Source organism: Gopherus flavomarginatus, chromosome 20 (assembly GCF_025201925.1).
Source record: "Gopherus flavomarginatus isolate rGopFla2 chromosome 20, rGopFla2.mat.asm, whole genome shotgun sequence".
In the NCBI taxonomy this organism is placed as follows: domain Eukaryota; kingdom Metazoa; phylum Chordata; order Testudines; family Testudinidae; genus Gopherus; species Gopherus flavomarginatus.
The window spans coordinates 25,034,319-25,138,275 of NC_066636.1; the positions used below are offsets into that span (position 1 = coordinate 25,034,319).

Below are 103,957 nucleotides of genomic sequence, written 5' to 3' on the forward strand. Positions count from 1 at the left end.
GGGAGCTAGGACTGCCCGTGGGTTTGGCAGCAGGTGGCTCCGGGTGCTGATGGGATCGTAAGCCTCACAAGCTTGGAGCCAGAGACAGGGCAGCCCATCCTTGCTCCTGGGGAGGCGCTGGCTCTTGGGAAAGTCCCACTCATAAGGACTCCACTGCCCAGGGCCCTGCCTGCCTCCCAGGCAGGAGTGCTAGGTCTGTTACAGAACAGAGCAGGCACTGGAGTCCCCCAGAATGCGATTAATTGCAGCCGAGAGGCAGTGCCCTCCGCTGACCCCTCTCCTCCCGTGGGGGCTGGAGGATTCAGGGGGGCAGGCAGAGCAGCCTGGGGTTTGCAGGGTGACAAAAGGCAGCACCACCCAGCGGTCTCAGCCGGTGCTGCCCATGTGTTCAACCACCTTGTTTTCTGTCTCATCTCCTGGGCACGCAGAATCATTGCCAATACTACAGTGCCTCCTGCTGGACACTGCTGGGTATTGCACAGGATGAAGCCACCACACTCTGCCATCTGTGTAGAGTGGCTCTGCTGCTGCCCTGCCGTGAACGTGCAGGGAGCTGGGCCCTGGGCAAGGGGAGCAGCTGTGCCCACAGCCACCGAGGCCAAGGAACCCACAGGAGCTGCTGACCAGAGGTTACAAAGAGCGTTTTATTGGGTGTCCCAGAGTCCTGGGCAGGCTGGATGGGAGGGGCCATGGGGGCATCAATTCCTCTTCTTGCCTTTGCCAATGGCCTTGGCGGGCGCCACCATGGGTGCTGCAGACTGGTAGAGCGTGGAGGAAATCTTGTTGATGTAGTAGAGGCCAATCATGGAGAAGATGAAGCTGAGAGGAGGACAGGCCAGTCAGCACCATCCCTTGCCCATACCTGCTCCCCACATGAGCTCCCTTTGGGCCTGGAGCCAAGCTCCAGCTATTAGAGACCAGGCTGGGGGCAGCTTACCCCCTCCTCCAGCTACTGCGGGGTACTGCCCCCTTCCTCTGAAGCAGTTGGCAATGGTCTGGTGGAGACAGAATCCTGGGCATGATGGACCAGGAGCAGAGCCAAACATGAAATTCTGTGCTGTTACCAGCCGGGGAACGACCCTGCCATCCCTGCAACCCCTCGTCTGGCACAGTGGCAGCCCCATCAGCCCCAGGTCCAGCCGGGGACCAACTCTGCTGGCCCCACACCAGCCTGGGAAAGGAGCTCTGTAAGGCCTAGCAGGTCTCTTCAGCCCTGACGGCACCTTCTTAGAGCAAGGGCTGGATGTTAGTGCTCCCCAGGGCAATGTCCTCCCCCACTCTGAGACCTGAGGGGACCTGTTCCCTGCTACCGCACCAGGATGGGCTTTCTACGTACCAGGTGGTCACACACACTCTGTGGATGAGGCCTGATGCAAAGAGAGCGAGTAAGAGACAGACGAGGACTGGAGAAGAGAGAAGAGGAGAAATTGAGTGGCAGTGAGTGTCTGCCCTGGGGATGCTGCATTGGCAAGCCAGCCTCCCCCAAGGGGGGGAGCAGCACGTGGGAACCCCAGAGCAGGGTTAGGGTCCGACCGGGAGTGCAGTATTGGGCAGATTTTCCCAGGGCAGGGCTGGGGTCCCAAAGGGGGTGGCGGGAAGTGTGTCTGCTCAGTGCAGCACTGGACTCTCAGCAGGGTGACTCTGCAGATCCAGGGTCTCAGGAATAATCAGACCCCTGCCCTCCACAATCCTCTTGGGTCTTGCTGTTTCTTTTAATTACCTGGGAGCTACAAATGTGATCTGTGTGTCCCCTCCCTCCCCCCCCAGGCACGGCTGGGCACTTACTCTCTGGGAATATTTTGGCTTGGAACCCTTTGCCGAAGACCAAACTCTCCAGGTTGTTGAATGCCTGTTGCCAGAGTTAAGGAAAGGAAGGAAGGGAGGCAACTGCCAATGGGGAGACAGTGCAGGGTCTGCCCCAGCTCAGGTTCCCCCCGCAACGCCCCAAAGGATACGGTGAGGGAGAAGATGAAGAGGGCGGATCCCAGCAGCCCGCCCTGGATGGTCAGCCACTCAGTGGAGGCCAGCTGCTTGCTGTACATCTGCATCCCGGTGAAGAGCAGCAGGGAGAGAAGCGAGGAGAGCGCCAGGGACGTGCCCGTGCCCACGGCTGGGGACAGAGCAAGAACCACGCAATGAGGCGCTGGGCCACTGCCAGGCCCTCCCCAGCAACCTGCGGCCACTCCTGTGGGGCTGCTGCAGCTCCGGGCCGGCTCATGCTGCTGTGTGATGGGCCATGCAGCGCCCAGGCACCAGGGTGATGGGTGCCACATGAACTGTGTGCTGTGCAGCAGCCCTGCCCCTCGTGCCTGGGGATCCAGGTGCCAGCAGCCCCGTGTGAGTGTGGGGGAGCACGATGGGCACAAAACCTCGGGGTGGTCCCTGCGCACGTCCCCTGGCAGGCCCCCCTCACCCTGCCCCCCTGAGGTACCTCTCCCCAACCCACCAGGGCACCCCAGCCCCCCACCTGGGGCACCTCACACACCCCCTGCCCCTTGGGGTACCTCCCCCTGCCCCACCAGGGCACCCATCGCCCCTCTAGGGTACCTCCCCCCACCTGGGGCACCTCACCCCCTGCCCTGCCCCCTGAAGGCACCTCCCCTGGTGGGCACCCCCAGCCCTCTGGGGATCCCCCACCCAACAGTCAGGGTACCCCCAGCCCCCCCCGGGCACCTCGCCCCCCCGCCCCCGGGGGTACCTCCCCTGGTGGGCACCCCGAGTCCCCCAGGGATCCTCCCCCCGACAGCCAGGGCACCCCCAGCTCCCCCCCGGGCACCTCGCCCCCCCCCGCCCCCGGGGGATCCTCCCCCCGACAACCGGGGCACCCCCCGCCAGGGCACCACGTGCCCCGGGTCACCGCGCCCCCACCCCCATTACCCATGACGCCCCGCGAGGTGCCGCCGCCGACCCGTCCGCGCTAAGACCCTGACACGCCGACCCCACTTCCTGCGCACGCGCGGCCAACCCGGCGCAGACAGCCGAACTGCGCACGCGCCAGGCCGAGGCTACTCGGGAAGGGACGCGGCAGTGAGCGAGTGGTGAGTCTTTTACGCATGCGCAGCCTCTGCGGTGTTCGAGCGATCGCCGAGTCCGCCTGGCGGGCGAGAGGAGACCAGGAAACCCTCTTTGCGCTGCTGTGCGCATGCGCAGAGCCTTGCAATGCAGCGCCCCCTGGAGGTTGGGCGTAGACATTACAGTTATCCTCTAGGGCCCCTATTCTCCTAGGCTGGCAGGAGCTCCCGCCCCTTCGGCCCTTATAGGCATAGGTGCTGGAACTGGGGGGCTCGGTTTGGTTCAATGGCTCTCAGCATCCCCACTGTACAAGTTGTTCCAGCCCCCTGCTCTTGGGGGGGAGCTGGGGCTGTGGGGCCTGTGCACTGGGGTGGGACCTGCCTGTGCCCACTGAGGCGCAGTATGGACAGACATAGACCAAGGGGTGGACACAGAGCCCTGTCTGCACTAGCCATGGTGGTGGAGTGGGGCACAGCAGTGGGGCTGGGGCAGAGGGGTTGAGAGCAGCAGGGCTGGGAGCAGAGGGCCTAGGAGCGGCAGATCACATGCCTAGTGCCTCCCACGCTGTGGCCGATGCCCTTGGCACCAACGTGGTTTTCACCGACTCCCCATCCTCTCCCCTGACCCCACTTCTCTCCTTTGGGCCCTTTCTCAGGGTCTGGGCATTAACTGCTGCACTAAGAGGCCCATTAGGGCTCCCTGTTGACTCAGGCCTCACTGTTCTAGCAGTGCCCCAGGGTGCTGGCATCTTCCAGCCCAGATAACTCGGCTATAACATGGAGCTTGTGCTGTGATGTCTGGACCCCAGAGCCTGCCTCAATTTTTCAATCCTCTCCTTGCCAGGCCTGGGCTGCCAGCCACAGGTCTTTTCCCTTCTGCTCTGGCTCTGCCCAGCCCAGGGCTGGAGAGACACACAGCCCAGCAGCTACTGGCTGCTTGGCAGCCTCTAAGCCATGTCCACATTAGCAAACTGTGTGTTTAGCTCGTGTCACATTCACAGTGCGGAGGGGCAGTGAGTGGGTCGAGATAAAGCCCAAGGGGAGCCCAGGGCTAGCACCAGGGCTTAAAACACACCTTTTCCCTGGGGAAGACAAGACTTGTGAAATTAAGAGAGCGGAGGTGGGGAAGGGAATATCTTTTACTGGACCAGAGTCTGTGGGTGAGAGACAAGCTTCCCAGCTCCACAGAGCTCTTCTGCAGGTCTGGAGAACAAATCAGACGGGCTCCCAGCAAGATTCCCCGTTGCACCCAACCCCCATGACAGTGGGCACTAACCAGTGGCTGCGCTGGCAGCCAAACTCTCCTCTCTGTTAAGATCCCCAGCAGAGCTGGGCGGATGGGGAAGCCTGGCTCCCAGGCCAGCGCTCAGATCATACGTCAGGTAGCGGAGTCTCGGAACATCCAGTGGCAGGGGTGTGGACCGTGGGGGGGGGGATTTCACGGGGCCCCAGAGCCCCAAAGAGACTGTGGGGCCAACAGCTCTACAGCTGGGAACGGCCCTGAGCTGAGGGGGGTGGGTGTCCTGGTGCTGGGGTGTCTGAGGCTCGGCTAGTAACCCCAGCCAGGCTGCCTCTGCCCTGCTCTCTCTTCCCCGGCACTGGCTGCTGCCCCCTGGCACATGAGAAGCAGCCATGTGAGGAGTGGGGCAGTGCTGCCCTGAAGGAACCAGCACCTCTCCTCTGTCTGCAGGTGCAGGGGGGCAACCCTGCCTCCCCGGTGCCAGCCCCTCCCCCTGGTGCTAGCCCATCTCCTCTGTCTGCAGGTGCAGGGGGGCAACCCTGTCCCCCCAGTGCCAGCCCCTCACCCCTCCCCAGAGCCAACCCCTTTCCTCCGTCTGCAGATGCAGGTTGGCAACCCTGCCCCCTGGTACCAGCCCCTCATTCCCCTCCCCCCAGTGCCAGCCCCTCTCCTCCGTCTGCAGGTGCAGGGGGGCAACCCTACCCCCCAGTACCAGTCCCTCGCTCCCCTCAGAGCCAGCCCCTCTCCTCTGTCTGCAGGTGCAGAGGGGCAACCCTGCCCCCCCCGGTGCCAGCCCCTCGCTCCCCTCAGAGCCAGCCCCTCTCCTCTGTCTGCAGGTGCAGAGAGGCAACCCTGACCCCCCCCCGGTGCCAGCCCCTCGCTCCCCTCAGAGCCAGCCCCTCTCCTCTGTCTGCAGGTGCAGAGGGGCAACCCTGCCCCCCCCGGTGCCAGCCCCTCGCTCCCCTCAGAGCCAGCCCCTCTCCTCTGTCTGCAGGTGCAGAGGGGCAACCCTGCCCCCCCCGGTGCCAGCCCCTCGCTCCCCTCAGAGCCAGCCCCTCTCCTCTGTCTGCAGGTGCAGAGGGGCAACCCTGCCCCCCCCGGTGCCAGCCCCTCGCTCCCCTCAGAGCCAGCCCCTCTCCTCTGTCTGCAGGTGCAGAGGGGCAACCCTGCCCCCCCCCGGTGCCAGCCCCTCGCTCCCCTCAGAGCCAGCCCCTCTCCTCTGTCTGCAGGTGCAGAGGGGCAACTCTGCCCCCCCTGTGCCAGCCCCTCCTCCCCGGTGCCAGCCCCTTTCCTCTGTCTGCAGGCGCACGGGGGCAACCCTGCCCCCCCCCCGGTGCCAACCCCTCGCCCCTATCCCCACCGCGCTCCCCCCAGGCCGGAGCTGGACCCAGGAGCATGCGCACCGCTCCCTGTCTCAGCTCGGCTCCGCCGTGCGCCCTCCCCGCCGCAGACTGGGGTGTTCGCCGCCGCTGCCCTGCCGTCGGGACCGGAGCCCGGCCAGGGGCGGCCCGGAGCCATGGCGGAGGGCGAGGAGCTGCAGACCTTCACATCCATCATGGATGCGCTCGTCCGGATCAGTGTGAGAGGCTGGGGGCTGCCTGGAGGAGGAGAGCGGCTCTTCGGACGGGGGGTGGGCACGCCTCGAGATGGGAGGGATGGGGTGTGTAATGCACGGGGGTGGGGTGTGCAATGCACAGGGGTGACTGGTGTGCAATGCACGAGGGTGATCCGTGTGCATTGCACGGAAGATGAGGTGTACAGGGGCCAGGAGGATGATTGTACAGTGCAAAGGATAACGGTGTGCAATGCACGGGGATGACTGGGTGTGTGGTGTATGGGGGATGAGCGTGCAATGCACGGGGAAGGGTAGAGAGATGGTGGTGATGGAGGATGTGATGATGCTGGCATGGGAGGGGGGTGAGCAGGAACCAGACCAGCAGCTTCTGGGGGTGAGATGCTTGAATCCAGCAGCCGCCCTAGCCACTGCCCTGCCCTGCCCCCGCTCCCTCATCCCCAGCCTGGGCACTGCTACCCCCTCTCCCCAGTCGCCTCCATCCCTGCCCTGGACCCTCCTTCCCCAGGGGCTGAGAAGGATCCCGAGCATCCATGCAGATCTCAGTCTCCATGGCAACCCTATGCAGGAGCTCCCAGGGCTGGATGCCAGGCAGCAGCCACGGCCCAGTCCGGCTCTGTCTCTGCCCTGCCCCCTTCTCCCCCTGCCCCTCCCTTCACCATCTCCCTTCCTCCTCCCCCCTCACTTTGTGTCAGCTGCGCCCCTTCTCCAGAGGCAGACATGGCATCCAAGAGATGCAGCAAGGTGAGTGCGGGCCCTGGCCAGCTGACAGCTCCCCCCGCATCACCCCACCACGGGGGTCTGGGAGCAGGGCGACTGTCTGGGCTTTGTAATCTGCCCCTCCGTGGCCAGGAGATGGATGGGCCTGGCAGGCTGCAGGCTCCGCGCTGGCTGCCTCAATCCCCCGCTGCGGGGGGGGGGGGTGTCTGCGGCGTGCACTGAACGGGGCAGATGCACCTGGGACGTGCCGGCCACACAAGGGGTAGCAGCAGGAGCAGTCGAGCCAGGAGCGGAGGGTCCTTGAGTGGGGCTTCGGGGCAGAGGGAGCTGTGTGGTTTGGGCCGGGGGGGAGCTCTTTTCCAGCTGGGGGAGTTGGCAGCTTGTGGGCTCCTCAGGACACAGCATCTATTTCCTAGAGAGCCCGGCCAGGCAGAGCTGGGACTCAGGGCCTGCCTTGGGACTGGCTCCGGGGCCCACACCAGGCCCTTCACTTGGTCGCTCTGGGCCATAAACAGAGCCGGGATTTCGTTCTTTGTGGGTTGGAACTTGGCGGGTTTGGGGGCTGGGTGGGCGATTGCAGCGCAAAGCAGCAGTGAACAGGTCTGGTGTGTGCAATGGGGAGGGGTAGCGGGGAGAGGGGAGAACCAAGGGCCAAACCCAGCTCCGGCTCACTGAACCCATGGGGAACTGGGGGAAGCAACGTGTCCCAGACCCTCTAACAAAGCAGCAAATTCTGCCACCGTTCCAAATGCAAAGCACAGTGTGGAAACCGCTTGACCCCCGTGGGCCCAGCCAGCCAGGTGCCCCGACTCCTTGCAAGCCTGGGTCAGACCAGAGCCCCATCCAGCTGTGTATCCCACCTCCTGCTGCCCAGCCCTGGACCAGTCCAGCCCGGCACGCCAGAGGAAGCTCCCCCCCAACCCCGAATGCATCTCCTGCCTGGCCCCGGCATGGGAAACGTGGCAGGCATTGCTGCAGATGCGGTTCCCAGGGTCCTTCTGGAAAACACCCTGAGCTCTGCTCCGAGGGCCGGGGAATGGAGAAGGAGCAGCCTGGGGAGCTGGGGTCAGCCCACGGGAGTGTGTGGCAGGGGTCTGGGACCATGCACCTAGCTGGGGGCTGGCTAGGCAGGTTCTGGAGCCAGCTGGGCACTTGCAGGGAACATGGCACCTCTTGTTACCTGCCGAAAGTGTCCAGTTAGCAGCTGTTTCTGGAATGAGCGGCAGTGAGACTGGGGGGACTGGCAGGGGACCCCCTCTGGAGAGCGGCTGTAATACCTGCCCAGCAAAGGCTGCCAGCATGGAGCTCCTGGGTCAGGACTGAGCCCCAGCGCCCCCTTTGGTGGGGGAAGGGAAAGGCAGTTCCTAGCTGGGCAGTTGTGGCCCTGCTGCTGGCTGCTCTCCCGGGGGGCTGACCATTCTCCTTGGCCCCTCTCCAGACCAGCATGAAAAACATGGAGCGGGAGCTGATCTGCCCTGTCTGCAAGGAGATGTACAAGCAGCCACTGGCCCTGCCCTGCATGCACAACGTCTGCCACATCTGTGCCAGTGAGATCCTCGTGCAGCATGGCTACATCTGCTGCGACCCCAGTTCGGAGCCCACCTCTCCTGCCTCCACGCCGGCCACCCGCAGTCCCCGCATGGGCCGCAGGGTTGTCCCCAAACCCGACCGCCTGGATCGGCTGCTCAAGTCAGGTGGGGACAAAGGCACGTCCTGGGATCCCCAGCCCTGCCACAGGGGGACCCTGCTCCTAGGGTCTGGGGGATGCAGCTTCCACGTCCTCTGTCCCCCAGAGTGATTGGGAGCAGAAGGCTCCCGATCTCCCTTGGCAGAGTGGGAGGGATCTGTGCAGTTTGGCACGGGGATTCACTGGGGAAGCTCACTCAGGGGCCAGGAGGAGGAGGTGGCGAGGCCTGGGAGGGTAACTAGGCCTGTGCAAGGGGCAGAGGATGCAGGCACCCTGTGGCAGGGGTGTGGGCCATGGCGGGGGGTTGCAGCCATGGCAGAGGGGTGGCTGGCATGGCGGTGAGTGGTGGCCATGGCAGGGGGCTGGCAAGGGGTGTCAGCTGTGGCAGGGAGGTGGTGGGGGGCTGCGGCCATGGCAGGGGGGTTGATGGCTGTGGCAGGAGGTTGGCCATGGCAGAACTGATGTCATGCGACAGGCTTCTGGGTTCCCCCAGGATTTGGCACCTACCCGGGCCGGAAGCGGGGGGCCATGCATCCCCAGACCGTCAGCTTCCTGTGCCCGGCCTGCCAGCAGGACGTGGACCTGGGTGAGCGGGGCCTGGGCAATCTGTTCCGGAACCTGACGCTGGAACGGATCGTGGAGCGGTACCGCCAGACCATCAACATCAGCACCGCCATCATGTGCCAGTTCTGCAAACCCCCCCAGCTGGAGGCCACCAAGGGCTGCACCGAGTGCAAGTCGAGCTTCTGTAATGAGTGCTTCAAACTCTACCACCCCTGGGGCACCCAGAAGGCCCAGCACGAGCCCACGCCGCCCACCCTCACCTTCCGGCCCAAGGTAGGGGCTGCCCAGGATGTCCTGGGCCAGGGTGCAGCTAGGCCTGGGTGTGAGCAGTCCCCAGGCTGGGACCCTGGGGCATGGCTGGGGAGAGGTTTGGGTGCTAGGACTCCGTGGGGGAGGGGATAGTGTGTCTGGGCCCAACATCACCTGCCTTGTGCCCAGCGCAAGGACTAGTGGGCAACTGAACATGGCTCCGAGGTGAAAAGGCCTCTGGTCCCTGCTGCACGGGCGGCGGGGGGAGACAGGGGTGGGCGGGTTCCATGTATGTTGTCCATCTGGAGGCGCTCAGGGCAGTGCCAGCCCCAGTGTCGCACCCATGTGGTGTCTGCGTGTGCTGGCAGGGGGCCTGATGCCAGGGACACTGGGTGGGGGTGCCGAGATTGGGGGGGCATGAGGATGGAAGGGGGATGCTGAGGCAGCTGGGAGGGGAGGTGATCTCTGAATGGAGAGGCACCTGGGGCACTGGGTGGGGAGGGGGACCAAGGGGGGCTGACCTGGGAGGGGGATGCTGACACACCCTGGCTGGGTGGGAGGTGTTGGCTGGAAAGGGGAGAGCTGACTGATGTTTCTGAACGTGGGTCTTGCTGCACAGGGTCTGATGTGTCCAGAGCACAAGGAGGAGGTGACTCACTACTGCAAGACCTGCCAGCGGCTGGTGTGCCAGTTGTGCCGCATACGCCGTGCTCACACCAGCCACAAGGTCACACCTGTGCTCAGTGCCTACCAGGCACTGCGGGTAAGGGATGCACGGGGGCTTCCCAGGCCAGAACTGGGGGGTTGCTCCTCTTGGTGGGCATGGACAGTGGGGATCTTTGTGCTGACACTTGAGGCATGGACAGGGTGGGGCGTGGGTCTTCATGGCAGAGATGGGCAGGTGCAGATGGGGGATTGGCAGGAAGGGAGGTCTGTCTGTCTGCCAGAGCTGGGGGACGCAGGTGGGACGTACCCTGAGGGGGGGAATCCCATCCCAGAGATGGGGTTGCAGACCAACAGGGCATGCACAGGGTGGGTGTCCAGTACCAGTGGTGGAGGGCGCAGACAGGGAATGCAGTGAGTGGGGTGCATGCAGTGGGGGATGCAGTGAACAGGGTGCATTCAGTGAACAAGGTCATGGTGTGGAGGATGCAGTGAGCAAAGTGTATGCAGTGGGGGATGCAGTGAATGGGGTGCCTGTAGTGGGGGGGTGCAGTGAGCGAGGTGCGTGCAGTGGGGATGCAGTGAGTGGGATGCATACAGTGAATAGGGTGCATGCTGTGGGGGGGGGCAATGAGTGAGGTGTATGCAGTGGGGGATGCAGTGAGCGGTGTGCATGCTGTGGGGGGAAGCAGTGGTGGGGTGCATGCAATGAACAGAGTGCATGCTGTGGGGGGGAAGCAGTGAGCGAGGTGCATGCAGTGGGGGATGCAGTGAACAGGGTGCATGCAATGGGGGATGCAGTGAACAGGGTGCGTGCAGTGAACAGGGTGCATGCTGTGGGGGTCAGTGAACGGGGTGCATGCAGTGAATGGAGTCATGCTGTGGGGGGAAGCAGTGAGCGAAGTGTATGCAGTGGGGGGATTCAGTGAGCAGGGTGCATATAGTGGGGGATGCAGTGAGTGAGGTGCATGTAGTGGGGGGATGCAGTGAGCAGGGTGCATGTAGTGGGGGATGCAATGAGTGAGGTGCATGTAGTGGGGGGATGCAGTGAGCAAGGTGCATGTAGTGGCGGATGCAGTGAGCAAGGTGCTTGCAGTTGGGGGATGCAGTGAGCAGGGTGCATGCAGTGGGGTGCGGGGTCAGGTTCATTTGTAAACCCACCACCATCCTCGTAGACCGTTCATGTTGGCCCAGGCGTGAGGCCCGACTTGTGCACACCTAGGTGGCTGGGTTCAGAGCCCCATCCCCCCCATGCACTGGACTGTGCGAGGTAAGTGGCCTGTGTGTCTCATTTGCCCACACTGCCCGTGTAGGAGAAGCTGACGAAGAGCCTTGCCTACATCCTGAGCAGCCAGGACACTGTGCAGTTGCAAATTGCAGAGCTGGAGGAGACGGTGAAGCACACTGAGGTGAGCGAGGGGTGCCAGCGAAGGGCACTGCCAGGGCTGGGGGAGGGGATGCTGCTTCACCCCTCTGGGGTGAGGGCAGGAGGTGTCCAGGCACAGTGCCACCATCCCCAGGGCACCTCCAGCTCCCGCAGGCCGGGTGCCAAAGCCCCAGGGCAGCAGGGCCCACGTGTGGAGGGAGGCCCCATGGTGACTCTGCTCTGGTTGGGCAGGTGAATGGGTCCCAGGCCAAGGAGGAGGTTTCCCAACTGATACGGGGCCTGTGCACGGTGCTGGAGGAGAAGCAGGCGGCCCTGCTGCAGGCCATCCAGGAGTCCCAGCAGGAGCGGCTGGCCAGCCTGCACCACCAGGTCCAGGAGCACCGGGCCATGCTGGAGAATTCGGGCATGGTGGGCTACACCCAGGAGGTGCTGAAGGAGACTGACCACCCCTGCTTTGTCCAGGCAGCCAAGCAGCTGCACAGCAGGTACCGTTCTGTCTGGGGGCTGCAGGGGGTCTCCGGGGCCGGGGATCTGGCTCATGCACTGTCCCCATCTCCCAGTGCAGTGGGACACATGCAGGAGGAGCCTGGCACCTCTGTGGGCTAGCGAGAGGGACACCGGTGCGTGAGTAGCACAGACTTGGGGCACTGGTGGCACCGGGAGCCCCAATGCCTGAATCTCCTGTCGCTGCAGGATGGTCAGGGCCACAGACTCGCTGCAGAGCTTCCGGCCTGCTGCTACTTCGTCCTTCAGCCGCTTCCAGCTGGACCTCAGCCGAGAGATGAAGCTGCTCACAGACCTGACCTTTATCAAAGGTAAATGTGACGGCTGGAGCCCTGCTGCAGAACCACCAGCGGCCAGCCATAGGGAAGGAGCTCTGGGCTGAGGGAGAGGAGCTTCCTCTGTGGCTTCCTGTAGGGGGAGGAGCTCTGGGCTGCGTGGGAGGAGTTTTGGACTGAGGGGAGGGGCTTCCTGTAGGGGGAGGAGCTCTGTGCTGAGGGGGAGGAGCTTCCTCTGTGCCTTCCTGTAGGGGGAGGAGCTCTGTGCTGAGGGGGAGGAGCTTCCTCTGTGGCTTCCTGTAGGGGGAGGAGCTCTGTGCTTCGTGGGAGGAGTTTTGGACTGAGGGGAGGGGCTTCCTGTAGGGGGAGGAGCTCTATGCTGAGGGGGAGGAGCTCCCTTCCTCACAGCTAGATGGGGAGGGGCTCTGTCTGGATGGGGAGGAGCTCTCTATCTGGCAGCCTGACCCCCACACCTCCCTTCTGTGTGGAGCTGGGTCAGGGGCTGGCAGCTGCCGGCGAGGGACCTCTGGGGGAAGTGGCCTCATGGGCTCCCCCAAGCCTCTCACCCTTCAAGTCCTGCCCCCAGATACCGCGTTGTCCTGCCCTACCCAGGGTGCCCCTCCGGGCAGGGAGCTGCTCGCTTTGGGGCCAGGCAGGGCATGTGAAATACCCAGGGAGGATCGGGGCTCCCTGTAGAGTCAGGAGACGGGTCCCCTGGCCCAGCAATCCCCAGAGTCACCTGCAAACGGCCCCAGAGTCCATGGGGCTCGGCCAGCATCAGTCCCCACTCTGGGCTCCAGGCTCCCTGCAGGCAGGGCAGGGGCAGAGGGTAGGACGGTGGAGCCAGGGGCCTGCGCGGTGGGACTTGATGTGAGCAGACAGGACCAGGACCCTGTGTCAGATGCAGAAGGGTGAGTAGCCAGCCGGGCCAGGTTGGGCCAGGACTCCCTGCGGGGGAGCACTCCGTGGGCAGGGCGGGTGCCCTCGCCGACCGACAGACGCCCACCCCGGGCCCTGTCCTGCACCGGCTGGGGACTCTTTTCAGACTTGCTTCTACCTCTGTTTGTTTATAGGCTATGGCCGCTGCTGAGTCGTCACTGAAGTACCCGAGGCAAGTCACGCTCCTGCCCATAGAACTGCCCCTGCTTTCCCTGTGCCCAGCCCTGTGTCCTCATCCCCCCATCCGCCAGCCCATCCCCATCCACCGCTTCTGTGCCCATCCCCCATCCGCTACCCACATCGCTCTGTGCTCATCCCCCCGTCCGCCACCCCCCATCACTCTGTGCCCATCCTTCATCCGCCAGCCACATCGCTCTGTGCCCATCCCCCATCTGCCACCCCTCATCACTCTGTGCCCATCCTTCATCCACCAGCCCATCCCCATCCCCTGCTTCTGTGCCATACCCCATTTGCCATCCCCATTGCTCTGTGCCCATCCCCTATCCGCCAGCCCATCCCCCGCTTCTGTGCCATCCCCCCATCTGCCACCCCCATCACTCTGTGCCCATCCCCCATCCGCCACCCACATCGCTCTGTGCCCATCACCCATCTGCCACCCACATCGCTCTGTGCTCATCCCCCCGTCCGCCACCCCCCATCACTCTGTGCCCATCCCCCATCCGCCACCCACATCGCTCTGTGCCCATCCCCCATCTGCCACCCCTCATCACTCTGTGCCCATCCCCCATCCGCCAGCCCATCCCCATCCCCCGCTTCTGTGCCATTCCCCATCTGCCACCCCCCATCACTCTGTGCCCATCCCCCATCTGCCAGCCCATCCCCATCCCCCGCTTCTGTGCCCATCCCCCATGCGCCACCCCCCATCACTCTATGCCCATCCCCCATCTGCCATCCCTCATCACTCTGTGCCCATCCCCCATCCGCTAGCCCATCCCCATCCCCGCTTCTGTGCCATTCCTCATCCGCCACCCCCATCGCTCTGTGCCCATCCCCCAGCTGCCACTCCCATCGCTCTGTGCTCATCCCCCATCCACCACCCCCCATCACTCTGTGCCCATCCTTCATCCACCAGCCCATCCCCATCCCCCGCTTCTGTGCCCATCCCCCATGCGCCACCCCCCATCACTCTATGCCCATCCCCCATCTGCCATCCCTCATCACTCTGTGCCCATCCCCCATCCGCTAGCCCATCCCCATCCCCCGCTTCTGTGCCATCCCCCATTTGCCATCCCTATCGCTCTGTGCCCATCCCCTATCCGTTATCCCATCCCCCGCTTCTGTGCCATCCCCCCATCTGCCACTCCCATCACTCTGTGCCCATCCCCTATCCGCCAGCCCATCCCCTGCTTCTGTGCCATCCCCCCATCCGCCACCCCCATCGCTCTGTGCCCATCCGCCAGCCCATCCCCCGCTTCTGTGCCCATCCGCCAGCCCCATCGCTCTGTGCCCATCCCCCATCTGCCAGCCCATCCCCATCCCCCGCTTCTGTGCCCATCCCCCATCCGCCACCCCCTATCACTCTGTGCCCATCCCCCATCTGCCAGCCCATCCCCATCCCCCGCTTCTGTGCCCATCCCCCATCCACCCCCCCATCACTCTGTGCCCATCCCCCATCCGCGAGCCCATCCCCATCCCCCTCTTCTGTGCCATCCCCCCTCCGCCACACCCCATCACTCTGTGCCCATCCCCCACCCCCCATCGGTCTGTGCCAGTCCCCCCATCTGCCACCCCTCATCCCTCTATGCTCATCCCTCCACCTCTCGCTTCTGTGCCCATCCCCCCATCCTCCCTCCCATTGCTCTGTGCTCACCCCTCACTTCCCACCCACCCTGTCGCTATTCCTCCCTCCCTGTGTCTCCCTCTCCCACTATCCTCTTCCCAACCCTCCGACCTTCTCTGTCTCCTCTGTCCCCGCTCTCCACCCCTCACTACCCAATCCCCCCCTCCATCCTCCATCATGCTGTGCCCGGTTCCATCCCCAGCTCCATCCTTCAGTTGCCTGCTCCCCCTCATCCTCCCCTGTGTCTCCAGCCTCTGCTCCCTCCCCACCTCTCTCTCCCCCCACTCGCACACAGCCAGTCTGGTCCCTGGAGCCTCTCAGCAGCTCGCCCCCCCGTCTCCCTGACTCTCTCCCCTGGTGCCCACACAAGCTCTCGGCAGTCAGATTCCCCTAGCCTCCTGCTGGTTGTGCGTCCGTCCGTCCGTCCGGAATGCCCCCTCCCTGCGTCCGGCCGCTCGCCTGCCCCCAGTGTGGGGCCTGCTCCCTCATGCCCGTGTCTCTCCCTGCAGCCCCTGAGGCGCCGGTGATCGACACGCAGCGCACCTACGCCTACGACCAGATCTTCCTGTGCTGGCGCCTGCCCCAGCACTCGCCGCCCGCCTGGCACTTCACCGTGGAGTACCGCAAGAGCGACACCAAGGCCAAGGCACTCAAGCTGTGGCAGCGTTGCGAGGAGGTGCGGGGCACCAGCGCCCTGGTGGAGTACCTGGACACGGACAGCGTCTACGTGCTGAGAGTCAAGGGCTGTAACAAGGCCGGCTTCGGGGAGTACAGCGAAGACATCTACCTGCACACGCCGCCCGCACCAGGTGAGGGGGGAGCTACCTGCACACGCCACCCGCACCAGGTGAGAGGGGATCTACCTGCACACACCGCCCACACCAAGTGAGGGGGGAGCTACCTGCACACGCCACCCGCACCAGGTTGTGGGGGATCTACCTGCACACGCCGCCCGCACCAGGTGAGGGGGGAGCTACCTGCACACGCCGCTCGCACCAGGTGAGGGGGGAGCTACCTGCACACGCTGCCCGCACCAGGTGAGGGGGGAGCTACCTGCACACAGCGCCCGCACCAGGTGAGGGGGGAGCTACCTGCACACGCCGCCCGCACCAGGTGAGGGGGGAGCTACCTGCACACGCTGCCTACACCAGGTGAGGGGGGAGCTACCTGCACACGCTACCCACACCAGGTAATGGGGGAATCTACCTGCACACAGCGCCTGCACCAGGTGAGGGGGGATCTACCCGCACATGCCGCCCGCACCAGGCAATGGGGGATCTACCCGCACACGCCGCCCGCACCTGGTGAGGGGGGAACTACCTGCACACATCGCCCGCACCAGGTAATGGGGGATCTACCCACACATGCCGCCCACACCAGGTGAGGCGAAATTCCCTCCTGTGCTGCCCCCACCAGGTGAGGGGGGACCTACCTGCACACAGCGCTTGCACCAGGTGAGGGGATATATATATATATGAGGAGAGATTAATAAGACTGGGAATTTTCACCTTGGAAAAAAGATGTCTAAGCAGGGATATGCTGGAGGTCTATAAAATCATGGCTAATATGGAGAAAGTAAATAAGAAAGTGTTATTTACTCCTTCTCCTAACACAAGAACTAGGGGTCACCCAATGAAATTAATAATCAGCAGGTTTAAAACAAACAAAAGGAAGTATTTCTTCACACAACGCACAGCCAACCTGTGGTACGCCTTGACAGGGGATGTTGTGAAGGCCAAGACTATAACAGGGTTTAAAAAAGAACTAGATAAATTCATGGGGGATAGGTCCATCAATGGCTATTAGCCAGGCTGGGCAGGGATTGTGTCTCTAGCCTTTGTTTGCCAGAAGCTTGGAATGGGTGACAGAGGATGGATCACTTGATGATTCCCTGTTTTGTTCATTCCCTCTGGGGCACCTGGCACTGGCCACTCTCGGAAGACAGGACCCTGGGCTAAATGGACCTTTGGTATGACCCAGTAGGGCCATTCTTATGAGATTATAGGAATCTCCTGTTTTCACAATATTTTTCTGACATTTTAAAAATCAGTCTTTCATATATACTCTCTCTCCTGGCCCTCCACCTGCTTTAACTCAAAACCTGCGTTTTTTCTAGCTGAAATAATGCAAATAAATTATTTTGCAAAAGACTTTGATATACATTTAATCATCTGATGAGTCCCGCCCCAGAGACAGCTGCATTTCAGCACTGAGTTGCTATCCGGCTATCAGCCAGCTGCTGCAGCCAACCCTAGAGTCACCTTGGCAAGCAGTCCCTGAGCACTGTTACCACATGCCCCAACCCATGGGCTGGGGCTGTGATATGCCGCAGGGATTAGGAAAGATGAGGACTCAGAAGCCGGCCTAAAACCTCAGTGTCTAGATGCTGTGGGAGCTGATGATCTTTAACCCCCTTCCCTCCTTTCTGTTTGCCAGAGGCTGAGAAGGGTGACAGGAGATGGATCACTTGCTGATTCCCTGCTCTGTTCATTCCCTCTGGGGCACCTGGCACTGGCCACTGTCGGAAAACAGGATACTAGGCTAGATGGACTTTGGTCTGACCCAGTAGGGCCATTCTTATTATACCCCCGCGCCGCCCGTGCCAGGTGTGGGGGACCTACCTGCTCACACCACCCACTGCACACATCTGTGCTGTGCAGGTGACGGGCTGTGGGCCAGCCCTGGGGATCTCCATGGGTGTGCATCTTGGGAGTCGCCCAGCCCCAGAAGTGCAGTGAGCGTTCAGAGTCTGTGACTCACATGCACTCGACCCAGGGTTGTGGGACTCCCAGCTAGGGGGAGGCCCAGATTCCTGCGCCCCTGAGGAGTCACACGTGCCCCCTGCGTCCCCTGCAGAGGTGTGGGGCCGCCCCTTTCTCTCAGCCCCTCCCTACTCTCTGTTCTCTCTTTCTCAGTCCTGAACTTCTTCCTCGACAACCGCTGGGGCTTCAACCGGGAGCGCCTGGCCATCAGTAAGGACCAGCGGGCCGTGCGCAGCGTGCCTGGCCTGCCCATGCTCTTTGCCGCCGAGCGCCTCATGACCAGCTGCCACCTCTCCATTGACCTGCTCATTGGCGACGTGGCCATCACACAGGGCCGGAGTTACTGGGCCTGCTGCGTGGACCCCAGCTCCTATCTGGTCAAGGTGGGCGTGGGGCTGGAGAGCAAGCTGCAGGAATGGTTCCAGGTGCCGCAGGATGTGGTGAGCCCCAGGTGAGTGCAGGAGCTGGGCCAGCCATGCTGGGGGGCGGGGAAGGGCACCACGACACCCCCAGGTCCCTGGGCCTCGGGCTGGAGCTCCCATATCACTGCCGGGCCCTTGGGCAGGTTCTCTGGAGCTCCCTCCCTCCGGTTCCTTGTTGCAGCCCACACCCGGCTAAGCCCTTGGCCTGATTCCTGCTCCCTGAGGCAGGAGCCTGGATGCTAACTGGCAGAGGGGCAGAGATTGCGGGGGTTCAGCGCACTCTGAGGCTGCCATGCCCCAGGGGATGGGATCTTCTGGGGTGGATCCGTCCGTGCGTCTGTCTGCACCATGCGCTCACACTCCCCCTCCGCCTCCATCTCCCGCCGGGCAGGTACGACCCAGACAGCGGGCACGACAGTGGGGCGGAGGACGCCACCGTGGACGTGCCTCCCCCATACGCCTTCCTGACCATTGGTATGGGCAAGATCCTGCTGTCCCACGGCTCGGCCCTCACCTCCCGCGACCCCAGCGGCTGCACCATCCCCCTGCCCCCCCGCATCGGCATCTGCCTGGACTACGAGCGGGGCAAGGTGACCTTCTACGACGCCGTCTCCTTCCGCGGCCTGTGGGAGTGCGGCGTGGACTGCTCAGGCCCCGTCTGCCCAGCCTTCTGCTTCATCGGGGGCGGGGCCCTGCAGCTGCAGGAGCTGGTGGCCACCAAGCAGGAGCGCAAAGTGACCATCGGGGGCCTCTCCAAGCTGGACTGAGCCGGCCCCTGGCACACACCGCCCAGGGCTCGACCTTGGGCCAGCTGCCGGCAGTGGGATTGTGTGCCCCGGACATCGCCGAGGGGAGCCGCCTGAGCCCTGCCCTCTGACTGGCGAGGGACTTCGACTCTGGGGAGCGCTGAGCTCCAGCCTGCAAGATTAACAAGGGGGCCACAGAGCTGGGGAGGAGAGCGAGGATCTGACATGGGGCCAGGCCTCAGCCCCTGGGCCCAGAGTGCAGGCTGCAGTGACAGCAGAAGGGCAGCGTAGGGCAGACCCCTGCCAGCGTGGGACCCAGCCTGAGCTGAGGCTTCGGGAGCCAGGAGAGCCCGGCTCTTCTCCCCCGCATCTCCATGCTAGGCTTGTGAATCCTTCCTGTTCTGTTGGATTGTGGGGGGTGGGTTTGGGCCAAGCTGCTCCCCTTCACTCTCCCCACAAAATACCCTCTCCTCTTCCCCCCCCAGCTCCTCCCCGCAGCCTGCCAACGTTTAACCTGGGAGTCTGAGCTGTGTGTGCTGAGGACACTGGGCAGAGCCTGGCAGTGCCCCAGAACCAGCCCCCATCCTGCCAGGGCCTGGGTGGGTGTCACGTTCCTGAGATCCTCCCTCCACATGGACCAGGGAGCAGCAGCCAACCGCTGTGCCTGGGCCTGAGAGGGGGAGCTGGGGAGCTGCCTGAGCCTGTGGTGGGGGCAGGCTGGGCCCCGGGCTGGGGAAGGTTGGGCTGGGTGGGGCAGAGGGTGTTTTAAAGGCTAATCATTGACCCAGCCAGTCCAGCTGCTGCCCAGAGCCAGGGCTCATCCTGCCCCCTGCAGCTGGGCTCATCCTGCCGCTCCCTCAGCGCGGATCTGCAGGGGCAGTGGGGATGGGAGATGGCAGAGGGGTGCAGAGAGCCCCTCTCCCTGAGAGGCACCAGGCTGCAAAACGAAGCTCCCTCCCCAGGCTGGGGCCTGCTGGAATGTCCCGTCATGTGCACAGGAGGATGGGAGAGCACAGAGGGGTCTCACCCCGACCCCCAGGCTCCCATGCAGGGAGCTCCCCATGTGGGCCAAGCCCTGCCCTGCTGCACCTGTCCCATGATGCTTCTATGGCACCAGCATGAAGTGCACCTGGCACGTCCCTGCCCGCTGTGCCAGCATCCTGCACACACCTCCTTCCCAGGGGGCAGGGGAGAGCCTAGTGCAGCTTCACCTCCACAAACAGCAAAGCGCCAAGGAGCAAATCCACCGACTTTTATCCTTCCACAGCCTGTGCTATGGGCAGGGGGCAGGTGCTGGGCTGGCTGGGGCTGTGTGACGAACTGGGAATGTTCTTAATGTTTGCTCTGAAAACTGTTGGTGCCTCAGTGTCCCCTGTGCAGTTCTTAAGTATCTAGGTGGTGGGATAAGGGTGTGTGATTGCTGCAGAGCGAAGGGCCAGTGCACCTAAATGCCTGGCACTCTGTCTCCTAGCAACTGATGGCCTGGGCCCCTCCTCTGCAAAGGTGTCAGCTGAAGGTGTTGGAGACAAAGAGATCAGGTGACCTCCTGGCCTGGGAAAGGGGCTGAGCAGAGAGGAGGGGCTGGAGGGAGTTGTTAGCCTGGAGCTGGCTGGGGATGAGGAGTGAGGGCAGACGTGGGGGTCTGGCTCACTGCCCCCCAGAATGGACCCGGCCGAGAGGTCCGGTTCTCTGTCCCTACAAGCTCTGTTTTAGACCCTGTTCCTGTCATCGAATAAACCTCTGTGTTACTGGCTGGCTGAGAGTCACGTCTGACTGCAAAGTGGGGGTGCAGGACCCTGTAGCTTCCCCAGGACCCCGCTGGGGCGGGCTCGCTGTGGGAAGCGCACGGAGGGGCAGAAGATGCTGGATGCTCCAAGGAGAGACGCAGGAGGTGAAGCCGTGTGAGCTTCTTGCCCTGCAGACAGTCTGCTCCAAGGGAGAGGAGGCTCCCCAAAGTCCTACCTGGCTTGGTGGGGAGCAGTTCCAGAGCATCGCCCGGTGACTCCGTGACAGGCTGGCAGGGCCGAGGCCTCTCAGGGCCCGGGCTCTGACACTGGGAGCTCCCAGAGTCTCTGGGGTCTCATGGGGTCTGTCCTGTGCAATCGCTGTATTTTCATGGTTTCCTACAATAAACTGCAGTGCCAGAGACTCCAGGAGCAGCGATTCTCCCTTGGCTGTGCCACCCCCACTGCTGGACCCAGCCCTGGAGGGGGCACCCAGGCTCGCTCAGGCTGGTTATACACATCTGGGCCCGTCTCCCTCGTACAAATCTTTGGCCTTGTGTAGCACCTTCCAGCAGCTGCCCCAGAGACCTTGGACATCCCAACCGCCATAGGGAGAAGCCCGTGGAGGTTAAGAGATTTGTCCAAGTCAATCAGTGGCAGAGGGGGAACATAACCCATGATGCCTCACCCTGCTTTCACCACTAGGCCATGGTGCCTGTACAGGAATTGCTGGTAGCTGCTGGGGGGAGTGCCCAGAGCCCACGCCTGGCCTGGGTTCTGCTACACTAGCCCCGCTCCCCCTGTTAGCAGGGGCCCTGGCCCTGGGGGGTGAAAATGGCTTCCCTGGGGTCACAGCTGCTACTCCCTGGTGGTCTGTGGAGTCAGGAGTCCACCCGAAGAGGCCTGTGGGTGGCAGACACTGTGCTGCACCACTACGACCAGCTGGCAGAGGGCAATGTCACCCCAGGGATGGACACCGGGAGCCAGAGGAGGGGCTGCTGTACGGACCACTCCATGCACGCCAACCCTACACTCTGGCCATGTGTCCCCATGCCCTGGGCAGCAGGGAGCAGCCGCACGCCTGGGCACAGTGTGGGGCTGGGGCCCAGGGGCGTGCAGGGCTGTGGACATGTTGCTAGGAGTGTGCTGCCTGCTCGCCTGGCCCTCAGAAGGCCCCAGGCACGGGCTCTGCAGGCAGCACCCGGGTGGGGCACCACTTCCTTGTCCCTGCCCAGCCCTCCTGTGGCATGTGCTAGTCGTGGGGGCTGTAAAGTTTATGAGGGGTGTGAAGGGTCATAAAAGATCATTGTTTGGGCTGGGAACACCAGCGTCACACAGGTGGCTGGGAATGGGGGGCGTGCAGGGCAGGGCTGCCGGAACAATTTGTGTAGTGGGGAGCTGAGAGTCTTGAACCAAACTGTAACCCTGTGTAGGATGGAACCACTTCAAACCAGGGGGTGCAGCAGCCCCCAGCCCTCCTAGTTCCAGCCCCTGTGGTGCCAGGGGGGGGGATGGCAAAGGGCTGCACAGATTCCCTGGGGGGCTCATGCCCACTAGCGAGAGCTGGACACGTGTCTTGGTGTTACGGGCCCCCCCGTACCCAGCACAGCCTGCAAACTCCAGCCTGGCTCAGCGATGGTTCCGCTAGGAGCCAGCTGCTAGCACTGGGCATCCAGTTCCCAGAGCAGAGCACGGTTTGGGGTCCCAGGGGCTGAGTGTGGCTGGCTCAGTGCCCGGCGATTTCCAGGTGAGCCCTGGGGAGGGGAGGAGGTTTGTGCCCCTGGTCAGGGGCTGGCTGGCACCCCAGGGAGTCCATCCAGCTGTGATGCCTCGGAGCCCCTTGGGAGAGAGGTGCAAGAGCCCTGTGGGGCTGGAGGGGGGTGCCCTCCCAGGGGGCAAGGGGCTGTGGTATGGAGGGGAGGGACAGCCACTCTTCGGGGGGGGGCCTTCTGGAGGTGGGAGGGTTTTGGCTGCAGGGTGTGGAGGAAACGTCTTGCCCTGTCGCCATTCCTCGGTCAGTGACTCAGCGGGAACGGGAAAGGGGCTGTGGCAGGCGCATGATAAGCGTCTCTGTTACACACCTGTGTCCAGTGTGCGGCATTGCCAAGGCAGGGTGGGCTGGGCGCTTCGGGACAGGGTGGGCTGGGCGCTGGGGGGCAGGGTGGGCAGCATGGTCCAGCTCCTGCACAAGACCCTGCTAAGCGTAGCGACGGCTGGGGAGGGCAGGCAGTCCTGGCGCCATGCCCAACCCTCCAGGAATGGAAGGTGGCTTGTTTACAGATGGCAGCGCCTTCGCCCAGTGTGTGGGGCTCAGTTGTGAGCCAGGGAGAGAGAAGCCCTGAGGGTGAGACCCAGGCTCCTGGCCCAGCTGTGCTGCCTGTGCTGACCCAGGCCAGGGGTGCCCAGGGGGCCCAGGAACCTGAGGCTCTGGCTGGCACCATGCCCTTGGCTGTGCCAAGAGGATCTCCAGGGTCTGCCTGTCCCTATGCCAGGGGGAGGGATAGCTCAGTGATTTGAGCATTGGCTTGCTAAGCCCAGGGTTGTGAGTTCAGTCCTTGAGGGGGCCACTTAGGGTTCTGGGGCAAAAATCTGTCTGGGGATTGGTCCTGCTTTGAGCAGGGGGTTGGACTAGATGACCTCCTGAGGTCCCTTCCAATCCTGACAGTCTATGATTCTATGCCAGGGTCCTGTCCGGGGCTCACTGGCTAAATCAGTTCATGGAGGACAGGTCCATCAATGGCTATTAGCCAGGCTGGGCGGGGATGGTGTCCCTAACCGCTGTTTGCCAGCAGCTGGGAATGGGCAATAGGGGATGGATCACTTGCTGATTCCCTGTTCTGTTCGTTCACTCCCTCTGGAGCACCTGACACTGGCCACTGTCAGCAGACAGGACACTGGGCTGCCTGGACCTTTGGCCTGACCCAGTGTGGCTATTTTTATGTACCTGGGATGGTGCTGCCTGGCCCCGTGCCCTGGGCCTAGCCCCACAGTCATTTCCCTACATAACTATTAACTTTTGTTGCCTTGTTTTCTGGCATTTCGGTGTTTGCCCAGTGCCTTGCCCAGCCCATCTCGTGAATAGCAGCTTGTCCCAGGCTGGGCGCCTGGTGTCACGGAGTGTAGGGGAGTCAGGGCCCTGCACCCCGACTTCCTGCAATTCACCGGGATTCTCAGCCAGCCAGTAACACAGGAGGTTTATTAGACGACAGGACCATGGTCCCAAGCAGGGCTTGTAGGTACAACCAGGACCCCTCAGCCAGGTCCCTCTGGGGCAAGGAGCTTAGTCCCCAGACGAGGGTTCCCTGCCTCTTCCCAGCCAGCCCAAAATTGAAACCAAAACCCAGCAGGCTCCCTCCCTTTGCCCATTTTCCCTGGCAAAGGTGTTGCCTCGCCCCACCCCCTCCTGGCTCAGGTTACAGGCTCAGGTACCATCCCTCACCTAAAGTCATCCCCTGCTCTCCCATCCCCCATGCAGACAGCCCCAGTAAAACTAAACGACCTTCCCAGGTCAATCGGCTCTGCTTCCTACTGCGTCAGACCTGGCTCCACACCTCTGCACACAGCTGGAGGGAGGAGGGCAGTGTCAGGCAGTTTCTCCCCGTCACATGCTGTGAGCCAGTAAGAAATGGCACTGAAGGGCGGCTCCGCCATAGGCCCCGATCCCCAGCAAGAGCTGTTCAGCTCCTGAGAACTCCAGCTGCCCTGCAGAACGGGAGCCCAGGGCTGGCACAGCTCCACCCAGCCCATCACAGGGCCAGGGCAGCCACTGCTCCCACCCTTCCCCAGGGACCGGCCTGTGGCCAGTGGTGCCCAGTGCCAGGAACAGGGCTGGATCAACACATGCATGCACTAGGTGTGCGCCTAGGGGCCCACATGTGGGGGGAGGGCCCTGGGGGGCTGACAAACAGCCACACGGTGCACTCTATGGCTGGGGAAATTTGAGTGGAGATACGACCCTCCCCAGTCACAATGAGCAGCAACACGCAGCTGGTCCCGGGACAGCCACAGCTCGGCCAGCCCAGCTGCAGGGAGTGCGCTGTCTGGTGCCGAGTAGGTAGGGCCCCTACGTATGTTGTGCCTAGGACTCCAATGGGTTAATCCAGCCCTGGCCAGGAAGCCTGGAGACCTCCCTGTGTGTCACTGTGCCTGTCCCTGCCCTCTCCCAGGGGCACTGCCCGGGCCAGTCACAGGAACAACCAGCGCTGCCCAAGCAGGCCCACGCCCCGGCCATGGAAAGGTGGCTCAGCCTATGGAGGTCAAAACAACTGGGTCCAGGGCGGCATTTGAAGGGCCCCCCCACGGAGACGTAGGGCTCAGGAAGGTCAGTGCACTAGGCCAGGTTAAAGCAACCAGGGCGAGCGGGGGGGCCATGTCAGCCATGACAGCAGCTCACAGGTATTTCTAATGGTGGTGCGAGGGCAGCTGGGTCTGTTCTAGCCCCTCATGATGGCTTTCTGCCCCCCCCCCCAATTCGCCTTTGGGGCCATTGCTGGTTACGTGTGGCCACCGTGACACCCTGTTTACTGCAGTTCAGTCCCATTGAAATATCAGACAGAGCGCTGGCGCTGCCCAGCAGGATTCTGGCTACTGCCAGGGTTCTTGGTCACACCAAGACCAGTTGCGGAGCCAGACTTTTCCTTGAGGCCATTTTACACCTGCCCAGCCATTTCCTTGGTGCGTTTTCGCTGCTCTTCTGCTCTGACCAGAGGCTGAGCTCCCTTTTGTCGGAGCAGGAGAGGGCACCTGATGCAGGGGTACCCTGGCCCTAGATGGAGGATGACTTGCTGGGCGTGAGCTGGGCGGTGCTGGCTCTGAAGGATGCCGGTCCCACAGCCCCTGCCCATGGACTGGGGAGCTGATTAGCCCACCCTGCAGGCAGCGTTGCCAAAGCAGAGGTCTGAGAGGGGCAGGAGAAAACCAGCCTGGAGCCTGACTCAGCACAGATCCCTTTATTGTGAAGCACTATAAATACAGACCTTCCCAAGGACATTGTGACCCCCCGTCACGGCGGGGCGGCCATCACAGAGCCGCGTGGTTACAGAACACATTATAAAAATGGAGCCCCAGTCCAGCCGTGCAGGCAAGCGCGACCCCTGGAACCCGAACACTGCACACTGGGGGCCTCGTGGCAGGGTACAGCATTTGGCAAGTGATTGCGGGCAGGAGGGGTTGGAATTTGGGGGAGGCAGAGAGGAGGGTCCTTCCCTTGCATTGTTCATCCAGTTCCTTCATGCATTCGAATTTGGCTGCTCCAGAACCGTCTGATGCTCGCTCCCACCTCCTGGGAACACGCCCCGCACCCTGGAGTCCAGCTGCCAGAAGCAGGTGGTGATGCTGGGAGCTCTGTTCCCACCGGTCCTCAGGGTGGTGCCCCTAGAGAGCCTATGACAACATGGCAGGGTTGGTGTAGAAGGCGTTTGTGCCGTTGCCGGCGGCGATCTGGGGTGAAGCAGACGGGATGGGGTTAGTCAGGCTGGGCCAATCCACCATTACCTGGCAACCAGGACCCCCAGCCAGGCAACCACCAGTACCCCTGTCGGCATGGAAACCGGGGCTCTGGGGCCAGGAACAGGCCCCAGTCACGTTCGATACCGGCCACACCATCCCTGCCAGCAGGGAGACACCTCAGGGACCGCTCCAGCTCTGCCGCCCCACAGCAGCATGGGGGGCACATGGTGGGGCCAGGAGAAAGTGACCCCCATCCCAAAGCTGGCCTGGCTAAGACCATTTAACAGCAGAGTGACCCACTACCCTGACAGCCCCCCCAAGTCCCTGGCAGAGTTCCTGGCAGCCCTGGCATGCTTGTGGCACTAGCCAGCTGTGCCGGGCCAGAGCTGGGGGCGAGGCGGCGGCTGGTCAGTCACAGGGGGACAGACCTGGAGCCAAGGAGGCACCAGCCACCCACTGTGGGCTGCTGGGGCCCCACGGGGCTGGGGAGGGAAAACCGGAGCCCCACATACAGACTCTGCCTGCTCCAGCCCATGCCGCCCTCCCCGAGGGCACCGCCCAGGCCTCGGCTGCCTCCCACCGGTCAGCAGGGACGGGCTCGGCTGAGGGAGCCCAGCGTTCCTGGGAGCACAGGGCCTGGCTCCAGCCAGGGGCTGTCAGGGCAGGCTGCCCCCAGCCGGGAGCCTCCAGCTGGGCGTGAGAGTTACACTAAACCCCCATCCCGGGGCAGGAGCGGGGCCATCTGGTCTCCATGGGCACGGTGCCAGGGGCAGAGCCCAGCCAGGCCGCCCTGAGCAGGGGCACAGCCGGCACTGCCAAGGCAACCATTGGTAGAGCGACTTCACGGAGCCAGGCATCAGCCCCACCTCCACCCTGCTCCATCCCTGCCCTACAACCTCATCCTGCAACCCCACCTCCACCCCCATCCCTGCCCCACAACCTCATCCTGCAACCCCCACCCCCACCCCATCCCTGCCCCACAACCTCATCCTGAAACCCCACCTCCACCCCCATCCCTGCCCCACAACCTCATCCTGCAACCCCACCTCCACCCCCATCCCTGCCCCACAACCTCATCCTGCAACCCCCACCCCCACCCCATCCCTGCCCCACAACCTCATCCTGAAACCCCACCTCCACCCCATCCCTGCCCCACAACCTCATCCTGCAACCCCCACCCCCATCCCTGCCCCACAACCTCATCCTGCAACCCTACCCCCACCCCCATCCCTGCCCCACAACCTCATCCTGCAACCCTACCCCCACCCCATCCCTGCCCCACAACCTCATCCTGCAACCCTACCCCCACCCCCATCCCTGCTCACAACCTCATCCTGCAACCCTACCCCCACGCCATCCCTGCCCCACAACCTCATCCTGCAACGCCCACCCCCATCCGTGCCCCACAACCTCATCCTGCAACCCCACCTCCACCCCCATCCCTGCCCCACAACCTCATCCTGAAACCCCCACCCCCACCCCATCCCTGCCCCACAACCTCATCCTGCAACCCTACCCCCACCCCTATCCCTGCCCCACAACCTCATCCTGCAACCCCACCTCCACCCCCATCCCTGCCCCACAACCTCATCCTGCAACCCCACCTCCACCCCATCCCTGCCCCACAACCTCATCCTGCAACCCCACCCCCACCCCTATCCCTGCCCCACAACCTCATCCTGCAACCCCACCTCCACCCCCATCCCTGCCCCACAACCTCATCCTGCAACCCCACCTCCACCCCATCCCTGCCCCACAACCTCATCCTGCAACCCCACCCCTACCCCTATCCCGGCCCCACAACCTCATCCTGCAACCCCACCTCCACCCCCATCCCTGCCCCACAACCTCATCCTGCAACCCCACCTCCACCCCCATCCGTGCCCCACAACCTCATCCTGCAACCCCACCTCCACCCCCATCCCTGCCCCACAACCTCATCCTGCAACCCCACCCACACTCCTGCCCCACAACCTCGCTCTGTGACCCCATCCCCACTCCATCGCCCCACCCTCACCCTGCCCCCACTCCCAATGCTATCCTGAAGCCACCCTCTGACCCTCCTTCCAGCCCCCTCACTCAACCCCCCCACCCACAGTGCCACTCTCTGACCCTAGCCCCACTCCAGCCCCCCACCCCTCTAGAGGAAGGCAGGGGGCTTGTCCCCCACGGACAGCAGCAGGAGTCACAGATTCCAGGTCTGACTGTCCCAGGCCAGCAGGCCTATGGTGACAGTCTAGCGAATCTGACCTCCCATCTCGCCCAGGCCAGTGAATTCCTGCTGAACTAGGGCCAAATGTTCAGCAAACATCCTGTCTGGCCGCAGGACCTGCCAGGGATGGAGAAGCCAGCAGGTCTGGGGGCCTGTCAGTGGGCAGGCAGGGACAGGGATGCTGGTGCTGCCCAGGGCAGGCCAGGCCATGGCAGGGACAGGACTAGCGGTCCCCAGAGACCTGGGCAGAGTCACCAGCCTGCCCCATTGGCTGCTCTTTATTTAGCTGCTGATTTCACATCAGCCAGGAGCTGCCCCGTGAGTGATTAACACAGCGAGGGGGGCTGGGGCCACTCGGGGCCTGGGCTGCAGCCACCTGACTGGGGAGAACAATATTTCCCCTGGCTCTAGCCAGGCCAGTCCCCTGCCCCCCCTAGGGACATGCACCCCCCCCGCCCCAGAACCTTGCTGTATAATCCCCCAGGCCCACCCCCCGTTGCAGGGCCGGCTCTAGCCATTTCACTGCCCCAAGCACAGTGGCACGCCGCGGGTGGCGCTCTGCCACTCGCCGGTCCTGCGGCTCCAGTGAACCTCCCGCAGGCGTCCCTGCAGATGCTCCACCGGAGCCACGGGACCAGCGGACCCTCCGCAGGAACACCTGCGGGAGGTTCACCGGAGCCGCCTGCCACCCTCCAGGCAACCGGCAGCGCACCCCCAGCGGCATGCCACCCCAAGCACGCGCTTGGCACGCTGGGGCCCGGAACCGGCCCTGCCCCATTGCATTGCCCCCAGGCCCATACCCCATAACCAAACCAAGACCACGCCCTATAATCCCACAGGATCACACCCCATAACCACCCCCCATCTACCCCAGGAGCTCCCCCCCATCGCATCGCCCCCAGCACTTCCCCCGCCCCCGACGAGCTGAATAGTGCAGCAGGGCCCGGTGCTCCCGTTTCTGGCGCTGGGACCCCCTTGTGCCCTTTACCCTCTCCCCTCAGCACTTTCCTGGGGGGTGCATTGGGTGGGACACAATTAGGACCGCAGGAAGCACTGTGCCACCATAATGCACGAACCAAAACCACCACCATCACCAGCCCTGCAGAGTTTGTGTTCCTCTCTCTGTTGACATTTTCTGGAATGAGCTGACCAACCCCCCAGCCCCACCCCACCGAATCCCTGCCCCCTCAGTAAGCAATGGGGGGCATCTGCCATCAGCACCAGCCACTGGTACCCCCAGCGTGTGCCTGGCAGGGCTGCCATGTACTGGGCACCAGCGTCCAGGGGTGTACCCAGGCAGTGTATGGGGACAGGCATTGGGGCACACGATAGGTGAGGGGGCACCCCAGGGCAGGACCAGGCCCCAGCTGCTTACGTTACTGAAGAGATTCTACTTCTTGTCGGGAGCGCTGAAGCGTCCATAGGTGTGGTAGTTGGGGTACTCGCTCCTGGGCTCGTACAAGGTCTGTGAGCTGAGCAGATCCAGCTTCCCACGGTTCTTCCTGAGACGTGAGCAGATGATCTAGAGGGGCAAGAGGAGGCTGGTGAGTGGAGGGGCGCATGGAGGGGATGGTTGGTGTGACACCTTGGCACCCCAAGATTCACCACTGTCATGTCATGGGATGTGTTTTGTACAATGTCTGCCTTGTGAGGTGTCATTTTAAAAGTCTTGATCTGCTAGACAGTAATATCTTGTCAGATTGTGTGTGTTATTGTTGTATGTGAAGTTATGACATTTGGCCATATGTGTGTTACTGAAACAGGCTGTGAGGTTGAAAACACCCACAAGCAGCCTTTCAGGTACAACAGTAAAAAGGCCAAACAATGTTACTGGCTCATTGAGGAAATGCACACGAGCATGAAGATCACCCCAGGAACTGTGTATAACAGAAACCTCTCAGAGACAGCACTATGCAGTGGGAACCGTTTGACCCAGGTCACAGCAGAAGAGCTTTCCAGCAAGCGGGAAGAAGATATAGAAGGGGGGAAATGACATCACGAGGGGACCACACTCCCCCTACAACAACACACCTGGAGACATCTGAGGGGCAAGGACTCAACTGTGGGAAGTGATGGTCCCAGGCTAGAGGGATTTTTAGCCTGTGTATGAAAACCTGGGAAACCCAGGCTGCAAAGCAAAGGCAGCTTGTGCCTTAAGAATCTGCCGTCCTGTTTATCACTCAGGGTGAGAATTTGCTAATTCATATGCTACCTATCTAGTGTGGTGTCACGGAGTATGGGGGAGTCAGGGCCCTGCACCCCCAGCTTCCTGTGATTCACCAGGACTCTCAGCCAGCCAGTAAAACAGAAGGTTTATTTAGACGACAGGAACACAGTCCAAGACAGGCCTTGCAGGTTCAGACAACAGGACCCCTCAGTCAGGTCCATCTTGGGGGGCCAGGGGAGGCCAGGAGGTCTGTCTGGTCTCCCCTCCATTTTCCCAGCCAGCTCCAAACTGAAACTCTCCAGCCTCTCCTCTGCCTTTGTCTCTTTCCCAGGGCCAAGAGGTCACCTGATCTCTTTGTTCTCAAACACCTTCAGTTGGCACCTTTGCAGAGGAGGGGCCCAGGCCATCAGTTGCCAGGAGATAGCGTGTTGGCCATTCTCTGTGCAGACGGCATCACACTGGCCCCCTAGGGCTCTGCAACAATCACATCCCTTCTCCCACCACCTAGATAGTTAAGAACTGCATAGGGGAAACTGAGGCACCAACACAGTATTCAGAGAAAACATTATGAACATTCCCACTTTGTCACGTGTGGTAAGCTCAGTTTGCAGTATTGTTTATTTGTTAGGTAATCTGCTCTGATCTGTTTGCTATCCCTTATAATCACATAAAATCTATCTTTTGTAGTTAACAAACTTGTTTCTGTTTTGTCTAAAACCAATGTGTGTGGAAATGATAACTTGGGGCAGAAACCGGTGTCTGTTCCTCTCCACATTGAGGGAGGGGGCAAATGTCATGAGCTTATGCTGTACAGTTCTCTGCGTAGTGCAAGATAGTATAATTTTGGATTCACCCTTCAAAGGGAGTTGTGCACTTGAGTCACTGGGCAGTCCCTTAGCGGAGCCTTCCCGTGCAGAGCTGATCTCAGCAGCTGTGAGAAGCTGCGGCTGGGTGCATCCCTGCCGGTGTGAATGCGGGGGAAAGAGGGATCTTGGAGAGCTTGGCAACCTGTCACAGCAGCACAGTGTGAGAGGGAGCCCAGGCTGGTGGGTCAGGGGGGCTCAGTGGTACTCCAGGTCCAGGTGGCACCCCGAAGGGGGAGGAACCCGTCACAGTGGGATCAGGCAGGGAGAAGGAGAGAGGCTGCAGGGAGCCTGAGGCCGGAGGGATGGGCAGCGGGGGGCACTCACCAGCAGGATGAAGATGAGGATGCTCAGCACCAGCCCAACGCAGACCAGGACCAGCAGGGCGATGCCCCAGCCAGGCACCAGGGGAGCTGGTGCTGTGGTGGCTGGGGGATTGCTGCCAGAGTTGGCTAAAACACAAGTAGGAGCAGTCAGGGGCTGGAGAGGACCTGGAGGAGAGGGATCCCAGCAGAGAGGCCCAGGCCAGGGGACGCAGCTGGCCAGGCAGAAGGGCCAGGGACAGTCAGGGGCTGTCGGAAGGGGCCTGGCCCTGGGGTGCTGGGAAGAGGCTGGGTGTGATGGCCGGGGGCCCAGCCCCAGTGCAGGTCAGCGAGGACAGCTCTCAATGGCCATGCTGCCAGGGGGCACAGGAGCCCTCCCTCCCCGGGACAGATACAGGCTGGGCTGGGCTGGCAGGTCAGGCACCGTCCACATACCCCAAAGCAGCCCAGCCAGGGGCCTCTGGTGGGAGCTGGAGGAACCCCGAGGGCAGCTCGGTCTCCACAGAGTTCTACACAAGGGCCATAGACACCAGCCCCCATCAGCCATGGGCTGAGCCCCCAGCACAGGGACCCCTGGACACGTGGTTGTGGAGACACTGCGGGGCCTGGCTGGAGGCTGCTCACCACGGATATTGTCCAGCCGGAGCCCATGTGTGGTGTTCTGGCTGTCCAGACTATTCCTCAGCTGCTGCTCAATGTCAGTGGCGCTGATGTTGCTGTTGCTCACTCGGTACCGCAGGACGGACTCAGTCACCACCGAGCCCGGGCTGCAGAGTGTGCCAGAAAGGGGGTGTTAACTGGGTCTGGTCCTGGCCCTTCTCGCATCCCTGCACCAGCTCCCCCATTCCCACCTGTCTCAGCACCAACCTCCCCCATTCACATCTGTCCCTGCCCCAGTTCCCCAATTCCCACCTGTCTCAGCACCAACCTCCCCCATTCCCACCTGTCCCTGCCCTGGTCCCCCATTCCCACCTGTCCCGGCATCAACCTCCCCCCTTCCCACCTGCCCCTGCACCAACCTCCCCCATTCCCACCTACCTCTGCCCCAGTTCCCCCATTCCCACCTGTCCCAGCATCAACCTCCCCCATTCCCACCTGCTCCTGCACTGGCCTCCCCACATCATCTACCTGCCCCCACCCCCCAGCTCTGCCCAGCACGGGCTCAGACAACCAAAGCTCTGGGCTGTCAGACATGACACCCCAGGGTCACCTGCTCTCTCCTCACCTTTCTCCACCCCCCCAGCAGCCCAGGAGGCAGCAGGCTGCCCCCTCCCCTGCCCACAGCTGGGGCAGCCCCATGGCACACACTGTACCTGAAACGCAGATCAGTAAATCCCAGGTAGTTCTGCCCATTCAGGCACGCTGCGCAGCCGTAGATATTGAGGTACTGTCACAGACAGAGGGGAACAGAGTCACTGCCAGCACCCCAGCCGGCTCTGGGGGGAGGGGCAGGGAGCACCCAGCTTGGCGGATCTGCCCCGGCCCTGCCAACCTTCCTTGCTCCTCTCTGGGGTGCAGGGGCACAGAGTGTCTCCCCAGAGCCGGCTGGAGAGGGGCAGAGGGGTCCAGAGCCGAGGGCAGGGTCGGGGGGTGTCTCCCCAGAGCCGGCTGGAGGGGGCAGAGGGCCCCAGAGCCGAGGGCAGGGTCGGGGGGTGTCTCCCCAGAGCCGGCTGGAGGGGGCAGAGGGGCCCAGAGCCGAGCGCAGGGTCGGGGGGTGTCTCCCCAGAGCCGGCTGGAGAGGGACAGAGGGGCCCAGAGCCGAGGGCAGGGTCGGGCGGGGGGAGGTGTCTCCCCAGAGCCGGCTGGAGGGGGCAGAGGGGCCCAGAGCCGAGGGCAGGGTCGGGGAGGTGTCTCCCTAGAGCCGGCTGGAGAGGGGCAGAGGGGCCCAGAGCTGAGGGCAGGGTCGGGGGGGGGTGTCTCCCCAGAGCTGGCTGGAGAGGGGCAGAGAGGCCCAGAGCCGAGGGCAGGGTCGGGGGGTGTCTCCCCAGAGCCGGCTGGAGAGGGGCTCAGAGCCGAGGGCAGGGTCGGGGAGGTGTCTCCCCAGAGCCGGCTGGAGAGGGGCAGAGGGGCCCAGAGCCGAGAGCAGGGTTGGGGGGGTGTCTCCCCAGAGCTGGCTGGAGAGGGGCAGAGGGGCCTAGAGCCAAGGGCAGGGTCGGGGGCGTGTCTCCCCAGAGCCGGCTGGCAAGGGGCAGAGGGGCCCAGAGCCGAGGGCAGGGTCGGGGGGGTGTCTCCCCAGAGCCGGTTGGAGAGGGGCAGAGGGGCTCAGAGCCGAGGGCAGGGTCGGGGGGGGGGTCTCCCCAGAGCCGGCTGGAGAGGGGTAGAGGGGTCCAGAGCCGAGGGCAGGGTTGGGGGGGTGTCTCCCCAGAGCCGGTTGGAGAGGGACAGAGGCCCAGAGCCGAGGGCAAGGTCGGCAGGGTGTCTCCCCAGAGCCAGCTGGAGAGGGGCAGAGGGGCCCAGAGCCAAGGGCAGGGTCGGGGGGGGGTGTCTCCCCAAAGCCAGCTGGAGAGGGGCCGAGGGACCCAGAGCCGAGGGCAGGGTTGGTGGGGGAGGTGTCTCCCCAGAGCTGGTTGGAGAGGGACAGAGGGGCCCAGACCCGAGGGCAGGGTTGGGAGGGTATCTCCCCAGAGCCGGCTGTAGAGGGGCTCAGAGCCGAGGGCAGGGTCGGGGGGGGGTGTCTCCCCAGAGCCGGTTGGAGAGGGGCAGAGGGGCCCAGAGCCGAGGGCAGGGTCGGGGGGGGTCTCCCCAGAGCCAGCTGGAGAGGGGCAGAGGGGTCCAGAGCCAAGGGCAGTGTTGGCAGGGGGTGTCTCCCCAGAGCTGGCTGGAGAGGGGCAGCGGGGCCCAGAGCCGAGGGCAGGGTCGGGGAGGTGTCTCCCTAGAGCCGGCTGGAGAGGGGCAGAGGGGCCCAGAGCTGAGGGCAGGGTCGGGGGGGGGTGTCTCCCCAGAGCTGGCTGGAGAGGGGCAGAGAGGCCCAGAGCCGAGGGCAGGGTCGGGGGGTGTCTCCCCAGAGCCGGCTGGAGAGGGGCTCAGAGCTGAGGGCAGGGTCGGGGAGGTGTCTCCCCAGAGCCGGCTGGAGAGGGGCAGAGGGGCCCAGAGCCGAGAGCAGGGTTGGGGGGGTGTCTCCCCAGAGCTGGCTGGAGAGGGGCAGAGGGGCCTAGAGCCAAGGGCAGGGTCGGGGGCGTGTCTCCCCAGAGCTGGCTGGAGAGGGGCAGAGGGGCCCAGAGCCGAGGGCAGGGTCGGGGGGGTGTCTCCCCAGAGCCGGTTGGAGAGGGGCAGAGGGGCTCAGAGCCGAGGGCAGGGTCGGGGGGGGGGTCTCCCCAGAGCCGGCTGGAGAGGGGTAGAGGGGTCCAGAGCCGAGGGCAGGGTTGGGGGGGTGTCTCCCCAGAGCCGGTTGGAGAGGGACAGAGGCCCAGAGCCGAGGGCAAGGTCGGCAGGGTGTCTCCCCAGAGCCAGCTGGAGAGGGGCAGAGGGGCCCAGAGCCAAGGGCAGGGTCGGGGGGGGTGTCTCCCCAAAGCCAGCTGGAGAGGGGCCGAGGGACCCAGAGCCGAGGGCAGGGTTGGTGGGGGAGGTGTCTCCCCAGAGCTGGTTGGAGAGGGACAGAGGGGCCCAGACCCGAGGGCAGGGTTGGGAGGGTATCTCCCCAGAGCCGGCTGTAGAGGGGCTCAGAGCCGAGGGCAGGGTCGGGGGGGGGTGTCTCCCCAGAGCCGGTTGGAGAGGGGCAGAGGGGCCCAGAGCCGAGGGCAGGGTCGGGGGGGGTCTCCCCAGAGCCAGCTGGAGAGGGGCAGAGGGGTCCAGAGCCAAGGGCAGTGTTGGCAGGGGGTGTCTCCCCAGAGCTGGCTGGAGAGGGGCAGCGGGGCCCAGAGCCGAGGGCAGGGTCGGGGAGGTGTCTCCCTAGAGCCGGCTGGAGAGGGGCAGAGGGGCCCAGAGCTGAGGGCAGGGTCGGGGGGGGGTGTCTCCCCAGAGCTGGCTGGAGAGGGGCAGAGGGGCCTAGAGCCAAGGGCAGGGTCGGGGGCGTGTCTCCCCAGAGCTGGCTGGAGAGGGGCAGAGGGGCCCAGAGCCGAGGGCAGGGTCGGGGGGGTGTCTCCCCAGAGCTGGCTGGAGAGGGGCAGAGGGGCCCAGAGCCGAGGGCAGGGTCGGGGGGGTGTCTCCCCGGAGCCAGCTGGAGAGGGGCAGAGGGGCCCAGAGCCGAGAGCAGGGTTGGGGGGGTGTCTCCCCAGAGCCGGCTGGCAAGGGGCAGAGGGGCCCAGAGCCGAAGGCAGGGTCGGGGGGGGTGTCTCCCCAGGCAGGACTGAGGGACTCTCCCTTCACTACTGCAGGACAGGAGACTTTGGGGCTCAGGGGGCTGGTGCCCAGGTCTGGGCCTGGGGGTGGAGTGGGGTGGGGTGGGGGCGTCTCCCCTCCCCGCTCCGTGGGGTCTCTGGGTGTGGAGCCCGAACTGCAGCAGCCACCAGAGGCCCGAAGGCTCGTCACATGGCAGCTCGCTGGAGCTCCCTGCGAAGCCCCCCAGCCTGGGGCTGGCAGCCGCCCCCAGCTGGCAGGGAGGGGAGGGAGGGGCTGCTGTGCTCACCATGATATGGATTGTGAGCTCCAACTCCTGGTAGTAAGTAGAGAAGGGGTCGAGGAGAGAGCTCATAAAGCTCCTGTTCACAATGCGGAATGAGAGAGAGAAAAGGATGATGCGCGTAGATGGGGACAACGCAGCAGTGCTGAGGAGCTTCGGGGTCGTCGTTTTCCCAGGAGACCTGGGGGTGGTGGTGTCACCGGGAGGTGCCGGGGTGGTGGTGTCCCCTTGGGGGGCGGGGGTGGTGGTGTCGCGGGGAGGTGCCGAGGTGGTGGTGTCCCCTTGAGGCGCGGGGGTGGTCGTGTCCCCTTGGGGTGCGGGGGTGGTGGTGTCGCCGGGAGGTGCCGGGGTGGTGGTGTCCCCTTGAGGTGCGGGGGGGGTGGTGTCCCCTTGGGGCGCAGGGGTGGTGGTGTCCTCTTGGGGTGCGGGAGTGGTGGTGTCGCGGGGAGGTGCCGAGGTGGTGGTGTCCCCTTGAGGCGCGGGGGTGGTCGTGTCCCCTTGGGGTGCGGGGGTGGTGGTGTCGCCGGGAGGTGACGGGGTGGTGGTGTCCCCTTGAGGTGCCGGGGTGGTCGTGTCCCCTTGGGGTGCGGGGGGGGTGGTGTCCCCTTGAGCCGCGGGGGTGGTGGTGTCGCCGGGAAGTGCCGGGGTGGTGGTGTCCCCTTGGGGTCCCGGGGTGGTCGTGTCCCCTTGGGGTGCGGGGGGCGTGGTGTCGCCGGGAGGTGCCGGGGTGGTGGTGTCCCCTTGAGGTGCCGGGGTGGTCGTGTCCCCTTGGGGTGCGGGGGGGGTGGTGTCCCCTTGAGCCGCGGGGGTGGTGGTGTCGCCGGGAGGTTCCGGGGTGGTGGTGTCCCCTTGGGGTCCCGGGGTGGTCGTGTCCCCTTGGGGTGCGGGGGGCGTGGTGTCGCCGGGAGGTGCCGGGGTGGTGGTGTCCCCTTGGGGTGCGGGGGTGGTGGTGTCCCCTTGAGGCGCAGGGGTGGTGGTGTCGCCGGGAGGTGCCGGGGTGGTGGTGTCCCCTTGAGGTGCCAGGGTGGTGGTGTCCCCTTGGGGTCCCAGGGTGGTCGTATCCCCTTGAGGTGCGGGGGGGGTGGTGTCGCCGGGAGGTGCCAAGGTGGTAGTGTCCCCTTGGGGTGCGGGCGGGGTGGTGTCCCCTTGAGCCGCGGGGGTGGTGGTGTCGCCGGGAAGTGCCGGGGTGGTGGTGTCCCCTTGGGGTCCCGGGGTGGTCGTGTCCCCTTGGGGTGCGGGGGGCGTGGTGTCGCCGGGAGGTGCCGGGGTGGTGGTGTCCCCTTGAGGTGCCGGGGTGGTCGTGTCCCCTTGGGGTGCGGGGGGGGTGGTGTCCCCTTGAGCCGCGGGGGTGGTGGTGTCGCCGGGAGGTTCCGGGGTGGTGGTGTCCCCTTGGGGTCCCGGGGTGGTCGTGTCCCCTTGGGGTGCGGGGGGCGTGGTGTCGCCGGGAGGTGCCGGGGTGGTGGTGTCCCCTTGGGGTGCGGGGGTGGTGGTGTCCCCTTGAGGCGCAGGGGTGGTGGTGTCGCCGGGAGGTGCCGGGGTGGTGGTGTCCCCTTGAGGTGCCAGGGTGGTGGTGTCCCCTTGGGGTCCCAGGGTGGTCGTATCCCCTTGAGGTGCGGGGGGGGTGGTGTCGCCGGGAGGTGCCAAGGTGGTAGTGTCCCCTTGGGGTGCGGGCGGGGTGGTGTCGCCGGGAGGTGCCGGGGTGGTGGTGTCCCCTTGAGGTGCCGGGGTGGTGGTGTCGCCGGGAGGTGCCGGGGTGGTGGTGTCCCCTTGAGGTGCCGGGGTGGTCATGTCCCCTTGGGGTGCGGGGGGAGTGGTGTCCCCTTGAGCCGCAGGGGTGGTGGTGTCGCCGGGAGGTGCCGGGGTGGTGGTGTCCCCTTGAGGTGCCGGGGTGGTCATGTCCCCTTGGGGTGCGGGGGGAGTGGTGTCCCCTTGAGCCGCAGGGGTGGTGGTGTCGCCGGGAGGTGCCGGGGTGGTGGTGTCCCCTTGGGGTCCCAGGGTGGTGGTGTCCCCTTGGGGTGCGGGGGTGGTGGTGTCGCCGGGAGGTGCCGGGGTGGTGGTGTCCCCTCGAGGTGCGGGGGTGGTCGTGTCCCCTTGGGCTGCTGGGGTGGTGGTGTCCCCGGGACCTGCCAAGGTGGTAGTGTCCCCTTGGGGTGCGGGCGGGGTGGTGTCGCCGGGAGGTGCCGGGGTGGTGGTGTCCCCTTGAGGTCCCAGGGTGGTCGTGTCCCCTCGGGGTGCGGGGGGGGTGGTGTCCCCTTGAGCCGCGGGGGTGGTGGTGTCGCCGGGAGGTGCCGGGGTGGTGGTGTCCCCTTGGGGCACAGGGGTGGTGGTGTCCCTTTGGGGCATGGGGGTGGTGGTGTCACCAGCAGGTGCCGGGGTGGTCGTGTCACCAGGAGGTGCCAGGGTGGTGGTGTCCCCTTGGGGGGCGGGGGTGGTGGTGTTCCCTTGGGGTGCCAGGGTGGTCGTGTCCCCTTGGGGTGCAGGGGTGGTGGTGTCACCAGGAGGTGCCGCGGTGGTGGTGTCCCCTTTGGGCGCAGGGGAGGTGATGTCACCGGGAGGTACCGGGGTGCTGGTGTCCCCTTCAGGTGCCTGGGTGGTGGTGTCCCCTTGGGGTGCAGGGGTGGTGGTGTCCCCTTGAGGTGCGGGGGGGGTGGTGTCGCCGGGAGGTGCCGGGGTGGTGGTATCCCCTTGAGGTGCCGGGGTGGTCGTGTCCCCTTGGGGTGCGGGGGGGGTGGTGTCCCCTTGAGCCGCAGGGGTGGTGGTGTCGCCGGGAGGTGCCGGGGTGGTGGTGTCCCCTCGGGGTCCCGGGGTGGTCGTATCCCCTTGAGGTGCGGGGGGGGTGGTGTCGCCGGGAGGTGCCAGGGTGGTGGTGTCCCCTCGGGGTGCGGGGGTGGTCGTGTCCCCTTGGGCTGCTGGGGTGGTGGTGTCCCCGGGAGCTGCCAAGGTGGTAGTGTCCCCTTGAGGTGCGGGCGGGGTGGTGTCACTGGGAGGTGCCGAGGTGGTGGTGTCCCCTTTGGGTGCTGGGGTGGTTGTGTCCCCTTGGGGCGCGGGGGTGGTCGTGTCCCCTTGGGGTGCGGGGGTGGTGGTGTCGCCGGGAGGTGCCGGGGTGGTGGTGTCCCCTTGAGGTGCCGGGGTGGTCGTGTCCCCTTGGGGTGCAGGGGGGGTGGTTTCCTCTTGAGCCGCGGGGAGGGTGGTGTCGCCGGGAGGTGCCGGGGTGGTGGTGTCCCCTTGGGGCACAGGGGTGGTGGTGTCCCTTTGGGGCATGGGGGTGGTGGTGTCACCAGGAGGTGCCAGGGTGGTGGTGTCCCCTTGGGGGGCGGGGGTGGTGGTGTCCCCTTGAGGCGCGGGGGTGGTCGTGTCCCCTTGGGGTGCGGGGGTGGTGGTGTCGCCGGGAGGTGCCGGGGTGGTGGTGTCCCCTTGAGGTGCCGGGGTGGTCGTGTCCCCTTGGGGTGCGGGGGGGGTGGTGTCCCCTTGAGCCGCGGGGGTGGTGGTGTCGCCGGGAGGTGCCGGGGTGGTGGTGTCCCCTTGGGGTCCCGGGGTGGTCGTGTCCCCTTGGGGTGCGGGGGGCGTGGTGTCGCCGGGAGGTGCCGGGGTGGTGATGTCCCCTTGGGGTGCGGGGGTGGTGGTGTCCCCTTGAGGCGCAGGGGTGGTGTTGTTGCCGGGAGGTGCCAGGGTGGTGGTGTCCCCTCGGGGTGCGGGGGTGGTCGTGTCCCCTTTGGCTGCTGGGGTGGTGGTGTCCCCGGGAGCTGCCAAGGTGGTAGTGTCCCCTTGGGGTGCGGGCGGGGTGGTGTCACCGGGAGGTGCCGAGGTGGTGGTGTCCTCTTTGGGTGCTGGGGTGGTTGTGTCCCCTTGGGGCGCGGGGGTGGTCTTGTCCCCTTGGGGTGCGGGGGTGGTGGTGTCGCCAGGAGGTGCCGGGGTGGTGGTGTCCCCTTGAGGTGCCAGGGTGGTCGTGTCCCCTTGGGGTGCGGGGGGGGTGGTGTCCCCTTGAGCCGCGGGGGTGGTGGTGTCGCCGGGAGGTGCCGGGGTGGTGGTGTCCCCTTGGGGCACAGGGGTGGTGGTGTCCTTTTCGGGCGTGGGGGAGGTGGTGTCACCGGCAGGTGCCGGGGTGGTCGTGTCACCAGGAGGTGCCAGGGTGGTGGTGTCCCCTTGGGGAGCGGGGGTGGTGGTGTTCCCTTGGGGTGCCAGGGTGGTCGTGTCCCCTTGGGGTGCAGGGGTGGTGGTGTCACCAGGAGGTGCCGCGGTGGCGGTGTCCCCTTTGGGCGCAGGGGAGGTGATGTCGCCGGGAGGTACCGGGGTGCTGGTGTCCCCTTCAGGTGCCTGGGTGGTGGTGTCCCCTTGGGGTGCAGGGGTGGTGGTGTCCCCTTGGGGTGCAGGGGGGGTGGTGTCGCCGGGAGGTGCCGGGGTGGTGGTGTCCCCTTGAGGTGCCGGGGTGGTCGTGTCCCCTTGGGGTGCGGGGGTGGTGGTGTCCCCTTGAGCCGCAGGGGTGGTGGTGTCGCCGGGAGGTGCCGGGGTGGTGGTGTCCCCTTGGGGTCCCGGGGTGGTCGTATCCCCTTGAGGTGCGGGGGTGGTGGTGTCGCCGGGAGGTGCCGGGGTGGTGGTGTCCCCTCGGGGTGCGGGGGTGGTCGTGTCCCCTTGGGCTGCTGGGGTGGTGGTGTCCCCGGGAGCTGCCAAGGTGGTAGTGTCCCCTTGGGGTGCGGGCGGGGTGGTGTCACCGGGAGGTGCCGAGGTGGTGGTGTCCCCTTTGGGTGCTGGGGTGGTTGTGTCCCCTTGGGGCGCGGGGGTGGTCGTGTCCCCTTGGGGTGCGGGGGTGGTGGTGTCGCCGGGAGGTGCCGGGGTGGTGGTGTCCCCTTGGGGTGCAGGGGGGGTGGTGTCGCCGGGAGGTGCCGGGGTGGTGGTGTCCCCTTGGGGTCCCGGGGTGGTCGTGTCCCCTTGGGGTGCGGGGGTGGTGGTGTCGCCGGGAGGTGCCGGGGTGGTGGTGTCCCCTTGGGGTGCAGGGGGGGTGGTGTCGCCGGGAGGTGCCGGGGTGGTGGTGTCCCCTTGGGGTGCCGGGGTGGTGGTGTCCTCTTGGGGCATGGGGGTGGTGGTGTCACTGGGAGGTGCCAGGGTGATGGTGTCCCCTTGGGGTGCCGGGGTGGTCGTGTCCCCTTGGGGCGCGAGGGTGGTGGTGTCGCCGGCAGGTGCCGGGGTGGTCGTGTCCCCTTGGGGCGCGGGGGTGGTGGTGTCACCGGGAGGTGCCGCGGTGGTGGTGTCACCAGAAGGTGCAGGGGTGGTGGTATCCCCTTGGGGCGCAGCGGTGGTAGTGTCGCTGGGAGGTGCCAGGGTGGTCGTGTCCCCTTGGGGTGTGGGGGAGGCGGTGTCGCTGGGAGGTGCCGAGGTGGTGGTGTCCCCTTGGGGCACAGGGGTGGTGGTGTCAGCGGGAGGTGCCGGGGTGGTGGTGTCCCCTTGGGGCGTGGGGGTGGTGGTGTCACTGGGAGATATCGGGGTGGTGGTGTCCTCTTGGGGTGTAGGGGTGGTGGTGTCACCGGGGGATGTCGGGGTGGTGGTGTCCTCTTGGGCCGCGGGGGTGGTGGTGTCACCAGGGGATGTCGGGGTGGTGCTGTCCCCTTGGGGCGTGGGGTTGGTGGTGTCCCCTTGGGGTGTAGGGGTGGTGGTGTCACTGCGAGTTGCCACAGTGGTGGTGTAACCGGAGGATGTCGGGGTGGTGGTTGTATAGCCTAGGAGAGAATCAGTCCATTCAGTTCAGAGAAAACAGAACAAAACGTGGGGTGCAAGTGAGGAGCAGAAACCCCCAGGGCCATCAGGTGCGCTCGAGATACGGGCAGTTATTTTCCACAGCACATGACTAGCTTGGGGAACTCACTGCCACAAGGTCCTAGGCAGACAAGCCCTGCAGGGTCCCGGGGGAGCTGCCATCACCATGTGGGTTCCCCAGAGGTTTCCCCACGCCCCCAGCCCTATGTGCCGCACGTGGACTGAGACGTATGGCTGGCTGGGCTAGGCTCTGCTTCCCTCCTTGCCATAGATGGATGGGGCTGAGCCCCACGGGCAGGGCCTTCCCTGCCCCTCCTGGCCTCTCCTCCGCTTGCCAACACCCCCCGGGCAGTGAGAGCGGCTGAGGCTCTGACCCCGTCCTTTCTGGGCCTCGACGCGCCCAGCTGGGGCATCCTGTGGAGCAATTCCTGCCGCAAACCCAGCAGCCCACTCCGATGCAGAGAGGCCGGCCAGCCAGGGGCAGCGCTGCCCGTCCACAGGAGGCCCACGGGCCCTGCAGTCCTGGGAGCCATAAAGACGCCCTGGGCCTGAGCCTGCAGCCGGGGCCAGCCTGGGGCTAACAGCCTCCCTTCTCTTGGGGCGCCGTGTCCCGGCCCCCTGGCAGGTCACTCGGGGCAGTCAGGGATCCACGTGCTGCCCCCAGGAGTCCTGGACAGGACGGTCCCTGCCGGGCTTCCCTGACTGGACCCAGGCCGTTAGCACTGGGCTCAGCCAGAGCGACACAGCCCAGACCCACCAGGGTCAGTCCCAGGGAGAGGCACCAATGACTGTCAGCCAACGCCCTCCTGCTTCCCAACCCGCTGCCTCTGGGCACCCTCAGAAAGGGGCCCTGGGGGAGGAGAAGGGGCTCCCCAAAGCACCCACCCCAGGGAGAGGGGACCCCACAAGATCTGTGTCCAAGAGGGGGATGGGCAGAGGGGACCCCAGGAGTGACAGGCATTGCCCATGGTCCTCTGGGTCACTGCGAGGTCTGGGACGATCAGGCCCCACTTGCCCATTGTCCCCCCGTCAAGGGGCAGATCAGCGCATAAAGGCAGCGGAATCAGCCCTGTGTTGGCAGCAACAGCTGATAGTCCCCATCTGAGCAGCCCAGAGCCCCTGGGTGCGTCCAATCCAGCTCCAAGTGCCACTCAGCCCGACGGCCCCCGGCAAAGGCTCACCTGTGGCCAGCAGCAGCAGCAGCCCTAGACCCAGCTGCAGGGCAGCTGTGCCCAGGCTTCGGGGCTTCATGGCAGGTGTGGGGGTGGGGGGCTCGACCCCGGGTGCCCCAGCACCGGGCTCTGTCTCTGCCTCGCTCGCCTCCCCTTAGCCCGCAGGGCTCTCGACAATCCAGGAATCGGGAACTGGCAACGGCTCTGCGGTTAGAGCTTTATAGCAGCACCTGCAAGCAGGTGGGAATGGAGGGAGGCCCCACCCAGTGGGCTGGGCTCTGACGCAGTGGGAATTTTTCATAATATTTTGGATGACTATTGTGCGTGCCTCAGTTTGCCCTATGTGGTGCATGGGTAACTAAGTGGGGAGAAAAGCAGTTTGCTCTTTGCAGAGATACAGGCATGATCCTGACGAGCTCCCTGGACCCCATGCCCGTGGGGAGTCCCAGAGGACAATGGCCACTCCAATTACCTGGTGTCATGGAGTCCCCGGGCGATGCTCTGGAACTGCTCCATACGAAGCCCGGCAGGACTCTGGGGGAGCCTCCTCTCTCTGATCAGACTGTCGCCAAGGCAAGAAGCTCACACGGCTTCACCTTCCTGGGTCTGACCTCGGAGCATTCAGCATCCTCTGCCCCTCCATGTGCTTCCCACAGCGAGTCCCACCTGGCAGGGTCCTGGGGAAGCCACATGGCCCTGCACCCCAACTCTGCAGTCAGACGTCACTCTTAACCAGCATTGTAAAACAGAGGCTTATTAGTTGACAGGGACACAGCATAGAACAGAGCTTGCTAGAACAGAAATCAGTGACTTTCAGCAAAGTCCATCTTGGGGGACCCTGAGTCAGAGGCCCTGGACTCCCCCTCTCTTCCAGTCTCCCACAGCAGACTGCCCTGGACCCCCGCTGCCCGGCCTCCAACACACCCGTTGCTCCTCTTACAGTCTTTGTCCTGCTTCCCAGGCAAAGTGTCACCTGGTCACATCCCACTCCTGGGTCTCAGGATGCGAAGGGCATCAGTCATCGCCTATATGCAGGCAGCTGGGTAGGCTCACCTGCCATGAGGGCCTCAGCTAAAAGTCACACACCCAATTCCCACCAGCCAGGCATTGGTGCAGAACATGGGGAAACTGAGGAGCACACAGTATTCGTATAGGACAGTAAGACTCACATGCAACATAACAAGGTGAACCCCCCCCCCACTTCGTCACATTTGGCAACTAGCAACAAGGACCCTGGATGCCCCCCCCCCCCCTCCTTAGGAGCCAGCTGGCTGTGACCATCTGGAGGACAAAAAACTCCAGGTGACGCTCCTCAGTGTGGGCTGCAGGAGGCAGAAGAGGGGGCAGAGGGCTCAGGGCCAACCCAGCTGGAGTTTGCTGTAACTTTCTGATCTCTGTGGTAATCAAGGCCTCTCTGTGCTGTGTCCAGACACCTGATAACCCTCCTGCGGTTACCCTGCTGGCTGAAAGTCACTTCGAAGTGAGGAAGTCGGGGTGCAAGTCTCCCCAAGTGTCCAACTCAAGGGAACTCGCTGCAGGGAGCTCACGGGGTGACCTAGGGTGCTGAAGGCGCTGAGGTACAGTCCCCAGGTGGAGAAGCCAAGGGGCTGACCCCAGTGAACGTGTGACCCTACGGGGGCTGAAAAACTGAAATGCTCCTCGCAGGGGCTGTTCCAGAGCCGTGAGGGAGCACCGGGTCTGGGGATCAGTGAAATGGGAACACTCCCAGGAGCTTGCTCAGTATCACCCAGGCCTGTGCTTGCCCTGGGGCCGCGATCCCCAGAGCACCCTCCAGCCCTGGGGCCCTGCCCCCAGAGCATTCTGCCCCCAGCCTCACCCACTCGCCCTAGATTGGAGATGGGCGTGGAAAGATCTGAGAGCAGGAACCCCTGGAGTGTCCCCAGCACAGGGGCTCAGCGAGGGCCAGGGGAGGACCCCAAATTGGGGCTGCAGAGAAACCCCACTGGGTGGAGAATGGGGCAGAAGCCCCAGGCTGGAGGAATGCGAGGGCCTGATTTCCCCATCCCACCCAGGCTCAGCTCTGGCCTCACGCCACAGCTCCAGAGCCGGGCCAGAGAGGAACCAGGCCCAGAGACAGAGGTGGGGGTAGGGTGGAGGGTCCCTGCAGCCCCTTGGCTCAGCTGCCCGGATGCCTTGGAGGCCTTGGTGCTGCTGGAAAGGCCACCCGGGCCCTCCTGGTCTCGCGCGGTGTAGGGTTAATCATTCCAGGCACCAGCTATTGTCTGGCCCTGTGCTCCCCTCACCTGCCCCAGATTCACCCCTCAGGAGCCGCCGGCAGGCACCGGGTGCTGAGCCTGGGCACAAGCCAAGAGTGTGGCCAGAGGATCAGGGAAAAGCAACTTCCCTGAGGGTGCTGCCCTCGCCCCCGGGCTACAGAGCCCCAAGAAACCTGCCCAGATCACTGCCCGCACCCCCGCCCTGGCCATGCATCCCCCCCACCAGCACCCAGTGTAACGGTGTAAAGCATGGGGGGGAGGGGGGTATCCGGTGAGCTCCTCCCCTCCTGCCCCCCCCACATCCCTGTGGCACCTGTTCTGCAGCGACAGCAGCTCATTGGTCGAGCGACGCTGCCACCTACTGGGCATCTTTGTGTTCACAGCAGCTCACCTGGCCGCTGGGGTCACTGAAGTGCAGGTGAGCCTGAGCCTGAACCTGAGCCAGTGACCCCAGGACTGGCCAGTTCGGGGCCTGGCCCCTCACTCAGCACCAGCCGCTTCATCGTGCCTGGATCTCTGGAAACGTGTTCAGTGCGCAGTGGCCGGCTAAGCAGAGAACATGGTGTTGGGCCCTGCCGGGGAAGGGGATAGACAGTGAGACAGTAAATACCATAATGGCATTATGGAAATCCCTGGTCCCCCCTGTGATGTGTAGGGACTGTTTGTGTGGGAGTGAGAGAGCCGGGGAGGACTTTAGGTGAGGGACAGGACCTAGGCCTGTAACCTGAGCCAGGTAGTGGGGAGGGGTGTCAGCACCTTTTGCCCGGGAAGCTGGTCAAAGGAAGGGGTCAGCTGTAGGGGAGTTAGCTCAGTTTCGGTTTTGGACTGGGTGGTGGGAATTCAGGGTATCCTAAGCTGGGATCCAAGCACCCTGAACCCCTAGAAGGGCTCGATTGAGGGGTCCTGACTGTGCCTACAAGCTCTGCTGTAACCTGCATTCCTGTTGTCCAATAAACCTTCTGTTTTACTGGCTGGCTGAGAGTCACTGTGGGTCCCAGGAAGAGGGGTGCAGGGCCAGACTCCCCCACACTCCGTGACACCCCCCACACACACACACACCTGAACACTGTCTGCAGGGCTGGTCGCCCCATCTCAGAAAGATGTGTTAGCACTGGAAAAGGGGCAGAGAAGGGCAACAAAAACCATCAGGGCGATGGAACAGCTTCTGTATAAGGAGAGGTTAAATCTGGGACACGTTCTGCTGGAAATAGAGACAACTAAGGGGGAGCTATGATACAGGGCTATAAATCATGAATGAAGTTAAGTGTTCTTTACCCCTTGACATGACATACAGAGACTCCAGGAGCAATGAGTCTCACTGCGCTGTGCCACCCCCCCACGGCTGGACCCAGCCCTGGAGAGGGCACCCAGGCTCGCTCAGGCTGGCTGTGCACATCTGGGTCCTTCTCCCTTGTACAAATCTTTGGCCTTTGTGTAGCACATTCCAGCAGCTGCCCCTGAGACCTTGGACATCCCAACTGCCATAGGGAGAAGCCCGTGGAGGTTAAGAGATTTGTCCAAGTCAATCAGTGGCAGAGGGGGAACATAACCCATGACGCCTCACCCTGCTTTCACCACTAGGCCATGGTGCCTGTACAGGAATTGCTGGTAGCTGCTGGGGGGAGTGCCCAGAGCCCACGCCTGGCCTGGGTTCTGCTACACTAGCCCCGCTCCCCCTGTTAGCAGGGGGCCCTGGCCCTGGGGGGTGAAAATGGCTTCCCTGGGGTCACAGCTGCTACTCCCTGGTGGTCTGTGGAGTCAGGAGTCCACCCGAAGAGGCCTGTGGGTGGCAGACACTGTGCTGCACCACTACGACCGGCTGGCAGAGAGCAATGTCAGCCCAGGGATGGACACCGGGAGCCAGAGGAGGGCCTGCTGTACGGACCGCTCCATGCACTGTGGTGCCAACCCTACACTCTGGCCGTGTGTCCCTATGACGAAGTGGGAATGTTCTTGATGCATTCTTTGAATGCTGAGTGGGGAGTATTGACCTGGGAAGGTTGCAGGGGAGTTTTGCTGGGACTGGCTGCAGTGGGGATGAGAGACTTGCCTTGAGATCAGATACCTGAGCACGTAACATGAGAACCCAGGAGGGGGGTTGGAGCCAGGTGACACCTCTGCCCTGGAAACTGGAAAAAGTCTGGGGGAGGGGCCAGGGGAGGCTGAATGAGACAGCTGGAGGGAGTTTCAGTTTGGAGCTGGCTGAGAAAGGGGGAGGGGAGCCCAGATGGGCCTCTGGCCTCCCAACGGGGCTCTGGCCTCCCTGTCGCCCGCCCCCCAAAATGGACCTGAGGGGGGAACCTGTTGTCTATGCCTGCAAGACCTGTCTTGGACTGTGTTCCTGTCGTCTAAATAAACTTGTTGTACTGGCTGGCTGAGAGCCCTGGTCAATCGCAGGAAGCCGGGAGTGCAGGGCCTTGTCTCCCACACACTCTGTGACAACTGATGGCAGTGGTGGGATCTACTGCCAGGGCTGCCTGGGGGGGGGCCAAGTGGGGCAATTTGCCCCAGGCCCTGGGGCCCACAGGGGCCCCCATGAGAGTTTTTTGGGGGCCCTGGAGTGGGGGGCCTGGGCCCCCAGAGCTTCTTCCGCTCCGGGTCTTTGGTGGCAATGGAATGGAAGGACCCCCCGCCGCCGAAGTGCCCCAAAGACCCGCAGCAGGAGGTCCTTCCACCCCAGGACCCGCCACTGAAGTGCCAGGTCTTTGGTGGCAATTCAGCGGCAGGGGCCTCCTGCTGCTGAAGACGCCAGGCCCCCTTAATCATCTGGGCAACCCTGTCTACTGCATCCCATGGACGACGTTTCCTGCAGTAAGTGACTGGGGAGCAGTAAAATGAAGGGGGGGATGACAAGGACCAGGCGTGCTGAAGATTCAGAAAGAGATGGTTTCAAGGGGTGATTAACCCCTGGGAGTGTGTGACCAGAGAGAAGGACTTTTGCAGTAACAGGGTCCCCCGGGGAATTGCAGCGAGCGATCCCAGGGGCAGAGGAGTCTGCAGCTCGACCCTGGCAAAGAGGTGGTGACCTCGAGAAGGGCTGGCGCACTATGGGTGCTCCCTGGAAGCTGGGGAGGGGCGAGCCCAGGCAGGCCTGTGAGTGGCCAGCAGAGGGGGCTGCACAGAGGGAGGCTCACCAAAGAACAGCTGATTGCCCAGCTGGAGGATGGAGATCGCTCAAATGAACTGATCCCTATGTCTGAGGGAAGCAGCCTGACAGGTGCAGGGCAGGCACCAGTGTCGGAAGTGGTCAGACGGTTGCTGAGGGCTTCCTGAGACCCCTCCCTCCTATGCCTAGGGGAAGGTCAGGGAGGAGCCCAGCCAATACTGAGGGCACCGTGACACCCCCGGCCAGCAGGAGATCGTCCCAGCGAAGCTCCCCATCGCTGGAGTTGAGACGGCTGGAACTGGAGAAGGAATTAAGGCTGAAAGAGCTGGAGTCAAGGGAGCAGGAACTGATGGGGGAGCGAGCAGAACAGGAAACACAGAGACAGCATGAACTGGAGGAGAAAGAGAAACGGAGACAGCATGAAGAGAGACAGAGACAAGGCAGAATGAACTGGAGCTGGCCAAGCTGAGGAGCAGCGGGCCCCCAGCTGCGGTGAGTGAGGGGGGGCCCAGGACTGCGCGGAGCTTTGATAAGTGTATTCTGGCCCAGCGTAAGGATGGGGAGGAAATGGATGACTTCCTGGATGCCTTTGAGACGGCCTGCGAGCTGCACCAGGTTGATCCTGTGGACAGGCTCCAGGTTCTCACCCCTTTACTGGACCCCAAAGCCGTAGGATTGTACCGCCAACTGGAAGGGGCGGAGAAAAGGGACTACGAACTATTTAAAAAGGCCCTGCTACATGAGTTTGGGCTGACTCCTGAGATGTACTGAGAAAGGTTCCGGAGCCAGCGTAAAATCTGGCTGACCTCAGTGCGGTACAGACCATGGTGGCAGGTTGCCAGAAAAGGTTCCTGTGGGAGAAGGGGTTCCTGTAATGAGAATGGGCTTCCCCAGGGGAGATGGAGTCATGGGGAATCAGGAGGCAGCTGGTGGCACCCCATAAGTATCGCCACCAGCTGCTGTGCCCGGGCCCATGACATCCCACTCTTAGGGCACCAGGGAATCTGGCATACCCAGCAGGGGCTGCTGCAGAACTTTTACTGGCCTGGGGTCTTTACTCCTGTCTGATCCCACCTTACAACTGCCGATCCTGTTACCCCTGTCAGAGGGTGAGGAAGGCCTGGGACAAGGGGAAAATGGCTTTAGAACCCTTGCCCATTGTCACGGAGTCCCTGGGAGAGGCTCTGCAACTGATCCCTACAAAGCCAGTCAGGACTCTGGTGAAGTCTCCTCTCTGTGAGCAGACTGCCTCCAGGGCAAGCAGCTCACACGGCTTTCACCTTCCTGGGTCTGACCTTTGGAGCATTCAGCGTCCTCTGCACCTCCATGCGCTTCCCACAGTGAGCCCGCCCAGGGAGGGCCCTGGGGAAGCCAGAGGGTCCTGCACCCCCACTTCGCAGTCAGACGTGACTCTCAGCCAGCCAGTAACACAGAGGTTTATTAGATGACAGGAACAGGGTCTAAAACAGAGCTTGTAGGTACAGAGAACAGGACCCCTCAGCTGGGTCCATCTTGGGGGGCAGCGAGCCAGACACCCACATCTGCACTCACCCCTCGTCCCCAGCTAGCTCCAAACTTACTCCCCTCCAGCTCCTCCTTTCTGGCCTTTGTTTCTTTCCCAGGGCCAGGAGGTCACCTGATCTCTTTGTTCCCCCACACCTTTAGCATCCTCTTGCAGTGGGGAAGGACCTGGCCATTAGTTGCCAGAACACAGAGTGTCAGCCATTTATGTACAATGACCTTCATCCTATCACCTAGAGACTTAAGAAATGCATAGGGGAAACTGAGGCACCCCTACACTATTCAGAGGAAACATTAAGTACAGTCCCACTTGGTCACACCCATCATAGAGGAGCCTTTCCAGAGGGTGCCCAAGGTCAAGATAGGGGCTCTTAACCAAGAGAGACCGAATCATAGCCCTCCAGACTGGAACACTGGGAGAAGACCCCATCCCAGTTTGAAGATGTGGCGAACTGGGAATGTTCTTAATGTTTTCTCTGAATATGGTGTTGATGCCTCAGTGTCCCCTATGCAGTTCTTAAGTATCTAGGTGGTGGGATAAGGGTGTGTGATTGCTACAGAGCAAAGGGCCAGTGCACCTAAATGCCTGACACTCTGTCTCCTAGCAACTGATGGCCTGGGCCCCTCCCCTGCAAAGGTGTCAGCTGAAGGTGTTGGAGGCAAAGAGATCAGGTGACCTCCTGGCCCGGGAAAGGGGCTGAGCAGAGAGGAGGGGCTGGAGAGGGTTTTTGGAGTTTGGAGCTGGCTGGGGACAAGGAGTGAAGTGGAGATGTGGGGGCCTGGCTCACTGCCCCCCAGAATGGATCCGGCGGAGGAGTCTGGTTCGCGGTACCTACAAGCTCTGTTTTAGACCCTGTTCCTGTCATCGAATAAACCTCTGTGTTACTGGCTGGCTGAGTCACATCTGACTGCAAAGTGGGGGTGCAGGACCCTGTAGCTTCCCCAGGACCCCGCTGGGGTGGACTCGCTGTGGGAAGCGCACGGAGGGGCAGAAGATGCTGAATGCTCCAAGGAGAGACCCAGGAGGTGAAGCCGTGTGAGCTTCTTGCCCTGAACAAGTCTGCTCCAAGGGAGACGAGGCTCCCCAAAGTCCTGACTGGCTTTCTGGGGAGCAGTTCCAGAGCATTGCCCAGGGACTCCGTGACAGAACCCCAGAAATACTGGGGTGGAAAAAGGACATGGGCCGCATAAGTCTTCCCACCTGCAGACTATGAGTGCTATCGAGCACACTCGACCTAAAGGGGGGTGTGAAACTGGAAGGGCCTGAGGTAACTCCCACCAAGGAAGGGGAGGGATGCTGGGGCATCCATGGGGGATTTGAACTTCCCCAGATCACTGGCTGAAGTGACCCTGCTCAGTTCAGTCTTGAAGGGGGGAGAGATGTGACAAACTGGGAATGTTCTTAATGTGTTATTTGAATGCTGAGTGGGGAGTATTGACCTGAAAGGTTGCAGGGGAGTTATGCTGGAACTGGCTGCATTGGGGATGGGAGACTTGCCTTGAGGTCAGATACCTGAGCATGTAACATGAGAACTCAGGAGGAGGGGTTGGAACCAGGTGACACCTCTGCCCAGGAAACGGACAAAGGCTGGGGGAGAAGCCGGGGCGGGGGGGGAGGCTGGGTGAGATGGCTGGAGGGAGTTTCAGTTTGGAGCTGGCTGAGAAAATGGAGGGGAGCCCAGGTGGGGCTCTGGCCTCCCAACGGAGATCTGGCCTCCCTGTTCCCCCCACTCCCCCAAGAGAGACCTGAATGAGGAGTCCTGTTGTCTGTACCTGCAAGACTTGGACTGTGATCCTGTCGTCTAAATAAACCTTCTGTTTTACTGGCTGGCTGAGAGTCCTGGTGAATCGCAGAAAGCCGGGGGTGCACGGCCTTGTCTCCCCGACACTCTGTGACAGTCCCCACCATGCCCTGGGCAGCAGGAGGCAGCCTCACGCCTGGGCACGGCACAGGACTGTGGACACGTAGCTGGGAGTGCACTTCCCGCTCGCCCAGCCCTCAGATGGCCCCAGACACGGGATCTGCGGGCAGCGGCTGGGTCGGGCGTCTGGGGCACCACTTCCTCCTCCCTGCCCAGCCTTCCTGTGGCAGTAGGGGAGCTGAGAGCCTTGAACCAAACTGTAACCCTGTGTAGGATGGAACCACTTCAAGCCAGGGGGTGCAGCAGCCCCCAGCCCTCCTAGTTCCAGCCCCTGTGGTGCCGGGGGGGATGGCAAAGGGCTGCACAGATTCCCTGGGGGGCTCATGCCCACTAGCAAGAGCTGGACACGTGTCTTGGTGTTACGGGCCCCCCTGTACCCAGCACAGCCTGCAAACTCCAGCCTGGCTCAGCGAAGGGCACGCTAGGAGCCAGCTGCTAGCACTGGGCATCCAGCTCCCAGAGCATGGCACGGTTTGGGGTCCCAGGGGCTGAGTGTGGCTGGCTCAGTGCCCGGCGATTTCCAGGTGAGCCCTGGGGAGGGGAGGAGGTTTGTGCCCCTGGTCAGGGGCTGGCTGGCACCCCAGGGAGTCCATCCAGCTGTGATGCCTCGGAGCCCCTTGGGAGAGAGGTGCAAGGGCCCTGTGGAGCTGGCAGGGCGGCCATCCCAGGGGGCAAGGGGCTGTGGTATGGAGGGGAGGGACAGCCACTCTTGTGGGGGGGGGGCTCTGGAGGTGGGAGGGTTTTGGCTGCAGGGTGTGGAGGAAACGTCTTGCCCTGTCGCCATTCCTCGGTCAGTGACTCAGCGGGAACGGGAAAGGGGCAGTGGCAGGCGCATGATAAGCGTCTCTATTACACACCTGTGTCCAGTGTGCGGCATTGCCAAGGCAGGCTGGGCTGGTGTGATGGAGTAGGGGCTGTCTGTGTGGGGGATGGGAGAGCTGGGGATGACGTTAGGTGAGGGACAGGACCTAAGCCTGTAACCTGAGCCAGGTAGGGGCGGGTGGGGCGAGGTGATACCTTTGCCAGGAAACTGGACAAAGGGAGAGGGGAGAGAGAAGGAGGGGGAGAGCCTGCTGGAGGGGTTTTTGGTTTCACTTTGGGGCTGGCTGGGAAGAGGCAGGGAACCCCAAGTCTGGGGTCTAAGATCCTTGCCCCAGAGGGACCTGGCTGAGGGGTCCTGGCTGTACCTACAAGCCCTGCTTGGGACTGTGTCCTGTCATCTAATAAACCTTCTGTGTTACTGGCTGGCTGAGAGTCCCGGTGAATGGCAGGAAGTGGGGGTGCAGGGCCCTGACTTCCCCACACTCCGTGACAGATGCCTTGGAGCCCCTTGGGAGAGAGAAGCAAGGGCCCTGTGGAACTGGAGGGGGGGCCCTCCCAGGAGACGGGGCGGGCTGTGGTGCGAAAGAGCAGGACAGCAACTCTTGGGAGGATGGAGGGCTCTGGACGCGGAAGTGGTGTGGAGGAAGCATCTTGCCCTGTTCCCAGCTGTCACCATTCCTCGATCAGTGACTCAGGAACTGGGAACAGGGCTGTGGCAGGTGGGTGATAAGTGTCTGTGTGACACACCTGTGTCCAGGGTCACGGCAGGGTGGGCCGGGCACTAGGGGGCGGGGTGGGCAGCGCTGGTTCAGATCCCGCCCAGGGCCCTGCTGAGCCTAGCGATGGCTGAGCAGGGCAGGCAGCCCCCCAGGAATGGAAGGTGGCTTGTTTACACATGGTAGCACCTCCGCCCAACGTGTGGGACTCAGTTTTGAGTGGGTCAGGCCCTCCCTGGGGCACAGGGGTTTGGGGATGTAGCTGCAGCTTTCCTGAGTCAGGATCCAGGGAGCCCAGTAACTCGCCTCTGGGGATGGGGTAGGGTGAGGGAGCTCAGGGGTCCAGGGACCTAAAGCTCTGGCTGGGGTGGGGCTGCCTGGCCCCATGCCCTGGGCCTAGCCCCACAGTCACTTCCTTACGTAACTATTCACTTTTGTTTCCTTGTTTTCTGGCGTTTCAATGTTTGCCCAGTGCCATGCCCAGCCCGTCCCATGAGTCTCAGCGTGTCCCAGCCTGGGCGCCTGGATCCACACCTCTGCACACAGCTGGAGGGAGGAGGGCAGCAGCAGGGGATTTCTCCCCGTCACATGCGGTGAGCCAGTAAGAAATGGCACTGAAGGGCAACTCTGGCACAGCCCCACCCAGCCTATCATGGGCCCAGGGCAGCCACTGCTCCCACCCTTTTGAAGCACAGGTCTGAGAGGGGCAGGAGAAAACCAGCCTAGAGCCTGACTCAGCACAGATCCCTTTATTGTGAAACACTATAAATACAGACCTTCCCAAGGACGTTGTGACCCCCCGTCATGGCGGGGCGGCCATCACAGAGCCGCGTGGTTACAGAACACATGATAAAAATGGAGCCCCAGTCCAGCCGTGCAGGCAAGCGCGACCCCTGGAACCCGAACACTGCACACTGGGGGCCTCGTGGCAGGATACAGCATTTGGCAAGTGATTGAGGGCAGGAGGGGCTTGGAACTGGGGGGAGGCAGAGAGGAGGGTCCTTCCCTTGCATTGTTCATCCAGTTCCTTCATGCATTCGAATTTGGCTGCTCCAGAACCGTCTGATGCTCGCTCCCACCTCCTGGGAACAGGTGGAAGCTGGGCCAGAGGGCCCCCCAGGCCGTGGAAGGAGCAGGGGACACGCCCCATACACAGCTTGGGGCAGTATGGAGGGGCTCCCCTGGAGAGTCCCTGTCATATTCCCTGCACGGCCCAGGCTGGTTGGTGGGGGGGATATATGGGGCAGCCCCTTTACTGTCCCCCATTAGGAATTTGCCCCATTAGTGCTCGCCCTCACATGGCCCAAACCCAGGGCCAGGGGTTGCAGGGTGGGGGGAGCAGTCACCCCCCCTCACCCCGCCACACTTTGAATGCAACCCCCTCCTCCCCAGTGCAGCAAACCCCTGCCTTGTCAGCCCCACCCAGCACCCTGGAGTCCAGCTGCAGGAAGCAGGTGGCGATGCTGGGAGCTCTGCTCCTGCTGGTCCTCGGGGTAGTGCCCCTAGAGATTGTCTGATGTCGCAGGGTTGGCGTAGAAGGCGTTGGTGCCGTTGCCGGCGGCGATCTGGGGGGGGAAGCAAAGGGGTTAGAGCCAAGCTGGGCCAATCCACCATTACCTGGCAACCAGGACCCCCAGCCAGGCAACCACCAGTACCCCTGTTGGCATGGAAACCGGGGCTCTGGGGCCAGGAACAGGCCCCAGTCACGTTCGATACCGGCCACCCCGTCCCTGCCAGCAGGGAGAGACCTCAGGGACCGCTCCAGCTCCGCCACCTCCCGGGAGCATGGGGGGCACATGGTGGGGCTGGGGGAAGGTGACCCCACCCCACAGCCCTGCAGGGCTGTGGATGCTTCACGGGGTTAATGTTCAGAGCACCTGGCGCGGCTGGAGCTAGCGCTGGCCTTCTGCCAACAGCACCACAAACAGCCCAGTGTCTGCTGTAAATACGGCACTGGTCACGCGCCCAGCTCGGCCCCTCACTGCCCCCTGGACGCGCACAGGCCTGCCCTGCCCCGCAGCCAAGGGCTCCAGGGCAGGAGCGTCCCCACCCTCCAGGCAACACCAGCCCCTCCAAGGTGCCTATGCGCTGGCTATGCTCCCCCGCCCCAGGCTTCCCATGACTTGGCTCTTTTGTCTCAGCCATTAGCGGCCTGCAGAGGTAAATATTTACTCAGGCCGGGTGTTTGAACAGCCTGAGCGACTGGCTGCACAGATCAGAGGAGCTGGAGCCAGCCCAGCTAGGAACAGGGACCCGAGTAACACAAACACCCGCTACTGGGGCCCAGCCCCACAGGAACCGCACCAGGGCCCGGCCCTCCCACGGCCAGGGTCAGGCAGCAGTGCTTCTTCCTGCCATGCCAAATGCAGAGCCAGGGACACCGGTGACTGATGAGCCCCCCGCTGCCCACTCGTCCTAGTGCCAGGTCACGCCAGTGCCCAGCCCAGCACAGGCTGCTTGGCTGGCGGGCTCATTGTGGATGCACCCACCCATGGCCGTGCAGAGAGACTGCAGGACTCATGGGGCTGGCATCACTAGGGTCCTCATGCGGACAATGTCCCCCCAAGTCCTCTATCCCTGCATCTGATTAGGCCCGTCTTCACTGAGCACAGTGGTGACCCTCCTCCTGCCATCGCTGACAAGTTCCCTGATCCCTCAGCCCCCACCCCCAAGGTTTACTTGGAAAACAGTTTGTGCTTGATGCAGGGAGTGAGCAGCAGAGCCCCCTTGCCCCCCCATCCTCCCCACATGCGGCACCTCTGAGCTGGCCCCACAGGCCAGCAGACCAGCCCTCTCCATGTTCACAGCTGCCCAACCATCCTGCTACCTGCACCTGGCCTGGGGCTGTGGGGCTGGCCTGGTACCCTGGGGCTGGCCTGGGGATGTGGGGCTGGCCTGGCTGAGACCATTTAACAGCAGAGTGACCCACTGCCCTGACAGGCTCCCCCAGTCCCCCAGTCCCTCAGGCGGTGTCAGGCCGGAACTGGGAATGAGGTGGTAACAGGGCCGGCGCTTCCATTGAGGCGAACTAGGCAATCGCCTAGGGCACCAGGATTTTCGAGGGGCAGCATTTTGCCGGGGGGGGGGGCGGCAGGCAGCTCCGGTGGAGCTGCCGCAGTCGTGCTCACGGGCAGTCCACCGGAGCCGCACGAGCAGCCGACTGTCCACAGGCACGACTGCGGCAGCTCCACCGGAGCTGCGGACCAACGGACCCTCCGCAGAAATGGCTGCGGCAGCTCCACCAGAGCCGCGGGATCAGCGCGGGGCGGTGAAATGGCCGTGCGCCTAGTGCGCGAAAAACTGTAGCGCCGATCCTGGGTGGTAAGGGAGGCTGGTCAGTCACAGTGGGACAGACGTGGAGCCGAGGAGGCACCAGCCACCCACTGTGGGCTGCTGGGGCCCCACGGGGCTGGGGAGGGAAAACCGGAGCCTCACATACAGACTCTGCCTGCTCCAGCCCATGCCGCCCTCCCCGAGGGCACCTGCCATGTTGGGCTCTGCACAGGGCACCGCCCAGGCCTCGGCTGCCTCCCACCGGTCAGCAGGGACGGGCTCGGCTGAGGGAGCCCAGCGTTCCTGGGAGCACAGGGCCTGGCTCCAGCCAGGGGCTGTCAGGGCAGGCTGCCCCCAGCCGGGAGCTTCCAGCTGGGCGTGAGAGTTACACTAACCCCCCATCCCGGGGCAGGAGCGGGGCCATCTGGTCTCCATGGGCACGGTGCCAGGGGCAGAGCCCAGCCAGGCCACCCTGAGCTGGGGCACAGCCGGCACTGCCAAGGCAACCATTGGTAGAGTGACTTCTCGGAGCCAGGCATCAGCCCCACCTCCACCCCGCTCCATCCCTGCCCCACAACCTCATCCTGCAACCCCCACCCCCACCCCATCCCTGCCCCACAACCTCATCCTGCAACCCTACCCCCACCCCCATCCCTTCCCCACAACCTCATCCTGCAACCCCACCTCCACCCCCATCCCTGCCCCACAACCTCATCCTGCAACCCCACCTCCACCCCCATCCCTGCCCCACAACCTCATCCTGCAACCCCACCTCCACCCCATCCCTGCCCCACAACCTCATCCTGCAACCCTACCCCCACCCCATCCCTGCCCCACAACCTCATCCTGCAACCCCACCTCCACCCCATCCCTGCCCCACAACCTCATCCTGCAACCCTACCCCCACCCCCATCCCTGCCCCACAACCTCATCCTGCAACCCCCACCCCCACCCCATCCCTGCCCCACAACCTCATCCTGCAACCCTACCCCCACCCCCATCCCTGCCCCACAAGCTCATCCTGCAACCCCACCTCCACCCCCATCCCTGCCCCACAACCTCATCCTGCAACCCCCACCCCCACTCCATCCCTGCCCCACAACCTCATCCTGCAACCCTACCCCCACCCCCATCCCTTCCCCACAACCTCATCCTGCAACCCCACCTCCACCCCCATCCCTGCCCCACAACCTCATCCTGCAACCCCACCTCCACCCCCATCCCTGCCCCACAACCTCATCCTGCAACCCTACCCCCACCCCCCATCCCTGCCCCACAACCTCATCCTGCAACCCCACCTCCACCCCATCCCTGCCCCACAACCTCATCCTGCAACCCTACCCCCACCCCATCCCTGCCCCACAACCTCATCCTGCAACCCTACCCCCACCCCTATCCCTGCCCCACAACCTCATCCTGCAACCCCACCTCCACCCCATCCCTGCCCCACAACCTCATCCTGCAACCCTACCCCCACCCCCATCCCTGCCCCACAACCTCATCCTGCAACCCTACCCCCACCCCCCATCCCTGCCCCACAACCTCATCCTGCAACCCCACCTCCACCCCATCCCTGCCCCACAACCTCATCCTGCAACCCCACCCCCATTCCTGCCCCACAACCTCACTCTGTGACCCAACCCCCACTCCATCGCCCCACCCTCACCCTGCCCCCACTCCCAATGCTATCCTGAAGCCACCCTCTGACCCTCCTTCCCGCCCCCTCACTCAACCCCCCCACCCACAGTGCCACCCTGTGACCCTAGCCCCACCCCAGCCCCTCACCCCTCTAGAAGAAGGCAGGGGGCTTGTCCCCCACGGACAGCAGCAGGAGTCACAGATTCCAGGTCCGACTGTCCCAGGCCGGCAGGCCCATAGTGACAATCTAGCGAATCTGACCTCCCATCTCGCCCAGGCCAGTGAATTCCTGCTGAACTAGGGCCAAATGTTCAGCAAACATCCTGTCTGGCCACAGGACCTGCCAGGGACGGAGAAGCCAGCAGGGCTGGGGGCCGGTCAGTGGGCAGGCGGGGACGGGGATGCTGGTGCTGCCCAGGGCAGGCCAGGCCATGGCAGGGACAGGACTAGCGGTCCCCAGAGACCTGGGCAGAGTCACCAGCCTGCCCCATTGGCTGCTGTTTATTTAGCTGCTGGTTTCACATCAGCTGGGAGCTGCCCCATGAGTGATTAACACAGCGAGGGGGGCTGGGGCCACTCAGGGCCTGGGCTGCAGCCACCTGACTGGAGGAGAACAATATTTCCCCTGGCTCTAGCCAGGCCAGTCCCCTGCCCCCCCATGGATATGAACCCCCCCACCCCAGGACCACTCTCCCAGGACGTCGCTCTATAATCCCACAGGATCACACCCCGTAAACCCCACTCCCATCTACCCCAGGAGCTCCCCCCGTCGCATTGCCCCTAGCACATCCCCCCCGACGAGCTGAATTGTGCAGCACGGCCCCATGCTCACATTTCTGGCACTGGGACCCCCGTGCCCTTGACCCTCCCCCCTCGGCTCTCTCCCAGGGGGTGCATTGGGTGGGAGACAATTAGGACTGTGGGAAGCACCATGCCATCATCATGCACTAATCTCCCCCACCACCACCACCACCCCTGGGTTTGTGATCTCTTTGGCGAAATTTTCTGGGATGAGCCGACCAACCCCCTCCTCTCCCAAATCCCCCCCCCTCAGTGAGCAATGTGGGTGGTTTCCACCCTCAGTGCCCAACACTGGCACCCCCACAGCGTGCCTGGCAGAGCTGCCGTGTACTAGGCACCGGTGTTCAGGGGTGTACCCAGGCAGTGTACGGGGACAGGCATTGGGGCACACGCTGGGCTAGGGGGCACCCCAGGGCAGGACCAGGCCCCGCTGCTTACATCACTGTAAGGATTCTGCTTCTTGCCGGGGGCACTGAAGCGCCCATGGGTGTGGTAGGTGGGGTACTCATTCATGGGCTGGTACGAGGCCTGTGAGCTGAACAGATCCAGCTTCCCACGGCTCCTCCTGTGGCACGAGCAGACGATCTGGACGGGCAAGAGGAGGCTGGTCAGTAGGGATGGGGTGTGGAGGGAATGGTGCGGTCAGGCAGGCAGAAGGAGAGAGGCTGGAGGGGGCCTGAGGCCGGAGGGATGGGCAGCGGGGGGCACTCACCAGCAGGATGAAGATGAGGATGCTCAGCACCAGCAGGATGCAGACCAGGACCAGCAGGGCGATGCCCCAGCCAGGCACCAGGGGAGCTGGTGCTGTGGTGGCTGGGGGATTGCTGCCAGAGTTGGCTAAAACACAAGTAGGAGCAGTCAGGGGCTGGAGAGGACCTGGAGGAGAGGGATCCCAGCAGAGAGGCCCAGGCCAGGGGACGCAGCTGGCCAGGCAGAAGGGCCAGGGACAGTCAGGGGCTGTCGGAAGGGGCCTGGCCCTGGGGTGCTGGGAAGAGGCTGAGTGTGATGGCCGGGGGCCCAGCCCCAGTGCAGGTCAGCGAGGATGGCTCTCAATGGCCGCGCTGCCAGGGGGCACAGGAGCCCTCCCTCCCCGGGACAGATACAGGCTGGGCTGGGCTGGCAGGTCAGGCACCGTCCACATACCCCAAAGCAGCCCAGCCAGGGGCCTCTGGTGGGAGCTGGAGGAGCCCCTGAGGGCAGCTCGGTCTCCACAGAGCTCTGCACAAGGGCCATAGACACCAGCCCCGATCAGCCATGGGCTGAGCCCCCAGCACAGGGACCCCTGGACACGTGGTTGTGGAGACACTGCGGGGCCTGGCTGGAGGCTGCTCACCACGGATATTGTCCAGCTGGAGTCCACCAAAGCTGTTCTGGCTGTCCAGCCTTTGTGTCAGCTGCTGCTCAATGTCGGTGGCCCTGATACTGGTGTTGCTCACTTGGTACTGCAGGACGGACTCAGTCACCACCGAGCCCGGGCTGCAGAGCGTGCCAGAAAGGGGGTGTTAACTGGGTCTGGTCCCAGCTCTTCCCGTGCCCCTGCCCCGGCTCCCCCATTCCCACTTGTCCCTGCCCCAGCTCCCCCATTCACACCTGCCCCTGCACTGGCCTCCTCAAACCATCCATCTGCTCCCTCCAGCTCCTGCCACCTGGCCCTGCACCAATTTCCCCACACTATCCACTGGGCCCCGCACCAGCTGCTTCCCACACACAACCCCTTTGAACCACCTCCCTTATGCCCTGACCTGCCCCTGCTCCAGCACTCCCCCCCGCAAAGGCAGTACACCTGCCCAGCACGGGCTCAGGCAACCAAAGCTCTGGGCTGTCAGACATGACACCCCAGGGTCACCTGCTCTCTCCTCACCTTTCTCCACCCCCCCGGCAGCCCAGGAGGCAGCAGGCTGCCCCCTCCCCTACCCACAGCTGGGGCAGCCCCATGGCACACACTGTACCTGAAACGCAGATCAGTAAATCCCAGGTAGTTCTGCCCATTCAGGCACGCTGCGCAGCCGTAGATATTGAGGTACTGTCACAGACAGAGGGGAACAGAGTCACTGCCAGCACCCCAGCCGGCTCTGGGGGGAGGGGCAGGGAGCACCCAGCTTGGCGGATCTGCCCCGGCCCTGCCAACCTTCCTTGCTCCTCTCTGGGGTGCAGGGGCACAGAGTGTCTCCCCAGAGCCGGCTGGAGAGGGGCAGACGGGCCCAGAGCCGAGGGCAGGGTCGGGGGGGTGTCTCCCCAGAGCTGGATGGAGGGGGCAGAGGGCCCCAGAGCAGAGGGCAGCTTCGGGGGGGGGGTGTCTCCCCAGAGCCGGCTGGAGAGGGGCAGAGGGGCCCAGAGCCGAGGGCAGGGTCGGGTGGGGGGAGGTGTCTCCCCAAAGCCGGCCTGAGAGGGGCAGAGGGGCCCAGAGCCGAAGGCAGGGTCGGGGGGGGGGTGTCTCCCCAGAGCCGGCTGGAGAGGGGTAGAGGGACCCACAGCCGAGGGCAGGGTCGGGGGGGTTCACCTCAGAGCTGGCAGAGAGGGGCAGAGGAGCCCAGAGCCAAGGGCAGGGTCAGGGGGTGTCTCCCCAGAGCCAGCTGGAGAGGGGCAGAGGGGCCCACAGCCGAGGGCAGGGTAGGGGAGGTGTCTCCCCAAAGCTGGAGGGAGGGGGCAGAGGGGCCCAGAGCAGAGGGCAGCGTTGGCGGAGGTTGTCTCCCCAGAGCTGGTTGGAGAGGGGCAGAGGCGCCTAGAGCCAAGGGCAGGGTCGGGGGGTTGTCTCCCTAGAGCCGGTTGTAGAGGGGCTCAGAGCCGAGGGCAGGGTCGGGGGGGGTGTCTCCCCAGAGCCGGTTGGAGAGGGGCAGAGGGGCTCAGAGCCGAGGGCAGGGTCGGGGGGGGTCTCCCCAGAGCCGGCTGGAGAGGGGCAGAGGGGTCCAGAGCCGAGGGCAGGGTTGGGGGGGTGTCTCCCCAGAGCCGGTTGGAGAGGGACAGAGAGGCCCAGAGCCGAGGGCAGGGTTGGGGGGGTGTCTCCCCAGAGCCGGCTGGAGAGGGACAGAGAGGCCCAGAGCCGAGGGCAGGGTCGGGGGGGTGTCTCCCCAGAGCCGGCTGGAGAGGGGCAGAGGGGCCCAGAGCCAAGGGCAGGGTCGGGGGGGGGGTGTCTCCCCAAAGCCGGCTGGAGAGGGGCAGAGGGACCCAGAGCCGAGGGCAGGGTCGGGGGGGTTCTCCTCAGAGCTGGCGGAGAGGGGCAGACGGACCCAGAGCCGAGGGCAGCGTTGGCGGAGGTTGTATCCCCAGAGCTGGTTGGAGAGGGGCAGAGGGGCCCAGACCCAAGGGCAGGGTTGGGAGGGTATCTCCCCAGAGCCAGTTGTAGAGGGGCTCAGAGCCGAGGGCAGGGTCGGGAGGGGGGTGTCTCTCCAGAGCCGGTTGGAGAGGGGCAGAGGGGCTCAGAGCCAAGGGCAGGGTCGGGGGGGGGTCTCCCCAGAGCCGGCTGGAGAGGGGCAGAGGGGTCCAGAGCCGAGGGCAGTGTTGGCAGGGGGTGTCTCCCCAGAGCTGGCTGAAGAGGGGCAGAGGGGCTCAGAGCCGAGGGCAGGGTCAGGAGGGTGTCTCCCCAGAGCCGGCTGGAGAGGGGCAGAGGGGCCCAGAGCTGAGGGCAGGGTCGGGGGGGGTGTCTCCCCAGAGCTGGCTGGAGAGGGGCAGAGAGGCCCAGAGCCAAGGGCAGGGTCGGGGTGGGGGTGTCTCCCCAGAGCTGGCTGGAGAGGGGCAGAGGGGCCCACAGCCGAGGGCAGGGTAGGGGAGGTGTCTCCCCAAAGCTGGAGGGAGGGGGCAGAGGGGCCCAGAGCAGAGGGCAGCGTTGGCGGAGGTTGTCTCCCCAGAGCTGGTTGGAGAGGGGCAGAGGCGCCTAGAGCCAAGGGCAGGGTCGGGGGGTTGTCTCCCCAGAGCCGGTTGTAGAGGGGCTCAGAGCCGAGGGCAGGGTCGGGGGGGGTGTCTCCCCAGAGCCGGTTGGAGAGGGGCAGAGGGGCTCAGAGCCGAGGGCAGGGTCGGGGGGGGTCTCCCCAGAGCCGGCTGGAGAGGGGCAGAGGGGTCCAGAGCCGAGGGCAGGGTTGGGGGGGTGTCTCCCCAGAGCCGGTTGGAGAGGGACAGAGAGGCCCAGAGCCGAGGGCAGGGTTGGGGGGGTGTCTCCCCAGAGCCGGCTGGAGAGGGACAGAGAGGCCCAGAGCCGAGGGCAGGGTCGGGGGGGTGTCTCCCCAGAGCCGGCTGGAGAGGGGCAGAGGGGCCCAGAGCCAAGGGCAGGGTCGGGGGGGGGGGTGTCTCCCCAAAGCCGGCTGGAGAGGGGCAGAGGGACCCAGAGCCGAGGGCAGGGTCGGGGGGGTTCTCCTCAGAGCTGGCGGAGAGGGGCAGACGGACCCAGAGCCGAGGGCAGCGTTGGCGGAGGTTGTATCCCCAGAGCTGGTTGGAGAGGGGCAGAGGGGCCCAGACCCAAGGGCAGGGTTGGGAGGGTATCTCCCCAGAGCCAGTTGTAGAGGGGCTCAGAGCCGAGGGCAGGGTCGGGAGGGGGGTGTCTCTCCAGAGCCGGTTGGAGAGGGGCAGAGGGGCTCAGAGCCAAGGGCAGGGTCGGGGGGGGGTCTCCCCAGAGCCGGCTGGAGAGGGGCAGAGGGGTCCAGAGCCGAGGGCAGTGTTGGCAGGGGGTGTCTCCCCAGAGCTGGCTGAAGAGGGGCAGAGGGGCTCAGAGCCGAGGGCAGGGTCAGGAGGGTGTCTCCCCAGAGCCGGCTGGAGAGGGGCAGAGGGGCCCAGAGCTGAGGGCAGGGTCGGGGGGGGTGTCTCCCCAGAGCTGGCTGGAGAGGGGCAGAGAGGCCCAGAGCCAAGGGCAGGGTCGGGGTGGGGGTGTCTCCCCAGAGCTGGCTGGAGAGGGGCAGAGGGGCCTAGAGCCAAGGGCAGGGTCGGCGGGGTGTCTCCCCGGAGCCGGCTGGAGAGGGGCAGAGTGGCCCAGAGCCGAAGGCAGGGTCGGGGGGTGTCTCCCCAGAGCTGGCTGGAGAGGGGCAGTGGGGCCCAGAGCCGAGGGCAGGGTTGGGGGAGTGTCTCCCCAGAGCTGGCTGGAGAGGGGCAGAGGGGCCTAGAGCCAAGGGCAGGGTCGAGGGGGTGTCTCCCCGGAGCCGGCTGGAGAGGGGCAGAGGGGCCCAGAGCCGAGGGCAGGGTTGGGGGGGTGTCTCCCCAGAGCCGGCTGGAGAGGGGCAGAGGGGTCCAGAGCCGAGGGCATAGTTGGGGGGGTGTCTCCCCAGAGCCGGCTAGAGAGGGGCAGAGGGGCCCAGAGCCGAGGGCAGGGTTGGGGGGGTGTCTCCCCAGAGCCGGCTGGAGAGGGGCAGAGGGGTCCAGAGCTGAGGGCAGGGTCGGGGGGTGGGGGTGTCTCCCCAGAGCCGGCTGGAGAGGGACAGAGAGGCCCAGAGCCGAAGGCAGGGTCGGGGGGGTGGGGGTGTCTCCCCAGAGCCGGCTGGAGAGGGGCAGAGGGGCCCAGAGCCAAGGGCAGGGTCGGGGGGGTGTCTCCCCGGAGCCAGCTGGAGAGGGGCAGAGGGACCCAGAGCCAAGGGCAGGGTTGGGGGGGTGTCTCCCCAGAGCTGGCTGGAGAGGGGCAGAGGGGCCCAGAGCCAAGGGCAGGGTCGGGGGGGTGTCTCCCCGGAGCCAGCTGGAGAGGGGCAGAGGGGCCCAGAGCCGAGGGCAGGGTTGGGGGGGTGTCTCCCCAGAGCTGGCTGGCAAGGGGCAGAGGGGCCCAGAGCCGAAGGCAGGGTCGGGGGGGGGTGTCTCCCCAGGCAGGACTGAGGGACTCTCCCTTCACTACTGCAGGACAGGAGACTTTGGGGCTCAGGGGGCTGGTGCCCAGGTCTGGGCCTGGGGGTGGAGTGGGGTGGGGTGGGGGCGTCTCCCCTCCCCGCTCCGTGGGGTCTCTGGGTGTGGAGCCCGAACTGCAGCAGCCACCAGAGGCCCGAAGGCTCGTCACATGGCAGCTCGCTGGAGCTCCCTGCGAAGCCCCCCAGCCTGGGGCTGGCAGCCGCCCCCAGCTGGCAGGGAGGGGAGGGAGGGGCTGCTGTGCTCACCATGTTATGGATTTTGGAATATAATTCCTTGTAGTAACTGGTGCTGGGGTTGAGAAGGGAGTCGTTGAAGTTCCAGTTCACAATGCGGAACGAGAGAAAGAAATAGATCCGGGGCCGGGTTGTAGTGGAGGTGCTGGGGGGCAGGGTGGTAGTGTTGCTAGGGAGTGGGGTGATCGTGTTGGTGGGCGGTGGGGTGATCGTGTTGCTAGGGGGTGGGGTTGTTGTGTTGCTGGGGGGAGGGGTGGTCGTGTTGGTCGGAGGCGGGGTGGTCGTGTTGGTGGGGGGTGGGGTTGTTGTGTTGCTGGGGGTCGGGGTGGTCGTGTTGGTTGGGGGCGGGGTGGTCGTGTTTCTGGAGGGTAGGGTGGTCGTGTTGGTTGGGGGAGGGGTGGTTGTGTTGCCGGGGGGCAGGGTGGTCGTGTTGGTTGATGGTGCGGTGGTCGTGTTGCCAGAGGGCGGGGTGGTCGTGTTGGTGGATGGTGCGGTGGTCGTGTTGGTTGGGGGCAGAGTGGTCGTGTTGGTGGATGGTGCAGTGGTCGTGTTGGTTGGGGGCAGAGTGGTCGTGTTGGTGGATGGTGCAGTGGTCGTGTTGCCAGAGGGCAGGGTGGTCGTGTTGGTTGGGGGCAGAGTGGTCGTGTTGCCGGGGGGCAGGGTGGTCGTGTTGGTTGGGGGCAGAGTGGTCGTGTTGGTTGGGGGCAGAGTGGTCGTGTTGGTGGATGGTGCGGTGGTCGTGTTGCCAGAGGGCGGGGTGGTCGTGTTGGTTGGGGGCAGAGTGGTCGTGTTGCCGGGGGGCAGAGTGGTCGTGTTGGTTGATGGTGCGGTGGTCGTGTTGGTTGGGGACAGAGTGGTCGTGTTGGTTGGGGGCAGAGTGGTCGTGTTGGTTGATGGTGCGGTGGTCGTGTTGGTTGGGGGCAGAGTGGTCGTGTTGGTGGATGGTGCGGTGGTCGTGTTGCCAGAGGGCGGGGTGGTCGTGTTGGTTGGGGGCAGAGTGGTCGTGTTGGTTGGGGGCAGAATGGTCGTGTTGGTTGATGGTGTGGTTGTCGTGTTGCCCGAGGACGGGGTGGTCATGTTGGTTGGGGGCAGAGTGGTCGTGTTGCCGGGGGGCAGGGTGGTCGTGTTGCCGGGGGGCAGGGTGGTCGTGTTGGTTGATGGTGCGGTGGTCGTGTTGCTGGGGGGCAGGGTGGTCGTGTTGTTTGAGGGCGGGGTAGTCGTGCTGCTGGGGGGCAGGGTGGTCGCGTCGGTGCCACCAGTGGCGGTGGTGGTGCCCTGTGCTGTACCTAGGAGAGAATTGGTCCATTCAGTTCAGGAAGAAACAGAACAAAGTACGGGGTGCAGGCAAGCAATAGAAACCCCTGGATGGGGAAGCTGGGGCATCAGGTGCCCACTTGTCAGGGGCAGTTATTTTACACAGTTTGTGACTAGCCTGGGGAACTCACTGCCACAAGATTCTAGTGAGGCCGAAAGTTCCCAGGGCTCAGCCAATGCCTGGACAGTCACAGGGACAAGGAAAGCAGCTGGTGACCCCGACAAGACAAAGCTGGTCCAAGGTAGGAGTCAGACAAGGGAGGGGAACGTCACTGTCCTCTGGGGGTCCCGGGGCAGGTCCCGGGGCTGTGCTGATGATCCCCGGTTGGATGGGAGTGACCGGAGTGCCTGGGGCCGCAGCCTGACATACCAAGTCCCCCAGCTCGAACTCGAAGAGGGGCTGTGCTGCCAGAGCACAAACACCCCGATGTGGGGTCTGACGTGGGCCCAGCCCAGTGATCCGTGGGCACCTCAGCCCTGCTGTGGATCAGGCACCCTCCCCGAGCCCCACGTCTGGGAGTCTGACTCAGTGCGTGGAGCTGGGTGTAGGAAGCCCCTGGGTCCCATCTGGAGCTGCTTCACGTCTCCAGCAGAGACAAGCCCTGCAGGTCCCTGGGGAGCTACCCCCACCCCCCGGGTTCCCCAGAGAGCTCCCCTCGCCCCCTGGAATCCCTGGAAAGCTCCCCAGGCCCCCACCCTTGTGCCCCGTGTGAAGTGAGCCGTGTGGGGCTGGGCTGGCCTGGCCTCTGCGTTCCGGCCCATTGGTGTGGAATGTTACTTGGCTCCTTCCCCAAGCACCTTTTCTTGGCGTCAGTAGCTGGGGGTCCAGAGCAGGGGCCTGGCAGTGCCAGCCTGGCCCGAGTGTCCTGCCCAGAAGGGGCTCCGGCGGCTCCGCCTCCCTTCCTGCTGTGGAAGGTGCCTGGAGGAACACCTGCCAACACCCCCCGGGCAGTGAGAACGGCTGAGGCTCTGACCCCGTCCTTCCTGGGCCTCGACGCGCCCAGCTGGGGCGTCCTGTGGAGCAATTCCTGCCACAAACCCAGCAGCCCACCCCAATGCAGAGAGGCCGACCAGCCAGGGGCAGCGCTGCCCATTCACAGGAGGCCCACGGGCCCCGCAGTCCTGGGAGCCATAAAGACGCCCTCGGCCTGAGCCTGCAGCCGGGGCCAGCCTGGGGCTAACAGCCCCCCTTCTCTTGGGGCGCCGTGTCCCGGCCCCATGGCAGGTCACTCGGGGCAGTCAGGGATCCACGTGCTGCCCCCAGGAGTTCTGGACAGGACGTTCCCTGCTGGGCTTCCCTGACTGGACCCAGGCCGTTAGCACTGGGCTCAGCCAGAGCGACACAGCCCAGACCCACCAGGGTCAGCCCCGGGGAGAGGCACCAATGACTGTCGGCCAACGCCCTCCTGCGTCCCAACCCGCTGCCTCTGGGCACCCTCAGAAAGGGGCCCTGGGGGAGGAGAAGGGGCTCGCCAAAGCACCCACCCCAGGGAGAGGGGACCCCACAAGATCTGTGTCCAAGAGGGGGATGGGCAGAGGGGACCCCAGGAACACTGGGCCAAAGAGGGGGCTGGGCAGAGCGTACCCCAGGAACACTGGGCCCCGGGGGGGGCTGGGCAGAGGGTACCCTAGGAACTCCAGGCGCTGCCCATTGTTTTCTGGGTCACTGCGGGGTCTGGGACAATCAGGCCCCACTCATCCATTGCCCCCCCACCCCACTGCATCAAGCAGCAGATCAGCGGCTAAAGGCAGCGGGGCCCTGGGGCTGCCCGACCTGCTGAGCCATGGCCCCACCCCACGGATCCTTCTAGGGAACGGACAAGAAACCTGCCCTGGGTCCTCCGCCGTCCTCACGCCATGACTCCCCCAACCCCCTGCGCAGCCCAGAGCCCCGGGTGAGTCCGATCCGGCTCCAGGTGCCACTCACCTGTGGCCAGCAGCAGCAGCAGCCCTAGACCCAGCCACAGGGCAGCTGTGCCCAGGCTTCGGGGCTTCATGGCAGGTGGTGGGGTGGGGGCTTGGCCCCGGGTGTCCCAGCACCGGGCTCTGGCTCGGGCTCGGGCTCTGCCTCGCTCGATGGGGCTGCACCTCCCGTTAGCCCGCAGGGCTCTCGACAATCCAGGAATCAGGAACTGGCAGCGGCTCTGCGGCTCGAGCTTTATAGCAGCACCTGCGAGCAGGTGGGGCCTCACTCAGCGGGCTGGGGACACTCCCAGGAGCTTGCTCGGTGTCGCCCAGGTCTGTGCTGGTCTTTGGGCCCTGCCCTCCCCAGGGCACCCCCAGCCCTGAGGCCCTGCCCCCAAAACCTCAGCCCCAGCCCTGCCTCACTCGCCCTCCCTAGATGAGTGTGGAAAGGTCAGAGAACAAACCCCTGCAGTGTCCCCAGCACAGGGGCTCAGCGAGGGCCAGGGGATGGCCCTGAACTGGGGCTGGGGAAAGGCCCCACTGGGTGGAGAATGGGGCAGAAGCCTGAGGTTGGAGGAATGGGGGGGTCTGATTCTCCCGTCCCACCCAGACTCAGCCCTGGCCTTGAACCACAGCTCCGGAGCTGGGCCAGAGGGGAACCAGGAACTGGGGGGGAGGGGGAGGATGGGAGGGTCCCTGCAGCCGCTTGGCTCAGCCACCAAGATGCCTTGGGAGCTTGGTGCTGCTCAGCCGGCCGCCTGGTCCCTTCCCCAGCTCACGCCCCGTGTGGGGTTAAAATCCAGGTACCAGCTATTGTCTGGCCCTGGGTTCCCCTCACCTGCCCCAGATTCACCCCTGTGGAATGCTGGGCATGAGGCCCCCCCAGGCTCCCACCTGCCATGGTTCTGGGGCTGGCATGACTGTGTCTGTCCCTCTGCTGGCATTAGGGCCTCTGCCCCCTCCCTGCTTCTGGCCATAAGCCGCCATCATGCCCCTTGCATCTGACTCGGTGACCCAGGCCCACGCCGAGGACGCCCTGGGGAAGGGGCGCCAGTGGCAGCAGAGAGTTGTGTGCTGAGCCCCCGATTCCCTGCCCCAGCTGCACTGAGTCCATGTGTGGCTGGGCTTGGAGTTCCCAGCACTTGGGCAGGGGGGATAAGGGGCCCAGTCTGCAGCCCAGGAACTGGGGAACAAGGCCCCCTGCCCAGCGCCCTTGCCGGACCACGGACCAGCCACGGCCTCACATACTCCCAGCCCCCTGGGTGTCGTCAGGGGAGTCGGTGACATGGAGTTCATGTTTGCTAACAGGGAGGGAGCGAGAGCAGGAACTACCCAACAGAAACAAGGAAAAAGGAAAAAAGCAGCTTTCCCCAGGCACATCATGAGCAGGCCAGGGCTGTTGACGCCACGCCGGGGCGGGGCTGGGGGAGATGATGGGGGAGGGGGCTGTCTCCATACGGGAGCCCTGGGCCCGCGGCCAGCCGCCAGAGCTGGGAGTGTGGCATGCGAATCCTGCCCGCCCGTGTCCCACTGCCACCCCAGGGCACCCACCTGGCTGCACTTGGCGTGGGATCCAAGAGGCGAGGCGAGCTGGGAATCAGCTACAGGAATCAGGAGGGGGCAGGCCCAGGGAGACTCCAGGAGCGCAGGATCTGGCCGGGACCCACAGAAGGCACCTGACGAGCCCAGCACTGGGCACGAGGTCTCTGTGCTGGACTGGGGCCGGGTGCTGCACTCACAATGTGGGGAGAGTCCAGCAGGAGCAGGGCAAGGCTGGGCCTGTTCAGGACAAGGGGGCACCTCTGGGCAAAGACATGCGGGGCCGGGGGAGCCCAGCAAGCGCTACGCTGCGGAATGACACCAGGGCAGCTGGGTTTGAACAGCGACCAGGTGGGCTGAGCTGAGACCAATGACCAGCAGAGATTTGCAAGGCCAGCGCTTCCCAAAGGGATGTGGCAGCCTAGCGCAACAGAATTGCTGCCAGGCTGAGCAGTGCTGGTGCCCCAGCGTGAAAATGGGATATGATGGAGGGGGAGAGCAGAGACCACGCGTCTGTGGAGGCCACCATCACACCATGCTGAGCCCACAGGACAGGTGCGGCTCACAGAAGAAACGCAGCAGTGCCAGAAGGACGTCCCCCCTGCACAAACAGCAAAGAGCTGCAAAATCCAGGCCCGCCTGCACCTCGGGCAGCCAGAGCTCTGACAGAGACGAGGCAGAAGCAGGGTCTGCCTGGGTCTCATGCTGAATGTACAAAGGCCGGCGCTGAGCACGGCGTGACCCCCGGACATACAAGGTTAGCGAGTGCCCAGGGTTCACACTAAAATCTCGTTTCCTAGGCAGGTGCAGAATGAGCCCGCTGCGGAGCCGCACTAGCCAGGCCGATAAGAACAGATGCCACCCAGTGCGCTTGAAATAGCAGCACTGGAAGCCTCCTGTGTCCTTGGTCTGCAAACACAAACAGTCCAACAGGTGCAGAACTTACACAGCAAAGTGCCCAAAGCCCTTTAGCCCTGGAGAGAAAGGAAACTCGGCTGACTGGGCTGGCAGGAGGGCGCACTAATAAAAGCAAACAAGAGAAGAGATTATGCAAATTCAGATGATCCAAGGACGCTCCTGAACGTGAGCACTGCCCCTCAGGAGCCGCTGGCAGGCACCGAGTGCTGAGCCTGGGCACAAGCCAAGGGTGTGGCTGGCAGATCAGGGAAAAGCAACTTCCCTTGGGTGCTGCCCTCGCCCCCGAGCTACAGGGCCCCAAGGAACCTGCCCAGATTGCTGAGCACCTGGCTGGTTTGGAGCAATTACGGACATCCCGGTCCCTAGCTGTGGGGTGAAAATGATCTGCGCCCCCCCCCCACAGTAGGTGACTGAGATATGCTGGCAGGGGGAGGGGAAGGACCAGACCTCTCCAATGGGGCTGTATTTCCCAGGCCTGCAGCGGGAGGGGGCGAGCTCTTTTGTAACCAGCCCCCCCCTTCTCGCTGCCTCATTCATGGCAACGGGGTGATGGGGGTCAGATAGGCGGGGGATGGACACAGGCTGCAAGGGGAGGGCCGAGGCTAGTGCCTCTCCCTATCTCTCCTCTGCCCTCTGCACCCTCTGCCCTGGCCATGTCTGTCTGCCCCATGCCCACTACACCGCCCCCACCCTGGCCATGTCTGTCTTCCCCATGCCTGCTACACCCGCTCCCTGGCCATGTCTGTCTGCCCCATGCCTGCTACACCCGCTCCCTGGCCATGTCTGTCTGCCCCATGCCCACTACACCGCCCCCCACCCTGGCCATGTCTATCTGTCCCAGGCCTGCTACACCCCCTCCCTGGCCATGTCTGTCTGCCCCATGCCCACTACACCCCCCGTCCTGCCCATGTCTATCTGCCCCATGCCCACTACACCCGCCCCACCCTGGCCATGTCTATCTGCCCCATGCCCTCTGCACCCCCCTCCCTGCCCATGTCTATCTGCCCCATGCCCACTACACGCCCCCCTTGGCCATGTCTATCTGCCCCATGCCCGTTACACCCCCTCCCCGGCCATGTCTATCTGCCCCATGCCTGCTACACCCCCCCCGCCATGTCTGTCTCCCCCATGCCCACTACACCGCCTCCACCCTGGCCATGTCTATCTGCCCCATGCCCGCTACAGCCCCCCGGCCATGTCTATCTGCCCCATGCCTGCTACACCCGCTCCCTGGCCATGTCTGTCTGCCCCATGCCCACTACCTGCCCCCCACCCTGGCCATGTCTATCTGCCCCATGCCCGCTACAGCCCCCCGGCCATGTCTATCTGCCCCATGCCCACTACACCTCCCCGGCCATGTCTGTCTGCCCCATGCCCACTACACGCCCCCCACCCCGGCCATGCCTATCTGCCCCATGCCTGCTACATGCCCCCCACCCTGGCCATGGCTATCTGCCCCATGCCCTCTGCACCCCCTGCCCTGCCCATGTCTATCTGCCCCATGCCCACTACACCCCCCTCCCTGGCCATGTCTATCTGCCCCATGCCCACTACACCTCCCCGGCCATGTCTGTCTGCCCCATGCCCACTACACGCCCCCCACCCCGGCCATGTCTATCTGCCCCATGCCCGCTACATGCCCCCCACCCTGGCCATGTCTATCTGCCCCATGCCCTCTGCACCCCTGCCCTGCCCATGTCTATCTGCTCCATGCCCACTACACCCCCCCAACCCTAGCCATGTCTATCTGCCCCATGCCCACTACACCCCCCTCCCTGGCCATGTCTGTCTGCCCCATGCCCGCTACACCCCCCTATCATGGAGTCACCGGGCGATGCTCTGGAACTGCTCCCCACCAAGCCAGGCAGGACTTTGGGGAGCCTCCTCTCCCTTGGAGCAGACTGTCTCCAGGGCAAGAAGCTCACACGGCTTCACCTCCTGGGTCTGACCTTGGAGCATTCAGCATCCTCTGCCCCTCCGTGCGCTTCCCACAGCGAGCCCACCCCAGCGGGATCCTGGGGAAGCTACAGGGTCCTGCACCCCCATTTTGCAGTCAGATTTGACTCTCAGCCAGTCAGTAAAACAGAGGTTTATTCGATGACAGGAACAGGGTCTAAAACAGAGCTTGTAGGTACAGCCAACCGGACCCCTCGGCCGGGTCCATTCTGGGGGTCAGTGAGCCAGACCCCCACGTCTGTCCTCACTCCTCGTCCCCAGCCAACTCCAGACTAACAACCCCCTCCAGACCCTCCTCTCTGCTCAGCTCCTTTCCCGGGACACGAGGTCACCTGATCTCTTTGTCTCCAACACCTTCCGTTGGCACCTTTGCAGAGGAGGGGCCCAGGTCATCAGTTGCTAGGAGACAGAGTGCCAGGCATTTAGGCCTTTGCTCTGCCAGATACTTAAAAACTGCCTAGGGGACACTGAGGCACCAACACAGTATTCAGAAAAACATGAAGAACATTCCTAGTTCATCACAAACCCCCACCCCGGCCATGTCTATCTGCCCCATGCCCTCTGCACCCCCCACCCTGCCCATGTCTATCTGCCCCCTGCCCTGGCCTTGACCCCCCTCCAACAGTGTAACCGTGGGGGGAGGGGGGTATCCAGTGAGCTCCTCCCCTCCTGCCCCCCCACATCCCTGTGGCACCTGTTCTGCAGCCACAGCAGCTCATTGGTCGAGCGACGCTGCCACCTACTGGGCATCTTTGTGTTCACAGCAGCTCACCTGGCCGCTGGGGTCACTGAAGTGCAGGTGAGCCTGAGCCTGAACCTGAGCCAGTGACCCCAGGACTGGCCAGTTCGGGGCCTGGCCCCTCACTCAGCACCAGCCGCTTCATCGTGCCTGGATCTCTGGAAACGTGTTCAGTGCGCAGTGGCCGGCTAAGCAGAGAACATGGTGTTGGGCCCTGCCGGGGAAGGGGATAGACAGTGAGACAGTAAATACCATAATGGCATTATGGAAATCCCTGGTATCCCGCCCCCCCTCACACACCTGAACACTGCCTGCAGGGCTGGTCGCCCCATCTCAGAAAGATGTGTTAGCACTGGGAAAGGGGCAGAGAAGGGCAACGAAAACCATCAGCACACCGAGTGCCATGACTAACTGTGACAAAGTCTCCTGGTTTTTCTGTGTTTTCCAGTGGGTTGCACGCAGAGGGAGGGGGACTCAGTGTCCCGGGGTGTTACTGGTTTAACAAGGTGAGGGGAGAGGGAGTTTGTTGTTACAGAGGACTGGCGAGGGAACTTGGGACCCCGGCCAATGGCCTCGAGGATGGAGACAGGACCGGCTTTAGGAACTGCGGGGCCCAATTCGAACAGTTTTGACGGGGCCACGGCAGGGATGACTTAAAAAAAAAACAAAAAACCCCACACACATTAAAAAAAAAACCACGTGGGGCTTGTACTCACCGGGCAGTGCTCTGAGTCTTTGGCGGCACTTCGGCAGCGAGTCCTTCACTCACTCCAAGTCTTCGGTGGCACTGAAGGACCCACCACCAAAGTGCTGCCAAAGACCCAGAATGAGCGAAGGACCCACCGCCGAAGGGTCACCGAAGACCCAAAGTGCCGCCAAGTGAGTAAAAATTAAAAAGGCGCCTCTAGCCAGGGAAGGGATTCTCAGTGGGCGCGGGGCCCTCTTAGGCGGGGCCCAATTCAGGGGAATTGGTGGAATTGGCGTAAAGCCAGCCCTGGATGGAGACCCCAGCGACTGGTGACCTGGTGACCCGGAGACCTGGCTCAGGAGTCACAGCCGGTTCTGGCCAGTGGGAAGACAATGGGCTGTGAACAGAGGACCCCCGTGACCTGACACAGCCAGTTCCAGCCAGAGGGGCCAGAGGAGAGGAGACCCAGCCACCCTGTTTACAACCCTGTTTACCTGGAGAGAAGACAATGGACAGAGGCAGGGTTGGGGCTGGGGATATCGGAGGCCCAGCTGGGAAGCAGGGGGGCTGGGGCTGCAGAGGGGGGAGCAGGCAGAGACCCCCTGGATGCAGGGGGGACTGGGATGTGCTGTGCTGAAGGAGGCCAGGCTTGAGGCCCTGAGAGTTTCCTGTGCTAGATTCAGACGCTCAATAAACCTTCATGTGTTACACTGGCTGAGAGTCACTCCAGGCTAGAGAACAGGGCGGGGGTGCGTCAACCCCTTTGGGGGTGGAGGCCCGGGAGGCCCAGAGCGTGTGGACTCCCTGAGGGGGCCCACGGCTAGAAACAGGTGTGCTAAAGCTCAGAGATGTGTGGCTTCAGGAGGTGGAGGGGCCTGACCCCGAGAGAGAGTGGCCCCCCGAGAAGGGCTGTCACACTGAAAGGGGCACCTCCCACGGACCGCACGGGGCCACGAGCAGGCATGATCTGTGAGTCCGTGACACTAACATCAGAGGGAGACAGAGTGGTGGGGTAATATCTAGTATTGGACCAACATCTGAACTACACAGAGCTCTTCCTACGCTCCATAGCTCGAAGGCTGGTACCTTCCACAGCCCAGACATAGGTCCAGTGAAAGCTATTACCTCATCCATCTCGTCTGCTGGGACCAGCACTGCTACAACACTGCAACTGACTAACGTGTCCCATGTAGTTCATTTTCTCTCTCCCCCACCCCGCAGGGCAGGGGTTCTGTGTTTAGGAACAGTCAGACTGGGTCAGACCTGAGGTCCGTCAGTGTCTCTCTTTGATGGGACAACACCAGGTGCTGCACAGGAAGGTGTAAATACCCAGCATTAGGCTGATGTGTGAGACTCCACCCCACCCCCTGAAAGTCTCAATCTTCTAGATACCCTGGGACCAGGCCAGGAGGCGCCTTGACACGGGGACCTTGAACTCGGCTCTGGTCTCTGGGAGGCCAGAGGAGGGAGCAGAGGGCAGGGGTGATGCGCATGGTGTCCAGCGTTGCTGAGGAGATGCCTCGCAGGGAGCAAGGCAGGAACCAGGGCACAGACCCCTTAAAATGGTGTTTTGTGTGTGTAAATTTAATTTGCCTGCCATCAATTGTAAACCTCCAACTCTGCTCACTGGCCCAACCCCCAGCACCACCCCCTGGCGGCTCCCCAGCAGCATCTGGGGGCCCAGCCCCCAACACCAGCCACTGGCGGCTCCCCAGCACCCACTGGTGGGGCCCAGCCCCCAGCCCCACCCCCCAACGGCTCCCCAGCACCCACTGGTGGGGCCCAGCCCCCAGCCTCACCCCCCACGGGCAGCTCTCCAGCACCCACTGGGGGCCTAGCCCCCAGCACCGCCCCCTGGTGGCTCCCCAGTGCCCACTGGGGGCCCAGCCCCCAGCGGCTCCCCAGGGCCCACTGGTGGGGCTAGCCCCTCTCTGCACACTAGCACACACCAATGGGCACAGTCTCAGGTCTACATGCTGCAGTTTTTCTCCAGCTAACCTGCTGTTTTCTCACACTTCCTACCAATGGACCCTGCCTTGGGCCTGGAGTGACCCCACTCTCCTGGGGGCCAAAGGAGACTTCAGTCTCCCTGTTACTATAACAGAGAGACCTGCAGTAAGATGGGATGCACCTGGATTTCTCAAACCTTCAAGAACAGAAGCCGGCTCCCAGCCTGCCAGCCCAAGCTGCTTGGCTGGGTTTGGGCACCCTGAAATGTGCCTCCACTCTGCCAAGCACTGAGCCCTCCAAGATCAGCAGGTGCTGGGGCAGTGCCTGGCAGGATCCCCTCCCCCCCATATGAGCACCAGTTCTGGGAACATGCTTTCACCCAGTCACATAAGTCATTCTTCACCCACTGGGCGTGGGGGAGGGGTGTGGCAGCTCTGCCCCTGCCCTTGGAGTGGCTTCCCAAAAGCCCTTAAGCCATTGAGCCAGACTCCACCCTCACCTCGTCAGCACCAACACTTGCAAAACATGAGTGTGTTTGTGTTTCTTACCAGAAGGAACCGCCTGTGAGGGAGGGGCAGCTGGGAAGCATGTACTGACATTGAAATACACACAGTGCGATCCAGGGCTGGCTCGGCTGTTGTGCAAAAACTACTATGTGATTGATTAGTTACAGACTGTCTCATAATTAGGCTTGGAAGGAATACATTTTTTTAAATGGGTAAATATTGGTAAACATCTATGTCATAATACACACACAAACCAATGACAACTATTGCCTTCAGCAATCATTGGAATTTATAACTAGGTGTGACGAACTGGGAATGTTCTTAATGTTTTCTCTGAATACCGTGTTGGTGCCTCAGTGTCCCCTAGGCAGTTTTTAAGTATCTGGCAGAGCAAAAGCCTAAATGCCTGGCACTCTGTCTCCTAGCAACTGATGGCCTGGGCCCCTCCTCTGCAAAGGTGCCAACTGAAGGTGTTGGAGACAAAGGGATCAGGTGACCTCCTGGCCCAGGAAAGGAGCTGAGCAGAGAGGAGGGGCTGGAGGGGGTTGTTAGTCTGGACCTGGCTGGGGTTGAGGAGTGGAGTGCAGACGGGGGGGGTCTGGCTCACTGCCCCCCAGAATGGACCTGGCCGAGGGGTCTGGTTCACTGTATCTACAAGCTCTGTTTTAGACCGTGTTCCTGTCATCGAATAAACCTCTGTTTTACTGGCTGGCTGAGAGTCACGTCTGACTGCAAAGTGGGGGTGCAGGACCCTGTGGCTTTCCCAGGACCCCACTGGATGGACTCACTTTGGAAAGCGCACGGAGGGGCAGAGGATGCTGAATGTTCCAAGGAGAGACCCAGGAGGTGAAGCCATGTGAGCTTCTTGCCCTGAACAAGTCTGCTCCAAGGGAGAGGAGGCTCCCCAAAGTCCTGCCTGGCTTTGTGGGGATCAGTTCCAGAGCATCGCCTGGGGACTCCATGACACTAGGCAAATTACGAAAACTGCTGGTTGATTTTAGGATATTTACCTTGTATATTTTGACATGTGATGTTGATCATTTGTGTTTTAATAGGTATAAAGCTTTAACTTTTTGAATCGCAATGTCTGCTCTCATTAAACAATTATTGTCTGACTTCCCCACAACTGTCAAAATTTAAACTGGAAAAAAAAATTAACCCCTAACTTTGAGCAAGTGTGAACATTTACATTGATTAAAAACTGGAAGGGGGGATGCTTAAAGATAAACATTGCTATTACACGTCAAAATTATTAGAAAAATAAAAATCTAATTCTGCCAACTTAATCATAATGCATACATATAAGGAGGCCAAATTAATTTGCATGGGCAGAGCTCATTCAGGCATTTCCTAATGCATGCCTTTGCAGCCTTACTGGTCTTGTAACATAGGTTTTTTTTAATGCAGTTTCCTAGGTTTTTTAAAAAGACAACTGAAAAAATAGAAATTCCATCCTGTGGCATCACACTGTCCCACACATGAGTTGCCATCAGGGCTGGAACTTTTCAATCGAGAGCACAGAGCTAAGGGAGGTAACTGGTAGCAGTAGTAGGTTGTCATTCTCTATGAGGACACACTAGCAGAGGAGGATGAGACACATAGTTTGCCAGTGGGTTTCACAGGTGTTTGCTGACAGGAAACCTTAGAGCTCGTCTACACTAGAAGTGCTACAGTGGTGCAGCTGCAGGGTGTCTGGAGAAGACGCTCTATGCTGACAGAAGAGAGCTCTCTCATTGGCATAATAAATCCACCTCCAGGAGCGGCGGGAGCAGCTCTCCCACTGACGTAGCACATCCACACTGGCACTTAGGTTGGTGTAATTTATGTCATGCTGGAGGTGGATTATTCACAGCGCTGAGCACCATAAATTATACCAAAGTAATCTCTAGTGTAGACCAAGCCTGAGACTCAGGAATCCTGGGGTCCATGCCAGGTTCTGCAGGTGAATATTGTCTCCTGTTTCACAACAGGGCTCTATGTCTCCTCCAAGCTGCCTGAGGCTAGTGCGGGTGGGGGAAGGGCACAGAGCGCATGGGAGAGACAATCTCTCTGCCCTCGGTTGTGCTATTCTGTGGCTCTGGGGTTTGGAAGGAGCAATTGCAGAGAAAGTCCTATTCTGACCTAGCAGCCCAGGGCTGGAGCATGCTCAGGCCAGTTGCCCTGTAGGAGCTGGGGCATGGGGGGTGGAGCAGACTCAGTGCAGGTGGAACGTTTGGAGAATGTAGCTACCAGCCTCTGATGAGCCTTGTGCATATTGTCAGAGATTTATAATGGGCAGATTTGGGCCCACTTTCATGAGGATGGCAAAAGGCCCCTCCCCGACACAAAGACCCAATGACAAGACCCTGCACCAAAGCACGGGGGCACTAGAGCTTCTCACTGAAGCAATTGTAAGAAATTTGTAACATGGGTGATGTATTTTCCCATAACCTCATTCTCAGAAATAACTGAACTGTTTTTGCTGAAAATTTCCAGAAAAATTCAGCCTAAAGCAGATGCTAAGCTTGGGAAATTTCAGCCAAAACAGCCTAAGTTTGGTAAAGTTACAAGCAATTGAAAATGGTCTTATCACAGAAAGCATTAGACATGTTGACTACAGGTGGCGATGAGCCGCTCCACCCCATCAGTGCGGTTTGGCAGGAGCTGAAAATAGTAACAAGCCCCTGCTTCTCTAGTACAGGTGACACCCACCTGTGCACCCTGCCGCCTAGACCGAACAGGGACATGGCAGCCCCTGGTCACTAGGAGATGGCACTGAATGCCTCCAGCAGGTCCTCAGCCCCATCTCCTGTGCATGGGGGGTGGTGGAGTGGGGGCATAACCAGCTGACTTTACCCCAGTCCCTTGCACCAGGGCATGGCAGGGAAGGGCTATTCTCTCCACCCCACCCCCCGGACAAAGGCTGGAAGCCCCTTGGCTTTCACTGTTGAAAACTGGCCTGGGCAGAACCCTGGGGAACAGCCCGCAGGGCATAGTCCAGACCCACTGCCAGGCCGGGCTATCCCCAGTGGGTTGGTTCAGTCCCAGGCCGGTGGGAGCGCATTGCCCTTTTAAGAGGGGACTCTCCATGCCTCAGTGAACTCAGGCGACTTGGCATTTCCATTGTTGCTGCGCTGGGCCGGAGCCGGGGCTGGGCGCTCCTCGCACTCAGGGCTGCAGAGTTTGGAGGGGAAGGAGGCAGGACCCAGTCCAGGCAGGTGGCCGGAGCCGGGATGGGGTGCAGAGAGCAGCCCGGGGCCGGCATAGGAGGGCTGGGTCCCCCTGCTCCTCTGTCTGGCTGGGGGTGCGAGGCAGGTAAGGGGGGGTCCTTTCCCTGGGGACCTGGGCTCCAGGCTGGGCTGCCCTGGGGGGAGGGGAAGCTGCAGGCTCAGCTGCTCATTGTGACCTGCATTCAGCCCTGTTGCTGGGACACTTGTCTCCATGGCAACAGTAACTCTGATTATTTAACTGAATTCCCACAGAGCCAGGGTGCGTTGGAGCGCAGGGACCCAGTGGGTCTGGACGGGGCTGCGGAACCTAGCTGCACCGGGACCACCTGGCTCCAGGCAGGTCTACCCCCTGGCTGGGGCGGTTCTGGCCCGCCTGGGTCCTCAGAGAGCCCTGGGCCTGTGCCGGGGGATCAGTAATTCCTGAACTTTCCCAGGAGCTGTCAGCTGGGGCCCAGCCTTGACCCTGGGGCCAGAAGCTGTGGAGCCAGGTGCTACCCCCAGAGCAAAGTGAGCCCGAGAGGATGAGCCCAGCGGAGGTGAGACGTCGCTTGGGTGAAGGGCTGCGGTTGGCACCTCCTTCCAGGGCTGCAGGAGGGACGGGATGCTGTGCAGTGTTGTTCTATCACCAACCAATATTGCACTCGTCCCGGCCTCCTGCCTCCTTGGGCTCACCCGAGGTTCCAGAGCCGCTCCCTCCTGCCCGGCCTCTCTCACTGCTCCCCAGCCCCGCGGGGGGGGAGCCAGTCCCTTTCGTTCTAAGGTTGGGAGAGCTGTAATTGGCATGACTATCTTTCAGAGGCATTGCATTCGTCTTGCACTCGTCCCGGCCGGAGTCTGAATGGATTTGAGCTGCTCAGCAAGGAGACGAGCGCCCCGTCCTGGAACAGGTTCCTTGGCAAGGGATTAGTTACCCCTCCTGCCAGGGCTGACTTACCATGAGTGTGAGCTGCTTTCAGCAGTGGCCTGTCACGATTCCCAGTGCTGCAAACTTCCTCCCAACAGTGTGCTGTTAGTTTTCGGCTGAGGACGCAGGTGCCACACGCTTCCCAACAGCAGTGCCCTCTCAGTGCCTAGCTGAGACCTCAGTGCTGCGAGCTTCCTCCCAGCAGTGCCCTGCCAGTACAGGCTAGAAACCGCAGTAAGACTGGAAGTGCATGTCAGCAAAGAGGACACAGTCTAGGTTTCTTTCTGCAGCCAGAAGCATCCCAGAGAGATCCCAGCATTCCCACCAGCCCTGGACAAGCTTCAGATGGGAAACAGGACTCCGGTGAACCCAGGAGATACTGGGATCTACAAGGCAAGCAGCTCCAAGTGCTGGGGTCGATCTGCCCTCTGTCTCCTCACCCTGCCCCCCCACCCCACCCAGAAACAAGGCGCACAGGGTAGAAAACAATCAGAACTTTAAGGCCAGACTCAGGGTGAAGGTTCCAGCAGGAGAAGGAGCGCCAGGGCTAACGGGCGGGTGCTTTGGGCACTAGCAGTACCAACTGGAGAAGCTTGCCTGATGGCCCCAATCCTCCAGCAGATGCACCAGTTGCCTTGCAGTCCTTTGCTCAATGCCCAGCTACAGAGCCCCATGAGGCTGGGTCCTGGCGAGGGTGTGTGATTTGGTTATCCTGCTGAGGGGGAGACAGGCCCAGCTGGGCTGGGCAGGCACTTTAGTACCAGTTACTGCAACGCAAGGTCCGATGGGTTCCAGTACCCGGGTCTGGACAGCGTGGAGGCCTGTGGGCCACAGACAGGGAGAGGCCAAGGCCCAGCTCAGGGAGGAGGCTGTGGAAGCCACAGGAAGTCCCTTGGTGACGCACTTGGAGAGGTCCTGGGTGTGGCTGGGGAAGGAGGCTTCCTCACTCGCGGCCCTCCAGCAGGAATCGGCGGAAAGGCTCAAAGTCTCCTGGAATCGTGTCTGCCAGGTAGGAGAGAGAGAGAGGATGAAGGCAAATGCAGGGGGAACCCGGAAACAGGGATCACTGGGCACTTTGCCCCATAGGGGCTCCTACACCCTGATCCTACGGGCTCATGCCTCCGTCTGGCTCAGGGGCTTTCCCCTCTAGGGAGTGCCAGGTCTGGTGCAGGCCCGGGGGGGCCTCAGCTGGCTCAGGGGAATGGGACACAGACCTTTCCTTCACGGGGGTGCTGGCTCTGATCTGACTCTGGGTCACCAGTGAGTGAATGCCCTTTAGTGACCCCTAAGCGGGCTGCAGCTCCCCATGTCACAGAGATCAGCACCTACACTGGTGCCCTCAGCAACCCCAGTGGAGGGGCCTGGAGTACGAGCCCCCTGTCCCTGGCAGAACGTCAATAAAATCCGAATGCTCTATGCTGAGAAGAGCCTTGTCGAGTTCTTGACACCGTGGCTGCATGGGCACTGCCAGGCACAACCCCTAGTCCAGCCAGGTGTGGTGGGGCCCCACCCCCACCCAAACCCTCCCTGCCTGGGCAGGTCACAGAGCAGGGCAGACGGGCTTCGGTGCTGAATCCTGGAGCTAGCATGCCCTTTGCCCCGCCACGCTCACCATTGCACCGATACTGCAGATTGGACCAGATAATGTTCTCCTGGGAAAAGCAGAAGACGCCCAGCCGCCCGCCCCGCATGGTGGTGTCGATGATCACCCCAGAGTCGGCAACCAGACGGGGTCCCTCATAGAGCCGCACCCTGGGGAGAGATGGGCCAGGCCCAGTGAGCATAGTGCCTTGGGGTGGGGGCTCTGGCCGGCGAGACCTGGGGGGCCATGTACAGAGGAGAGGGCACCCCTTGGGGGACAGTCAGCTCCCAGGCTGCCCCCCAGGGCTCAGGAAGGGACATTCTCAGGCCCCAGCACCTGGCCTCTCCGGGCCCCATTGTTCAGCCTGTTTGCATGTGAAAGGCCTTTGCTGGGCCGGAGCATTCCGAGCAGGGATTGGGTTGCTATGGCGACAGGGACAATGGCTGCTGAGGCCCAGCTTGTGAATGGAGTCAGCACTGGGCTGTGGGGGCCGGTTCCCAGGCGCTGAGCTGCACAAACACGTCCCCCACCCACCCCCCAAGAGCTGCCAACCAGCGCGGTGGCCTGGTTAAAAAGGAAACTGCCTTGCATGGCCGTCCTCCTGGGCCAAGCTTCCAGTGGGGCCCCCTGCCCTGAGAATGGGCTCCGGGGGCCCCCTGCCAGCCCCATTATATCCACTGAGGGCCCCACCAAACCCACAGAGCTCTAGGGTCCCCGCAACAGCCCCATTATACTCCCTGGGGCCCCACCAAACCCATGGGGTGCTGGGGTCCCCCCGCCAAACCCACTATCCCCACTGGGGGCCCCACCAAACCCACAGGGCTCCTGGGTCCCCCTGCCAGCTCCACTGGAGGTCCACCCACAGGGTGCTGGGACACCCCTGCCATCCCCACTATATCCACTGGGGGCCTCACTAAACCCATAGGGTGCTGAGGTCCCCCCCCCCAACCCCACTATCCCTACTGGGGCTCCACCAAACCCACGGGGTGCTGGGACACCCCCGCCAGCCGCACTATCCTCAGTCGGGTGTGTGCTCTCCATGCCCACCCTGCTCATACTGCCGGGCTCTGGGCCTGCCCCTCCCCATTCTCACCTGATGTAGCCCACCTGGGGCCTGTGTGTGAGCTGCCATCGATAGGAGGTCTTGTCTTTCCAGCCCACGTTGCGGGGATCTTTCCAGAGGAGCCGGACCTGGTCTGGGGTGTGGCCTGTGTGCCACAGGGCATTGCGCAGGTGCTCCCCAGGGCCGTTCTCGGACTTCACGGCCTGTAGGAAGCAGGCAGGAGAGTTAATGGAGAGGGATCCCAAGGGTGGAGGATGGGGACTAGGGCACCCACAGTGGGGCAGGGACAGCATCTACTGGACTCAGCTGGCTGCCTGATGCTGTGTCCAGGCCTGGCGGTTCCCATGCAGCTCCCTGGCTGCCCAGCACTGACCTTGAGCTGTAGACCTGGCTCAGCCACTGCCCGGAAGGGCGTCGCCTGCCAGTACGTCTGCTCTGTCTGCTTCCACATCACCACGTAGAAACTGGCACTGTCCTGGTAGCTGAAGATGAAACCAGCGTAGTCATCATCCGTGATGGTGTTAACGTGAAACGTGCCCTCGAAGTCCACCCCATTGAAGGCCGTGTAGCCTGTGCACAAGGGCAGGGTGGAGAGTTAGCAAGGGGCAATGACACCTGGGCTACTTAGGCAAGAGGAGAAGGGACGTCAGTGCTCCAGTTGGGGGACTGGCCATGGCGAGACAAGGCCTTGTCCAGCATCACCCCAGCAGCCTGCTGCCTCCCAGCCTTCATCTCCTGTCTCTGGCTCCGGGACCCAGAGGTCACGCTTGTGGGGGGAGTGGGAAGCCTGGACCTTAAATCTCAGCTGATGAGGGAAAAGGGAAGAGACAAGGGGGAGGTGGGGAGGTGTAACTTGCTGCAGAGACCAACAGGGGCACGGGATCATTGGGCAAAGGCCAGGAAAACCCACCTACCTACTGCCAGGCCTGGGTCACTGTTCATGGTCTGCACAATCTCCATGCCCTGGAAGCAGAGAAGTTGGATGTGACTTTCAGTCTCTGTAAGTGCAGCTCCAAGCGCCCTGCCCCAGGGCCAGCACTTCTCTGGCCCCAGCCATGGCCCCTTCTGTTTGCAGGGAGGAGCTCCCCATGCTGTTCCCTGCTTTCACCCTCCCCAGTGCTGTGTGCCCCAGGCACCAGCTGGGGAACAGGAGATAGGGCTGGGTCTCCCATGCAGCTCACACAGGCCACGTACCCCCTACCCCACAAGGGAGCACCTGGCGCAGCTGTACCTGATTGAGAACCACCCAGTTGGGGTCGATCTGGGCATCCCCTTCGGGGTCGAGGATGACGGTCTGGTAGGCCCGGAAGTCGGTCAGTGTCACCTCAGCGCTCTCCGGACACACGTCCAGCTGGTCCACCACAGTGTCATTGTCGAAATCCTCCTCACAGACGTCGCCCACACCGTTCCCTGAGCACACAACACGCAGCTGGTCACAGGAAAGGCCGTGGGCAAGCACCCACATGTATAAAGCTGGGGGAAGGCGGGGGTGCCCGGGGAGGGGAGGGAAGGGTGCGGGGCAGAGCACACGGCGCCGGGGGAGGGCGCAGGACAAAGCGGGGGGGCTCAGCCTCCAGCTCACTGGACTCTAGGGCCTGTGAGCAACAGAGCTTCTGGCCAGTCTGGCACTCGGTGCTGTAGCTGCCAGTTGGGGGCTGACCCTGGATGACATTTCCATGCCAGCAGAGCATTGGGCGGACACAGTTCCAGTGGCCAGGAAGTGCCTGTCCCAGCAGGGCCCGTTTCCTGGGCCAAAGGGGTGCAGTCTGTGTGGCAGCAGCCCCCATGTCTGCATTGCAGGGGCGGCTGGCTCCTTCAAGTTGCCCAGGCCTGAGCCGTGCTGCTCCCTGCCAGGCCGGGCCACTCACCGTCCGAGTCCTTCTGGTTGGGGTTGGGGATGAGGCGGCAGTTGTCGGGGCCGGGCGCTGCGTAATCAGGGATGCCATCATTGTCGTCGTCATTGTCACACTCGTCCCCCAGCCCATCGTTGTCCGAATCCAGCTGGGAGCTGTTGGGGATCTCGGCACAGTTGTCCTTGGTGTCCTGGTGCCCGTCCCCATCGCTGAGCAGACAGAGAGCGGGATGAGTGCGTGTGGGGCACAACACAGGGACCCATGGATCCCCCGAGACCCCCCACGACCTCCTCTAAGCCCCTCGTGCCCCCCAGTAATGCTCATCTCCCCCTGGGACTCCAAATTTCCCCAATGGACTCCTCCCAGGGCTCCTGCCACCCCCATCTGCCCCTAGGCTCTCGCTATCCCAACTCCACAATTTGAGGACTTCAGTAACACAGACATAGGTTAGGGGTTTGTTATAGAAGTGGATGGGTAAGATTCTGTGGCCTGCATTGTGCAGGAGGTCAGACTAGATGATCATAATGGTCCCTTCTGACCTTAAAGTCTTTGAGTCTATGAGTCCTGAGGGACTCCCACTACCCCCTAGAGAGCTCTGCTGCCCCACAGGGACCCGCGGCTTCCCTCCTGCCAGGGAGGGACAGAGGCAGGAAAGCCAATAGCTGCCCCCTCCAGCCTGTCTCTGCTGGGCAGGGTAGGGACATGGGCACCCACCTGTCCTCATTGGTGTCACAGACGTCTCCCACCAGGTCGCTGTCTGCATCTGTCTGAAAGAGACCAGAGCTCTAGTTCAGCAAGGAACCTCCGAGGGACAGCCCTGATTGGTAGTGAGGGGGATCCTTGCCCCAGCCACCCCAATGGGACCCCAGCTACTGGGGGAGAGGGGGCTCCCTTCCCCAGCCACCCAGGGGGACCCCAATGGGACCCCAGCTACTGGGGGAGAGGGCACTCCCTGCCCCAGCCACGCAGGGGGACCCCAATGGGACCCCAGCTATTGGGGGAGAAGGGGCTCCCTGCCCCAGCCACCCCAATGGCACTCCAGCTACTGGGGGAGAGGGGGTTCCCTGCCCCCGGCACCCCCAGCTACTGAGGGAGAGGGGGCTCCCTGCTCCAGGTAACCCCAGTTACTGAGGGAAAGGGGGCTCCCTGCCCCAGCCACTCCAATGGCACTCCAGCTACTGGGGGAGAAGGGGGTTCCCTGCCCCTGGCACCCCCAGCTACTGAGGGAGAGGGGGCTCCCTGCTCCAGCCACCAAGGGGGACCTCAATGGGACCCCAGCTATTGGGGGAGAAGGAGCTCCCTGCCCCAGCCATCTCAATGGCACTCCAGCTATTGGGGGAGAGGGGGATCCCTGCCCCAGGTACCCCCAGTTACTGAGGGAGAGGGGGATCCCTGCCCCAGCCACCCCCAGCTACTGAGGGAGAGGGGGCTCTCAGGTATCCCAGTAGTCGGGGTGTAGAAAATGTGTAAATTTTTGGTAACATTTTATTGAATACTATACGGTGATTCAGTTTGCGCACTCAGTGGGACAAAGGAATAGAAGCCAGGTGCTGGAGGCACATGTGCAGGCCCTGGGCAGGTGTGAATGAACTACCAAGGACTGTCCACCTATGAATGGAGAGAACAGTAGCCTCAGCAACTGACTGGGACATTAGCTCTGAACTCCTGCAGTCGAGGCAGGGGAAGAGGGGGACACAGCACCAGGGCATAAGATGTGAGGGGTCTGTGTTAAGGTTACTCCCGAGGCCGGGGCAGGGGAGCCCCAGAATGGATCCCAGAAGAGCCTGGGGTATCAGGTAGTTTCCTTGCCCAGCTCAGGCTGTGTCTGCAGCCTGGCTTCGCCACGCTGACCTGCGCTTGCCAGGGCTGGATTCCAGGTGATTAATAAATGCTGGCTTGCTCTGACAAGGCTACTCGCTGTGTGTGCTGCCCCCTTCAGGAGAAAGATCCTCTAAGCAGGAGTCATAGCTCAGCTGGACTCGCCCTTGGGAGCCCGCGGAGAGAACCAGGGCTGGGGGCTGCAGCCCAACAGCCCAGTCTCAGAGCCAGGGACTGCAGAGCCCCCCATGGGAAAGCCCGAGCTGCAGGCTTGGCAGAGCTCCCTGGAGGCTCTGTACCAGGGCCGGGCAGCACACCCCTGTGAATTTGTAATGGGGTCAGATGAAGAGACTCCCGCCCCCAGCCCTGACGGTTCAGCCCACCCACATGTCCCAGGTGTACGGCAGACCAGACTAGATAGTCCATGGTCCCCCCTCTAGCTCGTAGCCTGTGGCCCCATGTGACGCAGTAGGGAGCGGGGTGGATTGACCTGGGAATGTCATTTAGATTTACTGGGGCTGTCTGCATGGGGGATGGGAAAGCAGGGGGTGACTTTAGTTGGGGGACAGTACCTGAGCCTGTGACCTGAGCCAGGAAGGGGGTGGGGAGTCGACTCCTTTATCGGGGAAACTGGACAAAGGGAGAGGGAGAGGAAAGGAGAGGGGAGAGCCTGCTGGAGGGGTTTTTGGTTTCAGTTTGGGGCTGGCTGGGAAGAGACAGAGAATCCCAAGTCTGGGGTCTAAGCTCCTTGCCCTGGCTGAGGGGTTCTGGCTGTACCTACAAGCCCTGCTTGGGACTGTGTTCCTGTCGTCTAATAAACCTTCTGTGTTACTGGCTGGCTGAGAGTCCTGGTGAATGGCAGGAAGTGGGGGTGCAGGGCCCTGATTCCCCCACACTCCGTGACACCCTGGCCACCGGGGTCGGGCATGGCAGGGTCAGTGCCACCTGGCCCCATACCTGAGTGGGGTTGCTCATTTCAGGGCAGCTGTCACAGGCATCCCCGACGCCATCCTCATCCCGGTCTGTCTGCAACGGGTTGGGCACCTTGGGGCAGTTATCGAGAACATTGGGGATCCCTGTTGAGGGACAGCAGTGTGTGTGTGTGTGTGTGTGTGTGTGAATGGGTACTGCCCACAAGCCCCTGCCCCACATAGCCGTCAACCCTCCCAGGCCAGCTCCCAGGCCTCCCGGCAGCCCTACCACCCCCCAGGTCTCCCACCAGCCCAACCCCCTCCCAGCCCAGCCCCCAGTTTCCCTCTCCCCCAGGGCTAGCCCCCCAGGCCTCCCACCAGCCCAGCCCAGCCCCCAGGCCCCTCCTGGCCCAGCCCACAGCTCCCCTCACTTACCATCCCCGTCGATGTCGTTGTCACAGGCATTCCCCTCACCATTGCTGTCTGTATCCCGCTGGTCATTGTTGGGTACATTGGGGCAGTTGTCACAGGCATCCCCGAAGGAGTCAGTGTCTGAGTTCTGCTGGTCTTTGTTGGGGAAGAGTCGGCAGTTGTCCTGTGAGAGAGAGAGAAACCACCATCACTGGGGAGAGACCCCCTCATCTCTGCTGTGGGGGGGGCATGGAGAGACTCCAGCCCAGAGGAGGAATGGGGAGAGACCTCTGTCACTGCGACAAGGGAATGGGGAGAGACCCCCATCCCAGCTGGGGGGAGGGAGGTGAAGGATAGATCCTGCCTCCACCATGCTGGGGGACATGGTCATAGGTGCCATCAATGGGGGCTCTCGGCTGAGAGCCCACAACGAGCAGAAAGCCCCGTTCCCTGGACGCCATGGCAGGGGGTCTGTGGGACGCCTGCCCCCACCCAGACCAAGTGCCAGGGACGGAGCCCAGGCCACAGCACCACGGCACCTCCACATTCTTGATGCCATCCCCGTCTGCGTCGTCGTCACACTGGTCCCCGACGCCGTCATTGTCAGCGTCCTCCTGCCCAGAGTTGGGCGTCATCCGACAGTTGTCCTGGAGTGAGGAACCCATGTTAGAGCCGGGGGCAGCAATCCTGTCACTAGCAGCCCCCCCACCCCAGCTCCAACCAGCCTGGAACCTGGAACCCCCATTGCTCTCTCTGCTGCACCCCTCCCAGGGCAGGGTCCCATGGCCAGCCTCCAGACCCCAGGACTGGGTCGCCCCCACTGACCCCCCTTGGCCCTGGGGGCTGGATTCCCTGCCCCACCAGTCCCCCTTGCCTCAGGGTTGGATACTCCCCCACCAGCCCTTCTTGCCCCAGGGATGCGACTCCCCCCACCAGCCCCCCCGTCCCAGCCCCCCACCTGCTGGCAGTGCTTGTCATTGTCAATGCAGGGCAGCGGCTCGTCCGGGTAGCCATCGATGTCCGTGTCCCGCCCACACACATTCCCGTTCCCGGCCCAGCCCACATTGCACTGGAGGGAGAGATGGGAAAAGCAGGAGCCGTCATGGCGGGAAGGGGCCCACAGGGAGCAACCAGCCATGTCTGCCCCCACACCCCCCTGCAGCACTCACTGGGTCCTGCCCCGCCTCTGCCCCCCACCCCCATGCTCACTGGGTCCTGCCCCAGCTCTGCCCCCCACCCCCATGCTCACTGGGCCCTGTCCCGACTCTGCCCCCCACCCCCATGCTCACTGGGCCCTGTCCCGACTCTGCCCCCCACCCCCATGCTCACTGGGTCCTGTCCCGGCTCTGCCGCGCACCCTTGCTCACTGGGTCCTGCGCCGGCTCTGCCCCCGCCCCCGATGCTCACTGGGCCCTGTCTCGGCTCTGCCCCTGCCCCCCATGCTCACTGGGTCCTGCGCCGGCTCTGCCCCCCACCCCTATGCTCACTGGGCCCTGTCCCGGCTCTGCCCCGCACCCATGCTCACTGGGTCCTGCGCCAGTTCTGCCCCCCACCCCCATGCTCACTGGGCCCTGTCCCGGCTCTGCCCCCGCCCCCCATGCTCACTGGGTCCTGCGCCGGCTCTGCCCCCGACCTCCATGCTCACTGGGCCCTGTCCCAACTCTGCCCCCCACCCCCATGCTCACTGGGTCCTGCCCCGGCTCTGTCCCCCACCCCCCATGCTCACTGGGCCCTGTCCCAACTCTGCCCCCCCCGCGCTTACCGCACAAGAGACGGCACCATTCCGCTCAAACATGCAGTAGCCATTGATGTCGCAGGGGTTGTGGGTGGGGCTGCTGCAGGATTTCTGTGGGACGCAGCCCAGCGTCTGGTTCCCCAGGAACCCAGCCTTACACGGCCCGCACCTGTAGGAGCCCTGCAGGGAGACGGGGCCAAGCAGGTGAGACGCGCCCAGGCAGTCCCGGCCCAGGCCGCTCAGTGCGGGCAAGGGGGCAGGTGCTACTCACCACCGTGTTGGTGCAGATGGAGTTCGGGTCGCAGCCACCATTGTTGCCATCGTTACATTCGTCAATATCTGTACAAACCTGCAGCAGCCCAGAGAGACTGTCACTTAGTGGCACAGGCCCCTGGGGACCCTGTGCCTTCCCCAGCATGGGTACGCACCACAGGGACACCCCCCAGCACCACAGGGACCCCCCCTACCCCAGCACCACGGGGAAGACGCACCCCCCCCCCGGCACCATGAAGAACCCGCACACACCCCCAGCACCACAGGGACACCCCCCAGCACCACAGGGATTCCCCTACCCCAGCACCACGGGGAACCCGCACCCCCCCCCGCACCATGGGGAACCCGCACACACCCCCGGCACCACAGGGACCCTTCCTCCAGCACCACGGGCACACGCCCCAGCACTACGGAGACACACACACCCCAGCACAACAGGGACCCCACACCATTCCTGGGATCCCACACCATTCCTGGCACCACAGCGACCGTGCACCATCCTTGGCACGCACAGGGACCCCCCCAGCCTGACACCACTGGGACCCAGCACCCTGCCTGGCTTCTGCAGGCCCCCAACCCTCCCTGCTCTCAGGGGTCCCAGGGCATGCAGCTATAGGCCTCACCCTTCACCCAGGGGCCTCAAGCTCAGGCCCTCATTGGCTTCTCCCTGCCTGCGGCTCCTATGGTGCTTCTGAGTGCACAGGGGCAAGTGGTTCCTGGGCTGGGCCCGGCCTAGGGCCCATCAGCAGCGTAACGCCCCCCCGTTACACTGCAATACCCTCTCCCCACAGGGACTCTGCCCCTCCCCAGCTGAGTGTTCCCCGCAGGCTCCCCCCCAGAATTGCCGGGGGGAGACCAGGCCCAACAGGTGGAGACCATCACTCAGCCCTTTGCCTCGTACTGCCTCCCCCTCCCCAGACCTCCCCCCCAAGGCTACGTATCCCCACAGCGCCCATTGCCACAGGCTGGGCACAGAGCCTGCTCGGGGAACCCGCTCTCAGCTGTACCCGCCTCCTGCGCTCTCCACAGGCTCCCAGCTGCACGGAGCTGCCGGCAGCAGGGCCAGCGTGGAGGTTCTGCCCTCACCTGCTTGCTGGCCTTGGCATAGTCTGTGCCCACACCAGAGACGAGGTTCCCCTGGTACCCGTGAGGACAGGGCTCGCAGCGGAAGCCAGGCGCGCTGTTCATGCACTTGGAGCCCGGGAAGCAGGGGTCTGCATAACCGCACTGTGAGACAGAGAGATGGCATGAGGCCCATGGGGAGCGGATCAGTTGGGTGACTTTCCCCAGTGCTTCCCACAGACACCATGGGTAGAACTTCTGTTTTCACGGAAAGCTGAGACTTCCCTGCTGGGAGAGCTGGGGATTTGCAGGATCAGCAGCCCTCGCCAGATGGGAGCTGGTGAGCAGTGGGGTCCCAACACCCTCTCTAGAGGGCACAGCCTGCAGGCAGGCCCTGGGGGATGCTGGGACACTAATGGGCAGCTGTGGCACAGAGGTGCTTCCGAGCCTGGAGCCAGAAGGTAATGGAGCCCCACTGCGTGCTGGGGGCGGACGGGGTGGTGTCTCCTGGGCCCTCGTGAGCCCTGGCTGCTAGCTGTGCAGAGATGCTGGCTCCAGGGGCGCGGGGGGGGCACTCCACAGAGACATTGGCCCTGGGGGTGCGGCGGGAGGGGTGCTCTGCCGAGACGCTGGCCCCAGGGGCACGGGGGGGGGGGCTCAGAGGAGATGCTGGCCCCAGGGGCACAGTGGGGGGGGTCAGCGGAGATGCTGACCCCGGGAGGGGGGCTCAGTGGAGACGCTGGCCTCAGGGGTGCGGGGGGGGCACTCTGCGGAGACACTGGCCTAGGGGGCGCAGGAGGGCACTCCGCAGAGATGCTGACCCTGGGGGCGCGGGGGGGGGGGGGGGCTCCACAGAGATGCTGGCCCCGGGGGCGCAGGGGCGCTCTGCGGAGACGCTGGCCCCAGAGCATGGCGGGGGGGAGGGGCTCATTGGAGACGCTGACCCCGGGGGCACGGTGGGGGGGGGCGCTCCATGGAAACGCTGGCCCCAGGACACGGTGGGGGGCGCTCTCACCTCATTGATGTCGGCACAGTGGGTGCCATTGCCCTCGAAGCCGGGCGGGCAGGGCCCACAGCGGTACCCGGGGTACTCGTACGTCTCCATACAGTCGACGCCACTGAAGCAGGGGCTCGGGCTGCAGCGAGAGCGGTGCTCGTGGAACCCTGCAGACAGAGCCAGGAGGGGGGCAGGTCAGCTGGCCAGCCCTGCACAGGGAAGGGGACCCCCACGGTGGGCGCCAGCTCTCTCAGGGCCCAGGCACTCACCGCAGACCTGGCACTCCATGATGGTGTTCCGGATCAGAGACATCTCCTTCACCTGCAAGGCAGCCGAATGGAAGGAGTCAGAGCCAGGGACCTGGGCACCGGGCAGGGCACAATCTGCAGGCCAGACAGTCCCCACACTGGGCAGCAAGAGGGGGAGATGCTGCACCCCCAAATGCCACTACAGGGCCCAGTTAAGGACACAAGAACCTTCTTCACACCCCAGAGAGAGGGGAAGGGGCCAGGTGAGTCAGTTTCGGGGGGGGGGCACAGGAACCAATCTGGGAGGGGGGGGGCAGGTGAAGCAATGGGGTGTCGCCTGGCTCCCAGCTGTGGTTACATTCGGTGACCCTACATGTGCCTTGCCTCCCCCCGCACCCCGGACTCCACCCCAGCACCCAACCCCCTGCCAACGCGCAGGGCCAGGGTGAGAGTCGAGCTAACGGCCACATCCAGACTGTGCTGATCCTGCCACAGCAAGGGGGCTGCCCTGGAGCCGGGAGCACCAGCCCCCGAAGCTGGCTTACCTGGTCGCGGATGTCCTCTCGCAGCTCCCCCAGGATCCGGTTGAAGAGGGTCAGCTGAGTGACCAGGGCTTTGGCCTGCTCACCTGCCCACACACAAAGGACATGGTCAGGGTCCAGGGCAAAGACTCTGGGGGCCGCTGGCTGGGGACCACTCTGCGCACTGCCACCCTGAGCCCACGGGGAAGGGCAGACGCCACCACCTAGTGACCAGTAGGAGCCGAGCCCACCAGGGACAAACCCCAAGTCAACCCTGGCCTCCTGGTTCTTCCCCAGTCACCAGACCTGCCAAGATGGACAGGGCCAGGGCCGAGCAACACAGACCAGGGCCGAGTTGTATCCCACACAGCCCTGCTAGTGCTCCTGCTATCCCAACCCTGGGTCTTCTGAGCGCAGGATAACACTCCTGTTCAGTGGCCTTATGCTGTGGACAAGGGAGCAGGCTTAGACCCCCAAACTCATTGCATTTGTGGCTCTGGCAGTGTTTGTGCCAAGGTGTGGCTGGGCAAAAGGCGAGGTCATTAGACAGCTGCACGATTCCCCTTCCCCGCCCGGCATCCTTGAGGCCTCCAGCTGCCCACAAGCGGCTCCCCAGACCCCAGGGGGTGGGAGGGTGACGAGCAGCCAGCAACTCACCCAGGATGGAGTTTAGCACCCTGGTCACTGCAAGGGAAGAGACAGGAGGAGAAGTTAGTCTGGCTAGCGCATCATCTGCCTTCCTGGGGCATGAGGCCACGGCTCAGGGGCGGCCGCTGGCTGGATGGAAGCCAACAGCAGCCTGCCAGGCTGCAGCATCATCCCTCCCCCGAACGCCAAGCGACCAGAGATGATGAATGCCCCAGAGCCCCACGGGAAAGCTTCCAGGTGGCTCGAAGCCTCGTGCCCTCCAGGAGGAGGCTGCTGGGGAGAGCCTGCCATGGTGGCGTCAGGTGCTGGAGGAGAGGGAAGTGGCACCACCCAGTTGTGCTTTGCCTGACGGACTCTCTCAGCAACCTGTGTGCGCGTGAGCTTGTGGCCACCTGTGTTTCCTACATGACACACACGTCTGGGTCACCTGCTTTCCATGTGTAACACGCATGACTCGGATTCTGTCCATGTCACTGCAGTTGCCCCTGTTCAATATGTAACACACACGTATATGTGTACTTGGACCCCCTATATGTGCCTGTATGGAGCCCTTGTTCAGTACGTAACAGGTGTGTGTATGTCTGTGCAGTGCCCGTGTTGGATGTATGACAGTGTGTCCATGAGGTGCTCATGTGGGGTGTATGACATACGTGTGTGTGGCCTATGTGCGCCCCTGCAGTGCCCATGTTGGGTGTATGACATACGTGTGTGCAGCCCACATGTGCCCATGCAGTGCCCGTGTGGGATGTATGACATACATGTGTCCATCCCACATGCGCCCCTGCGGTGCCTGTGTTGGATGTATGACATATGTGTGTGCAGCACACGTGCACCCCTGCAGTGCCTCCTGAAGTTACCTGTGTTCGGGATGGATTCATCCCCTTGGAAGGGACATTCGCTCAGGGCCCCAACTCGGCTCATGGACCCTCCTAGAATCAGTTTCATTGACTCCACGAACCCCTGATCCACAAAAAGAAAAAGGCTCAGTCTCTGGGGTCTGTGACGAACTGGGAATGTTCTTAATGTTTTCTCTGAATACTGTGTTGGTGCCTGTGACGAACTGGGAAAGTTCTTAATGTTTTCTCTGAATACTGTGTTGGTGCCTCAGTGTCCCCATGGCAGTTCTTAAGTATCTGGCAGAGCAAAGGGCCAGTGCACCTAAATGCCTGGCACTCTGTCGCCTAGCAACTGATGGCATGGGCCCCTCCTCTGCAAAGGTGCCAATTGAAGGTGTTGGAGACAAAGAGATCAGGTGACCTCCTGGCCCAGGAAAGGGGCTGAGCAGAGAGGAGGGGCTGGGGGGGGTTGTTAGTCTGGAGCTGGCTGGGGTCGAGGAGTGAAGTGCAGAGGTGGTGGGTCTGGCTCACTGCCCCCCAGAATGGACCCGGCCAAGGGGTCCGGTTCTCTGTACCTACAAGCTCTGTTTTAGACCCTGTTCCTGTCATAGACTCATAGACTCATAGACTCTAGGACTGGAAGGGACCTCGAGAGGTCATCGAGTCCAGTCCCCTGCCCTCATGGCAGGACCAAATACTGTCTAGACCATCCCTAATAGATATTTATCTAACCTACTCTTAAATATCTCCAGAGATGGAGATTCCACAACATCCCTAGGCAATTTATTCCAGTGTTTAACTACCCCGACAGTTAGGAACTTTTTCCTAATGTCCAACCTAAATCTCCCTTGCTGCAGTTTAAGTCCATTGCTTCTTGTTCTATCATTGGAGGCTAAGGTGAACAAGTTTTCTCCCTCCTCCTGATGACACCCTTTTAGATACCTGAAAACTGCTATCATGTCCCCTCTCAGTCTTCTCTTTTCCAAACTAAACAAACCCAATTCCTTCAGCCTTCCTTCATAGGTCATGTTCTCAAGACCTTTAATCATTCTTGTTGCTCTTCTCTGGACCCTCTCCAATTTCTCCACATCTTTCTTGAAATGCGGTGCCCAGAACTGGACACAATACTCCAGTTGAGGCCTAACCAGCGCAGAGTAAAGCGGAAGAATGACTTCTCGTGTCTTGTTTACAACACACCTGTTAATGCATCACGTTTGCTTTTTTTGCAACAGTATCACACTGTTGACTCATATTAAGCTTGTGGTCTACTATGACCCCTAGATCTCTTTCTGCCATACTCCTTCCTAGACAGTCTCTTCCCATTCTGTATGTGTGAAACTGATTGTTCCTTCCTAAGTGGAGCACTTTGCATTTATCTTTAGTGAACTTCATCCTGTTTACCTCAGACCATTTCTCCAATTTGTCCAGATCATTTTGAATTTTGACCCTGTCCTCCAAAGCAGTTGCAATCCCTCCCAGTTTGGTATCGTCCGCAAACTTAATAAGCGTACTTTCTATGCCAACATCTAAATCGTTGATGAAGATATTGAACAGAGCCGGTCCCAAAACAGACCCCTGCTGAACCCCACTTGTTATACCTTTCCAGCAGGATTGGGAGCCATTAATAACTACTCTCTGAGTACGGTTATCCAGCCAGTTATGCACCCACCTTATAGTAGCCCCATCTAAATTGTACTTTCCTAGTTTATCTATACGAATATCATGTGAGACCCTAACAAATGCCTTACTAAAGTCTAGGTATATCACATCCTCCGCTTCTCCCTTATCCACTAGGCTCGTTATCCTATCAAAGAATGTTATCAGATTAGTTTAACACAATTTGTTCTTTACAAATCCATGCTGGCTATTCCCTGTCACCTTACCACCTTCCAAGTGTTTGCAGATGATTTCTTTAATTACCTGCTCCATTATCTTCCCTGGCACAGAAGTTAAACTAACTGGTCTGTAGTTTCCTGGGTTGTTTTTATTTCCCTTTTTATAGATGGGCACTATATTTGCCCCCTTCCAGTCTTCTGGAATCTCCCCCGTCTCCCATGATTTCCCAAAGATAATAGCTAGAGGCTCAGATACCTCCTCTATTAACTCCTTGAGTATTCTAGGATGCATTTCATCAGGCCCTGGTGACTTGCAGGCATCTAACTTTTCTAAGTGATTTTTTACTTGCTCTTTTTTTATTTTATCTTCTAAACCTACCATCTTCCCGTAAGCATTCACTATACTAGACATTCCTTCAGACTTCTCAGTGAAGACCGAAACAAAGAAGTCATTAACCATCTCTGCCATTTCCAAGTCTCCGGTTACTGTTTCCCCCTCCTCACTGAGCAGTGGGCCTACCCTGTCCTTGGTCTTCCTCTTGCTTCTAATGTATTGATAAATAGTCTTCTTGTTTCCCTTTATTCCCATAGCTAGTTTGAGCTCATTTTGTGCCTTTGCCTTTCTAATCTTGCCTCTGCATTCCTGTGTTATTTGCCTATATTCGTCCTTTGTGATCTGACCTAGTTTCCATTTTTTATATGACGCCTTTTTATTTTGTAGGTCATGCAAGATCTCGTGGTTAAGCCAACGTGGTCTTTTGCCACATTTTCTATCTTTCCTAACCATCGGAATAGCTTGCTTTTGGGCCCTTAATAACGTCCCTTTGAAAAACTGCCAACTCTCCTCAGTTGTTTTTCCCCTCAGTCTTGATTCCCATGGGACCTTACCTATCAGCTCTCTGAGCTTACCAAAATCCGCATTCCTGAAATCCATTGTCTCTATTTTGCTGTACTCCCTTCTACCCTTCCTTAGAATTGCAAACTCTATGATTTCATGATCACTTTCACCCAAGCTTCCTTCTACTTTCAAATTCTCAACAAGTTCCTCCCTATTTGTTAAAATCAAGTCTAGAACAGCTTGCCCCCTTGTAGCTTTTTCAACTTTCTGCAATAAAAAGTTGTCTGCAATGCAGTCCAGGAACTTATTGGATAGTCTGTGCCCCGCGGTGTTATTTTCCCAACATATATCTGGATAGTTGAAGTCCCCCATCACCACCAAATCTTGGGCTTTGGATGATTTTGTTAGTTGTTTGAAAAAAGCCTCATCCATCTCTTCCACCTGGTTAGGTGGCCTGTAGTAGACTCCCATCATCGAATAAACCTCTGTTTTACTGGCTGGCTGAGAGTCACATCTGACTGCAAAGTGGGGGTGCAGGACCCTGTGGCTTCCCCAGGACCCCGCTGGGGTGGGCTCGCTGTGGGAAGCGCACGGAGGGGCAGAGGATGCTGAATGCTCCAAGGAGAGACCCAGGAGGTGAAGACGTGTGAGCTTCTTGCCCTGAACAAGTCTGCTCCAAGGGAGAGGAGGCTCCCCAAAGTCCTGACTGGCTTGGTGGGGAGCAGTTCCAGAGCATCGCCTGGTGACTCCATGACAGGGTCCCACTGCCACAGTCCTGGTACCCGTGGGACACGGCCGCCTCCAGCACTGGGCTCCTGCAGCCCCGCAGTTCCCAGCCTGCACCCCCTTTTCGCTCACCTGCATCTTCTGATAGGCCTTCTGCCCTGTGCGCACCTCGACCGACTCCACCTCGGCCTGGGGCAGGATCATCACCTCGGGCAGCCCCACGCTGGAGTCCACCTGCTTGCAGTCCACGTAGAGCTCCATGGCCAGGCTGTCCCCACGCAGGCCGCTCAGCCGCACGATCACCGTGTGGCTCCGCCCGTCCGCCACACTGGCGTGCTGCAGGTTGACGGAGTGCACCTTGCCATCTTCCCGCAGGTAGCGCACGAGCACTGCCGAGCAAAGGACCGGCCATAAGGGTTTCTCCACAGGCTGGGGACCCCCAGGGGACAGGCATGCTCTGCCCAGCACGCCCATGCCAGCCAATGTACCCGACCCAGCAGACGGCCCATGTTGATGGCCAGGTCCATTGATGCAACCTCCAGGATTTCCCCTCCCTGCAGAGCCCCCCTGCCTTGCTGGGACACCTGCCCCCATACACCCCACCTGTCCACTTCTCTTCCAGGGTCTGAGACATGCACAAGCCCAGAGGCGTCCCATCTCCCAGTGGGCACCCCTATCCCTTGCTCAGCAACCCCCTTACCTTTGTTGATTTTCCCAATGACAGAGGCCTCCAGCCACCGGGTGTTGTCCTTTTTGGAGTACAGGCCAAAGAGCAGCCCGCCCTGCTTGAGGGGGAGGCGGAAGGTGGAGAGAAGGTAAATGTCATCAACTGCCAGTAGCTGGGTCCTGATCTTGTCTGCCACACTGGCCATGTGCCGAGCCTCAGTCACTGTCAGCAGGTCTAGGACTGCAGGGAGGAGAGAACAGGCAATTGCACTCACAGGCAGAGGTACCTGCAGAGAGCCTAACCCAGGACCTGCCCGTCACCCTGGGGCAAGGGAGCACAGCACTTGGGGAGACGTTGAAAAGCTTCCCCCGCAAGGGGCATGGCTGGTCAAAGAGGGCAGTGAAGGACACGCTGCAAATACCAGAGATGGACAGATGCAAACAGAGCAAACCCACTCTACCTCCAGGGGGGTGACTGCCTGGCAGAGCAGAGCTCAGAGGCTGCAGTTCCTGCCCTGGAGGGCTGGCATCCTTTCCATTCTGCCTGAGACAGGATCAGGGCCTCCTCTCCAGCTTGTCGGCGCGCCCAGGATCCCCCCTCATCTTCCCTGCCCAGGTCACTCTTTTTCCCTTGCATCAGTGCAGGAGAAATTGCTGTAGAGCCCCAGGGGCCTGGCCAGTGCAGCACCCGGCACAAGGAGGGAGAAACCTCTCCTGGGAGCTGAGCCCACAGGCCTGTCACGTGGGAGCACAGGGAGACCAAGCCTGGGCAGTGGCAGCCCCGTGGAAAGGTGCCGGCTTGGCAGAGCGGGGGAGCACGCCCCACAAGGTGGCGCTCCGGCATCGCAGGCAGACGGGATGGCGGCTGTGGCCACCCTAACAGCTCAACGCTGTCCTGGCCCAGGCACTCCCGGGGCACAGGCCCAGCCACCTCTGGAAACAGCCGGGTCCGGTCCTGGGAGCCCCTCACAAACACGCAGCAGGGAGGCCAAGCCACAGAGATGCTGGAATGGGGCATTGTGTGTGTGTGTGGGGGGGGGGGTTTACCGCTGCCAGTCCTAATGCCTGGCATCTCTCCACCAGCAATGCACTTGTCTGGACTAAAGGTTCAGTGGCCATAGGACCTGCCTCTGTGAAAACCACAGCGGGTGCCCACCCCACTTCCATGCACCAGACTCCGAACAGCCTGCTCCAGAGCGACCGGGAGCCTGGTGCTCCAGATTTCAGATCCTGTCCCTGCTACGGTCTCCCTCACTGCAGCTCCCTCGCCTGTGAAAGGGGTGAGACTGAGACTTGCCCCCCACTCAACGGAGCTAGGAGGGTCACCAGTGGAGGTCCAAAAAGCACACTGGAGATAGGAAGTCCTGGATACTGAGTACAGGGATCCCTCAGCTGATTCAGCCACCTCTGGGGTAGGACCTGGCAGCCGTCCCACACTAGCGGCACCCTGGAAAACCCCACAGAATCTTTAACAATGACATCGTGTGCGTGGGGCACACAGATACCCCAATGCACCCTGAGACGCTGCCTGCTCCTTCTGCAAGGGAATCCGGGGCAGCAGGGTGTAGCCTGTGCCCCCGATGAGTTTCCCTGCGTTAGGTGAGCTCATCCAGCAGCCCCTCAAATCCAGCCCTGACTGGAAGCTCCCTGAATGTCCCAGCCGGCTCAGGCTGGCACTCCGGGTCACCAATAGAGGGGCCTCCTTTCTGACGTGAATCTGATCAAAGCCCGAACGAACCGTGACCCAGCCCTTTGAACTCTGACCTCAGGCTGTATCCTAGACATCTAGCACCTTGACCCTTTGAGCACCTCTGAACTCTGACCGCAGGCCTATGGGTTCCTCCTGGACAATGAGCACCCCTGAATAATACCTATCCTGACAGCCCCTCTGAACTCCGACCATGGGCTGCTCCGGAACCAGCCAGTCCCTTTGCTAGCACTTGGTTGCACCCGCCAGTGTGCTACATGGAGCTGCAGGTCTGGAACCAGAGGCATTGGCTTAGCTCTCAGCTACCCGCTGAATATTTAGATTGATAGGTTGATACACAGCCTTTGGTCTGGTTCACCACCACTAGTCCCTGCAGAGCGCTGTGGGCAACACCCTGTCCTGGATGGACCCCCAGTCCCTCCAGCAGCACCACACTGCAGGCTGCCCTGTGGTTTCCAGGCTTGGGGGGAAGAATGTCCTTCTGTACTGCAGCACAGAGACCCAGACACTTGTAGCTGTCCACAGTCCCTAGCGCCAGACCTCCCAGGGAGGTCAGGAATCCAGGTTCCAACCAGCATGCTGCTCCCCACCAGCCTGATGTGGCGGAGCTGAGTGCAGACGGGCTGTCCTGGCTGGGGAAGGAGGGTTCCAGGAGCACTTGCCAGTTCCTTCTGCTGCAGAGTTGGACGCCACTGGCTGGGACGGTGGGGAGTGTGAATCCCAGGCTCCTCCACTCCTCAGCTCACAGGGAGGGGATACAGAAGAGAGGCTGGGCAGGGGTGTGGGGCAACACGCTGCTCCTATCTGCCCTTTCCCAGTCCCTCCATCCCCAAATCCCAGCCAGTTCCCAGGCCCCACGGCTCCCAGACACCTCAGTGACCCCCATCCGCCTATACACAGGATTTCCAACTTCCCCAGCCTGCAGCTCTCAGAAAGTCCATCTCGGCCCTCGGCTCCCTTCCCCCGCCACGCGCCGGCCCCTAACCCCAGCATCTCCAGCCCCTGCAGTTCCTCACCACCCCACACTCCATCCGTTCACACTGCAGCATCCCTGGCACCATCCTGCAGCTCCAGGTTCCACACGGCCCCGGCCCGGCCAGGCAGGTCCCCCCAGGAGAAGGGCAGATCTTCAGGGCGGTCTCTCCCTTACCCCAGGGCTCCGCGCCCGGCTCCGCGCCCGGCAGGCTGAAGCCGAAACACACTCGGGGATCCCTCTGCCTCCCTCGGGGTCCCAGCGCGCCCTGGAGCGCAGCGGGCTGCAGCCGGCCGGGGCGGGGCAGGACCGGACCGGGCAGTCCCAGCCCGCAGCCCGCATCTCCCCCGGGCTGGGGCACGGCGGAGCCCCGCTTACCTTGCAGCTCCTGCCTGGCAGAGCTGGCCGCGCCGAGGACTAGCAGCGCCAGCATCCCGCAGAGCGCCCCCTTCTCCATGCCGCTCCCCAGCCCCTGCGCGCGGGGGAAGCCCAGGCGAAGCGCCGGAGCCCGGAGCGCTGCTGCTCGGGGGCGGGGGATGGCGAGCGGAAACAAAGAGCCGTCAATCAGGGGCGCTCCTCGCGGGGACCCGGAGCACGCAGCCCGGCTTCGGAGGTTTGAGCCGCCGCCAGGCCAGCTGGCTCGCAGGCCTCTTCCCCTCCCACGCCGCGGGGAGCCCGGCCCCCGGCTGTCAGCAGCTCGCAGCGGCACGAGGCAGGGTGCGCTGGGTCTCTGCTTGCAGCACCCAGGGGCTGCTGCGCCCTGGGGTGCGCTGGGTCTCTGCTGGGGGCACCTGGGGGCTGCCCTGCCCTGGAGCACGCGTGGCTTTAGCATGGAGACTCGGGGTCATCTTGCCTCTGATGGACGCTGAGCACTGGCAGGGCTCCCCTTGCCCTGGGGTAGCTGCTGCCGGACGTCCCCTGGCCTGCCCGGGAAGGGGCTGGAGGCGGGCGGTGGGCTATTAGTCACCATTAGGCCTGCAGACAGACAGGTGGGCTCAGGGGCCAGTACTGCACCACCAGGTAAATCAGTGCAGGAAGGTAATGGCCCCAGATGGCAGAGGAGGAGACTTCCAGCCAGCATCTACATGGCTGTCAGAGACTCACTTTCCAATGGCCCGGCCTCACCAGAGCTCTGACTAGCCAGGCAGCCCTGTCTTCGGGAGACAGCAGGACCAGACCACCGCCACCCATCACCAGCCACCTTCCCCAGGCCCAACTCCTGACGGCCTGACTTCAGATCCTGCTGGCAGCTGCAGGGTCATGGGGAGGTCAGTCAGTCTGGAACCAGCCTCGGTGCATGTTTGTGTGCCCATGTGTGCAGGAGACACGCACGTACCCTGCCGCAGTGTCAGCACCCAGAAGGAGGATGGGAACTTGGAACAATGGATGGATGCTCTCTTCCAGCTCCAAGCCACTGTGAGCTGGAAAGCTGAGTGCAGCATGTTGCACCAGTGACCCCATGCACCTCTTTGCACGAGCAGCCAAATGGTGGGCTTTGCACAAGCACCCCTGGGAGAGGTTTCCTGACAGGTGTGTGCAGCATACGGCCCATGATACACCATCACCCAGACAACGATTGACACCAACCATCCTGCCAAGTCACCCCCCCTCCATCCCACAGGGTCTTCCAGAAACAGGAGGTCACCCCCCACATATCACAAGGCCTGCCAGAGACAGGAGGTCACTCCCACATGCCCCAGGGCCTGCCAGATACACAGGAGATATAACTCCACACACGCATTTGAGAGTCTGCCATGGTGGGGGGGGGGGTGTCCCCTCCCTCCATGGGAAGCCCAAGTCCCAAGACAGGTTATTCTCAGCCCATGCTGAAGGTGAGGCAGCAAAGCCAGGCCACCTAGCAGCTGCACAGCTGCACAAATCAGCTCTCAGGACCCGACCTAAGCTCCAGAACAACACAACGAGGTCATCTTGGAAGCACCTTCACCTCTGAAGTCTGCTAGCAGGGAAAGGCAGAGGGGGGCAGGCAGGGACCCACAGATCTGGGAATGGGGAGGCACCATTGGTCAGGGCACCCAGCTGGCATCCCACAGGACCAGGGCAGCACCAGGGCAGCAGTGCACTTGCGAGGGTCGCAGAACGAGGCCAGGCCTTTGATCCATGTTCCCTAGAGCCCAACTTCTGGCGGTGGCCAATGAGGATAGGCCATTCTCTAGCCGGGGCTGGCTGGGCATCTTCGCTGAGCTGCCTGCAATGACACAGGTCCTTTCCGGTGAGGCTCCGGACGGTCAGTGCACTTGGGGATGGCAGAGGTTTGCAGGACACAGAATCTGGAGGCAGTGTTGGGGAGGGTCAGTTTACAGAGAGTTAAGACAAGTGACTGGTCGGATTTCCTGTTGTTGACCCAATGGACTGGAGTCTTCACTCCAAAGTCCCATCCACTCCCACAGCATCATGCCCTGCACCATCTCTGCACCTCGTGTGATGGAGTAGGGGCTGTCTGTGTGGGGAATGGGAGAGCAGGGGAGGACTTTAGGGGATGGACGATGCCAGGGCCTGTAACCTGAGCTAGGTAAGGGAGGGAAAAGGTCAACACCTTTGCCCGGGAAGGAGGACAAAGGAAGGGAGTGGCAGGAGGGAAGCAGTTTGAGTTTGGGCTTGGGGCTGTGTGGGCGGAATTTGGGGTATCCTAGCTAGGATCCAAGCACCCTGAAAGCCCAGAAGGGCTCGATTGAGGGATCCTGACTGTGCCTGCAAGCTCTGCTGTAACCTGTGTTCCTGTTGTCCAATAAATCTTCTGTTTTACTGGCTGGCTGAGAGTCACTG

The 103,957-nt window shown here is 62.7% G+C and overlaps 4 protein-coding genes and 1 long non-coding RNA gene across 10 annotated transcripts; 2 read left to right on the forward strand and 3 right to left on the reverse strand.

Moving 5' to 3' along the window:
* Positions 1-624: 624 nt before the first annotated feature.
* On the reverse strand, positions 625-2,976 carry KRTCAP2 (keratinocyte associated protein 2). Its single transcript, XM_050930137.1, has 5 exons — positions 2,878-2,976; positions 1,956-2,110; positions 1,786-1,849; positions 1,337-1,403; positions 625-819 (listed from the first exon to the last, which is right to left on the reverse strand). The coding sequence occupies exons 1-5, from the start codon at positions 2,879-2,881 to the stop codon at positions 699-701; spliced, it is 411 nt and encodes a 136-aa protein (XP_050786094.1). The 5' UTR covers positions 2,882-2,976; the 3' UTR covers positions 625-698.
* A 2,716-nt stretch (positions 2,977-5,692) lies between these two features.
* Positions 5,693-76,714, forward strand: TRIM46 (tripartite motif containing 46). 4 transcript variants are annotated; one of them, XR_007770510.1, is made up of 11 exons: positions 5,693-5,830; positions 7,983-8,238; positions 8,725-9,068; positions 9,664-9,807; positions 11,021-11,116; positions 11,326-11,579; positions 11,788-11,909; positions 15,123-15,422; positions 17,529-17,826; positions 18,189-19,853; positions 76,656-76,714. XR_007770510.1 is itself a non-coding variant. In XM_050930053.1 (10 exons), the coding sequence occupies exons 1-10, from the start codon at positions 5,768-5,770 to the stop codon at positions 18,562-18,564; spliced, it is 2,253 nt and encodes a 750-aa protein (XP_050786010.1). In that variant the 5' UTR covers positions 5,693-5,767; the 3' UTR covers positions 18,565-19,892. The 4 variants fall into 4 exon arrangements, 3 of the variants coding, with proteins under 3 accessions (XP_050786010.1, XP_050786012.1, XP_050786011.1); XM_050930053.1 differs by lacking the exon at positions 76,656-76,714 and having other exon boundaries at positions 18,189-19,892; XM_050930055.1 differs by lacking the exon at positions 76,656-76,714 and having other exon boundaries at positions 5,742-5,830; positions 7,988-8,238; positions 18,189-19,892.
* MUC1 (mucin 1, cell surface associated) lies at positions 53,817-71,814 on the reverse strand. Its single transcript, XM_050931010.1, has 9 exons — positions 71,791-71,814; positions 70,211-70,508; positions 68,083-68,325; positions 64,854-66,127; positions 60,744-60,817; positions 60,128-60,270; positions 59,507-59,631; positions 59,233-59,379; positions 53,817-54,647 (listed from the first exon to the last, which is right to left on the reverse strand). The coding sequence occupies exons 1-9, from the start codon at positions 71,812-71,814 to the stop codon at positions 54,585-54,587; spliced, it is 2,391 nt and encodes a 796-aa protein (XP_050786967.1). The 3' UTR covers positions 53,817-54,584.
* A 2,943-nt stretch (positions 76,715-79,657) lies between the features above and the next one.
* On the forward strand, positions 79,658-80,920 carry LOC127037938 (uncharacterized). Its single transcript, XR_007770530.1, has 2 exons — positions 79,658-80,101; positions 80,362-80,920. It is a non-coding gene; the product is annotated as an uncharacterized LOC127037938 (long non-coding RNA).
* Positions 80,921-81,011: 91 nt separating this feature from the next.
* Positions 81,012-101,700, reverse strand: THBS3 (thrombospondin 3). 3 transcript variants are annotated; one of them, XM_050930048.1, is made up of 23 exons: positions 101,552-101,700; positions 98,527-98,733; positions 97,959-98,215; positions 94,449-94,551; positions 93,601-93,627; positions 92,968-93,050; positions 92,444-92,495; positions 92,193-92,341; positions 91,202-91,342; positions 90,114-90,191; positions 89,870-90,022; positions 89,066-89,176; positions 88,647-88,754; positions 88,132-88,291; positions 87,743-87,861; positions 85,682-85,734; positions 84,983-85,176; positions 84,346-84,524; positions 84,029-84,077; positions 83,488-83,684; positions 83,145-83,317; positions 82,082-82,221; positions 81,012-81,471 (listed from the first exon to the last, which is right to left on the reverse strand). In XM_050930048.1, exons 1-23 carry the CDS (start codon positions 101,628-101,630, stop codon positions 81,413-81,415), a joined length of 2,871 nt encoding a protein of 956 aa, XP_050786005.1. In that variant the 5' UTR covers positions 101,631-101,700; the 3' UTR covers positions 81,012-81,412. The 3 variants fall into 3 exon arrangements, with proteins under 3 accessions (XP_050786005.1, XP_050786008.1, XP_050786007.1); XM_050930051.1 differs by lacking the exon at positions 92,968-93,050 and having other exon boundaries at positions 92,451-92,495; XM_050930050.1 differs by lacking the exons at positions 93,601-93,627; positions 94,449-94,551; positions 97,959-98,215; positions 98,527-98,733; positions 101,552-101,700 and having other exon boundaries at positions 92,451-92,495; positions 92,968-93,038.
* Positions 101,701-103,957: the final 2,257 nt, after the last annotated feature.

What these genes read in the sequence shown, in the direction of transcription:
- KRTCAP2 (XM_050930137.1), bottom strand. An exon ending in TCTTCATCTTCTCCCTCACC is followed by an intron (nt 1,850 to 1,955) that starts GTATCCTTTGGG and finishes CTCTGGCAACAG; the next exon opens with GCATTCAACAACCTGGAGAG. An exon ending in AGCCAAAATATTCCCAGAGA is followed by an intron (nt 1,404 to 1,785) that starts GTAAGTGCCCAG and finishes TCTCTTCTCCAG; the next exon opens with TCCTCGTCTGTCTCTTACTC.
- THBS3 (XM_050930048.1), bottom strand. Translation starts at nt 101,630, where the DNA reads ATGGAGAAGGGGGCGCTCTGCGGGATGCTGGCGCTGCTAGTCCTCGGC. An exon ending in AGGCCTATCAGAAGATGCAG is followed by an intron (nt 94,552 to 97,958) that starts GTGAGCGAAAAG and finishes TTTGTGGATCAG; the next exon opens with GGGTTCGTGGAGTCAATGAA. An exon ending in ATGCCAAGGCCAGCAAGCAG is followed by an intron (nt 90,192 to 91,201) that starts GTGAGGGCAGAA and finishes GGGCTGCTGCAG; the next exon opens with GTTTGTACAGATATTGACGA.
- TRIM46 (XM_050930053.1), top strand. Translation starts at nt 5,768, where the DNA reads ATGGCGGAGGGCGAGGAGCTGCAGACCTTCACATCCATCATGGATGCG. An exon ending in AGACGGTGAAGCACACTGAG is followed by an intron (nt 11,117 to 11,325) that starts GTGAGCGAGGGG and finishes CTGGTTGGGCAG; the next exon opens with GTGAATGGGTCCCAGGCCAA. An exon ending in AGACCTGACCTTTATCAAAG is followed by an intron (nt 11,910 to 15,122) that starts GTAAATGTGACG and finishes CTCTCCCTGCAG; the next exon opens with CCCCTGAGGCGCCGGTGATC.
- MUC1 (XM_050931010.1), bottom strand. Translation starts at nt 71,814, where the DNA reads ATGGGGCAGATAGACATGGCCAGG. An exon ending in TTTACTGATCTGCGTTTCAG is followed by an intron (nt 60,271 to 60,743) that starts GTACAGTGTGTG and finishes CACGCTCTGCAG; the next exon opens with CCCGGGCTCGGTGGTGACTG. An exon ending in CCAGCTGGACAATATCCGTG is followed by an intron (nt 59,632 to 60,127) that starts GTGAGCAGCCTC and finishes CTTGTGTTTTAG; the next exon opens with CCAACTCTGGCAGCAATCCC.